Below are 144,179 nucleotides of genomic sequence, written 5' to 3' on the forward strand. Positions count from 1 at the left end.
CAATTCATGGAAGTCTGCATCACCCCTAACAGACTGAAAGCCACCAGGGAGATAGAAGGTCAGAACAGCTGGGTTCAGGTAGGCAGAAGCAGGGAAAAAAAGAAACTTCGTCAAACACAACCACCAGAAATCAAAACAACCAACAGATTTGAGTCACTTCAGAATTTTGATGAGCAGAACCAACAACAAGAGAATGAAAGGAACAACATCCAGGACCCCATTGACAGTGGTGACCAGACAGCAAAAAGAAGGGAGGTCATGATTGTTGGGGACTCCATATTGAGAAACACAGCAAGTTCAGTTCGCAGTTTGGACCCCCTTACTACAACAGTGTGCTGCCTTCCGGGAGCCTCGGTCAAGCACATCACTGAAAACGTGGACAGGCTCCTAGAACGAACAGGAGACGACCCGGTAGTAGTCGTCCACATCGGTACAAACAACATTGGAAGAGACAGACCAAAATCCCTGCAAAACAAATTCAGAGAGCTAGGAAGGAAATTAAAAGAGAAAACCAAAACTGTGGTATTTTCTGGTATACTACCCGCACCTTGCAAAGGACCATATGGACAGCTGGAAATAATAAATCAAAACCAATGGTTGAAGACGTGGTGCACACGGGAAGGCTTCACCTATCTTGATCATTGGACCACATTCTACAACGAGGACTATCTGTATAGACGGGATGGACTGCATTTAAATAACAAGGGAACTAGTCTACTTGGAGAAAAGATCCTCGAGCAGGTTCGGAAGCATTTAAACTAGAAAGGAAGGGGGGAGAAATCAACAAAAAAACAGAAGGGAGACCGCATCAAAACAAGAACAACAACTCAGGTAAGACAACCATTAAATGTATTTATCTAAATGCTAGAAGTATCAGAAACAAAATTCTAGAACTTGAAGCTACTGCACTAACAGGTAACTATGATGTGATAGGTGTTACAGAAACGTGGTTATCTGAGAGTGATGGGGACGAATATAATATTTGTGGGTATACACTGTATAGGAAAGACAGGCAGGACAGAAGAGGAGGAGGGGTAGCGCTATACATAAGAAACAGTCTTGAAGCCCAGGTGTTAAACCTGGACAAAGAAAATAAAACCGAATCAATATGGGTCAGAATAACAGACAAAAATTCAAAAGGCATAATAATAGGAGCATGCTATAGACCGCCAGATTCAGACGGTGAGCACAATAATCTGTTATACAATGACATTAGAAATGTGTGTAGCAAAGGAGAAGCCATACTAATGGGGGATTTCAACTTCCCCCAAATAAAATGGGAAAACCCGGTGGGTAGCGCGAAGGATGAAATAGAAATGGTGGAAATGACAAATGACTGCTTCCTAACACAATTTGTGAAGGCACCCACTAGAGGGGAGGCATGCCTTGATTTAGTCTTTTCAAATAACGAAGATAGAATAACTAAAACAGAGGTCAGAGAACCACTGGCAAACTCAGACCACAACATGGTCTCATTTGAAGTGTTTTTTAAATCCTCAAAAGTAAAGACTAAAGCTAAGGTTTACAATTTTAGAAAAGCAAACTATGAAGGTATGAAACAGAGACTAACAGAAGTAGATTGGAGTAAAATAGAGAAAACACCCACAGAAGAAGGATGGTTGTTCTTCAAAAATGTAGTACTAGAGGCGCAAAACAATTATATCCCTAAAGTAGACAAATCTAAATGTAAAACTAAATTGCCAAAATGGTTTAATAGATCAATTAAAAAAAATATTCAGCGAAAAAAGGCACTTTACAGAGCATTAAAAAAGGACCAAAAAGAAAGTACACAGAAAGAGTACACAGAACTGCAAATGCAAGTCAAAAAGGAAGTTAGAAAGGCCAAGAGAGAAATAGAAATGAACATTGCTAAGGGAGCTAAAACCAATTCCAAAATGTTTTTCCAATATTACAACAGCAAGAGAACATTCAAAGAGGAGATTAAATGTTTAAGAGATACAAATGGCAAAATCGTAGAGGAAGAAAAAAAAATAGCAAATATGTTAAATGATTACTTTTCACAAGTTTTTACAAAGGAAGATACTGACAACATGCCCCACATGTCATCCAGTTCCTATCCAGTTTTAAATAACTTTAGCATAACTGAGGCAGAAGTGTTAAAGGGACTAGGAGCTCTTAAAATAAACAAATCCCCTGGGCCGGATGAGATCCTCCCAGTAGTACTCAAAGAAATGAAAGAAGTAATTTACAAACCGCTAACCAAGATCATGCAGCAGTCTCTTGACACAGGGGTGGTACCGACAGACTGGAAAATTGCAAACGTAATACCGATCCACAAAAAGGGAAACAAAACTGAACCAGGTAACTACAGACCAGTAAGCCTGACTTCTATTATATGCAAACTTATGGAAACTATAATAAGATCCAAAATGGAAAATTACCTATATGGTAACAGAGTACTGGGAGACAGTCAACATGGTTTTAGGAAAGGGAGATCGTGCCTAACTAACTTGCTTGATTTTTTTGAGGATGCAACATCGATAATGGATAATTGCAAAGCATATGATATGGTTTATTTAGATTTCCAGAAAGCTTTTGACAAAGTCCCGCACAAAAGATTAATTCTCAAACTGAACGCAGTTGGGATTCAAGGAAACACATGTACATGGATTAGGGAGTGGTTAACATGTAGAAAACAGAAAGTACTGATTAGAGGAAAAACCTCAGAATGGAGTGTGGTAACCAGCGGTGTACCACAGGGATCAGTATTAGGTCCTCTGCTATTCCTAATCTACATTAATGATTTAGATTCTGGTATAGTAAGCAAACTTGTTAAATTTGCAGACGACACAAAAGTAGGAGGAGTGGCAAACACTGTTGCAGCAGCAAAGGTCATTCAAAATGATCTAGACAAGATTCAGAACTGGGCAGATACATGGCAAATGACATTTAATAGAGAAAAGTGTAAGGTACTGCACGCAGGAAATAAAAATGTACATTATAAATATCATATGGGAGATATTGAAATTGGAGAAGGAATCTATGAAAAAGACCTAGGAGTTTTTGTTGACTCAGAAATGTCTTCATCTAGGCAATGTGGGGAAGCTATAAAAAAGGCTAACAAGATGCTCGGATACATTGTGAAAAGTGTTGAATTTAAATCAAGGGAAGTAATGTTAAAACTGTACAATGCACTTGTAAGACCTCATCTTGAATATTGTGTGCAGTTCTGGTCACCTCGCTATAAAAAAGATATTGCTGCTCTAGAAAGAGTGCAAAGAAGAGCGACCAGAATTATTCCGGGCTTAAAAGGCATGTCATATGCAGACAGGCTAAAAGAATTGAATCTGTTCAGTCTTGAACAAAGAAGACTACGTGGCGACCTAATTCAAGCATTCAAAATTCTAAAAGGTATTGACAGTGTCGACCCAAGGGACTTTTTCAGCCTGAAAAAAGAAACAAGGACCAGGGGTCACAAATGGAGTTTAGAAAAAGGGGCATTCAGAACAGAAAATAGGAGACACTTTTTTACACAGAGAATTGTGAGGGTCTGGAATCAACTCCCCAGTAATGTTGTTGAAGCTGACACCCTGGGATCCTTCAAGAAGCTGCTTGATGAGATTTTGGGATCAATAAGCTACTAACAACCAAACGAGCAAGATGGGCCGAATGGCCTCCTCTCGTTTGTAAACTTTCTTATGTTCTTATGTTCTTATGATTCTCTTACTCCTTTCCCGAGCTGTGAGAGACCCCCCCCCCCCCCCCCCCCCCCCCTCTCAGAGGTAAATTTCTGTGATGTGGAGCTCTACTGCACATGCAGGAGACCATGCAGGATTGCACTGCAGTGGACGGTGGAATGTGGGTGGGGTGGTGAATGGTTCCATGGCCAGTGCCAAGATCTACAGCCAGATGACCTCATAAGTATGGAGGAGTACAGTATGTGCTCCATTTGCAGAGTTACACATGGTTAAGTATGGCAAGTACAGGTGTAACAAATTTATTATTTTGTTTTTTACTGTATTTTTTTTGTAAATTGTATACTAAGCATTCTAGCTTGGTATATTGTACTAACAGTAAAATCTGATCGTGCCTAGGACTCGTTATGGTCAGTGTTTATTTTTGATGAGTGCACAAAATACTTATTGTCAATATCCCCCCCCCCCCCCCCCCCCACAGATCCTGATTCTGTATTGAGACGTGCTGATTTGGAGAAATACTGTAGATGCTTTAGCACTTAAATCTGATTATTTCTAATCTTTCATTTTTAATTGGTACGGTAGTCTTAGTTTCTGAGCTTCTGAATTATTGCCTGACTTGAGTATTTCTGCGGCAGAGATATCAAAAGTAAATTGGATGTCAGTTATAGCACCCACATTGTTTAATGTAGTTACTGTAAACCAGCTGGGGTGGTGCTGATTCACTGTATTTAAGTGAAATTGTGCCAAAATAAGGTGTGTGTGACATGATATAAAAGTACAGTAGATGTAATTCTGAAGTAATAAACAACTTCACATTCTACATGGACATGTTTCAGACAATATAGGCAATGTCCAATTTGAAATTTGATTTCCATTCCTATAAATTGATATTAGACAATTACATACTATAAAAGTTAAGAGTAGGGAATGACCATATTATTTTCTGATAACATGTCACTATAAATTGGTAATGTCATTTTTAGACAGGCAGCCTCTTTAAAGTTCTTCTTTTTTGTGGGTTATGTGAGAAGGCATTTTAAAGTTCTGTTAAACCCACTAACACCCCACTCCAGAGGTCAGGACCTTGACGTGGTGAGGGGGCTTTTTACCAAAGCTGCCCTACAGTATAGGTTTGTTGTTTTTTTTTGTGTTTTGTTTTTTTCACTACTGCTTACGCATTAAGTCCTGGACAGCACTTTACAATGGAAATATGCAATCTGATCATGTACTAGTTTTATTATGCAGAATACAGAAAATAAAGTTTGTTACATTTTTCAACAGTCTTTGTTGTGAATGTCTTTCTGGGTCTGACTTCTTTACACCTGATACACACCTCACTACAATTATGGAGTTCAGGTTTCTGCTCACCATGCAGTGCTCTGTTAATTGTTCACCAGCACTAAAGCTGGACAGCGCAGATCTAGACTGATTTTTACTCTAGCCTGATATCCTGTATGCTTAATTAGTTACACACTAAAGTCAGAGACGAGATGTAGTGGTTAACAATCACATTGCTTCTAGTTCCAAAGATGTACTTTTGAGTGTTCGAATTTATGAAGGAAATATTCTTATTTTATTGCATATAATTTGGCTTCATTCATATTTAAGAGATGCATATACAGTATTACTGATAACAAAGGAACTTACTACAGCTAGGTATCAGAGACAACAACCAATTTGTAATTCTGCATTGAGAATTGAAGGGCTCCAAGATGATGCTTATGATCTGACAAACACTGTAGGAAGCAGCAACATATACAATGAGGGTGTTGTTACTTCATTTTCTTACGACAAGTTAAATGGTTAAACTAAGACTAATTTGTTTCTAGATTTAGTGCAAGACCACGCATGAACACTGCTAAAGATTAAATCTTTTGACCTGTTCATTCCTTTAACTCAATTTTTGACATTCCCTAAATATTTCTCACAATATATAATGAAGCTGCTGTATAACCTATATTAATCATACTGCCCTACTGGAGTAAATAACAATATTTGTAGATCACAAACTTATTGGCACCTTTTCAATTAAAGTCTGTGTAAGTTAAGGTTAGTCTTAATTGTGCTGTTAAAACACTTCATCAATCAGAAACCACTACTTCTCAATTTAGCAATATTCTAAAAACCATTAGCTGTAAAACACACACAGAAACTGACACAAAGTAGTTTGTGCTCTTAGCACAGCATGGTCAAAACAAAGGAGCTGGATCTAAATGTAAGAAAACCACTTGTTACAATAATTACTACAGCAGCAGGGGAATCGATAAAGAGCGTTGTGGGGGGGTGGGATTGTAATACGAAAATCCACAATAATCAAGTATTTGAAGACTAATTCAATTGAAACCATGGAAGGAAGTGGACGTCCCACAAAAATGACGACTATAGCATGTAGAATTGTATGAGCAGCTCACAAAAAAGCACCAATAACAGCAAGGGATTTAAAGAAACATCTAGCATAGCAGCGCATGAAATAACTGTAATGTCATCTAACACAAAGGCTTATACACGATCTTAATGTTAACCACATTTGACAACAATTAAATAATAAAAAAAGTGCCTTGAATGATCTATTTAGTTAAGGGTGCCAATACTTTTATCTGCAACTGTATGTGTAATCATGACAACTCCCTGATTGTGAATCATGTATATGCATAGCAAGACTATAAACATCAACATGACTACTCACAAATATTTGTAAAAATTATTACCAGACTATACTTCGATATTGTTTGATATAATCATTTTTTATTTGAAAAGTTAGTTTTAATATAATGTTTGTGTTCCAGTTGTGATCATTTAAACTGTTACACTTTCTTACTTTTCAAAAGGTATGACAGACCTTAAACCAGCCATATAATAGGAAATACAATTCCACTGTTAGATCTCTTTAATACGTTTTATATATATATATATATATATATATATATATATATATATATATATATATATATATATATATATATATATATACACATACACACATACACACACACTATAGCTTATGGTAAATGCGGTTTTTTACGTACAATGTTTTTGTACTGTAATTAAACAATATTTTATGTATTTTATATTTAATACAAAGCTCGTATGTAAGCACATGAAGAGCAATCATAAAATACAACCATTTATGATACAAAAAACAGATAAATATAAAAAAATATAATAACAAATAATACGAATAAATGACAGGGTCGCAAAAAAACCAAGCACTTCGCTTGCGTTCAGAGTTCATTCTGCGCAGAATCCCGCCAATTTAGCCAATGATCTTGTAAGAATGATCTCCCTGAACACGCCCATTCGCTAAAGTGGTCAGATTCTGCACGGAATGATCTCTGTGAACGCACCCTTCTTCAGTACGAGAGAGGCAGGGGTCGTATCTGGTTTTACACGGCTGTAAAACAAATCCTCAATATTTTGTGTGGGGTGTAAATGGGTGTTTTTCACACGGGGCGTTACGCTCCTTATCTGGAGCACTGTGTTAACCCATTACTCTGAGATTTAGTATTAGGCCCTGACTAATAAAACGGGATTTATTTTTACTGTTTGCTTTAACCGTGAAAACTAAGAGACTGCAAAAAGAAATACTCCAGTCCAGAGAATTCCCGGCGCAAATAACCTGTTTGTCGTATTTTCTTCCGATAGCCCACAATACAGAGATCGGTTGCGGTGTTGCAGTACTTAAAAAAGCCAGACAAAAGCACGCAACAATTAGCCAAATACCCAAACTATACCACACCGGAGCACACAGCAAACGCGAAAAGCATGCGATGAAAACTGGCCCTCTAAATTAATACCTGGTGGTCTAAAAGGGTTTACAATCAAATCAATTAAAAGAAAAACACTTTGGCACTATTGGGTATCAAAGAGAGGGTTTAACACTTTGTGTACTACTGTTATTGATTTCACCATTAAAATCAAACCGAAACCCGATCCCAGTAACTATTACATCGCGTTTACTGGTGCAACCCATCGGCGTTGTATTTGATAACTGTAACACAAAGGATGGACACAGATTGTATTCGACATATAAAAAAAAAAAAAAAAAAAGACTTACATATTCGCTCAACTGATCAAACTTCTCTCCCACCCTCACCAGACGCTGACTGATGACGACACACAACCTTCCGGAGATAGAATAAATGGGTCGAGGATAATGTCTTTGGCTATGTTACAGCGCCCTCTGGCGCCGCCGCCCAGATTCCTATTCTTTAGATTATGTTTATTAAAATTCTCCAGTAAAATATAGTAAATTAATGCACACATGTAGAGTAACGGATTATGATGATTAAGTAGACCACAAACTATTGATAATATACTAATTCAAACAAAAACTAAATGATCAATTAGATTAATTTTACTACATATATATTAAGTACTCCAAATTAAATTATCTTAAATTGTGTCGACCACCGACAATAAGTGGAGTCACTGATTGGCTCATTGTTCTCCATATCCATTTTGGTGGACATTTCCAATATACCTTTTTTTTCCCAAAAGCTCAAGAGCTGGGGAAATCTGTACCCAGTATTACCTGGTAACTTGGAGACCACGCCTACTTGATGGTTCACATAAATGCAGGTAATACTGAGCTCATAGGACTGATTCAAATTAGCAGGCTCCACTAAATGTGCGATCATGCTGTCTGAATCGAGTGGTGCTTCTTCCTGCCTGTGTTTACAGTATATAATTGTTTGTCAGTGCTCTGAATTGCTATTAAAGCAGAAACCACATTGCAGTAAAGCAGCTCATTATCTCCATTACTTTTCCCCACATTACATTGCATGGGTTCCCCTTTATCTGGGCATTCTGCAGCTATGTGTCCTATTTCATTACACCTGAAACATATTATAGCACCCCCTTGTACACTTTTCATATTATTATTATTATTTATTTCTTAGCAAACGTCCTTATCCAGGGCAACTTACAAATGTTACAAAATATTACAGTACATAGAATCACATTTCAGAATATCACATTACAGATAAGAGCAGTTGTAAAGTACAATAGAATCAGTAGCAAAAGCCCAAATTCAAATGAGAGCAAAAAATAGAGAATACAGTAAATAATTACATGTAAGAGCGGGTTTGAGTAAGAGCAGTTAAACTTATAGTAAAAATATTTGCTTATACAAGTAAAGTCCACTATGAGCATGTAAGTACGATGAATGGATGAGAATGATTTCAATAAGAGCAATTACAAAAAATGTGAATACGGACACCTAGAAGAGTAAAGTCAAATACAAAATACAGGAAATAGTTATAATTAAGAGCAGTAGTAGAATACGGCAAGGTATGGAGCACTGCAGTGCAAACACAAGCTGATGCAAGTACTGGTAAAATAGGGTGCCATATAGTTCAGTATAGTCGAGACTTTATAGGTTTACAGATGCTGTCTGAACAGTTGTGTCTTGAGGAGGTGTCGGAAGGTGGGCAGGGACTGATCAGTCCTGATATCTGTGGGTAGTTCGTTCCACCACTGAGGGGCGGAAGGGTGGAGAAGGAGCGGGCTCTGGAAGCGGGGGAGCAGAGGGGGGTACAGCTAATCTGCCGGTCGTGCAGGAGTGGAGGGGGCGAGAGGGGGTGTAGGGAGAAATGATAGTCTGGAGATAGGAGGGAGCAGAAAGGTTGACACAGCGATAGGTGAGTGCAAGAGTTTTGAATTGGATGCAAGCAGTGATAGGGAGCCAGTGCAGAGAGCAGAGCAGCGATAGGGAGCTAGTGCAGAGAGCAGAGCAGCGATAGGGAGCCAGTGCAGAGAGCAGAGCAGCGATAGGGAGCCAGTGCAGAGAGCAGAGCAGCGATAGGGAGCCAGTGCAGAGAGCAGAGCAGCGATAGGGAGCCAGTGCAGAGAGCAGAGCAGCGATAGGGAGCCAGTGCAGAGAGCAGAGCAGCGATAGGGAGCCAGTGCAGAGAGCAGAGCAGCGATAGGGAGCCAGTGCAGAGAGCAGAGCAGCGATAGGGAGCCAGTGCAGAGAGCAGAGCAGCGATAGGGAGCCAGTGCAGAGAGCAGAGCAGCGATAGGGAGCCAGTGCAGAGAGCAGAGCAGCGATAGGGAGCCAGTGCAGAGAGCAGAGCAGCGATAGGGAGCCAGTGCAGAGAGCAGAGCAGCGATAGGGAGCCAGTGCAGAGAGCAGAGCAGCGATAGGGAGCCAGTGCAGAGAGCAGAGCAGCGATAGGGAGCTAGTGCAGAGAGCAGAGCAGCGATAGGGAGCCAGTGCAGAGAGCGGAGCAGCGATAGGGAGCCAGTGCAGAGAGCAGAGCAGCGATAGGGAGCTAGTGCAGAGAGCAGAGCAGCGATAGGGAGCTAGTGCAGAGAGTGGAGCAGCGATAGGGAGCCAGTGCAGAGAGCACAGCAGCGGTGCAGTGTGGGAGAAACGCCTGTCAAACCCTTCAGGTTTATAATGCCAATAACCCTTTTGGCCCCCCAAGAGTTCCCAAGTCCCTTCACAGCAAATGGCCTTTCTTCTGCACACCCTAACCCAGGAACAGTCTTCCCGGTTCCATGGGAAACACAAGCCTTCGGGTTCTGAGGTGTCTTCAGTCTGAAGGTTCACAGCAGCTGTACCTGTCGAGAACTATCCTCTCAACAACATTAACAGCTGTTGCATCTCGGGCTGTAACCATTTTCTTACCAGGTGAAGCAGGTCATACATCTGTGATTGTGCTTTATCAGGACAGTATAGACAAGAGTTAAACCTCTGGCTCGAACTGCAGTGGTTACCCCAATGTCCCAGCTTTCAGCTGTAGTCGTTGGCTTGCTGTGGTTCAAGATCACGATATGCCTAGGAAGGGGACAAGATGCCAGCCCACTATGCCACTGGCCAAGCTTCCCTCTCAGTAGTTTGTTCAAACACTAGCAGGAAAACCTCAACATCATCATTTTATGTAGGTAGTGGCTGGCATGGATGGGATGTCTTTTCCATTGAGTGCGCTGCAAATGCCTTCACACCATTTTTGTCAGCTCACAGGCTTTGTGTGAGCATTAGCCGGACAGTTTTTTGCTGCCTGTTGTTGGACAGCAGTGGCTTGCACAAACGTCTTCAGCAGGTCTTCCATAGTTCAGTTGTATTTATTTTCTATTTCCTTACACCCAGATCTTTAGTGTGATGCACGCATTCTTCACCATGTGTGACAAAGTGTAATGTTTAAGTCACAGTTTTCTGCTCTTTAAGTGCAAGAAGGAAAGTTACAGAACCACCAAAAAGTACAGTGCAAACAAGGTGGGGCTTGTATGTTTATTCTTCACAGTCAGTTTCAAACAAAGACATTCACTTTTAACCAAAATGACAAGAGCAAAACAGAAACCTATCTCCACACTGGAGAATTCAATTAAACATTTTTTAATTTTAATTTTTTTTTAATAAATTTGGAGTAGCCAATTATTTTACACCCGATTTTCTCCCAATTTGGAATGCCCAGTTATCCAACCCAGCTCACTGCTGCAACTCCCGTACTAACTCACGTCCTTTGAAATGTGTGCCAGCAGCCATTCAGAGGACCACGCACTTCTGAATTGCACACAGCCACAGGGGTCGCAAATTGGCGATCTCCAAGCCATAGGGCACATCCTGCACTCCGGGTCCCCTAAATTAAACTTCTTTAAACAATCTTTAAGGTATAGTATTGGACGGCTAAACCATTTACAGATACAAAAACAACACTTCTCTACTAAGATTGTCTTTCAAAAGCAAAACTACCTTTTCTTCTATCAGAGAGTACCAAATGCTAGGTCTGTGGGCAGGTCGACAAAAAGGTTTGTTTTTATACCTGCCTAATTAACTAGAGGTGAATGAGATTAACCCCTGGGGGAGTGGTCGACTAGCCTTATGGGAAATGTAGTTCAGGGTTTTATGGAAGCCTGAACTACATTTCCTTTTACAGAACAATTAAAACAGACTGGGCAACTAGGACATTCACTTTCTTGTTTTTAAGCCATTACAGTGTTGCTTTGGCTGTGTTTGCTTGGGGTCACTGTCCTGATGAAAGGTGAATCTCTGTCTCAGTCTTAGGTCTTTTGCAGACTGAAGAAGGTTTTCTTGGACAGTTTCTCCCATCTCAGCCATGGAACGCTGTAGGTCTTTCAGAGTTGTCATTGGCCTCTCGGTGGCTTCTCTGACCAATGTCCTTCTTACCTGGCTGCTCAGTTTGGGAGGACGGCCTGCTCTAAGCAGATTCTAGGTGGGGCCGTATATCTTCCACTTCTTAATGATCGACTTGACTGTGTTCCAAGGGATATTCAATGCCTTTTAAATCTTTTTATACCCCTCCCCTGATCTTTGCCTTTCTACAACTATCCCAGAGTTGTTTTGAAAGCTCCTTGGTCTTTATGGTAGTATCTTTGCTTTGAATGCACTATCCACCTGTTTAATGCATTACAGTATGGTTATTGTATTGATCTGTAGAAGATGATGATTACCTGTAATATGGCTTATTCGTAGGATGATGAACTCCACACAGAGTGAACTCCTTGTTTCCGTGTTGCTCGGTCAGGAGGAATAAACTGATCCTTTTTCGTGCCAAAGCCCATGTCACTTCCTCCATAAAAGTCCACGTGTAACAGGGTGATGTGTTACATGTGTGGGTAGTCACTGGAAAATACTGGCACAGACACAGAGCATTGGTGTTGGTTTAATTTTAACACTGAACTGACACTAGGTTACCAGCGATGGTAGACCTAGTGTCACATTTAATAAAGAAATAAAAACAAAAACAAAAGGTTGGCACACAAAGTGATGAGCGCTAGTCCCACTACAAGGAACGCCCCACTCCAGGAACCTACTACTCTACGGTAACCCTCTCTGTACTGTTTTGGGACCCACATCCCCTAAACTGACCTACTTCTGTTCTGTTGCTTCCGAAGTCCCGGCCTCCCAGCGACATTGAGCTTTTCCGACGGTCCTGGCTGGGCAGAGCCTTCACAGGCACCGTCTTGCAATTAAAGGGTCCCGTGGTAGCAGTTCCTGCAGAGTGGACGCTCCCCGCTTTGATGTAAACAAACACAGCGCCCGTCTGTGTGTCAATGGCATTGCATTCGCCCCCAGCTGTAGCACAGCCGCTTTTTGAGCTCTGTGCAGCATCCCTAGACATGCCCCCCAGCCAATCTGGACCTCCTGATCACCTTAGCTCAGGGCCAGCCAGCCACTCAGCTGGTTGCTTAGCAACACATCTCCAGCTGCACGTCGCAGCTGATTTATCACAGGCACACACACTTGTGCAATCCTGCTCCCTGTCACACCATGTCACAACCAATCATTTTCCAAATTTTGAAAATAAGAACATTAGAGGGCAAAGGAGGGTGGGACATAAGTGTGTGGAGTTCATCATCCTAGGAAGAAACTATATTCCAGGTAATCATTGTCTTCTTACCTCGTCTGATGAACTCCACACAGAGTGAACCTATACAAAAGCATTGATGACAAGACGGTGGTTGGTCAAAATTAGTACAGGAAGACACAAAATACATAGAGTAAAGTAGGCTAAAAACAAGCCTTATTAAAGCTGCAACGCTAATAAAGGTAATCAGAGGAGGTCCAGGTAGCAGCTTGGCAGATGTCCTGTATTTGCCCCTATATTAACCCTACCTTACCCTGTGGGTTTTGATGGATACTGAAACTGGTTTCCCTCCAAGGCTGCAAAAGAACTTGATGCAGGATGAGATGCAGATTAAATGTGTCTGTTTGGACATAGATGTGCCCTGGTTTTGTGATCCCTCTACTGAGATCACAGTGAAATGCTTCTTTCCCGTGCCAGGGTCTGAACTGTGGTAACCTGAATACTTAAATGTCGGCTGAGGCTCCCCTGAGGCACGATATGTTTCCTTGTGCTCTTAGGTGGTAGGGTGGGACCAATAGAGTGACATTCCCAGCTAGGTAGCATGTTGGAGATTGCAGCAATGCGAACATTGATGGAGGGTAGGTAGAACCCGTGAAACAGGTAGCTGAGGTATGATAAATAAATGTAGATAGAAATGATGATGACTTTCCAATTATCTGTAGGATCTAAAACCTGTAAGTTTCAGTCCTTTAATTTAAAATGTATTTGATTTTCTTGACCAAGTAGCGTTTGTACTTGTTCATATAGCTGTAGCTCATTAGTAGTTGCCCTAATCAACCGCAAAGTACTATGGAAACATTGTCCTGTTCTGAACAGCAGATCGCTGCTCCACTGGAGGTGTAGAGCACCTCTTCCGCTGTTTCCAGGATCTCAGAAATCCTAAACCTTTAGGCCCAGTGAGGCGCCAACAAGGCTGACTCCCTCTCAATTCACTATCCAAATATAGACGACGAGTATGCCTACATATGCCAGTCGACAAAGAAATGGATTGGATTGTGTGCTGTGACTGCTCCCCACTGAAAACTGGAGCAATTAAAGTGGTAGCTGGTGTTCCTCTATAGTAAAAAAAAAATAAATTCCCCTCTTGTAAACTAGTATTTGAATACGCCCTGTAGCTCATCTGTTATTTTTTTTCTTTTAGCTTCTGAAATCAGATGAGATCAGGCTTATTCAAAGTGCTGTGGCTGTAGGCTGGATCTGTTACTCATGGGGTACCCTCTTTGCCGAGTATATCTGGGATGTTATTGTTGAGTCCAGCAAGTAGGTTGTCGGGATTGTGATGCCTATTTATTGAACTATGCCTTCGTTTTAATGGGCAAATGGTTTTCAGTGCACAGCCAATTTCTGGAAGTCTTAGTGAAGGTGTTAGCTGTGGTAACTACTTCTCTGGTAATTCTGCTCCTTGAAAGTTGCCAAATTGTGATTCCTGCTGTAGCTCCGAAAGAAGGCTTGACATTGAGGGAAATTGGGAAGTTAAAAGTAAAAAAGGGAGATCCCTATGCATGTCACCTGTGATTTTCTTCTTACCAGGAAACTTACTGCTGCCAATGTCCAGAAACTGCTGAAATAATTGTGCTGTTGGCCTGGCCCCTATCTAGAAGAGGCTTGACCGCTGAAGGCAGATGACCATCCTATCCGATGTGAACTCCACTAAGATATACTCTTCCTATAAGTATATAGAATTGGATTCCCGGAAATGCTGAGAATATGCTGTGGAGAAATGATATTTCCCTGTAGAGTAATAGCCTCTGTCCTGGAAGACAAAAGTAACAAGTCTTTCTACTGGGCTCTATGGTTTTAACCTACCTTCTCTTTTTTTGAGTGAGAAAGAGAGACTTGTCCTCGAAATACGTCTGATGTACTTAATCTATACCTAGTGTAGTAAATATTTCACACAATAATATAAGAAAGTTTACAAACGAGAGGAGGCCATTCGGCCCATCTTGCTCATTTGGTTGTTAGTAGCTTATTGATCCCAGAATCTCATCAAGCAGCTTCTTGAAGGATCCCAGAGTGAAAATTTCAACAGCATTACTGGGGAGTTGGTTCCAGACCTTCACAATTCTCTGTGTAAAAAAGTGCCTCCTAACTTCTGTTTTGAATGCCCTTTTGTCTAATCTCCATTTGTTACCCATCAGGTCGAAAAAGTTCCTTGGGTCGACATTGTAAATACCTTTTAGAATTTGGAATTCTTGAATCAGATCGCCGCATAGTTTTCTCTATTAAACATCATTTGCCATGTGTCTGCCCAGTTCTGACTCTTGTCTAGATAGTTTTGAATGACCTTTGCTGCTGCAACAGTGTTTGCCACCCCTTCTATTTTTGTGTCATCTGCAAATCTAACAAGTTGGCTTATTATACCAGAATCTAAGTCATTAATGTAGATTAGGAATAGCAGAGGACCCAATACTGATCCCTGTGGTACTCCACTGGTTACCTCTTTTGAGGTTTCTCATCTAATCATTACTTTCTGTTTTGTACGTGTTAACCACTCCCTAATCCATGTACATGCATTTCCTTGAATCCCTACTACGTTCAGTTTGAGAATTAATCTTTTATGCAGGACTTTGTCAAAAGCTTTCTGGAAATTTAAATAAGCCATGCCATATGCTTTGCAATTATCCATTGTCGATGTTGCATCCTCAAAAAAGTCAAACAGGTTAGTTAGTCATGATCTCCCTTTTCTAAAACCATGCTGACCGTCTCTCAGGATACTGTTACCATATAGGTAATTTTCCATTTTGAATATTATTATAGTTTCCATAAGTTTACATATGATAGAAGTCAGGCTTATTGGTCTGTAGTTTCCTTGATTCAGTCTTATTTCCCTTTTTGTGGATCGGTATTACATTTGCAATTCTTCAGCCTGTCGGTACAACCCCTTTGTCAAGAGACTGTTGCATGATCTTGGTTAGCAGTTTGTAAATAACTTCTTTCATTTCTTTGAGTACTATTGGGAGGATCTCATCCGGCCCAGGGGATTTGTTTATTTTAAGAGCTCCTAGTCCCTTTAACACTTCTGCCTCGGTTATGCTACTGGATAGGAACAGGTTGACCTGTTTCACCTATAGGAGATGCTCAAGAAAATATCCGTTTAGTTGGTCTTGGCTGGTCCTGGTGCAGAACAGAGGCATTACTGTACTCCTCTCCTTTTTTTTTAAAGATACCTGGATGGACCCCTATGAAAGGATGAGAGCATAGATTAAATCTCTTTGTAGAAGCTCTGTGAGTAGCCAGTTCTGAGTGTGGCGACCTGTTTGTTGCTGGTGTAAACTGTTTTCAATATTGTTGGCTATTTATCTTGTGGGGTAGCTGGGACAATGGACCTCAGGGGTGAATGTATATTTTGCCCGCTTTGTAGAAAATGGGCTAGAGGTGAGAATATCAGGAAGTAAACTCATCTATTGTGTTATTATAACCATAGAAAGATATTCCCTAGCCCAAAGGGAAGTAGAATCGCTAATGCCTAAAAGGCAATTGTTTCCCATACTGGGAAAGCATCTCTCACAGCTGCAAAGCAGTATAGATAGGCTGCCTCACCTCACTCTTATGGAACAAGTGCTAAGAGGGATCCACTTGAGAGGGGCAAATTGCAGCAGTTTGATTTGTGCATCTGTTATGAATGTGATGTCTTCATCTTCTACTGTGTTGACCTTCATCAGAAGTTGTGACATTAGTGTCAAATGTATACACTGTAACCCTTAGGTAAGGTACTTACAATCTTGGTGTATGGCTAGTATATACTAATTGTTGCAGATATCCCCCAAGCTTGTGTTGATATTTGGTGACCTACCTTACATCTGTTAACATACCTGCTGCATGTGGAGATGGTGCAAACTTCTCCAGAGAGGTACCTATCCACCCTCAGGTGGTGTAGCCACAAATAACTTTTAGTTTTGGCTGTTAAGTAGAACTTACACCTTAGGGTGTTAAGGAAAACATCCACATATGTTTAGTTCTGGCTATTGAAATAGAGAGGATGAAATCCTTCTTAAACAGCATATTCATATGCAATGATTTACCAATATTGTATTATTATTTGATTTGACAGGTGCCTTTACAAAGTTACAGGCAATATATATGTCTGGCCATAAAAGTTTAAAGAATGAAATCCTTCTAATAGCATCAGCATAAATGTATGAAATTATTTGACAATATTTTATTATTCACTTTTTTTAGTTTTTTTTTCTTTGTGTGACATCACTGAGAAGGGAGTTTTGTATCTAAAGGAGGAGAAAGTTTTGGCAGCACGGAGAAAAAAGACATCACAGCCTGCTTCAGAGAAACATGTAAGAAAGGTAATAAGACATGGAAAAACAGTGTAAATCGGATGACCTTGACATAGTTATATTAGAACAGTTATTCTGTCTCATATACATATTCAGTAGGGATGGTGTTATCAGGATGATGTCCAGTGTTAGGCTTGCGCCAAACATAGCGCTTAGCGTTGAGGCCAAAAAGCTCTATTTTGGTCTCATCAGACCATAGAATCTTCTTCCACTTGGTCTCAAGTCTCCCACATGCCTTCTGGCAAACTCTAGCAGAGATTTTTCTCAAGTTTTTTTTCAACAATAGCTTTCTTTTTGCCACTCTTCCATAAAGGCCAGTTTTGTGAAGCACCCGGGCTATTGTTGCCATATGCACAGTGTCTCCCAGCTCAACCGTGGAAGACTGTAATTCCTTTAGAGTTGCCATAGGCCTCTTGGTGGTCTCTCAGACTAGTGCCCTTCTCGCCACGATACTCAGTTTTTGAGGACGGCCTGTTCTAGACAGATTCACAGTTGTGCCATATTCTCTCCATTTCTTAATAATGTACTTCACTATGCTCCAGGGGCTGTTCAAAGCCTTGGAAATGTTCTTATATCCTACCCCTGATTAGTGCTTTTGATGAACCTTATTCCGATTGCTTTGAATGTTCCTTCATCTTTGTCGTTTTTGTTAGGAAATGTATTAACCAACTGTGGGACCTCCCAGAGACAGGTGTGTTTAACCTGAAATCATGTGAAACACCTTAATTGCACACAAGTGGACTCCATTCAACTAATTATGTGACTTCTAAAGACAATTGGTTGCACCAGAGCTTATTTAGGTGTGTCATAGCAAAGGGGGCGAATACTTATGCAATCAATTATTTTCTGTTTTATATTTGTAATTAATTTAGAACAATTTGTACATCTTATTTTTTCACTTTGACATTATGGACTTCCTTTGTGTTGATCAGTGGCAAAAACTCCTAATTAAATCCATTTCGATTTCATGTTGTAACACAATAAAATGTGAAAAAGTCCAAGGGGGTGAATACTTTTGAGAGCCACTATATCTATCTATCTATCTATCTATCTATATATCTATATATCTATCTATATATCTATATATATATATATATATATATATATATATATATATATATATATATATACAGTGCCTTGCAAAAGTATTCAGACCCCTGATCAATTCTCTCATATTACTGAATTACAAATGGTACAATGAAATTTCGTTCTGTTTGATATTTTATTTTTAAAAACACTGAAACTCAGAATCGATTATTGCAAGGTGACATTGGTTTTATGTTGGGAAATATTTTTAAGAAAAATAAAAAACTGAAATATCTTGCTTGCATAAGTATTCAACCTCTGTGCTGTGGAAGCTCCCAGTTTGCACCGATGAAAGAAATTGCCCTAACGAGGACACAATTACCTTACCACTGGCCTCCACCTGTGAACCATTAAAGTTGCTGTCACATTTTCTGGATAAAACCCCCACTGTTGAAGGATCATTGGTAAGGCTGTGAATTTGAAGGAAAATGAAGACCAAAGAGCATTCTACAGAAGTTAGAGATAAAGTAATACAAATGCATAGATTAGGGAAAGGGTACAAAATAATATCCAAGTGTTTGGATATCCCAGTGAGCACAGTTGGATCAATATCAGGAAGTGGAAGCTGCATCACACCACCCAGGCACTGCCAAGAAAAGGCCATCCCTCAAAACTCAGCGCTCAAACAAGAAGGAGACTTGTGAGAGAAGCCACAGAGAGGCCAACAATCACTTTGAAGGAGCTACAGAGTTCTGTGGCTGGGAGTGGAGTAATGGTGCACCAGTTAACCATATCAGGAGCTCTGCATAACACTGGCCTGTATGGGAGGGTGGCAAGAAAGAAGCCGTTACTCAAAAAGTACCATCTGAAAGCACGTCTGGAGTTTGCCAGAAAGCATGAGAGTGGCCCAGCTGTGATGTGGGAAAAGGTTTTGTGGTCAGATGAGACCAAGATAGAGCTTTTTGGCCAAAACTCAAAGCGCTATGTGTGGCGCAAACCTAACACTGCCCACGCCTCAAGACACACCATCCCTACAGTGAAGTACGGTGGTGGCAGCATCATGCTGTGGGGATGCTTCTCATCAGCAGGGACTGGGCATCTTGTTACAACTGAAGGAAGAATGGATGGAGCAACATACAGGAAAATACTGAAAGAGAATCTGCTTCTGTCTGCTAAAAAACTGAAGCTTGGGAGGAAATTTACCTTTCAGCAGGACAATGATCCCAAGCACAAGGCAAAAGCAACATTGGTTGTCTCAAGAACAAAAAGGTGAATGTCCTACAGTGGCCCAGTCAAAGTCCTGATCTCAATCCCATTGAGAATCTGTGGCACTATTTGAAAATTGCGGTCCACAAGCGTCGTCCAACCAACCTGAACAACCTGGAGCAAATCTGCCAAGAAGAATGAGCCAAAATCACTCCGACACTGTGCGCAAAGATGGTACATACTAACCCCAAAAGACTTAAAGCTGTTATTGCAGCGAAAGGTGGTTCTACCAAATATTAATGTGTGATGGTTGAATACTCATGCAAGCAAGATATTTCAGTTTTTTATTTTTCTTAAAAATATTTCCTAACATAAAACCAATGTCACCTTACAATAATAGACTTTGAGTATAAGTGTTTAAAAATAATATATCAAACAGAATGAAATTTCAATGTACCATTTGTAATTTGGTAATATGAGAGAATTGGTCAGGGGTCTGAATACTTTTGCAAGGCACTGTATGTATGTCTGTATGTATATATATATATATATATATATATATATATATATATATATATATATATATATATATATATATATATATAGATAGATAGATAGATAGATAGATAGATAGATAGATAGACACACACACTGAATAAAAATATAAACGCAACATGCAACAATTTCAAAGATTTTACTGTTACAGTTCATATAAGGAAATCAGTCAATTGAAATAAATTCATTAGGCCCTAATCTGTGGATTTCACATGACTGGGAATACAGATATGTATCTGTTGGTCACAGATACCTTAATAAAAAAGGTAGGGGCATGGATTAGAAAACCTGTCAGTATCTGGTGTGACCATCATTTGCCTCATGCAACGCAACACATCTCCTTCACATAGAGTTGATCAGGCTGTTGATTGTGGCCTGTGGAATGTTGTCCCACTCCTCTTCAATGGCTGTGCGAAGTTGCTGGATATTGGCGGGAACTGGAACATGCTGTCATACACGTCGATCCAGAGCATCCCAAACATGCTCAATGGGTGACATTGGGACATTTTCAGCTTCCAGGAATTGTGTACAGATCCTTGCGACACGGGGCCGTGCATTATCATGCTGAAACATGAGGCGATGGCGGCGGATGAATGGCACGACAATGGGCCTCAGGATCTCGTCACGGTATCTCTGTGCATTCAAATTGCCATCAATAAAATGCAACTGTGTTCGTTGTCCGTAGATTATGCCTGCCCATACCATAACCCCACCGCCACCACAGGGCACGCCATTCACAACGTTGACATCAGCAAACCGCTCGCCCACACGACGCCATACACATCTGCCATCTGCCTGGTACAGTTGAAACCGGGATTCATCCCTGAAGAGCAGACTTCTCCAGCGTGCCAGTGGCCATCAAAGGTGAGCATTTGCCACTGAAGTTGAAGTTACGATGCCAAACTGCAGTAAGGTCAAGACCCTGGTGAGGACGGTGAGCACGCAGATGAGCTTCCCTGAGACGGTTTCTGACAGTTTGTGCAGAAATTCTTCGGTTGTGTAAACCCACAGTTTCATCAGCTGTCCGAGTGGCTGGTCTCAGACGATCCCACAGGTGAAGAAGCCGGATGTGGAGGTCCTGGGCTGGCATGGTTACACGTGGTCTGCGGCTTGAGGCCTGTTGGACGTACTGCCAAATTCTTTAAAACGACGTTGGAGGCGGCTTATGGTAGACAAATGAACATTCAATTCTCTGGCAACAGCTCTGGTGGACATTCTTGCAGTCAGCATGCCAATTGCATGCTCCCTCAAAACTTGAGACATCTGTGACATTGTGTTGTGTGACAAAACTGCACATTTTAGAGTGGCCTTTTATTGTCCCCTGCACAAGGTGCACCTGTGTAATGATCATGCTGTTTAATCAGCTTCTTGATATGCCACACCTGTCAGGTGGATGGATTATTTTGGCAAAGGAGAAATGCTCACTAACAGGGATGTAAACAAATTTGTGCACAAAATTTGAGAGAAATAAGCTTTTTTGTGTATGGATTATTTCAGCTCATGAAACATGGGATCAACACTTTACATGTTGCGTTTATATTTTTGTTCAGTGTGTATATATATATATATATATATATATATATATATATATATATATATATATATATATATATATATGATGTGTATTTTTTACAACAAAAATAATTATCAATATTAATAGTCTCTTTGGATATGAGCCTATATTATTTCATGAATAAAGTACTTGTTACAGTGTAACCGTTCCATTATTGAAAAGGAATAAATGTTATAACCTTACTTATTGTGAATAAAAATTAAATATTTGAGAAATAAAACTCTTTTATTAGCTGTATCACAGACAAAAGAACGATTTTTTCCGTGGCTCTTATGTACACATAATACAGTGACGTTCTTTAAAAAAAAAACGGGTTTTTAGTATATAAAAAGTTCTTTATATGACTACAGTATAATTGTAAATCTCGAAAAACTACTCACTTCTAAATCTTTTGTAGTCATCTTTGTATTACTTTAGTATAAATACATGTTAATTTGGATTCATTTGTTGTTTTTTTCTGACTTTATGTGAACGAAAAGACACACATTTGCCCGTTTTCCCATTGGAAATAGTGATATTTTGAAATATCACTGTCCTGGTCACAAAAGCAAAGTTTGTGGGGAATAATAGCCATTTTCTATACTTTTGAGGCATAAGCAATTAAGAAATAACACTTACTACCCAGGAACAAAAATTGCGTTACATAGTGTAATAAAAAGGGAGCCAGTGTAGCTGGAGCAGAAGAGGGGTGGTATAGAAGGAGTTGGAGAGGTTGAATATGACACGGGCACAGGCATTTTGAATCTGTTGCAATGGTGTAAAAGCATAAGAGGGAAGGCCGAGAAGGGGGGAGTTACAGTAGTCAAGGCGGGTGAAAATGAGAGAGTGGACCAGTTTAGTAGCAGAAAAGGAAATGGAGGGGCGTATTATGCAGATGTTGAATAGACGGAAATGGCAGGTGTGTGTTATGGCCGAGATATGGTCAGAAAGGGAGAGGGTAGAGTCGAAGATGATGCTGAGGTTACGAGCAGAGGGGATGGAATGAGGGACAAGGGAGGGAATAGGATGGTGGGGCAGGGTGGGGTTAAGGAAGGGATGGGGAAGAAAAGGATTTCAGTTTTTAGTGGGTTGATGAGGAGGTAACGGCGCACCATCCAAAATTGGATAGCAACCAAGAAAGCTGATATACAGGCAAGGTCAGGGGTAAAAGGTGGGGAACGAAAAAAAAAAAATATCTGGTTGTTGTCAGCAAAGAAATGATGGGGGTAGTTAAATGAGGAAATAAGGAAATAAGAGCTTCAAGGGGTGAAGTGTACAGGGAGAAAAGCAAGGATCCCAGGACAGAGCCCAGGGGGACACCGACAGTCGGGGGGGGGGGGCTGGCAGAGTGAGGTTGTTGAATGCAACCGCAGAGGTGCGTGCAGATAGGTATGACTGCATCCAGTCAAGAAAGAGTGGAGAGAAGGATGGGGTGATCGACTGAGTCAAAGGTAGAGGAAAGATCAAGTAGAATGAGAATTGGGGAGTGGCCAACATGGGAGGAGTTGTCCAGATGATTCTGGACAGTGAAAAGGGTGGTCTCGGTGGAATGGGAGGGATGGAAGCCAGATTGAAATTGGGGGTAAAGTGAATTGGCAGATATGTAGTGTGATAGGCGTGAGTGAACTAGACGCTCAAGGAGCTTAGGGAAATATGGAATCTAAATAGCAGGGCAGGTAGGGTCGAGATGGTTTTTTTAAACAGAGGGATGACTAACTAATTTGAAGATGGTAGGACAGACACCAGTGGAGAGAGAGGAGTTAAAGAGGGAGACTAGGCAAGAGAGGATAAGAGGGAGGAGTGGGGATATGAGGGAGGTAGGGACAGGGTCCAGGGGGGAAGAGGTAGAGTGGGCCTTGGCAATGATGGAAGAGAGTTCGGGTATGGATGTGGGGAGGAAAGCAGTAAACAGCGCATTAGGAGCAAGTGGAGGTGGAATGGGAAGCTGGGGGTTGCTTCTAATGGGATGTTTCATAGTGGGTTTTTTTTTGTTTTTGTTTTCTTTTTTTGCAGAGCACTTAGTAAAGGTAGGCTCAATAAAAAATAGGTGCAAGCAGAGTTGAAGCTGGGTGGGGTTTTACTACCTCGTTTGGGGAGGTGGTGTGGGTCTTCTCCGCAAGGAGCAAGTGGTCACTTTTGACACTTTTCTGTGTACATTTATACATGTTTTCTCACTTTTATTTTATAGGAATACCTGCACTGCAGGGTGTCCGGTTAACTACCCAGTGAAGCATAGCAGGTCTTATCCCACCTGCAGAAGCTCAGTGGGAAGAGGTTTTCTGTACTTCTATCCACGAAGGGGATGGGTGGGGCAGCTGTTCCACTCACACTTGCATGGAAAGGCAGGGGGTGCAGCAATTTTAATACACAACCATTCCTTTTGTTGCTTCCCAAGTAACAGCAGATACAAATGGATGATTTATTATAGTTTCAGGCAAACTTCTCAATACTTCTTTAATTTTGACAAATGTGCTTAACTGGGATGATTTTATTTTATTACCATTATTAGTTTAGAGCCATTTTATTACTAACTGTCTGTCCTCTCTACCCTCATTGCATTCTCACAACCTCATTCTAGGGGGGCACTTCAACTGTATCCTGAACCCAGACATGGACCTGTCTTCACTAAAATCCCTCTTGCCATCTAATTCCACTAATGCTATCCGTAATTTTTTTAGATTTATATGTGGTATCCAACCCCTGGCGTTCTCTCATCCCAGCTGACGGACAGTACTCATTATTTTCTCCTGTTCATCGTTCTTTTTCTCATATTAACTACTACTTCATTGACAACATATTGCTGCTCTCTGTTTGCTCATGTGCTCACCACAGCATTGGTATCTCTGACCATGCCCCCTTGCTATTGGGGCCAAATTGTGCCCTGCCAGCCTTGGCTTTTACTCTCTGAGAATGGGTTTGTTGAATTAAAAACTGAATAAATTAAGCTGATTTTACTATTATTATTTTAGTATTGTTATTACAGTATACCTGATTTATATCACGGTCTGGTCTTACTAGTAGGAACTACCTTAATGCATTTAATTTGTGATCATTGAAACACATTGCAATTTGTTTATCTTTGTGAAAGAAAAGGTATACTGTATTAATACTATAATATACAATTTATTAATTAATAACTACGAAAACAAGGGTGCAACATTAATAAGTGACCAGTCTTTATTAATGTTAATGCAATTACTGATAGTAATTAGTAGTAATGTTTGTCCAGCTGCATTTTTTATTATAACTGTTGTAACCAGCAGGGAGGGGGTTAATATCCTGCCTGCATAAAACATCTATTGGTTTTGTTAAGTGTGTTAATTCATTATGACCTGCAACTGGCTACCATTGAAAATTAGAGCCAGGTGCAGGGTATAAAAAAAGAAAGGAAGCAGTCTGTTCGGGGCTGAAGAGTGAAGAGTCCGGTTGGGAGTGTGTTCAACTGTAACGGGCAGTAAAAGGTAGTGTTAAACATTGTGTAGGGTTTTTGTGTTCAACCGATGTTTGTTTTGTGTGTAACAGGTAAACAGCTGAGCTGTCCTGTTGTTAGTTTAGGTTCATGTTGTGTGTTAGTCAGTGCTTGTAAGAGCTAGGTGTTTGTTTTGTTTATTTTGTTTTTGTGTTTAAAAATAGTGCGTCAGCACCAAAAAAATCAATTTCTGTGTCCTGGGTCTGTGTTTGAAAGGGGCAACAAACCGCAGAGAGATGCAAGATCATTTACACTGTATAAAAGCCTTATTTATTTTTTATTATAACTGTATAATAGCCTTATTTTTAGAAATAAGTATTATATAGTCTGGTCTTGCCCCCCCAGTTTGAAAACCTCTGCTGTAGGCTGTGGTTCATACTGACCTATTTCTCTCCTGAATTCACACGTAAAGAATTCACAACGAAAATCCTTGCATGCTGCTTTCAATCCAATCTCCCATCTATCTCCTTAGACCAAACAGGATTCATTCAGGCAGTCATTTCCTTATCTTTATTTGTTTAACATTATATACTTAACATAATATAATCTACATACTCAACATTATATACTCGCCATCAACCTCATGCCTCCCCAAGGTCCTTGTTTCACTCAATGTAGAAATTTGGTTTTGGCTTTGTCATGGTTTTTTGGTTTTGGTTTTGTCATGGCTCAGACCGTTACACTATATTCTTCACCTCTGGCTTCTGTTCTTACTAATACACACTATTAATGTTTCTCAGTGCCTCGTGGTACTAGATAGGGCTGTCCTATCCCTCACATCCTTAACCCTTCATGGTCCTATGTCGGACAAGGTCCGACATTACAATTTTCCCTTTCTAGTCAAAAAGATTTAAAGCACAGGTCTGTAGTTGTTTTTTCTCCAAAAAAAGCAGAGAAAACCTTTCAATGGCCAAATGAAACTGAAAAAAGAAAAAAGGGCATATCTCATCGCCCCATGCACAACAGAGATAACACAGACAAACAAAGGAGGTAGATGCTTCTGCATCCAGCACTCAAAGAATATCAGAGACATTTACATAGCTTTTATTTGGTGTTATAGTACCAAAATAATGACTTGGATCGCATTATTGAGGCGTTTGGTGATAAAACAAGTGATCAGGAGAGGATTTATCAGTATGCACGTCTATAAAGAGGTATGTAAAAAATACAGCGAACAATGGCTGGGGCTTGGCTGGAAATACAGTACTGAGGGTCCTTTTCAATTCAATGCCTTTTAAACCTGTTTTACTCTGGGGGGGAATAATAATAAACAGTGTGTATGAAAATAAATTGGACCTGACGAAACTGACGAGCGCGTAATAAATGGACTGCAAAGGCGATTTGGAAAATTCTCAGGATTAGTCACATGCACCTGAATTTTCACAAAAAATACTTTAAATAAATACTTGCAATCAATCGTACTTGTCAAGACTCAGCCACGGGAAACGAAGCTCTGACTAGCACTTGCGCAGATGCATAATTTGGAGCGAGTTGTTTGGGAATTAATTGTGATGGAAGAGATGTTTGTTTCTAAATGCCTAATCCATGCATAACAATTAGACTAATGGTGAATTAAAGAGCTGTTTTAATACGGTACAATTAGTTATCCTTTACATTTAAACAAATGCATATATTTTACTACAGGATTAATGATACATTTGGTATCATTAACTGGAATGAAATAGTTTGAGTCACTATCTAAAAAAGGCATGAATTGTCAACTCATGAGAGCCATCAATACCTGGTGGGGTTTTTTGTGTGCATTTGTATAAAACTGACTTAAAATTTGGTGACGTTGGTGTTTTGTAACTTAACTGTATCCTGTTAAGACCGGTCACGCAGCATTTGACAGCCTGCACAAAACGTGACAATAAGTGGGTTGGTGAGATGATATTAAGAGGTAACTTCTCAAACAGCCTATGGTGCATCAGGGTATGAAATTAAGCGAGGTGATACAACACCATGATAATAAACTGGGTATGATATTAAGTGAGGTGAAATAAAATCGTTTTGATAAACGGTATGCTATTCATTTGTATTTTGTATTATGACAATTGTTACTTTTATTTCAAGTGGTGCTGTTTTGGTTTTGAATGGATTTGAATGAATGAATCTGCTTTGCTTAGTGTTTAAATATTGAGAAACCCCAAGCTTGTTGTATGCTGGAGCCCTACTTCAGTGCAATGGGATTGAAATACAACACTATCAGATTATTTTAATGGCATAATAGTTGGGCAGTAGTAGTACTAATTTACTGTAAATAGGCAGTTAATTAATACACTACCATAACTGACACTAATGAGAAATTGTAGTCATTATCTTTCTGTGCAAGGTTTATATCAAAATGCTTTTTTTTAAAGCAGATGTTTAATAATAATTTAAAAAAAGTAGTTAAAACATGATGTATACTATAGTACTATTCATACACATCTATTTGAGTTGTTTTATTAATGTGTGTCTGTAATAAAAGGAAACATTTGTGAAAAAATTAAACGAAATTTCACAGGGAGTTATAGAAGTTATAAGTGTTACATATTGCAGTTAGCTTTGCACTATGCTCAGCATTGTAAGCCCAGAAAGAAATACTCACGAAAACTGAAATGAACTTTAATCAATACTTTAAGCACAGCACAGAAAAGGCCAGAGGACACAGTTGGAAATGAAATGGAGATACAAGACAGAGAGTAGGAGATGCTTCTTCACATGCAGAGTGGTGAGGGAATGGAATGGGCTACCAAGTCATGTTGATGCATCACTGGGATCCTCTAAGACCCAACTTGACAGTTTAAAGATTTATCAGCTCCTAGGAAACGGACAAGCGATGGGCAGATTTAAAAATGTGCTTATTTTTAATCCCCCCACCCCTTCATTACAAGAAAGCAATGAATAAAATATACAAAAAATGAAAACAAAAACAGGAAAAGCTAAATGTAAAACTGTATTTATACACAAAGAATAAATGCAACTTTACAAAGTCCAGAACTCTTGAAGGTTCTTTTTTATATATATATATATATATAAATAACCAAAACACGTTAAACTGTTAATAAATAGTCAAAATAATTTACAGTAGAATACAAATTGTCAGAGCACACTGGAATTGTGTTTTTCTATATACAGATAAATATGGCTAGATACACACACACGTCCAAATTGTGGGACGGATATGGCTTTTCAACTGCTGTTAAAGGTTTTCTCTCAGTTCAGTACATAATGCTGCTGTACGAAGTTCTACTGCCATCATTTATTCATCTACATCTGCCTGTAGTGCTTCATATTGAAACTTTTTTCAATACATAAAAAGAAAACGACACAAGCACTGAGCGTAACTGCAGAACAACTTGGGGTGAGGCACCTGTTCTTAATTGTCCTCTTCAGTTTTAAGAATTGGCCCACTACGGCTGTGGCACTCACCATTACATCTTTGTGGATGTAAAATAGAGAGCAAAATATACCTTCCATACAGTCATTCCACACTCCACTAGCTATGGTACAGCTGGTACAGATTGCTTTTGCATGCATCTGAAGATTTACAATAACCTTGTTTCAAGGATACCAAAATATTTGGTACGCAAGGGATATTATTGGGGTAACAAATGCATCCCCCCAGTCATTTAATATGTATTCAACTGCATGAATACTTACTAGGGTATTTTATAAAAAATTATAAAAAAGCTGCTGGATAAAACATTCAAATCTGCTTAAGCTTTTCAAATATTTCAATAAACTTGTATTTGTGGGAATTGTGTAAACTTCAAGGCTTCATTTTTAGATTAATTTGGTTGGCCCGTAGTTTTCCTCTTTTTAAATGCATGTTGAAATATAGTTTCTCCAAATGTACAGGAAGGCTGTACTGTGGAAAGCCAGATGTATTACAGTGTGAAATGCAGAAATACTTCAACTTGACACTCTGAGAGCTGCTCTAAGTTTTGAGCTGAAGAATATTACTGGTAAAGAAAGCACACTCTGAAACTACACAGCTTGTATTGGATTTTTTTGCTGCAATAATGTTTTCTTCTGCAACAAATGTCATCTAATTTAAGATCTGATTCAAACTAAAATAGGGATTTGTGTACATTTTTTATGGATTCTAAATTTTAAAAAACATTTCCTTGGCCAGTGCAAAAATGCCATTATGGGAAAAGGCAACTGCAAGTACAATTTTGACTGTATTGGATTTTTTTTATTTTATTTACTCCCAGTAAAACTGGACTACTAAATAAAAATAGTGCCATGCTCAATGCCAGAATGATCTTTCAATGTTAAATTTGCTACAATGATTTCATGGAGTTCAAAATGTACAATACAAAATGCCACCTTAGGAAGGTGGTTCAAATGCAACACACTGAATCGCTGAACTTCAACAAAGGCCAATAGCTGATTATTAATAGTACCAATAAGGGATAACTGAATCAATCCAACTTCATAACTGAGGTACACTGATAGTATTTATCGTTCTACATGTTTTGCAGTGGATCGTATAAAGTTGTTTGAAGGTAACTGTTAGAGACAGCAGAGTACTGTAGGATGACTGGTGCTCTATTCACCTGACTATAATGAATTTTTAGCATGATTAACTTCAGAGCTCCTCCTCCTCGGGGTGGTTTTTAGCAATAGCAAACTCCATATTTAAAAGGGGTAACTTTCTTTTTTCTGTCCTTGGGTAAAGCCCCTTTTTCCTCCTCCTTGTGCAGTAGGTACCAAACTGAGACAACTTTCAGTACTGCCCAAGTGAATGTTTTAGGTAATGTGTGTACCTTGTTCTTAATGCATACGTAGCTGTGACAAGTCATGTTTATCTTTTTGTAATTTGCTTTTAAGAAATTGTGGAATCTGTGCCTTAAAGGAATGACGTCATTTCGTTTGTAGATTGCAGAATGTGGCTTGGATCCCTTCTAAGCTCAGTCAATCTTGGTTTTCACTCATTTAAGCAGTGCTGCCGACCAGTGCGAAAACACAAAACAACTTGATTTTCAAAGTTTGGTCATTTACAGTAACTGTTCCAGCAGAACTCCTGAACAATAACTAACAATACAGTGTTCAATTTACACTAAATTATTGCTACAACTATTTTGCACATTGTAGACATTGGTGACACATACTTCCATTCACCAAAGGTAGTCCTCTTTTCATAGTGCTTGACCTCAAGCTAAAGAAACTAAGAGGGTTGCCTTTTTAATTAATGTTACATATTTTAATGGGAAACACTTAAGCTAAAATCTTCACCATGGGCTTTCTGAACAACATTTTTTTAAAATACAAAATAAGTTGTTTGAATTAAAATAGTATTGAACACCTTGAAATTTAGAGTAGAGAGAAAATTAATACAATGAGAATTAGAGGTAATTTAGATGGAGAGAAAATGAATGTGATTCTCTGCATTTTTGCTGCAATTACATGAAGATTACCAGAGTAAGTTAAAGACTAGAGCCAAATTTTGAAATGTGCATTAGCATATGTTTGACTTAAGCGGATTTCAAAAATCAATATGGATTAAAAATGATTCAATTTTTGGGACAGGAATTAAATGCGAGTCAAAAATGAGGTCAAAATGACTGGTGAGCGCACACTGTTAGTGGTAGTAGAGACTGCTCTCTTTGGTTCAAAATGAAATAGTCTGGGCTCCAACAGTAGGTTACACTTGGAAGTCCCGCAAAACTTTAGAGTCAAACCAATTTTCAGACACAACTGGGTAACCAAAAGGATTAATAGCATCCGTGAATAATTGCAATCATTTATGTAGAAACATTACTCACAAAATGTCTGAATGTTGCATTCTAGTACATGGAGAGCTGTATGAAGTTTGCTCAATAGCAAGCCTGTTTAATCACAGAGGATAGTGGTGAATGCAATGAAGGTCCTAGCAGTAACCTGGCCTGCAACAGTTCAGAGTTGGCAGGAATGCTGTCCTGTTCAACCTCTGTATCCACAGCTTGAATAAGGGCTGTCTGTCGGGAGGCACTTCATTTTTGGATCTTTTGGGTTCCCAGAATATTTAAAGATGTTCAGAGCACTTCAAAGTGATTGTAGCCAACAACATAATGCCACTGTTGTGCACTTCCATTCATTATATACAGGTCTCAAAAAGAAAGCCATCATAAACATGTCATCTGGCAAGGATAAAGACATTTGTTGCATGTTGCGCTTGCTTGGTCACCTAGGGGGTGAAATTTTTCCCACACTTTCACTGGCTTATTTCCTGTCAATAACAAGTCAGACGTTTCCTTTATTGACTGACCTGCTATCAACCTGTAAATGTGAGCCACACTGTGGACGTGACCTAGGAACAGGAAGTGAGGCATTGATAAAGAACTTTCTTTAACCCTCAGTAGTGCCAGATAATCTTTTTTTGAAATGCTAAAACATTTGTTTCTTTCAAAACTAAATATTTATTGAATTATTTTGTTAGCTAAAACCACCAGTTCAATGTGCTTCTCTGGGTAGTCGCAACAACTGGATCAATTCAGACTAAACTCTACTCATTCCCAGAACTCCAAAGCAATAGGATGAGCTTGTACTTGGATTGATTTGGGCCAGCACACCGAGCTCGCTGAACCTGCTGAAAAACCTAGACAGTCAGGAACTCCAACCCTAGCTAGGAAACTGTCTATTGCACAACTTGGCAGAACCCCAGGATCACCCTGCAGGTCTGGAGGACTGAAAACACTGAACTCATTCACTGAGTGAGGTCCGGCCCCCCGCCCTTGAACAGCAGCCTGGTTTCTGTGACGGACAGCTCTTCTCTGCACAGGGGTGGAGCAGGGGGGGAATCTGTGACAGCTCCTACCTGCACAGGGGCAGAGAAGGGGGCTCTGTAATGGACAGCTCCTCCCTGTGCAGGGTTGGGGGCTCTGTGACAGACAGCTCCTCCCTGCGCAAGGGCGGGGGAGGGGGCTCTGAGACGGACAGTTCCTGTGCAAGGTCGTTGAAGCGAGCAATGTAGTCCACACTGCTCTCGCTCATCATGCATGCGAGCTGAGAGTCCATCTGCAACCACATAAAGGACAGTTATCAGAAAGGGTTTAACTGCCTATCTAGATGTTCCTGCATAGAAAGCATGGCAATATTAAATATTGGTTTAAACAATTTAGAAATTGTTCAATACAAGTAGCATTTTTGGAAACATATTTGAGACCAAACATGAAAGTAGTGGTAGTCCACAGTGCTGTTTGAATTAAGACGAAGATTACCTGCAATATGGTTTCTTCATAGGATTTTAAACTCCACACAAAGCGAACTCCCCGGCTCCATGTTGCTTGGGTCAGGAGAAACTAATTCTCTCTTACCCAGAGATCACTTCAGTAAAAAAAATTTTTTTTTTCCTAAATTTGAACAAATACACTAAAAGGAAAAAATGGGGAAGGAGGGTGAGATACAGGTGTGTGGAGTTCATTATCCTACGAAGAAACCATATTACAGGTAATCTTTGTCTTCTTACCTCATTTAATGAACTCCACACACAAATTGAACTATACCAACAGATGTAGAAAAAAAAGGGGTGGTAGATTCGATGTCAGTGAAACAAGCCAGATGCAGGCTGACAGCAAGACACATTTAAGTTAGTTATGTTTAAAAGGTCTGAAAGAGGTCCAGATAGCAACACTGCAGATATCCTGAATTGGGACAGATTTTAATTTTGCCCATGTAGTAGCCACCTCCTACCGAGTGGGCTTCGATAGGTCCTGAAACTGGTTTCTGTGTCAAATAGTTTAAGCAGGTCTGTGATGCTGTTGTCGAGTCCGGGTGGGTAGGTTGCTTGGATAGTGGTATCCTGTGTCCTGCACCAGTTCCAGATTCTTATGGGATAGAAGGCAAGCTGCTGAAAAGATTGCGCTGTTGGCCTGGCTCCTATTTTGAAGTGACCTGCCAACTGACCAACTGTAACCATCCTCTCCATGAGATACTTTTTCTGAGACTGTACTGAATTGGGCTCCCAGGAAGACTAAAGACTGATGGGGTAAGAGATCATTTCTCTTTGCTGACCAGCAGGCCCAGGTCTTTTAAGGGTAAACATGGATGCCCATGTCCCAGAGACGTGATGCCACATTGGCCATCACCTTGGGTGAACACCCTGGGGGCTGTGGAGATTCCAAAAGGAAGCACCCTGAAATGGGACAGATGGTTCTGGAAAAACTAAGGTATTTCCTGAAATCTTGTGTATGGGGAGATGGAAGTAGGTATCATTCAGGTCTATAGAAATCAGCCAGTCTCTCTGGAACCTTTCTAAAAGACACATGAGGTTAGAATGGTTTGAACTTCTTGTTCCTTTTCTGAATTAGAATACACCTGAAGTAGTGGCCCTGGCTCTGAAAAGATGAAGTCACCCATTCTACAGCAAAAGGAGCATGGATTTGATCTCCTCTTGTAGAAACCCCCCCTGCGAGGGTGACCAGTCCAACTGTGTACAGATGATGCCTGTTGATGGTGGTTGAAACCAGAATGGTATTTTGTAGCTGTACTGTTAGAACCCCAGAACCCAGGTATCTAATGTTATCTTCTGCTAGCTTGTTAGAAAATGAGAAACCCTTCCTCCTATTGATGGCCTGTCTTGCCTCCTTCATATGTGACAGGAAATCCTTAAGCAGTGTCGAATAGGAGTTCCCCCATAAATTGGTGTCAATGCTAACTGCATGCCACCTGCAGCTAGATATTTAAAGTGTTCTTGCTCTTCTGCAAGTTGCATGGTCAATTCTATGTTATCAGGGGTAAGTATCTGCAGGGAAGCTTGTGCTGACATTTGGCAGCATATACCAGTTAGTTGCTGATGAACATGCTGCAGGTGGAGAGGTGGAGAGAGTCCCTCCGAAACGTATCAATCTTCTTATCTGCCCAATCCAGTGTGGAGGACCTGTAGGACACACCCACAGATGGTGTAGCCGTGACGGTATCCATCTTGGGCTGATCAAAAAGATTATTTATTTATAATTTTTTTTTTTTTTTTTTATCTTTTGCATCTACGGTACAGGTATGGGTGTTAACACTGATAGAGGGTGAAATCCTTCTAAGAACAGCATCTATATTTGCTGTATAAAGGTGAAGGATCTTCTACACTTGCTGAAAAGTCATCATATTGGGGCAGACTCAATGACGTCATCATTAGTAGTACTGCTGTGCACTCAAGGGTGTTGTTGTACCAGAAACCACAGCAGGGGCTACAATTAAACTTAATTTCCACAATGGCTGCAGCTGAGAACACACAGAAGGCATGGAGAAGACAACAACATAACAGAACAGGAGAAAAAAAAAAAAAAAAACTAGCTAGGAGGATTATATATATATATATATATATATATATATATATATATATATATATATATATATATATATATATATATATACACACACACACATACACACACACACAATTTAAATATTTTCCAAAGCTTTTTTTTTTTTTTTTTTTTTTTTTTAATCAGAAAAACCCGAGTACGTGAACATCTATTCTAAATCCATACCCAAGCACACGGCAGCAAAAATATGGACAACGATACTGAAATGACGTAGGATTTTATGGAATATGGACACCGACTTTGGTGCCAAAAAGGACTATATCACAAAGATCTCTGGGTAAGAGATCAATTTGTTTCTCCTGACCCAAGCAACATGGAAACTGGGAGCTTGCTTTGTGTGTGGAGTTCATCATATAAAAGGTAAGAAATATTAGGTTATCATCATAATCCTGGTTGCCTGAAATAGAAATGCAACCATCACCGCATTGGGTACTTACCTCTTAAAGACGCGAAACCCGAATAAGATATATCAAAGTCGCTCAATAAGCATGTGACGCAGTTATGGCCTGCCTCCGAGGACATAAATATACTGCGCTCACAGACCTCAAACTCATTTTCCTTCAAGCCTGCTGCAGTCATGGACGCAGCAATCTTGAAGGTTAATGGTTACATTTTTATTTCACGGAACCAGGGTCATGATAATAACCCAAACGTTCACTTTGAAGTACAAAATGTAAGCATTACTGCATGGGTGAGTGTACCAAAGCCATCGCAAGAACAATGTTGCACAACTGGAATGCTATAAGGCTAAACCGAGAGGCTGCCTTGTGCGTTATTATGCTGAACCCCAGCAAACAAGTAGTTATGGCTAAAAAAATTAGGGAGAAACTCAACTCTATACCAATGTTGTAATGGGTCGACTAAGAAGTCGCCCTTAACAATCAAGTTCCAAAACCAGGATTGAGAATCCATGACATTAAGTCTATAGAAACTAGTATAGGTATGGGAAGTAGCCCACACCACTGCATTGCAAATGTCCCTGACAGATGCATCTTGGAATAAAGCCCACGAAATTGCCATTCCCCTGCTGGAATGGGTAGTGAGCTTTTCTGGAGGGGGCAAGTTTGCCAGTTCAAGTTGGTCTGCTATCTACTTGAACATCCGCTGTTTAGACAGGGCTTGACAAAAAACAGTTTGGACTGTTTTGACTGTTTCCCTGTTTGACTGGAAAGGAGGTGGATGGAAAACCTCCAATTCCACAGACTGGTTGACATGAAATGCCAAGATCATCTTTAGAAAAAAAAGTCAAGATTGAGAAGGAGCATAACCTTTGTCTTGGCCTCTGTAAAAATGGTAAGCAGGCTTTTTCAATAGAGAATGCCTGCATCTCACCCACCTGCTTTACGGAAGCGATAGCAAGCAAGAAAGCTGCTTTGAGTGATAAATATTTCAACTCAGTGCATGGGTTCAAATTGAGGCTTCACAACTTAATTAAGCACCACGTTTAGACTACAGCAAGGAACAATGTCCTTCATAGGCTACCGAAGCCACCGAGCCCCTTTCAAAAACTGCCCCGCCAGGAAGTGAGCTCCTGGGAAGACAGTCAGTTTTGCCATGGCAAGCTGAAATACCTGCCAGATAGACCTTTAATGTAGAGGGATTTCCCCTCGTCAAACAGGTCCTGCAAAAATTGCAGTATAACTGCCATGGGACAGGCCATGGGTTAGAACCCACGAGGCAGACACCACGTCTGAAAAATACCCCACTTGTACCCGTACTGGGAACGCATGGACAGTGCTCTGGCATTCTGCAGGGTGTCAGTGACCCTATTAGAAACCCCCAAGCGGCCCAAATGCAGCCGCTCTTGGTCATGGCCCAGGAGCTGCATCAGGGTCGAAAACCAGTGTCATCTGTTGAAATTGGCTTGTGACAAGTTCCATGTGGGCCTCTCCCTGTGCTGGAGACTGGGCACAGATGAGTCAGGTCATCCAAATAACTGAGCACTCTGATGCCTCCGAGTCTCAAATGGGGCCATGATAGCTTCGGCTAGAGCTAAGCAGTCTAGGAAGGAGCGACTCAAGCCACTGGCTTCACGAAGGGCCCAAGGCCGCTGTGGGACGTAACAGGCTGTAGTGCACAATATACACTTCATTCATTTTTAAAAAATTGTTACAGCGGAAATGTAACATCGCATAAATGATGTAAAACACAATAAATCAGCAAAACTTATACAGTCATAAGCAACAAGTACTTCTCTGATACCAGGCTCCCCTGTCAGGTCAGATCTTGAAAGGAAAAATGACGCTGAGATCTGTGCATGCAGTCCTTTTATACCTTCGGGGGCAGGCATGACTGCATCACAGGTTCGGCCAAGCAGCTTTGATATATCTTATTCAGGTTTCGGGTCTTTAAGAGGTAAATGTCCATGTGGTAATGGTTACATTTCTTATTTGAACGGGAACTGTATTATTTAGTGTGGTTTACTTATATTATCTAACTTTTACTCTAAATTTACTCTTTTTTTAGGTTATACCTCACAAAACACACATGCCTTTTGTAGTAGCAATTAAGATGCAGGTGTTTCCTGTAGAATATAAAATTGTCAGTTTTGTTTATGTGACAGTGGTTATTCAAAGGAAGTCCTCTATTAGCACCTGTGTACTTTCTCATTATGAAAACATATTATTTCATTGAATAAACATGGTGCTGTAACATTAGCACTGAAGTAGCTGTTAGACAAGCTGCATCATATCCTGCTCTAAAATTAAAAACAATAAACAAGCAGCTGACCTCTCCCACGTCTGCCAGCGAGCGCGAGACGAAGGAGTCACGGGAGCTCCCGTCCAGCAGGCTGGGGCCCAGCAGAGAGGTCCCGCTGGAGTGTCCCGATGAGGCCAACAGCATCTTGCGACCTTTATCAGGAGAGATCAGGCTTGCTGGGAAGGGGAGACAATGGGAGAATTCAATTGCACAAACCAACAAATATTCACCATTTATATAACATACAGGCTGAAGGAAGAAAACAAGAAAAAAATCCCATGGTTTAGTTTCTGTGATCCCAGAACTTTGCCTATAATACAGTGGCTTGCAAAAGTATTCAGACCCCTGACCAATTCTCTCATATTTCTGAATTACAAATGGTACATTGAAATTTCGTTCTGTTTGATATTTTATTTTTAAACAGTGAAACTCAGAATCAATTATTGTAAGGTGACATTGGTTTAATGTTGGGAAATATTTTTAAGAAAAATAAAAAAAAACAAAATATCTAAGTATTCAACCCCTGTGCTGTGGAAGCTGCCAGTTTGCACAGATGAAAAAAATTGTACTAACGAGACAGACTTACATTACCATTAGCCTCCACCTGTGAACCATTAAGGTTGCAGTCACATTTTCTGGATAAAAACCCTACTGTTGAAGGATCATTGGTAAGGCTGTGAATCTGAAGGAAAATTAAGACCAAAGAGCATTCTACAGAAGTTAGAGATAAAGTAATACAAATGCATAGATTAGGGAAAGGGTACAAAATAATATCCAAGTGTTTGGATATCCCAGTGAGCACAGTTGGATCAATAATCAGGAAGTGGAAGCTGCATCACCTAGGCACTGCCAAGAAAAGACCGTCCCTCAAAACTCAACACTCAAACAAGAAGGAGACTTGTGAGAGAAGCCACAGAGAGGCCAACAATCACTTTGAAGGAGCTACAGAGTTCAGTGGCAAGAAAGAAGCCGTTACACAAAAAGTACCATCTGAAAGAATGAGCCAAAATCACTCTGACAATGTTTGCAAAGCTGGTACATACTTACCCCAAAAGACTTAAAGCTGTTATTGCAGCGAAAGGTGGCTCTACCAAATATTAATGAGTGGGGGTTGAATACTTATGCAAGCAAGATATTTCAGATTTTTCTTAAAAATATTTCCCAACATAAAACCAATGTCACCTTACAATACTTGATTTTGAGTTTAAGTGTTTTTAAAAAAAAATTTCAATTTTTGGTTTCAATTGAACAATAACAGCATACTGCGAAATAAAAAGAACCAATTTTTAATTAAAGAAAGATGAGAGGACAGTTAGAAATTAAGCAGAGAGAGGAGGAGACAGAGTGGAGAGGATATGGAATGAGATACAGTTAAGTTGCTGATGAATCAATGGGATCCTTTAATGGAATAAGTAGTGTTCCGTGTTTTCTTTTTTTTTTTTAATTTTAAGTTTATTTTACATATATTAAAATAGGGATGAAATCAGTAAAAAATAGTTAATTGAAACTGGTAAAAAATCTCAGTATACACACTTTACATGAGGAATATGATGCGCAGCGGTTCCAATTTCAGATTAATAATGTCCCTGGCATGTATGATGAATCAGAATCTGTGCAATTCGAAGCCACATTTTCCAAAGTTTGCTGGTACTTTGTGAACATTTGCGGGCAATCGCTGTGCTGATGGAAATGGTATCTACAAATGGTATGAACATGACATCAACACAAAACATGCCAGGTTTACTCATCTTGAAATCATAAAAAGAAAAGAAAATTGACAGAACTGGATGATGCAAGCCATCGAGAGACGCATCAAAAATCAGTACTGTCGCATAAAGTCACCAATACATGCCGCTCTGCAATAACCAGTGGCTGTCCAGCAAAGCTTTCTTTTTATTAAAGCGCGTATAAAAGCCTCATAAATGGACTGCTTGTCTCTCAGTTTATTTGACTGTTGGTTTAATGTGTCGCTTATTTTTCAGTATGTTCTTTTATTGTAAGCGCGAACATGCACCTCAATGCAGCAGTATTTGCAGCGTTCTGCATCCTCTGCCTCATATGACCAACTTCTGCTATTTTTGCTTTTTGTATACTTCGAAACATTTGTTTTCTTTTGAAGATTCATAAACTGTACATTTTCTCCCCATTCCTCATCCACTAAAATTATTATATTTTCATGTAAGCATTTCAATTTAGTTTTTGATCGAGCTAGTAGTTACTATGCACAGCAATTGCCACAATAATCAGACTTTGACTGACCACATAAATCAGGCGATAGTGTGTTTGCGAAGTGGTAGAAACCACGTTTGAATGTTATTTGATCCCCTGACATCTAAACATCTCCTGTATCCTAGCACACAGTGTAGGGTTGCTTATCACTATGTCAGAATCAAAATAAAAGGAGCATTTTAAATCAAAATATTGTGTATTTCCCACAAAACAGTACCAGGAAAATATTGAATAATAGACAAAAATCAGGTATAAAATCAGTACAAAAAAAAACAAATGTCCAGTTAAAAAATAATTGTAATTTTTCAGTAAAATTCGGTTTAAACCGGAAACGCGGAACACTAGGAATAAGTTAACAAATCACGTTGCTGAAGAATCACTGGGATCCTTTAACCCTTTGCAGATGGCCAATTAGAATTTTGGTCTTAGCAGATCAATGTCGTAATTCCACAAAGCACGATGACAAGTCTGTTATTTTAATATTTTTTCAAAATCAGCATAATAAAGCAAAATGCAGTTATTTGGGTCTATAAACCACATGTTTATTTAACTTTTTAAATACATTTCTCTTTAGATTTTCTGCTGGGAGATTCAATGATGAAAAGTACAAAGCTTACCTGAAATCACACTAAATCCCCCCGAATGTTTAGAAACCCAAACCAAAAGTAAATGAATATTTACTGTAGTGAAATATCCATAAGAGAAACCTCAAGGATGACTCAAAGCCATAAGCCATACAGATAATGAATTTTTTTATGCAGTGCAGCACTTCAATAGCTATGGCAGTGTTCTTCATTGCAAGGCCTGCATGCCAGTGGCAGCCCCTGGTGGACTTCAGTGCGGCGCCAGACATGCAGCCCCCAACACACAAATGTGAAAAATGCGGTGTGGCGGCCCTCACACTGATGTCTTATCGGCAAAAGTGGCCCCCCCCTCTGAAAATTAGTGAAGAACACTGAGCTATGGTATCGACTGGGGTATACCATCGATTCAAAGCACACAAATTACCGGAGAGCAGACTAAATCTCACTGCATAACCATGTATTTTCATTTAAAAACATGGTACCTGGTGCTACACTGGGTTAAATAAATCTCTGCTTGCAAGCCATGCTTTTAAAATGTCTTGCACTTCCTTGGTCACGTGGAAGGTGAAATTGTCCCCAACCCTTCTTTGGCTTCTTACCCATCAATAACCAGCTGATTCCACTTACAGACTACTTTCAGCCAGTAACATGACCCAAAAGACACTGCTGGGGTGAAATTACTAAGAAAGTTTACAAACGAGAGAAGGGCATTTGGCCCATCTTGCTCATTTGGCTGTTAGTAGCTTATTGATCCCCAAATTTCATCAAACAGCTTCTTGAAGGATCCCAGGGTGTCGGCTTCAACAACATTACTGGGGAGTTGGTTCCAGACCCTAACTTCTCTGTGTAAAAAAGAGCCTCCTATTTTCTGTTCTGAACGCCCTTCTGTTTAATCACTATTTGTGACCCCTGGTCCTTGTTTCTTTTTTAGGTCGAAAAAGTCCCTTGCGTCGACATTGTCAATACCTTTTAGAATTTTGAATGCTTGAATCAGATCGTCGCATAATCTTCTTTGTTCAAAATTGAATAGATTCAATTCTTTTAGCCTGTCTGCATAGGACATGCCTTTTAAACCTGGAATAACGTAAGGTTATTATCATAACCCTGGTTCCCTGAAATAGAAATGTATCCATCACACATGGGTTAACCTATTACACCTGATTCTGCTGAGCACTCTACCAAAGCCGCGTCTTACGCCCACGACGTCAGCACGCTTGTCTCCACCCCCACAGGAGACAAAGCTACGTGCAAGATGGCGCTCCAGCCTACTGCATACATTTCTATTTCAGGAAACCAGGGTTATGATAATAACCTTACGTTACCTTTCAAGCACAAAATGTATTCCTTTACATATGGGCAAGTATAGCTAAAGCAGTCGTAAGGAACCTGCAGAACAGCCAATTTTATAAGACCGATGGCTTGCTGTACTGATAAGACACAGTAACGTCTACAGAACGAATAATTACCTCATGAATATGCTTCCGAATGTGGCCAAGACGCCACTTTCAGCACTCTGGTTCCAAAAGCAGGGTTATGAGGATCCAGGATATCAAGCCTGTAGAACCTTGTGAAGGTGTGAGAAGTGGCCCACACCGCTGCATCGCAGAAGTCAGATACAGATGCACCCTGAAAAAAATGCCCTAGCAATACCCCTAGTGGAATGACCAGTGATTTTCTCTGGTGGCGGCAAGTTATCCAATTGGACAGCCTCTGTTTTGTTAGAGCTTGACCATGATTCTTAGCTCCAAAACATATATAGCTGCTCAGACTGTCGCCAAGTTTTTGTCCTGTCAACATAATACGCTAGTGCCCTGACCGGGCAAAGCGCATGGAGCAGACGCTCCTCATTTGATTGGAATGAAGGAGGATGGAAAGCCTCCAATTCCACAGACTGATTGACAAGGAAGGTCAATAAACATTTAGGCAGAAAAGCTGGATTTGTACGGAGCATGACCTTAGTCCTAGACTCCGTAAAAAACAAGCAAGCTTTTGCCACTGAAAAAGCCTGCATCTCACCAACACGTCTAGCAGATATAATAGCAGTAAAAATGCTGTTTTCAAAGAAAGGTATTTAAGCTCTGCAGTTCAAAGTGTTGTTTTGTGACTGCCTGCAGCACCACATTTAACCGCCAATGAGGCACTTTGTTCTTCAAAGGAGGCCGAAGCCGCCGTGCTCCTTTTAGAAACTGACCAGCCAGAAAATGAGCCCCTGGGGACACAGAGTCAATTTTAACATGACAAGCCGAGATGTCTGCCACGTAAACCTTCAGAGTCAAGGGGGACTTACACTCAGAGGTCCTGCAAAAACTGCAGAATGACTGGCATGGAGCAAATCATGGGATCAATGTGCCGAGACAAACACCAAGTTTGAAACACGCTCCACTTGTATCCATATTGAGAGAGCAGCTCTCGCATTTTGCAGAGTCAATATGACTCTCTCCGACAAGCATAACTGGCTGAAACGGAGCTGTTCAGAGGCCAGACCCAGAGCTGTAGGCTTGATGGGTCGGGGTGCCACAACGTCCCCTGTGCCTGGCTGAGCAGGTTGCGAAGCGTGGGCAATTGCCAAGGCTGGTGGTGCGAGAGCTGCACCAGCGTCAAGAACCATATTCTCCTGGGCCAAAACGGAGCCACTAAAAGCACCCTGGCTCGTTCTTGCCTGATCTTTTCCAGGCACATCGGAAGCAATGTTACAGAAATCCCTTTGTTAGGAGGTCTGCGGCGTGGTTTTCTGCTCCTGGCAGATGTATCGCTCTCAGGGAGAGCAGGTGCTCGTAAGCCCACAAGATTTTGTGGGCTAACTAATGGAGACAGGGAGAGCGCAGACCACCCTGGTGGTTGATGTAGGCCACTACGGTTGTGTTGCCCGTCCTGACCAACACGTCTCCCCTGCACCTCCTGGAAGAAACTCTGCAAAGCCTGAAAGACTGCCTGCAGCTCCCGGGCATTTATATGTAGCCCAACCCATGTGGGCTGCTACACACCTTGTGCTCCTCGTCCGTTCCACACCGTGCCCCAGCCAGAACTGGAGCCGTCTGTGGTGATCACCTCTCGTCTGGTGACACTGCCCAACGGCACACCTAGACACTGTTTGCACCAAGAGAGGGCCTCTATACAGTGTCGAGACACCAACAGACAGAGATGTGGTTGCAAGGGGAATTGACTCACCTTACCATTGAACCACGCTTGAAGAGGACGCATACGGAGAAGACCCAATGGAAGAGTCTGAGATGCTGCTACCATCAAGCCCAGAAGCCTCTAGAATGTGACGACTTCCCGTGACACGCCAGGCTGAAACAGCCTCAGGCACGTGAGAAGCTTCTGGATACTGTCCTTCCGACAGAGTGACGATCATGCTGCTTCAGTTCAAGCAGGTTCCCAGGTAGACAGTAGCCTGGGACAGTACCAGCAGGCTCTTTGACATGTTCACCATTTTATTGTCAGTATCAAACTTCCTGCACCTCAAGAACAGATTAAGCTGTCTGAGGCTGAGAATGGGCCGAAGACCACCGTTCCTTTTTGGCACCAGGAAATACCTGGAATAAAACCCGGACTCCAGATCGGAGGGGTCTACTACCTGAACAGCCCCCTTTTGTAACAGGGTCCTCACCTCTTGGGACACCACTAGGGCATCCTGAGGGTTGGAGACAGAACTCGTAACCACTCCTGAAAAGGAGGGAGGGCCCTGTCTGATCTGCAGCAAGTAGCCAAGCAGTATTTTAGTGAGCACCCAGCTGTCTGTGGTGCTTCAACGGCAGTAATCCACGTGGCTCCTTGCATAATGGCCCTGGACCTAGGGCAAACCCCTAGGACTGCTGCCGAGCCGCCGGTAAGTTAGCCGTTGCTCTTTGTACAAAAGATGGTTGATGGTGTTGGCGCCGGTGCCCCCTTTGTGTCTGCCCACCCTTCTGGTGGGGAGCCCCCAGACTTGCAGGCATTGTAGGCCATTGAGTCTGGGGCTGCTGAGCCCTAGGGTGCCATTTGATTCCTGGCTTGAGAAGCCTACCTGGGCAGCAAGCGAACCAGCTCTTTGGTGGATTTGTGCACCTTTTGGGAGATCAGCAAAAGGTTGTCCACCGCTGGACCGAACGTATGGCCCAGCGTGACCGGGGCATCAAAAAGAGAGGGCTTGTCCCCATCAGGCACTCATGCCTGAGAGAGTCAAAGCTGTCGTCGAGTAGCTATTAGTGTTGCGAGGCCTCAGCCAAGAGACTGTCCGTTGTATTTGGACAGCTGCAGCAGATGGTCAGTGACCAGGTCTAGCTCCTCCAGCGTCCGCTGGGGGGCTTGTGATTTCGCAGACAAACTCCATACAAACATCGACTGGTATGCCACCAGAATGCTTGTGTAGTTACCAAGCCAGGTAGCTAGAGCTTGTGCCGCATAGGCCTTTTTTAACATTGTGTCTGTGACCTTGCACTGCTTGTTTGGGAAAGACACATCCTTGGAAGGGACCGCCAGATGCGTGCCCTGTACCAGGGAGGCAATGGATGCTTCGACAGGAGGAAAGCCTCAACCCTTCCATGTTGTGTACCCGATACAACAGGTCAGCAGCCCCGGGAACAGCCAGAGCCGTCGCAGGGTGTCCCCATTGGACCTCATGCAGAAAATTCGGGTGGACAGGGTGCATCAAGCTCCTCTTAGGGGGAGCAGAGGGCCTGTCAAAAATGGAGCGCTCAGGCCACGACACTTCTAGTGCTGTGGTGGCTCTTTTCAAGAAGACTATGAGCTCTGCAGAGAAGGGGAGAGGTGCTAGCTGCTGGTCCTCCTCTAGCTCCTCGGGAGTCCCCAAGGCAGCAAGGGACAAGGAGTCATCCTGCCCCCACTCAAGCGCTGCAACAGCCGTTTGCACCACAGGGGGAGCAGGGGCGGGTTGCGCCGTGTGTGCCTCCATCAGTGCTTTTAATTTTAACATCTGGCTCTGGGCTGAGACAACTTCCCACATGCGATCCATTTGGGCCTTAATAGCCGAGTCACTCAGGGAATTGCAGCGGCTAGCCTTCCCAACTGCCGCCGGCGGTGTTGCTCGCCGCAGTGAGGAAGACACATCTCTCTGGAGAAAAGATCGAGGGAACAGGTTCTGCAAAACGTTTGCTCCTGCGCTCAATCGATTGTCTGGAAAGCAGTGCACAGAACTCACACATGGAGTGATTGTGTAAAGCCTGCTGAGCATGCTCAGCACCAAGACACTGCACACATTCCTCGTGCTTATCCTCTGAAGGGATACGCTTCTTGCAGGTTGTGCAAGCATGGAAGCCAGGCATTGTTACAGCAAGACTAGTAGAAGTAGCAGGTACAGAATAAAATACAGTACAATGATAGTGTGCTACAGTGCACAGTGTAGTGTGGTACACTAAAAAGCACGGACCAACCTGGTGCGGGAACACGGTACTGTACACATGGTACAGTATGGTACAGTACTCGAGGCACAATACGTTGCACATACAATTCGGTAGGGTGCACGGATGCACGGTACACAATACTTTGCACTGTGTGGTACGGTACACGGTTGGTACTGGCAGGGCTAAAAGCAAACCGCGTGACCAAGGCAGCAACACAGGGATGTAACGCAAGAACCCGAGAGCGCCTGCTTACAGTTTTTCTCTCAAAACGGTACCGAAGCTGCCTGCTATTGTGGCATGGGCAGCAGAACAAAACTCTGTAACTGTTGGGCTACAGCCTGCAAGTTAGTCTGTGCAGCCCGAGAGCTAACACAGTGCCTGTCCAGGAGTGCAGCCTTGTAAGCAAGTCTGAGCCCAGACTATGACTGCCTAAGCAGTAAGCCACACTCACAGTACCTGGAATAAAAGGGGAAAAACACAAATACAGCAATTTCAACCGCAATATATTTAACAACGTAGTTGAAAATTACAATATGCCTTTAAAAATATGACTAATAAAACTCCAGCTGGAGTTAAGGTAGAAAAGAGATATTAATTAATGTAAATAATACTGTGTTATCGATCAGCAAGTGCAGGGCAGGCAGGCCTGCTGCTACCGCAAGCCAGAAGGCTGCAAAAACAGACTCACGTTAAAAAACACAAAATAATTATTTAACTTTATTTTTGCTTCAGCAACTTATCCCAGAGGGACAAAACAAGCAGAAATAAAATAAGACAGGCTTATCTGACTGCTTCTGGCCGGAGATAACAATGTTTCACTCTCATGCTGAGCTAACTCAGCATGAGCCGTCTTGCACATAGCTTTGTCTCCTGTGGGGGTGGAGACAAGCGTGCTGACGTTGCGGGCGTAAGACGCGGCTTTGGTAGAGTGTCCAGTGGAATCGGGTGCAATAGCCCATGTGTAATGGAATACATTTCGTACTTGAAAGGGAATTCTGGTCGCTCTTCTTTGCACCCTTTCTAGAGCAACAATATCCTTTTTGTAGCGAGGTGACCAGAATTGAACACAATATTCTAGATGACGTCTAATGCATTGTACAGTTTTAACATTACTTCCCTTGATTTAATTTCAACATTTAAGTAAAGCAGCAACAGGATTCCTGTAAGGCATGGCAAGCAAACTGCCAACTTTCTTTAACCCAGTGAAGTACCAGGTGTGTTTTAAAAAGAAAACACATGTTTATAAATACATGTCTTTAAAAAACTGCACATTTGAGACCTATGTAGCGAAGTACAAAAGGTGTAATATTTAAAAGGGAGAGGTCCTAGGCTCCCTATACTTACACAGCAAGCAGCCCAGAGAGGAGTCACTGGAGTCACTAGGATACCACTGGGGGTCGTGGGTGGGGGAGGCGATCCAGCTCCTCTGGGGGCTGCTGGAGGGAGAGGGCAGGCTCTTGGAGCTGTCACTGCCATTCAGTTTAGCTGGAGACAAAGAGGAGCCGCCACCTGGTGGGGGGAAGTGACACCAGTCATTTACAAACAAGCGTTGGCCATTCAGCACATCTAACCAGTAAATGTACACCTTCAGCAAGTCGTTAGCAGGTCTGTGTGAACATTACAATGTTTGTTCGCAACCAAGCGTTGGCCATTCAGCACATCTAAGCTCGTCTGGTTCCTAGTAGCTGATTGATCGCAAAACCTTTTCAAGTTGGGCCTTACAGGATCCCAGTGATTCTGCCTCAGCAACATGACAAGGTATCCCATTCCATACCCTCATCACTCTATGAGTGTCTCCCATCTTCTCTCCTAAGACTCCACTTCCAACTGTGTGGGGTCAAAATTTCTTGCGGCAATTAGTGCTGGTTCAGGTCAAAAAAAAAAAGTTTCCCCTAATTCTTCCTTGTTTCAGGCTAAATTGATTCAGTTCTTTCAGCCTATCCTCACAGCTAAGTTTTAAAGCCCTGGGGTTAGTCTGGTTGCCCTTTGTTGGACTCCCTCCAGGGCCACAATGCCCCTTGTTGTGGTGACAGAATTGGACACAGTATTCAGTCTGACCGGTGCACTCAATCTTAGTGATTTGGGTACTGTAGGCATTTTGTAATAGATATATATATATATATATATATATATATATATATATATATATATATATATATATATATATATATATATATATATATATATATATATTAAAACAACCAAGTCTTTATAATGTTATTTTCTACAACAGAAAACTGAAAAGCTGGGTGGGGTGCTTGAGTTAAGGAATGCATGGGGGCATCTATGAAGCAGAGGATGGAAGATTCTCACTGATAAGAGATTCAAAAGAAATATCTCTTTGCTGGTTTGGCTGTGTTGCTAGGCAGAATAGATAGTGCCATGCTGAACATAGAGGAGGGGTTATACATGACATCACTATAAGGGTGTGTGTTGGAAGTAATACAACTGCATTGAATGCATTTCTCTGGGCTGTTGAATCTTGCTGTAGCCCCCCTGCCCCCACTTCCTCCTGTCCTTCCTTCCCCTCTCCCCTCCTCCCCCCTCTTCACTCACCATACTGTGCAGAGTTAATGGCCAGCTCAATGATGGAGTCGCTGATGTGTGTGGCCGGCTCCCCCTGTGACAGCAAATCCTCTGGAGGTCCTGGCAAGGAGATGTCCAGCAGTGACGAGACGTTGGGAGGAGACAGGCGAGAGCTGGGCCCCTCGGATGAAGAGGTGGACGGTCCGTTGTGAAGTGTGGACTGAAACACAAAACACAACTAATGATTATGAATTTTAAGAAAAGGTTTTATTTTACTGGCAGTAAACATTTCAAAAATCCATAAATGATACAGCTATTAGTTTTCAGTTTATATGTTCCATTGCAATCCAAACTGGCTTGATGGCATTCCGGTGTAGTGGGGAATTCGTAGATCAGGGAAAAAGTGGATCGTGCAAAAAGGGTAAGGCAATAGAAAGGTGCAGCAGCAGTTTGATTAAAGGGGAGGTTGACTACATGAATCAATATTTTTCAAATTTATTTTGGGTCTGTAAAATATATGTGCGATGCAAAGTGTTCAGTTATACTGTAACTTATGCCTCTCTTTATACTAGGCCTAGTGTTAAACGCCTGTCAGCTTTTTTCTGCCTGTAAAAATGTTGTTGTTAAATCATATGTAGTTGATGTTTGATCACAAAGATGTATGTACTGTATATTAAAAGGTTTTATATATAAAAATGTTGTCAATCTATAAATGAAATGTAAATGTTTTAATATATTCTAATGACATACAATCATACAATATTATTGTACTATTGCAAGGTCTATTATTATTTTGTCAGTAGGCTCAGCGTTAACTTTTACAGTTTACAAAGACGAAACTAACATTCTAGTTTTAAAAAAAAAAAAAAAAAAAAAAAAAAAACAACAAACATGACATCTAAATCAGTAAACACATTTCATTTTTTGCTGTTTGAATAGGAACAGGAATTTTGTCATGTAGCCTAGGTATCTAGGCTGGAAAATAAAAATGAGTACTGCCTGTAAAAATAAATGAAAGAACAAAGTGCATAATAAATAATACAAGTGCATCAGTGATTGCTGTGCATCCTAGCCTAAGCTAGTAACAGTAGCATGGAGCTCAATTTTGTCCATGACTGAAAATCGTGCTTTGTAAATCGCTTGCATGCCTATCCTTACGGTACTGCTTATACGTTAAATATGTAACAAACACACCTCGAGTTGCTATAACGTTTGTTAAACAAACAGACATAAATAACACTTACAAAGTTCATTTCAAATTATTTATTTTTAGTTAATATAACCAATCAACTTATTCCCTGGGCTCAATCTACTAATTCCCCAGACGTAGTAATAGTAGGCGTAAACCTTATAAACAATGGAACCTCCCCTTTAAATTCTAGACGGTATCCAGTTTTTCCCCGGTCTACTTATTCACTGGGGAACCGATTCTAAACATCTGAGGTTGACGTGTGGGATGTAAATAACCTTACTTGTTTATCCTGATAATGATACATTTTTGGAACAGGAAATGGTATAGGAAAAAGGTAGGCAGAGTTCAATTTAAAGTCATTGTTTCAAAATGATGATATATAATTAGGTTTGCTACTTCGAATTTCCAAAAAATGAGTTAGACTGAAATAGATTTATATAGGATAAATGTCAGTAAAACCACTTGCTATTTTTTATTTTCTTACCAAAAATAATAATTTAGAAATCATCTCTAGTTTGTGTAGTTTTTATATTTACTGTCTGCCCCGTCTGAGTTCCGCTCTGAATGGCTAGGCATCGCTGTCAGTTAACTCAGTGATCTGCTGTGGTTTCACTGTCACTTTACCCTGTTCCAACAGATCTCATTGCCTGAAGCAACGCTAGAATGCTCGCATTCGTTTAAATGCCTGTCAATCACCGGCACTGACTGTGCACTTTCATTTGCCAGCTACAGTGTCTGTCATTTAATGAGCATACTTTGAAAGCAGTGGCTAAGGTGTAGGTAAGCTTTTGCTATACAGTCACAGTTACTTGTTAGATTAAAAAATGTGGTGCAAGAGAAACACTAACTTAGTACTGTGCCGAATACCATGAATTTGCAGTGAAAACTGTAAAGAAACGTGATACAGGAAGTTAAGAAGGTATACTTGTATGTAACTGTGCAAAGCAGAAGTCACTGCGAAGGCAAACAGAATGGTTCAACATATGCAATCACAATGTCATAAAAATATGAAGGCTAGCACTCAGAAACTGTCTTAAGTACAATGGAAGCTTGCTTGTTGAAAATGCAGGAAAAAAACCCACAAAAAAACACAAGAATCCGGTGTTGGCTTCTCTCATGATTTAATGCATGCTCTGTGTTTTGAAGTGATTGTGCTCAATGTTTAGTTAGGAAGGTGTCCTGGAAACATGGTATCTGAGTCCAGCGGAGTGTGAGTGGTGGAAAGCTCAGACTCCGAATAATAAGTGCAAGTTAGTTCTGTTCAACTATCTGATGTTTTGTTCTGTGCATATTATTTTTACTAGTAAATATATGCTATAAAAGTCTGTGTAAGAAACGTTTTCTGTAGTTTACTTGAGACTTTTTTTTTTTTTTTAAATTGTGTAGGGTCTTTAGGCATAGCTCTGCATTGACCAAATGTCATTTCAATTTGAATGTTATTCTATTACAATGTTGGTGACCATGGTTTTGTTTGTTTCTGTTGCATGTTGAATAATAAAAAAGCTTTTGCAATGGCATATACAGTCCGTTTTTTTTTTTAAAGCATAAAGGTCGATTTCGAATAAAAAACCAAAAAACCCGATATGGCCAAAAAATAAAAATCGAATAGATCGAATAGTAGCAAGCCTATATATAACCAACCGGGGTATATATATAATATAAACAACAAATATATATATATATATATATATATATATATATATATATATATATATATATATATATATATATATATATATATATAAAAACAGAAACAGATTTTTTGTAAATCTAAAGCAGTTTTTTTTGGTAAATAAAGTAAGTTTTTTTTTTTAATTCATAGTTTCTATAAGAGTTTACAACTACTTTCAGCAAGCCAGAACGGTATGTTATCTTCCAATAATGCACTATTTTGTCACGCACTTAATTGATTTTGCATGATAAAAAGTATGACCCAAAGGGAGGGTTCCCTGTCTATGCTGGCTTCATGAACAGCAAGCTGTATTATTCACTTCATCACAATGCAGGAAAGAATAATTCTTCATACAACTGCGACAAAAACAGAAGAGCCATGCGTGTAATCAGTGACGTAATCACGCAAACGTCTGTTTGTGATCTGCAATGGAACGATGAGTGTTATACAAGCACACGTGATCTGCAATGTAACAGGTTTACAGGGGTAAAAAGCACCTTTATAAACCAGTTGTTGATGGTTCAGTTTCAGTTCTCGTGACTTCACAAGCCAAACAACAACATAATTTTGGTAATTTTGTGACCAAAATTGAATCCAGTATGATGTGCGGTCTAACCAGTGCAATACAACGGTCCAGAGCACTCACCTCCAATGGGCTGAGATCAGCTTTGTTCTGTTCTGTTAACTCTGGCCCCGTCTCCACAGTGATGGTGTCTGCTGATAGCTCTGGCCCTGTCTCCACAGTGATAGTACCTGGTGAAAGTGGAATTGTTTCTGGCACTCTGTTAGGGCCCTCACTTCTGGGGATGATGCCTGCGGACTTAGCTGCCAAATCAATTGCACCTGTGGAGAAGGCACATAATACAAACAGATTCTAGGGGTGTAACGATACACTAATCTCACACTATCACAAGCAGGGTTCATACACTTTTTCAACACCAAAATTCCATCTTTCCTCCAGACTTCAATGTTTTTTCCAGACTTGTGTTTTAGTTTGTTTCTACTAGTATTTCAATAATTATCCCATAGCTGGGCACCCGAAGAGCATTATAGTTTTTTGATCCATAGCAGAAGTTGCACCTGGTTTTCTAAAAGTATTTGTCTGAATCTGACATTATTTACAAAAAGAATACCAAAAGTTGTATAGTGCAAGCATGCTTGTGCCAAAATAGGATATTGTAATGGTACCAATAGTATCGTAGCGCTCTCGGTTAACGCAGGCAGGCGCATCACAGGGTGAGGGCGGGTGCAAACCCAGGTCCTCTAACGCTGAAGCATAGAGCTGATACCGCTGTACATAGGAGCAGGCTCCTTTGCAAGGAGCGTATATCGGGCTTATGTCTCTGTGTGTGACTATGTCGCCAACCAGCCCTGCCCCTGGGCTACATTCTCCACTGCCAGCCTCAAGTCTGACGATTGCATGCCAGGGTACCTGTGTCCACTTCTGACACCAATGTGGCAAAATAGGTTAACGCTGACAGGCACATCACACAGGGCAAGGCAATCCACACACAGGCGGAGGCCGGGCACGAACCCGGGACCTCTAGACCTCCTTTGCAAGGACCATATATCGGGCTTATGTCTCTGTGTGCGATTACGTCACCTATGAGCCCTGCTGCTGCCCTCCCCATGCAAGCCACAGTATAATAAAACCAGACAATGTTAGCACAAGTATACTTGCAGTAAATTACTTTTTTTATAAGGGATGATATTGGATTCTGATCCAAAACTTCTTTATACTCTCTGTGAAATGTTGAACACTATGAGAGGTGAAAAATAAAAAAAAATAAAACAATTATATATTAAAATGTGCAAGTGTCGTATATTAAACATATAAGTTAAATACTAAATACAGTACCATCCTCGCTATAGCAACGCTGTTTGGGTTCAAAGCCTTTTATTTTACTATAATAAAAGGACAATCCAAAACAAAGAGTAAAAGCTGTTCAATTGCGAATGTTAATTTAAAACTCTGTTCCTTATTTAAGCTGTATGAGCCAACATCAGCAGCAGTTTTACTTTTTTTTTTCTTTTTTAAATCAGTATTTAAAATCGTATACTGAAGTCCGTATAGCGAGGATATAAATACTATATCTGGACTGGGCTGACGGTTTGGACCCGAGACTGTTGCTGCACTCGGTACTGTAAGCAAGCACCATACATTTAAAATAAAATTACCTGTACATTTTATTAATCACATTAAATAAATGAAAAAAGCGATGTTAACATGCTGTTTATACACACCATAGGGGCTACAGAAAGCGTTTTTTTTTTTTTTTTTTTTTAAACCGAGTCAGTGATAATAAACTATCGTATTCGATTTTTTTTTTTTTCCTGGGTTGGGAAATAACATTAACGATTTAATAAAGGTAACACCAAGATAAAATGTTAATCTTGATGAGCAGAGTAAAGTAGCTTGTAATTCCACTCTGTAACTTTGTTTAAAAAAATCATAGCCTTCAATATAAATGTATATACTTTGGCTGTCGTAGTGTCCATTTTAAACCTTCGTTTCACTTGAGCAGACAGAGTCATGTGACATATACCAGTGTACTGACTGGACAGGATTGCTTGAGTTGTCAGGATATTGTCAGGAGTGTCACACAGGGCAATATTCGCGGGATTTGGTCGCAAGCAATATATTTGCTACGAGTAAATTGATTAGACAGTTGCTGCTTGAGCTGCTTGAGTTGCTCCTGATCTATACTGAGCGAAGCTGCACTTTTGTTCTTGTACCACTATACTAAAGATACATACTTCAAGTACTATGCAACATATCCAGCAAAGAAAGTATCACAAAGCATCCACATATGTTGTTAGAACAAAAAAATATATCTCACAGATTGGTGGTAATTAAAAGAAAGCTGGGACAACACCCATGGAATCGAAAACTTTTTTTTTTTTTTTTTTTTTTTTTTGCTTTGTGTTCCAGAACCCCCTGCAGTATTTAGAAGACAGAAGTTTGCTGTATCTAGTATTGTCCATGTCGCACCAATATTATTTTTCAATCCCAATCATTTTTATATTTTTATTCACAAACGCAGCATATGTAACTCAAGTAAAGAATTTTTTTTTTTTAACAATGTGGGAACATTTAGGAGTAAGATAATCGTTCTTCTAAACAACGCTGTTTATCCTGATCACACTCCCTCCTGAAACAATGCTGGTGCTCTGATTGAAATGAGTAGCTTGTTGTTGAAACAGAAAACCAGCACTGCTGCAAGAGGGAGCTGGATCTGGATGTTAAAAAATGTACAAACACAGATCACAGCAAAGATAATGGAATGTGTTTCTTGTAAACACTGCAGGGCATTCTGTAGAATCATATAGTTCTATCGTAATCTGAAACATACAGAAGACCAAAATGCTGAAAACAGTGATTCCTTACTGGAGAGCTGGTGAGAACATGGTGCAGAAGCGCCGTGAGAGGACAGGGGGCAGGAGACGGCTGCTTTGGACAGAGGGGATTGGATGGGCCGGAATGAACCCGTGGTTTGTAAATCGGGCCGGTAACCTGACATTAATCAGTCCATTCAGTTTGTGAATAATTCGTAGCACGTGTTCTTGTAAACACACATCTAACGATTTAACTATGTGAGCACCACACATTATTCTTTGCAAATTACCGGAAAATATCGAGCACAGCTAATATGTTCTGTCGTACTGAATACAAAGAGTGACCTAACACGTAATGTAGTTATGACATGAGCACCATCTCACTGTCATGGTGAAGAAAAACCGTATGAGCACACACAGGGGGCCAGCGAATGACTTTTAGCTGAAGCACACTTAGATTTTATTGACAACGTCAGGCTGTATTAGCGCCGTGGTATTCCTCGTAAAGAGCATGGCGCCATCACTACAGCCAAGTTTAACACACAAGAGTACCACGTCACAGTAATAGAACACACAAGCGAGGTCTGTGTTTGTGCACATGGCCTGGTGTTCACGTAATGAATACACATGAGCACACTCACACCGTAATAAATTACATGGAGCAATGAGTGTGTGTTATTTACAGCAGTTAAACACATGAGCGTGCACACACACAGTAACGAACACATGAGCACACACACCGTTATGAATACACATGAGCACACTCACACCGTAATGAATACACAAGAGGACACTCACACGTAATGAATACACATGAGCACACTCACACGTAATAAACACACATGAGCACACACACCGTAACGAATACACATGAGCACACTCACCGTAATAAACACACAAGAGCACACTCACACGTAATAGACACACAAGAGCACACTCACACGTAATAGACACACAAGAGCACACTCACACGTAATGAATACACATGAGCACACTCACACGTAATAAACACACATGAGCACACACACCGTAACGAATACACATGAGCACACTCACCGTAATAAACACACAAGAGCACACTCACACGTAATAGACACACAAGAGCACACTCACACGTAATAGACACACAAGAGCACACTCACACGTAATGAATACACAAGAGCACACTCACATATAATGAATACACATGAGCACACTCACAGACACACCATAATGAACATATGACCACACACACCGTAATGAATTAGTGCAAGGAATCAGATGATCGTATTCACTGGAAATGACAAAAATTCCTTGCACTTACCGCCTCACCAGAAGTTGCACTAGTTTCAAAATGGAAAATGAAAAAAGGCTTGTGTGATGTGAGATTAATATATGTTAAAAATAATAATAAAAAAAGCCTTGAGCCTCCATTTAAAAGTAAACAAACCAGATTATGCACGTGAACGCATAGTGATCTCTATGGCAGGCCATCTGGGTTAAAAATGCGTTGTGCTGCTTCAGAGCGAGTCAGAATCTCATGGGACAGAAAAAAGGCAAACACGTCAATCTGAAATGCCTCACTTAAACAGTAACTCTCTCCTCATCTCACGTCACTATTCCAAGTGCAAAAGTGCCTTTGTCTTTTTGAAAACATGTATACATTTGGATGAAACAGTCCATCATTTTGTAAATATTACAGTTAGAAATAATCAGGGTCTAGTTTATCACTGAGAAGCGTTTGTTGAACCACAAATTGATCATTCAGACTGTTGCTATAACAGGTTTTAGAGAGATGTTCACATTAAAATAGAAACTCCAGTGATCTAATACCAAGTATGATACTGGCATATAAAGAACATGCTGATACGTGTGGCTGCAGCCTCTTTATTATTGAGGAATTGCTCAATATATAAAACAAAAGATCCAATTGTTTCAAATAATTATTTGGCAAAAAAAAAAAAAAAAAAAAAAAAGGATATGGAACTGTACTTTTATATTGAGGTTTTAAGACATTTAATGTCTTCATTAACACTAGAACCGCCACGGCAGTCATTTTGACAAATTTAAAATTACCGTTTATGAGTTTTGCTGAATAAGTGTATGAAATACCCTGACGGTATTTGAAAGTCAGGATCACAAAAATAAGGAAGTTGTAATCCTGCCCACCTAGAAATGCCAAAGCCATCATTTTGACTGCCTTTTACAATACATGTTTCTATCTATTTTATTTGTATACACAAGCCTGTTGTTTCTACTGGGCCTGGCAGCCATCAATTCCTTTGTTTTGTACAAGGAATGCACAAGGGAAAATATCAGTAGGACAGATTTCATCTTGAAGCTAGCCACAGCACTTCGACAGAAACATTTCGATCAGAAAACAGCAAAGCAGCAGGCTGCTGCAGCTCAACCTGGATTCTGTGCTGCACCAAGTGAAAAAGTTTTAAATTAAAAACTGCTTTTGTTTTGTATGTTTACACACTAGTTTCTTTTGAAATGTTTATTTTATCAGTTTTTTTTTTTTTTTTTTTTTTTTTTTTTTTATTATTCCTTTATATGTGGCAAGATAGAAAATAAACCCTTTTATGTTTAACTGTTCACTTAAATACAGCGTTTCAGCTGTGCAGATGTTTGATATATGCTTGAATAAAACTTTTGAGTTGTATCCGATAGTTTGTCTTTCATTTTACTACTGATGCTGTTTAAAATGTTACCCTCATAATGACTGCTGGCAGCGGTTCTAGGTATGAGTATAACCACGGCGGTTCTAGGCGAGTATAAACGCAGCGGTTCTACTGTTAAAAGGATTGGTAAACATTACAGCTCGTTCTGAAAAAGGTAAAAAGTGGCTGCTGCAAAAAGTTATCATCCATAACCATTAAACATCAATAGAGCTAAATGTAGCAATACTAAAAGAAACTAGAATGCAATGCCAATGAAGTGAAAGTGAAGTGGAGGGAAGGCTACCTGTGGCAGAAGAGTTGGAGAGGATGGAGAAGGAGCACACGTGCTGGGAGGGGTCTCCAGTCGTCCTGGGGACCAGAGTTCTCTATTGAAACAGGACAGAACACAAGAGCATTTACAGACAGGAGGCAGCCATTCGGCCCTTCAGTGCTCATCCCAACCTAGGAGCCAATCCATCCCAGAGCTCTGTCAAATAGGGTCTTAAAGGGTCCCAGTGAATCTGTTAAGCATGACTAGCCCCCTCATATATAACCTAATGATGTAAATGTGACTGATTAACAAACAGACAGGCATCCACTTAAATACCCAGATTCAGATATTCTTAAAAGTAAAAAAGTGATTCTATGTAAAAATGTTTTGTGACATTGTATCTATAGGAAGGGCGCCCCAATACATTTTACAATTCTGATAAACTCCATTACTTCTGTTCAATAATGTCCTATTGAATTTTCCTTAGAATTCAAAAAGCAGTTCTCCACATATGATATAGAACTTTAAAGTGTGATCTATGTATGTATTCTCTCTCTCGCTCTCACCTGTACTACCAAGGGTTTGCGGAGGTGACGTTTCCTGAACTTCCTCTGTTTCGGTAGAAAGATGTCCGACTGCATCAGGAAATAAACACACTTCTAAGAACAAGTCTAATGCAGTTTAATTAAATGTAAAAGTTAATAAACTGTCAAACTAAATTAACACGGCACCCCGACATACGTTTCAAAATGCAGCAGCAGCTCTAGATTAATTATGAATACATGTTCAGGAGCAATATTCAAGACATGCAGAAAATTATTTCATAGAATGGTGAAGCAACTCACCAGAACGGGTAACATCAAATTGCTCAGTGACAGGTTTTTTTTCTCCCAGAGCTCAAACAATTTTCCAACTTTCCAAAATTATTAACCAATAAATGAAATCTAGGATATTGTTTTCGTTCCAGAATGTAATAAATTTAGTTTAGTTTTCTGTTTCTGTTCCATAAAAGATTTCGGGTTTTTTTTTTGCGTTTCGATTACGAATCTCTGTTTTAAGTGAAGTTCCTGTTCCTTTAGGCGGAGCATTTACAAAGGGAAAACTCAGGATTTTACACTCCGAGTCAGTGGGTCACGTGACATTGCGCAATCAGTGAGTGTGCACATAAGTTGTTACAATGAAGACAAGCATGCAGGTTGGAGAGCAGCGTCACTAAAATGAAAGAGACAGACAGACAGAGCACCATGCTTGAAATTTCATATAGTGCAGGGATTCAGACAGAGGGTCTTTGCATTTGGTAAAGAACAAGACCACTACAGCTGACGTCATTAACCAGCTTCATGAAAAAATGTCTCCAAACAACCCTGTACTAACCAAAAAAATGAGGGGGAAGTGTGGGAAAAGCACAGGGACTGGTTAAAGCAGGACACAGATGGAGGATTCATCTATACAAAAGGGGGGTGGATCCGGAGATCATCCAAAGATTTTAAAACAAGCGGCCCTTCACGCAAACACATATAGGCTGTCAAACAGTGCTCTTTAAAACAACAAAATAACAGCCAAAAACCACTGTGTCAGCGATTGAAAAGACATTGCAAGCTCCTTCCAAATCACTGACTTCCTGGAGAAGATGAACTCAACAGCTTGCACCCAAAACTTATGGAATTGTTTACTTTTTTTTTTTTGTTGACAATATTAAAAATACGCAGGTAATTTACTCCACAGCTTTGTGATAATAACACAGGGCTTATATGGCTCTATCGGCTACAACCACTCCATCAGAAAGTTTGGGTAAAACTACAAAACCAAGTCAGCTATACATACATAAGTTTCACTGCCTCCATATTGTGCTTCATTGTGGGCTTTTGCAAAAGTGCTTTTAGGTGCAGTCCAAGCTGTTATTCTTCTAAGAGAATTCATTACATTGAATATAAAGGAAAGGCGGTTTGACTCTGGTCTGGATTTCGTTCTGTGTTTTGAAAGAAATAGTTTAAATAAAAACTAGTCAATTTATCTTTTTTCTTATAAATACTGAAATGCGGTGCTGCCAAATTAAATTATGTCCACTCTATTAATTCAGAGCTTGTGGGGCAACTGCTACCAAATTCAATGAAGTTCTGTGAGCGCTGACTGCAAATAATAATCACCCGATAAAGGATACAAATGATATAATATAAAGCTAAGAGTCTGCTGCTAAAGCACTTGGCTTGCGATCCAACAGCTTTTCAACCCTAGAACTTTGAGAGCCTATCCCTAAATCAGTACGGGCCCTCGTTCGCACTAAAATCTAATATTCAACACAACTTGATGATGGATCTTCATGTGTGTCATTAGAAATGCCTCCATTTGATCCCATTTCAATGTACAGGTCTGGGAGGCAGCCCTGGCTGATGAAGTGCAGTCAGCAAACTTACACTGATGGAGTCCAGCTGCTGCTTGAAAGCCAGCTCGGCCTCTTTGTTTGGGGAGAACATTTTGCCATGCCGGCTGTTGGGAGGCAGTGTGGTGGGGACGGCAAACACGACGCTGTCCACATCTCCACCACCTGTGCCAGCACTGCCTGGAACCACCAGAGACCGGGGCAGGTTCCGCACACCTGCAGGCAATGTCACAGGAGAACATTAGAACAGAAGAAAATTAAAAACCAGAGAGGCATTCAGACCATCAGTGCTGGTCTACTTACTAGTAGATGACTGATCACAAAAAGCTTAGAGACACACTGAGTTATAGACCTGCCTATTCAACAATGTTCCCATGTGTTTGGACCTGTACAGAGTCACTGTACTGTCTTTCCATTCATTACAGTGATCCCCAAAGATAATTTGTGAATCACTTATACTAGATCTTCAGTTTGAAGATGTCTAAAGATGGAAGCAGCTGTTGAATGCTGTTACCTGTTCATATGAGATGTTTTAATAAATCAGATCCAATTTGGCATAATTAACAAAAATAGTGTTTCAAACCCCCAACCCAAATCAATGCTATATTGAAATTTCCCATAAAGAACTAAAGCAATATCTGCCCCAAATGGAGACGTTAAATGCAGCCTCACTGGGCTCACCTAGGGACCCCGCAGTGGGTGAAAAGGTTTTGCTGCCGCGCACAGCTGCCTGGTTTCGCCCGCAGCTGGGACTGCGAACGCCGAGAATCAGGGCCTTCCCTGGAGGTGTGAAGGACTGCTCCTCAGGGACAGACTTCTGGGGAGAAAGGGAATTCAACTCTGGGACCTGTAGGGAGAAGAGAGGTGAGCTCATTGGAGTGGGTACGAGCTAGAGGAGAGGAGGGCAGGGGGTGGAAACTTACCGGCTTGGGGTTCACCTCACTAGAAACCAGCCTCAGCAGACACTTGAGCATTCTCTGTGTGTGATGGTCTGTGCTGGCACCCTTGTGGACTGGAATCCAGTCATATTCCAGCTGCAGCTTCCCTGGCTTTCCCAGCATGAGATAGAGTTGGGCCAGCGTGACGTTCTCTGAGCCGCGACTGCTCCAGCCTTCCTGGCGGATCTGCTGAAGTAACCCCCCATCATCCTTTACTGCACAGCTCTCTGCAGCCCCCTCTTCTCTAGTGCAAGAGTCTGTTGCGGGTGACTCGCAGGACACCCCCTCACTACTGGGGGGTACAGACTGCTCCTCCACATATTCTGCAGCTGTGTTCCTGGCAGGGTCTGGGGGTCCAGCCCCCTCCCTCCCTGCTGACAAGTGCTCTTGGGAACAAAGGCAACTCTCCGGCACGACCAGGTCTTGGCAGGATCTCATGTACCGGGGGAAAGGGTCCAACTGAGACAGCTCCTCTACATCCATCCCTCCGCACACACAGCTCCGCTGCTCTCCCTGCTGGTCTGTTGAAAGTGCATCCTCCTTGCTCACGCTGGGAGGGTAGATCGGCTCCCCAGTCCTGTCATTTGGGGAACTATGCCGCACCCTACTGCCCCCTTCCTCAGCTCCCCCCTGCTCCAGCTCCCCCTGGCGGGGGTCTGTCCTTGCTCGACTCAGCCCCTTGGAGGCCCCGTGGATCCCAAGGATCTGCGCAGGGGGGAGCTCCTTTGTGCTTGGCCGGCACTTCCCGCTTTCCTGCCAGTGCACGGTGCAGAAGGCCTTGGAGTGGACGACACGGGCCACATCTGGGAGGGCTGTCAGGGTGCAGTTTTCAGTGGGGTAGAGGTACAGATCCTCCTTCTCAATGGAAGGGAGCCTTGGGGAGCCGTCTTGCACCTGGCGCTCCTCTAGGGTCTTCCGCTGAAAAGCCAGAGCTGTTAAGGAAGAACTCCAAGATAGTAGATATTTCAAAACATTTTCTAATTGGGGTCACATAATCAAAGATGCATATTTTCTCCATCACTCACAGCAAGGGCAAGAACCTCACTTTCCGCATTACAAAGCTGAATGGTTCCTGACAGGAAAACCAGCCCTGAAGGTGGGGACAGTTTCACTCTCCAGGAGAGTATTGTTAAACCAAGTGTAGTACCAGATAACATGTTTTAAAACACATAACATGTTTCATTCAAAACTGCACATTTGAGACCTATGTAGTTAATGGAAGTGCACAACAGGTAAGATTCATGGAATTATTTTGTTAATTGTAATCATTTTAATATAGTACCAGATATCACATTTAACCAAGCACTGAAACTGATGCTTTAACACCCCTGCATGCCCCTTTATTAATGTGTCAGATCTATATTTATTCCAAAGAGCTGAAAGGATACAATGTGGTTTTCCTGGACTGCCCACTTCTGCTTGAGAAACTCAATGAGACTGGACACCTTCCTGTGGAGCTCTACCACCATCCTGCGGACAGAAAGACAGGCAGATGTCAAAACAATGATCCATGGAAGCCATGCTCGCTAAACACAGCTCTCCTTTATTCTTCATTTATAACCACAATTCCTGGGTTTGACAAAAGCTATAGCTCTGTAATTACAGATCTGCACCCAAAAATCTGTCCTGCCTGTGAAAACACAAAATTACACCAAGAAAACCAATGACTTTACATTCAGTAGACTTACATAAATACAATTTTATAAGAAATAAAAAACAAAATTAAAGAATTTGACTTGCATTTTAATTGTTTTTGGGCTGCAGCAAATAGACTTTTTTGGAAACTGAAAGTTACAACACTGCAGATGGCACTGCTCTCCCATTGATTTCTACAGATTCACTATGTAACACAATTTTTGTTCCTGGGTAGTAAGTGTTATTTCCTAATTGCTTATGCCTCAAAAGTATAGAAAATGGCTATTATTAGTGAGTAGTTTTTCGAGATTTACGATTATACTGTATACAGTATAATCGTAAATCTCGAAAAACTACTGACTTCTAAATCTTTTATAGTCATTTTTGTATTACTTTAGTATAAATATATGTTAATTTGGATTCATATGTTGTTTTTTTCTGACTTTATGTGAACGAAAAGACACACATTTGGCCGTTTTCCCATTGGAAATAGTGATATTTGTCACACAAGCAAAGTTTGTGGGGAATAATAGCCATTTTCTATACTTTTGAGGCATAAGCAATTAGGAAATAACACTTACTACCCAGGAACAAAAAAAAAAAAAAAAAAAAAATTGTTACACAGTGTTATTATTACTCAATAACAGAATGACAAATAATGCATGATGATACTTAATAAAAAGATATTGTTTTAAGGCCACGTTTATTTTTTCATTGCTAGATCTCATCGGGGCTGTGCTGTGGTGGTGTCGTGTCCGAGCTGTGTGAACTGGTCTGGGGTCCTCCTGTGCTGTGGTGGTGTCGTGTCCGAGCTGTGTGAACTGGTCTGGGGTCCTGCTGTGCTGTGCTGTGGTGGTGTCGTGTCCGAGCTGTGTGAACTGGTCTGGGGTCCTGCTGTGCTGTGATGTCTTACCGGAGGCGTGGGTTGTGTGCCAGACTCTGCACTCGTGCCCAGGAGCGGTTACTGCGTGGCTGCAGCTCTACAGGCACCCTCAAAGGCAGCCTCACAGGCTTCTGGTCCTCCTCGTCACTGACCCCTGAACGATCGGAGAGAGAGAGAGAGAGAGAGAACACACACATCAGGATCTTTTAAACAGCAATGGGGGCTGGCTCTCAGCAGTTGTCCCTCTAGGAGGGGTAGCGTCGACTACAGAAACTGATCATGACTAAATCGTATCCTTCAATTTCAAAGGTGCAGCAACATAACACTGTAGCAAACTAGCAGTCAATATGTGAATTGTTTTAGCAATTTGAATTAAACAGAAAGTAACTGTGGGGTGTACAATTTCATATGGACAGAAGTGCAGTTGTGCCTGCAATCCATTACCTATAAATGACGTTTCAAAACATTACTAAACCATTTTTTACAAAATCCAAGCACTTTTCAAAGTGTCACAAAACAATATATTAGCAAATAGAGCAAAAGACATTATCAGACATAATTAATATATTTTTAAAGCAATCACTAGTCTGCTCCTGACTTGTTACTATGACAACACACCTTCCAAACGCCCACTGTGTAACTTTATATACAGAGGTACAGATGTGAGCATTTAGAACCAGTGTTAAATTAAGAGTTAAATTGGCTAGTGTTTTCTTCAGTGGTAGCTATAATAAAAGGGTTATTATTTAGTATAGTATAAATATATATTATATATATATATATATATATATATATATATATATATATATATATATATATATATATATATATATATACATATACACACACACACAGCTCTGGAAAAAATTAAGAGACCACTGCAAAATTATCAGTTTCTCTGGTTTTACTATTTATAGGTATGTGTTTGGGTAAAATGAACATTTTTTGTTTTATTCTATAAACTACTGACAACATTTCTCCCAAATTCCAAATAAAAATATTGTCATTTAGAGCATTTATTTGCAGAAAATGACAACTGGTCAAAATAACAAAAAAAGATGCAGTGTTGTCAGACCTCGAATAATGCAAAGAAAATAAGTTCAGATTCATTTTTAAACAACACAATACTAATGTTTTAACTTAGGAAGAGTTCAGAATATTTGGTGGAATAACACTGATTTTCAAGCACAGATTTCATGCGTCTTGGCATGCTCTCCACCAGTCTTTCACATTGATGTTGGGTGACTTTATGCCACTCCTGGCGCAAAAATTCAAGCAGCTCGGCTTTGTTTGATGGCTTGTGACCATCCATCTTCCTCTTGATCACATTCCAGAGGCTGGCCATGACAGGGTCTTGATCTGGTGGTCCTCCATCCACACCTTGATTGACCTGGCTGTGTGGCATGGAGCATTGTCCTGCTGGAAAAACCAATCCTCTGAGTTGGGGAACATTGTCAGAGCAGAAGGAAGCAAGTTTTCTTCCAGGACAACCTTGACTTGGCTTGATTCATGTCAAAGCTGCCCGATTCCAGCCTTGCTGAAGCACCCCCAAATCATCACCGATCCTCCACCACATTTCACAGTGGGTGCGAGACACTGTGGCTTGTAGGCCTCTCCAGGTCTCCTTCTAACCATTAGACGACCAGGTGTTGGGCAAAGCTGAAAATTGGACTCATCTGGGGGTGCTTCAGCAAGGCTGGAATCTGGCAGATTTATCTATGTGAGGGGCGCATGAATCAAGCCAAGTACAAGGTTGTCCTGGAAGAAAGCTTGCTTCCTTCTGCTCTGACAATGTTCCCCAACTCTGAGGATTGGTTTTTCCAGCAGGACAATGTTCCATGCCACACAACCAGGTCAATCAAGGTGTGGATGGAGGACCACCAGATCAAGACCCTGTCATGGCCAGCCCAATCCCCAGACCTGAACCCCATTGCAAACCTCTGGAATGTGATCAAGAGGAAGATGGATGGTCACAAGCCATCAAACAAAGCCGAGCTGCTTGAATTTTTGCGCCAGGAGTGGCATAAAGTCACCCAACATCAATGTGAAAGACTGGTGGAGAGCATGCCAAGACGCATGAAAGCTGTGCTTGAAAATCAGTGTTATTCCACCAAATACTGAACTCTTCCTAAGTTAAAACAATAGTATTGTGTTGTTTAAAAATGAATCTGAACTTATTTTCTTTGCATTATTTGAGGTCTGACAACACTGCATCTTTTTTTGTTATTTTGACCAGTTGTCATTTTCTGCAAATAAATGCTCTAAATGACAATATTTTTATTTGGAATTTGCGAATATCATCAATACCGTAACATAACACAGACAAGAAGCTGATCAGAAAACCCTAAACACTAAGCAACTGTACTGCACATGGTACCAAAGTCTCCGTGACGCTGAGTGGACTGTTATTCCGACACTATTTGAGCCAGTGGTGCGCTGTTATTGGAACTAGTGCATTGCAATTCTCAGAGATATTGGTATATTCAGATGAATTAGGGCTTTTGCCCAATTCAAATTTGACTGCGCTATGTGCATATTGAACGTCCACCTAGAATATATTTGCATCACATGTTTCTATTTACCGATGCATTACCATATGCTAATAGGACTGTATTAAAGGAACAGAAGGAAGGCAGTGTGTTGGACAGAGGTGAGTACATGTTTCCACACTTGTCTGTTGGGCATGGGAATATGCTATAAACGTCACTATGATACGAACATGTTATGTTATTATGGAAACAAAAAAGAGGCCGCAAATTTTTGCTGCAAATTAACTATGGTGATGCAGTATATAGGTTTGCACCACCATCAACGTTAGGTAAACTGGACTCGCTATATCATGCAGCACTGAGATACATTACAAATACAAGATTTAATACTCATCATTGTAGATTATATGATTTGGTAAGCTGGACTTCTTTGGCTTTATGTAGGTTGAAGCACTGGTATATTCTGGTATATAAGGCTATTCAATGTAAATTACCCTCTTATTTAAATGAATACCTTATAGCTTCCCATAGTAACCATAGCCTCAGATCTCATTCTTTTTTGCATTTTCAAATCCCAAATGTGCGTACTGAGGCTGGTAAAGGATCCTTGGCTTATTTTGCCCCATGGTCCTGGAAAGAGTTCCAGTCCAAACTAAAGCTGCAGACCCAGATATCTATTGCAATTTAAGAGTAAGCTGCATGATTTCGTGACCGAGAGTTGTAATTGTTTTAAATAGTTGACAACTTTTGTGTATTTTGATTATTGTTTTAAATGTGATTTGCCTGTGTCTTAATTTTATTTTATTGTGTATTTGTTCTTGTTGTCCGATTGACTTGCTGCTACCTGCTTGGCTAGGTCTCGCTCATAAAAGAGGTTTTAATCTCAATGTGACTACCTACTTAAAGGAGATATATACAGTGCCTTGCAAAAGTATTCAGACCCCTGACCAATTCTCTCATATTACTGAATTACAAATGGTACATTGAAATTTCGTTCCGTTTGATATTTTATTTTTAAACACTGAAACTCAAAATCAATTATTGTAACGTAACATTGGTTTTATGTTGGGAAATATTTTTAAGAAAAATAAAAAACTGAAATATCTTGCTTGCATAAGTATTCAACCTCCACACATTAATATTTGGTAGAGCCATCTTTTGCTGCAATAACAGCTTTAAGTCTTTTGGGGTAAGTATGTACCAGCTTTGCACACAGTGTCGGAGTAATTTTGGCTCATTCTTCTTGGCAGATTTGCTCCCGGTTGTTTAGGTTGGTTGGATGACGCTTGTGGACCACAATTTTCAAATACTGCCACAGATTTTCAATGGGATTGAGATCAGGACTGACTGGGCCACTGTAGGACATTCACCTTTTTGATCTTGAGCCACTCCAGTGTTGCTTTGGCCTTGTGCTTGGGATAATTGTCCCGCTGAAAGGTGAATTTCCTCCCAAGCTTCAGTTTTTTAGCAGACTGAAGCAGATTCTCTTGCAGTATTTTCCTGTATTTTGCTCCATCCATTCTTCCTTCAGTTGTAACAAGATGCCCAGTCCCTGCTGATGAGAAGCCACAGCATGATGCTGCCACCACCATACTTCACTGTAAGGATGGTGTGTCTTGAGGCACGGGGGCAGTGTTAGGTTTGCGCCACACATAGCGCTTTGAATTTTGGCCAAAAAGCTCTATCTTGGTCTCATCTGACCACAAAACCTTTTCCCACATCGCAGCTGGGTCACTCTCATGCTTTCTGGCAAACTCCAGACATGCTTTCAGATGGTACTTTTTGAGTAACAGCTTCTTTCTTGCCACCCTCCCATACAGGCCAGTGTTATGCAGAGCTCCTGATACAGTTGAAACCGGGATTCATCCCTGAAGAGCACACTTCTCCAGCGTGCCAGTGGCCATCAAAGGCGAGCATTTGCCACTGAAGTCGGTTACGACGCCACACTGCAGTCAGGTCAAGACCCTGGTGAGGACGACGAGCACGCAGATGAGCTTCCCCAAGATGGTTTTTGACAGTTTGTGCAGAAATTCTCCGGTTGTGCAAACCCACAGTTTCATCAGCTGTCCGAGTGGCTGGTCTCAGACGATCCCGCAGGTGAAGAAGCCGGATGTGGAGGTCCTGGGCTGGCATGGTTACACGTGGTCTGCAGTTGTGAGGCCGGTTGGACGTACTGCCAAATTCTCTAAAACGACGTTGGAGGCGGCTTATGGTAGAGAAATGAACATTCAATTCTCTGGCAACAGCTCTGGTGGACATTCCTGCAGTCAGCATGCCAATTGCACGCTCCCTCAAAACTTGAGACATCTGTGGCATTGTGCTGTGTGACAAAACTGCACATTTTAGAGTGGCCTTTTATTGTCCCCAGCATAAGGTGCACCTGTGTAATGATCATGCTGTTTAATCAGCTTCTTGATATGCCACACCTGTCAGGCAGATGGATTATCTTGCAAAGGAGAAATGCCCACTGACAGGAATGTAGACAAATTTGTGCACAAAATTTGAGAGAAATAAGCTTTTTGTGCGTATGGAAAATTTCTGGGATCTTTTATTTCAGCTCATGAAACATGGTACCAACACTTCACATGTTGCATTTATATTTTTGTTCAGTGTATTTACACAACAGTGAGAATCACAAAATGCCAAATATAGACGAAAGTCAGATCTAAATGTTTAAATAGGATGTTTTAATCGAACAATTAAAAAAAAAAAAGACACAGGTCTGAAGACACTACATCCAGCTCACCTGACAGAAGGGACGGGCTCTGTACTGTTGTGTTAGAAGTAACAGATTACTGTTCAGTACCTTCAAATGTGTTCAGGGAGTACAGTGTTGTTACTGATATCATAGTTATAATAAATATAAACATTCATGACATTACCTCTATTTAAAAAGGGAAAGATTTCCAGATTGTTCCATTTCATTAACACAAGCACAACCCCCTCCTCCCACTTTCTTCCTACTCGTATACGCACCATCAGGGTCACACAGCTTCTTGAGTGCCCGACACATGGGGGCCTTAATCCTCAGATTCCTGCCCTTGTAACGGACTGTGGTTGCCCTGTACGAAGAGAAAAAGAGAAGAGTAAGATATAGACTAGGGGTGTGGGGATATATCATCTCAATATGAGACAGAAAAAGAGAAGAGTAAGATATAGACTAGGAGTGTGGGGATATATCATCTCAATATGATACAGAAAAAGAGAAGAGTAAGATATAGACTAGGGGTGTAGGGACACATCATCGCATTATGGGATGGTCCTGATGAGCTACCTGTATGATGCACAATAATGGAGTATTTTGTTTAAAAGATAAAAAATAAGATAGGGAGAGTATGTATTCCTACCAACTGCAAAACACACGTACACAGTGCCTATAGGAAGTATTCACCCCCTTGGACATTTTCATTTTGTTGTGTTACAACCTGAAATCTTGATGCATTTAAATGAGATTTTTTCCCCCCCTTTGTTTTACACAACCTACTCAACACTTTCAATGTGTGAAAAAATGGGGGGGGGAAATCAATTAATAATAAAAACCTGAAAAGTCTTCATTAGATAAGTGTTCACCCCCTTTGCTATGACACTCCTAAATAAGCTCAGGTGCAACCATGTGCCTTCAGAATTCACACAATAAGTTAAATGGAGTCAATCTGTGCGCAATAAAAGTGGTTCACGTGATTTCAGATTAAATACACCTGTCTCTAAGGTCCCACAGTTGGATCGAGCATTCAAAGGAAAGATACTACCATGAAGACCAAGGTGCTTTCAAAACAACTCTGGGATAAAACTGTGGAAAGGCACAGATCAGGGGAGGGGTATAAAAAGATTTCAGGCTTTGAATATCCCTTGGTGCACAGACAAGTCGATCATTAAAAAGTGGAAGGTATACAGCCCCACCCAGAATTTGCTTAGAGCAGGCAACCTTCCCAAACTGAGCAGCCAGGTAAAAAGGACATTGGTCAAACAGGCCACCAAGAGGCCGATGACAACTCTGAAAGACCTACAGCATTCCATGGCTGAGATGGAAGAATGTGTCATCAATAGCTGAGGTCCTCCACAAATCTGGCCTGTATGGAAGCGTGGCAAGAAGGAAGCTATTTCTGAAAAAAGCCCATGTAAAATCCCGCTTGGAATTTGCAAAAAGTCATGTGGGAGACTCTGAAAAGACGTGACAAAAGATTCTATGGTCCGATGAAACAAAAATTGAACTATTTGGCCTAAATGCAAAGCGTTATGTCTGGCGCAAATCTAACACAGCACATCACCCAGGTAACACCATCCCTACTGTGGAGCATGGTGGTGGCAGCATCATGCTATGGAAATGCTTTTCATCGGCAGGGACTGGGAAGTTTATCAGGGTAGAGGGCAAAATGGATGGAGCTAAATACAGGCAAAGCGACACTGGAGTGGCTTAAAAACAAGAAAGTGAATGTCCTAGAGTGGCTCAGTCAAAGCCCGGGCTTGAATCCGATTGAGAATCTGTGGCAAGACTTGAAGCTTGCTGTCCACCAACGATCCCCATCCAACTTGACAGAGCTTGAACAATTTTGTCCCAAACAATGGGCAAATACTGCACGATCCAGATGTGCAAACCTGGTAGAGGCTTACCACAAAAGACTTACAGCTGTAACTGCTGCCAAAGGTGGTTCTACCAAGTATTGACTCAGGGGGGTAAACACAGAACTTATCTAACCAAGACATTTCAGTTTTTTTTTTTTTTTTTTTTTTTTTTTTTTTTAACTTTTCATTAACCGAAAAATTAAATAAAAGTTCTCTTGCCTCTTCAAGGTGTTGAGTAGGTTGTGTAAAACAAAGGAAAAAAAAAATCCCATTTAAATGCATCAAGATTTCAGGTTTTAACAACAACTGTGAAAATGTCACTTGAACGGCAATGAAATATGTTATGTTATGCTTTTGGTCCTGTATCACATATGGAAAAAATCCTGAATGAGCAATACACAATGAATCGTTTCACCCCTAATAAACACACATTTTTAATATTATAGCCAATTAAATAATAAAACATGTATCCTTGAGCACTTCAGTTTACTATGTGCAGTGCTGAAAGCATTTACTTTCATCAAAAAGATACGCTGCGTATCTGCGGTTTTTACGCATAAAAAAACAGAAATTCGCACTAAATTAAAATCCTTCCACTAATAACTACATCTCCCAGAATACAACGCCTTTAGTAACTAGGAAACTAAACAAAAAAAAACAACCCAACAAACATTATTATTATCAGGCTAGCACCGTTTTCTTTCCAGCCAATCACAGTAAAAATACTGAAAAGCTCAAAGCTACACAGGTTGAAGCGTAAACACCCAGTCTAGCTACAAATCCAACTGGAACCATCGTCAGAGGCAACCATTAAAAAAGGTGCATATAATATTAAACAAACTGTTTTACATACCTTATTAAATGCATTGCCTTATTTTAGTTATCAGTGTGGCTTTATATTGAAGTTAACATGTTCACTGAGTTTAAGGAATGTCATGTTAAAATAAAACTAACGCAATTAATTTGCAGACATTAGCGGTTTTAGGCACATGCAATTGCATGGGGCCCTCTGTTGTGGTGGCTATATTATATATATATATATATATATATATATATATATATATATATATATATATATATATATATATATATATATATATATTCATCTGGTAATCTGCACTACAATGAATAACTACCGTTCTTTTTATCTATACGCTACAAGCCATAAACAGAAAAAACACAACTTGCTGAGGTTTAAAGCCATGCGCTAGTTTGTCAGTATCTGCCACGTAATCACTTCACCCACAATTTAAGAAAAAAATGCCAAGTCATTTAAAAATGAACTCATTTAGACTCATTACAAACAGTTTGCTTGCACACGGCGTCAGTGCTGCAAAAGTGAGGGGAATGTATAGGCATCTCCCATGCATAGGGCTGTGTGACTGAATGAATCTGGAAACAAATCAATATAAATGCTTTTCCAGCCAGTATATGGTCCTCGCCTCTTGCTATGCTCAAATGTATCTAAGGCAGATTTGTAGAACCTGTACCCTAACCTCAGCATTGCCTTGAGTCTGTTTTTGACTGTGCCTGTCATGTCAGTGGAGAGAAACTTTTCATACATGAGCATGAAAATTTATCAAAAAACGTATTTACGTTCTTCAATGTAGCAGAACAATGTGCACCAGATTTGCCAAAAACTGAATTATTCAGCTAGAATTGCACTTTGCTGGTGCAAAAGCACAAAATGTTCATTTCAAACTGTCTTTGCGAGTGCTGTAGTAAAATGCAATGCACAGTCGTCGTTGTCCTGTTTGAAAGTCATGACATACTGTAGTATTGGTAAGAATAGTAAATGCGCTACCTAGCTGTTGTTGAGGCAGAATCACTGAGATCCTTTAAAACGACTTGACAAAGTTTTGAGATCAATCAACTGCTATGAACCTCATGAGCTTGGATAGGCCTAATGGCCTCCTCTCATTCATGTATTTTCTTATGTACCAAGTTTCATGACAATTGGATAAGCAGTTCTCTAGATAAATGCACACATGTAACTCAACCAATGTATGGACAGACTGCCAGATTCTTGGGATAAAAGGGGTTGCCTGTCTCAATAAGCTATGCTAAATAATATGAAATTTGTGGTCCATTTATTCAGTGATTGTCAGGCAGGCGCGTCAGGTCCAACTATTTTCACATGCGCGTTTTTTTTTTTGTTTGTTTTTTTAAAAGAGTAAAACAGGTTTAAAAGGCATTGAATTGCAAAAGTACACTCAGTAGTGTATCTCCAGCAATGCCCAACCCCTTGTTCGCTGTTTTTTTCACATACCTCTTCATAGACGTGCATACTGATAAATCCTCTCTTGACCACTTAGTTTTAATCACCAAACTCCTCAATAATACAATCCAAGTCATTATTTTATTACTATAACCTCTCAAAAAGCTCTGCAAATGTCTGATATTCTTTGATTGCTGCATGCAGAAGCAGCTATCTTCTTTGTTTATGTCCATGTTATCTATGTGGTGCATGGGGCTATCAGATAAGCCCCCCCCCCCTTTTTTTGGGGGGCTTCATTTGGCTCCTATCGGTCTCACTCGGCCATTGAAAGGTTTTCTCGGCTTTTTCCAGAGAAAAAACGACTAGGGACCTGTGCTTTATGTCTTTTTTATGATGTCAGACAGGGTCTGACATCAGACTGGAAAGGGTTAATACCAAGTTTCATGACAATTGGTTAAGTGTATGACCGCCTCCACTATATCTCCAGTGGTGGGTAAAACAAAGTGAAATTATGTTTTCAAACCACACAGGGTATCTTACTACATCTGTGTAGTTCTTCACAGTACCTTCCTGTAGTGCTGCACCTACAACACAATAAAACGAGAGCCAACTATCCACATGCAAGTTTGTCTGCAGCTATTGCCCTACTTACCCAATCTGAATGAGCTCATTGAGTTTAGCTGCGTTCTTATCATCCATACCTGGAAAAAGAGCAACATTGTATCAGTCCCTGTTGGTACTTCTTTTACTCATCTGTGCAAATATACACTGAACAAAAATATAAACGCAACATGCAACAATTTCAAAGATTTTACTGAGTTACAGTTCATATAAGGAAATCAGTCAACTGAAATAAATTCATTAGGCCCTAATCTATGGATTTCACATGAATGGAAATACAGATATGCATCTGTTGGTCACAGATACCTTAAAAAAAAAAAAAAAAAAAAAAGGTAGGGGCATGGATCAGAAAACCTGTCAGTATCTGGTGTGACCACCATTTGCCTCATGCAGTGCGACACATCTCTCCTTCACATAGCGTTGATCAGGCTGTTGATTGTGGCCTGTGGAATGTTGTTCCACTCCTCTTCAACAGCTGCGCAAAGTTGTTGGATATTGGCGGGAATTGGAACATGCTGTTGTAAAAGTCGATCCAGAGCATCCCAAACATGCTCAATGGGTGACATGTCTGCTGAGTATGCAGGCCATGGAAGAACTGGGACATTTTCAGCTTCCAGGAATTGTGTACAGATCCTTGCGACATGGGGCCGTGCACTATCATGCTGAAACATGAGGTGATGGTGGTGGATGAATGGCACGACAATGGGCCTCAGCAATTGTGTTCGTTGTCCATAGCTTATGCCTGCCCATACCATAACCCCACCACCACCATGGGACATTCTGTTCACAACGTTGACTTCAGCAAATCGCTCGCCCACACGACGCCATACACGCTGTCTGCCATCTGCCCGGTACAGTTGAAACTGGGATTCATCTGTAAAAAGCACACTTCTCCAGCGTGCCAGTAGCCATTGAAGGTAAACATTTGCCCAATGAAGTTGGTTACGACGCCGAACTGCAGTCAGGTCAAGACCCTGGTGAGGACGACGAGCACGCAGATGAGCTTCCCTCGAGACGGTTTCTGACAGTTTGTGCAGAAATTCTTCGGTTGTGCAAACCCACAGTTTCATCAGCTGTCCGAGTGGCTGGTCTCAGACAATCCCGCAGGTGAAGAAGCCGGATGTGGAGGTCTAGGGCTGGCATTGTTACACGTGGTCTGCGGTTGTGAGGCCGGTTGAAAGTACCGCCAAATTCTCTAAAACGACGTTGGAGGCGGTTTATGGTACACAAATTAACGTTCAATTCTCTGGTAACAGCAATGGTGGACATTCCTGCAGTCAGCATGCCAATTACACGTTCCCTCAAAACTTAAGACATCTGTGGCATTGTGCTGTGTGACAAAACTGCACATTTTAGAGTGGCCTTTTTACTGTCGCTAGCACAAGTGCACCTGTGTAATGATCATGCTGTTTAATCAGCTTCTTGATATACCACACCTGTCAGGTGGATGGATTATCGTGGCAAAGGAGAAATGCTCACTAACAAGGATGTAAACAAATTTGTGCACAAAATTTGAGAGAAATAAGCTTTTTGTGCGTATGGAAAATTTCTGGGATCTTTTATTTCAGCTCATGAAACATGGGACCAACACTTTACATGTTGTGTTTATATTTTTATATAATTAACCAATAACTGTGCAAGAATCGTCAGTATTCCAGGACTTCTCGTACTTGGAAGTAATTCCATGCAGAGAAACATAACAGTATCCAAAGTTAAAATGCCCTTGCCTGCTTTCCCCTGTGTAATTTGATCCAAGTGTCTGAGCATCATGTCATTGCAAAGGGTTCAGATATTCTGTTATCTATCGTCTAAAGACAATGGTCATTAAACTTGCCCCAAAATAGATCAGATCTGTTACAGATCTGTTTGATAAGTGGCTACAGCGTACCTAATCTTTGTGCTTGGTTAGCATCTAGTAAGCAAATAGACTCAAGCAAAATCATTTAAAAAAAACTATTGCTAAAACATGAAAAAGGCAACCCAGGAAATGAAATGCTGTATACATATTTCAGAAATAATAATAATAATAATAATAATAATAATAATAATAATAATAATAATAATAATAATAATAACAACTAGAGTTGCTAGCAACTATAAAGGCTTCCAAAGAAAACATGGTTCAATCGTCACAAATAATCGCTGATACAGCACTTTGAAAGCAATGGATGAACCAAGGCTGACATGGTTTAAAGGTTACTGTTATAAACAATTACTGGTCCAATGACTACTTTATAGTGCATAATGTAATGGTGAAGTTAAGAACCTTGATATGTCGCCATCATTTACTTTCTATAGGGATGCATCACAACAAACATTTGAAAGCAATGGGGCTATCGTTTTCATAGAGCACGTATGACTTCCTATATGTGTTCAATATGAACAATGACCCTAACTGTGTTCCCTGAGGAACCATTTGCGAATTTGTGGGTTTTGAACCTTAGCAAATGTCAAAGGTTATGGGTGTTGACATTTTTAATAGAGCACGTATGACTTCCTTCATGTGTTCAATATAAATGATTGCCGTATCTGCGCTCCTTAAGGTATTTTTATTTTTTATTTTTTTTTACCAGAAATGTTCATTTTTAACCTTTAGCAGAGGTCAAAGGTCATGGGTAATGACATTTTTTCATAGAGCACATATGACTTCCTATACATGTTCCATTATAACTTTGACCAATCTGTGGTTATTACTTTATTATGGGCCGCACAACTGTACCAACATTGAAGAGCATAAGTGCAACATTGTTCTTGTTATGGGTCCTAAGTCATTTTTCAATTATCAATATGGCTGCCAAACCATGTGACCGAAACACACCATATTGAAAATTGACAGAATTACCCTCTTATATCATACTCAGTTTACAAATATATATGAGTCAAATGTATATGAAAATATATATATATATTATTTTCCGTATATATATATATATATATATATATATATAGCACTCACGAAAATTGTTATTTTGCTCACTGCATCCATGTTTTTTAATGAAAAAGCAGGGATTTTACAAAACTTAGAAAGGACTTGTCCTGAGCAAACGTGACAACTTGGGTGCGGATCAACACTGCGGTTTCAGACAAGAAGATCTTTGAATATTTTGCACAAATCCAAAGCGGCGGGCAATCCAACCATCCAATTGATTTTGTTTCAACATTTTCTTTTTATAGGCCATTCGTGCGCTATATACCAACATTGACAGATCTCCACCTTAGTCGTTTTTGTCCACAAGAATTTTGAAAATTGTCCAACATATTCATGAGATCTAGCCTTGTGGCCAAACTGTGAACTTTTTCACCAAAATAGGCATCTACCTACATATGCGTTTTCAGAACTTTTGGTGGAATAATAATAATAATAATAATAATAATAATAATAATAATAATAATAATAATAAATAATAATAATAAGCAATAACAATAGGCTTCCCAGCCTTTGGCTTGGAAGCCTAATAATAATAATAATAATAATAATAATAAAACCACCTATTACACACACAATAAATTAACTCTGAATATCAGTTTAATGGTTTGCTAACTAATGTACTTAATACTTTAAATCACATACATTAATATCTAATTTCCTACCCATTTAATTACCTAATATGTTAGCATGAATTGTGCTTAGATGTTTAGCCACGTTTAATAACTATTCCAGCAAGAATTGCTTCTGAAAAGCCTGCTGAAGGCTGACTGTGGGAACCTTCTCATTAATATGCTTCAGAGCACAAAGCAAAATTGCAATGTGCTTCCCCACCTTCCTTCCATACAAAAACTGGGAGGATCCAAGCACAAACAGCCAACAATCATATACAATACATAACAAAATATTAAACTATTATTATTGATAAAATGTAGAAGACATGATAATGTATGTAGTCCAAAGATTTAAGCTATCTTGGTTAACTGTAAGAAGGTGTAAGATAACGCACTTTAGTACTGTATAAAACCTTAAAGTTGAAAGAACATATCAAATCAGAGGTATGAATGCTCCTCCACTTACAGCCGCCGATCTTCTTTCTGAGTTCTGCATAGCAGATCAATCCGTAGAGCTCCTGAGACGACTTCTTCAGCCCACGAGAGAACACTGATGAAGACAGTTCAAAAGACATTTAAATTGGCGTCGCTTAAGAGACAATATCTTATTTGAGATACGGACATTTGAAAGTTACACCGCCTTACAACCCAATTCTGATCCATTCTCACCGTTATTGAAGTCGATGTATTTAGAGATCTTGTGCCAGGTGCGGTAGTAGAAGTGTCGAACCTGCTCCTTGTTCTTGACCATACTGGCCGGTTTGCCTTTCTTCTTATACTTCAGTACAATGTTATTCTGAATGGCTTCAAAATCCTTGCCATGCTGCACAGAAGAACACAGAAGCAGCACAAGGGAGGTACAACAGGTTAGTCACCATCTTAAATATAAGCATCACACTGATAATGATGATTCACCTGATACAGTTTCTAATGTATTGGTTCTAATATCAAGTGCCGCACAGAACCAAGGACCACAGGACACAGCTGGAAATTAAGTGGACTAAGGGGAGGAAACAGTTCTTCACACAGTGATTGGTGAACACATGGAATAGGCTACCTAGTCTTGTTGTTGATGCTGAATCACTGGAATGCTTTGAGACCCAACTAGACCAAGGTCTGAGATTAGTCAGCTACTAGAAAGCGGTCAATTATTAACAGGCCAAATGGGACGTTTTATTGGAACAGCTGACCTCAACAGACGACCACGGGGAGCAGGTTGTTGTATGATTAAGGGATAATGGCATTGCTATGGCTTGTTACAAGGTAATAATGGAACTCAAGTCAATAAAGCCTCAGATTGGAACTAAGGGGCATTATCTGAACAAGGGAGTTTCATTATTTTTGAAGAACACACCACAGCAATTCCACTATCACTATTATTCCAATATAACTATATTTACTTGTTTGTCTAAATTAATCACAGTGCAATGACAAGGTTGACTTGAAGCTTTTCCTCAGTTAGCAGTGGTATTAGAACAGATTTCTTTGGGTCATCATCTCAGAAATGCTTTGTTACGTAATAACAGAATGGCTGACCTCCAAAGAACACAGTGTTCCCAGTTGTTGTCTTCTAATTCTATAATGAATACCTCATAGAGCCCCTCAAAGAAGGAGTTCTTGTCCTCTGCACTCCAGGACTCCCACTGCCGTCGCACCTTCTTCTTGTTCCCTTCCTCCTTGTCAGCAGATCCCAGGCTCCGAGGAGCCGCCTTCGAGGTGCCCACTGAGGCCCCAGGAGGGCCACACCCTGCCAGGATCGCAGCCCCATTCTCAGCTCCTGCAACACAGACAGCACCCACCAAATATATGAACACGGAATATAACAGTGCCAACACAGGGTTGTTAAACAGTATATCTGGTACTACATGTTTAAGAAAGCTCTCATTTGCTTGCCTTGTCATTCAGGAAATTTTCCTTTGTCATTTCACCCCAGCAGTGCGTTTGGGGTCAGTTCGGACGTTTCTTACAAAGTGTTAAAACAGCGTTGCTTTTCTGTTCCCACAATCAGCACTCATTTCAATTAGAGCACCAGCATTGTGCAAGAAGGAGCCTGAAATGGATACACTGCGATGTTTAGAAGAACAATTCTCTTTCACCTGGAGAATGTTGAGTAAATGTAGAAAAAAATCCCTTGTTGATTCACCTATGATGTATGAATAAAAATAAAAAAAACATTATGTCGCTGTGATGTGGACAACACAGGATACAGAGGGAATGAGTTTCCGTTAAACACTGCAGGGGTTCTGGACCACTTTAATAAGTAATGGCACATTTTTTACTAGTAGCAGGTCTCTCAATGTATTGTCTTGTAATTACTTACCAAGTTTATTTAACATTTCTAAATTTAGTGCAATTCAGCGTTTACTAGATAAGAAAAATACTATTAAAAAGTTGCTCAATTTACACATAATCAGCAACGTTATAAAAACCTACACTGAGCATTTTCAGTCTGATGTTCATATTGTGCCATCAATAGCCATCCATCAAGGCCAATTATAAACGTGAAGGCACCAGACATTAAAACTGGACAAGGTAATCTTTAACCTCCTACTGCTGCAAATTCATGGGTAGACTAAACTAGACAACATGCTCTGCTTTTCCCACCTTTCATACAGACCTCAGGGTTAAACTGATCATTTCTACTTTGTGTGGGAAATGGCAGCGACTAGGGGAAGGGACAGGAGAATATAGGCAAGGCTCGAACTTAACTGATGTTTGGTAGCATTTTTCTACCCAAAATTCACTTAATTTACTACTAGGTTTTTTTTTTTTTTATACAGTAGCATTTTTCTGATACCTTACTCTGCAGTTTATATGACCGACCCTGAGTGAACACATACATAATTTCAGTTTTTTTCTTCTTTTTTAAAACTGGTACATTATTTGTATCTTTCAAAAAGCGGGAAACTTTTTTTTTTTTTTCTATCGATGCACTGTTTTCAAAAGGACTAGATGCATTGATGCATCATTTTTCATAATGCAAAAGAAGAGAGTAAATATTAACATATTTTTATTGAATCTAATCACGAAAAGTAGTTTCTCTAGTTTAACATAAAACTGCACATTTCTAATTATTTACGCCTAGTCACATAGTCAGTGAGGTTCCCCACAAAATAAAACATTACAAATATTACTGTCTTAATTTAAGATATCTTGACAGCAACCGGGGAACACAAGAATACCTATTTACAAGTCCAACGTAACAAAGTCTGTGCTCTCTCCAGAGCTTATTTTGTTTTTATTCAGAAATATTATGGCATCTACATTCTCCGGTTTGAAGAAGAGTTTGTTCACAAGCATCCCTGCTTTGCTGAACACACGCTCGCTCGGGACCGATGTTGCAGGGATACTGAACATGCTCATTGCCAAGGCTGCTAGGTTGGGAAAATGGTTATTTTTTCACCAAAAATCAGGGGATCTTCACTGATGTTTAAAGGAGTTTCAGAAGCATAAATCGTCATCTCTTGACAGATTAAGGTTTCATTGGAAGTAGTGTGTGTTTGTTGCCATCCATGAATTAACAACTCCATTGCTTGTTCGGTTTTCGTTTTCTTTTTAACAGACAAGTCCTCTGTGCTGCGCTCACTTGTACAGGCATGATTTCTGTCATTTTCGAGGTTGTCCTTCACCAGCCTCACTAGTTTGGAAGACAGTGCTTAAGAAACGCAGGCTTTTGCCTGTTCGGATAGGAAATCCAGATGGTGAAATCGTGGGGTCAAGAAATGACACAAAAAGCAGTGGCATAATCTCATTATTTGGGTCATTGAGCTGATGTAAACAAAATCGCTGAGACAAATTAAGTACTAGCTTATCTCTCAAACTCCATGTAACTGGAATTAGCAAATCGGTTGAATTTGAAGAAGACGGTGTCTCGTCTTCATCAGGAACTTCAGTCAGTCTGTGTTTTATCCCTGTTGCAAGTGGGTACAAGGAACTAGCCGTGATGTTTTTCTCTGCACTTAAAAGTACTGTAGCCAGTTCGAATGGTTGTAGTAGAGGTAGCAGCTCAGCCATTAGCTTCCACTGATCAGGTCGTGAGATCTAAAGAAGCTGCGTCAGACTTTTTGGTTAAATCTGGGTTTGACAAAACAGCGATAATTGGCCATTTTAATTCAAGACGGCGTTCAAACATATAATAAGCCGTGTTCCACCTTGTTTGGACGTCCTGTATTAACTTGAGTGGTGCTTTTTCTGTGTTCAGCATTTCTGTTTATTTCCTATTTAAAGCACTTGTTGTCATCTCACTCTTTTTAAAATGTGCAACCAGTCTCCTTGCTGCTGCCACTAACGTATGCACTTCTTGTACATCCTCCAAAGTTTTTCTGAATGCATAGATTTATATTGTGCCCTGCACAGCTCACTCTTGCCAAGCTACCAAAAAGTAACACAGCACGCTCGCTTGCAGAAAGCAAAGACATTGCTCTGCACTCGATGGCCGCGTTGTCATGAACACAAGCTATTACTTTTGTAGCCGCTTCAAACTATGTGTTTATCTGATTGATCGCTTCTGCTAAATTCACAGCTGTGTGTCTCGTGTAATTTTCGTTTCGCTAATACTTTTGACTGGAATTTCATAGCCCGGAGGAAGATTGCCAATCAGATTTTAAACGCAGCTCCCTCTACTATATTAACAGGTCTGATATCTTGTGTGACAACATCCACTATTAGGCCTGTTAATTCTTTTGCTCCAATGCTTTTTTCCAAAATAAGCTGACACTGAAGGTGTTGCTTCCTTTTGTTTTTTACTGGTGTTCCAGCTGTCGTATTATGTCTAACGGCTAACGGCATTATTTAAAATTAAATTATATTGACAATTTAACTAACAAAATCTGATCCTGAAATGCAGCCTACCTCTTTTTTTCTGGCCAGGCTTCTCAAAACGTACGTGCTGTGTAGTGGGCGGGGAGTTTTTATTATTATTATTATTTAAAGGAACCAAAGGAAAGGCAAGGAATAACAGTGTAGATTTAAATAAAAAACAATCCTATTAATGAATTGATAGATGCGTTTTTTCCCCCAAACCATCGATGGTTATTTTATCCATCGATGGTTATTCCAATGATTCGATGCATTGTTCCAGCCCTATAGCAAACTAAAGTCACTGTTAAATAAAAACGAACCCAGCGGTTTTTTTTAAATCTTGGTTGATATCCCTTATTCTATTATTACTTCTTACTTAATTTTTTCAAAATTAGTAGTACCTAATTAGTAGTGGTACCGTGCTGGAATTAGCTTCGGTTGTGGTTGTAACCATATAAATTTATAACGTCATACAATGCAGGATTCAACGATACTGTGGCATGTGTTACTGCCACAATATTGTTGTCTGATTTGTTAGTTACCAAAATCTCAGTCAAGAACTGAAGACAGATAAGAGAATAATTTCGTACCACTTCATTTTCACTGATGGCATATCAAATGCTTATAAGACAGATATGGTTGCATTCTTGTAGAACTTAAGGATAAAACAAAATACATTGACAAGGAATTGCATTAGTTCCATTACTTTGTTAAGCAAATGGAGGTTTCAATAAATACTTTCTGATTTAATTATACTATGACAGTTTGGAATATTTAAGTGTTTATTTTATTTTTTTAATTTTATATATAATTATTAGTCAATTAAACCGCTACCGAATAAGACCATTTTGCTACCTGCTTTCCAGGAAAGTAGCAAATCTTCACTATTGCCTTAGAAAGTGAACTTCTATCCTTGATAAAAGTCTCCACACACCGGCCGCGAGGTGACAAGTGAATGTGTCACATCGCACCATGACAAAAAATAATAAAACTAGTATTTTTCATTCGAAAAGTTCACACTGCCTGCGGCGAGACAGGCGACACTGAAACAACAGGATTTGTGTTTACGTTTGCAGTTTGGTAGCACAGTAGCTTGTGAACTGACCAATGAGGAACAACTTCCCCTGCGTGCCTTCAGTAAACAACGAGTCACTATCATTCGAGTCCAAGTTCAAGTGACGAGTCCTTGAAACAAATTCAAATCAATGTTCATTAAACTACTGGTAGTAGAGGGAGAACTGTTTACCTAACAGACATTGTCTGATATCCCTCAGGAAAAATGCACAAATAATAAATTAAAATACAACAAAAATGTTTTCAATTTATTTTTTCTAGCTAGATTATTCTATTTGCATGCCTTGTCTACTTGTCTGTCACTATCTTCTTTTCTTTTGGAATTGGAATACTGTTTGAATGTATTCACAGATAAGCTTGTGGACGTTGTTTTTCCACTTTGATAGAAGCTGTGATCTGGACTACAGAGCCAGTGTACTGTTAGAAAGTGGTACATCGTCAGAATGTGGAACGCATACTAAAACTTGATGTGTAATGTCCGAAAGAGGCACACTGACCAATAATTATACATTACTTTTTGCAAACTGGAAACAGACCATACTTTTCTCTAAAAAGAAAACTAAACTATTCACAAGTCCACCACAAAGTTACACAAGTAAAAAAAAAAATGTACAAGACCCAATGTATTGCATATGATAAATATTCACATACTATTTTCATAATGGTGGAAAAACATGATACAGTACATTAAAAACGAAGTAAAAGACCGAACACAGCATAGAGTACCAGATTTGAATGGGCGCTTCCCTGCTTTCTTTGTTTAGGCATGCACGAGCAGGTGAAGAGCATTGTATCACTTAACGCATACTTAAAAAATAACACTATACCAGTAAAAAATGAAAGTTACTTTCACATCTGACTATAGCATCTATTTTGACTTCAATTCGGGTAAAATCCGCCAATCTGATTTAGACATTGCCAGAACTGTAAAGGCCTATATACCATGTTCTTAAATAGTACAATTAGTAATATTTGTATTATTTGTTTTGCAAAACAGAAACGTTATGTTTAACTTTCATTGCACTTACACTTATTTATGTATTTCCCCTTTATGCAATAAAAATTAAAATAAAAAAAGCAGTTCACAGAGATTTCTTGGGTGATGCTGCACAGCGTACTGTTAATGTGTTTTCCCCGCATCCATAACAAACAATTTTCATTTTGGTAAATTAAGTGGTATTAAGTTATTCTGTCATTCTTTTTTTGCTATCAGTCAGTACTTCTGTCATATCGGTATGATATATCTGACTGTTTGACAGTAGGCAATTTTTGATTTGAGACTTTAGTTCCTAGTTTAACACAGAATTTTCCAGGTGAATTCATTGACGTTGCCTGCAAACAGTGATAGTGTGTGCTGGGAAAGAGTGGAGATTAGAAGCAAAGCACAGAAAATGGAATCACACAGCAGCTTTCTGATGTGAATTAAGAAGCTCTAGAAGTATAATTATAACTATGGCTTCTGTTTCTCGGTTTTTATTAATTGTATTTTCAGGTGCTTATTTTGAGCTATTTTCGAGTTTAATGTAAATTTTTTTTTTCAGGGTTTTCCTTTTTGATATACTGTATGAAATTAGTGTTTTAGGTTACTTTCCAAAATGCTTGAGCCTTTTTCTTTCTGTCAAAATATGTATAGTAGGAACTCGACAGTACTTGAACACGTAAGTTGTACCTTCTTTCCTTTGCCGTCTTCCACAATGAAATACATATGGTCACGGGCACATTCTGGTGTTTTTGTGTGGAGGCATTTTTGTACATTCTGCCACAATTCTGTTTTAAATCCTCCGTATCTTAACTGTAATACATCTTTAAATCCCGCTAACAAGCCTCCATTCCTGATTGTAACCTTGTTTTAAATTTCGCAAGTCTCCAATAGAAATGTAGGAATGTGCTGTCACTCAGTAGTTGGGGCGGGTTTAAAAAATTCAGAAATATTCAAACAGTACATTTACATGACAAAGCTTTTTTCGAAAAATAATGTTGGAAAACTGAATCGGAAAACTGATTTTCTTAACGTAATTTTTCTGTGTTTACATGATTAACGACAGAAAGTCTAATTGGAATTCAACTGTATATATGGATTGAAGTTTTCGGAAAACGCAGGATATTTTCACATGCAAAGTACCATAGTAGCGTAAGTACGATTTGAAGACCAGACATTTCTGCAATAGAACGGAGACTAACCCACTACAGTGCTTTATCGAAGTGTCAGGGCTTAAATTCAAAGATTACTGTCACCAATTCCACACGCTTGCAAAATATTTAAAATATAAAACATGCCAAGTTCATTACAGTCATCAGCTCCATAGATTAACCATTCAGCAGAATGAGGCAACAAACAAGAGAGTACGGACACAACCTGGCTGTAATCAGTGGTGTAGTCTTGCTGGAATGCTGTTCCGGTACTTTTTTCAATAGGCAGAACCTTGACATAAGAATCTACCGATTTGTTATGAAAATGCTTATAGATGCCCGACCGCAGTAATTTTGGTGTATGGGCACCGATGAAGTGATCAGTTTTCCGTGTGGAAATCATGCCATTGAATAGACACTAGGAACACAAAAGTCAGTGTCCGATTTCCTACATGCCACTTCTGATGGTATACGAATCTGAGACTCCGATAACCAGTGCGTACTTGAAATGTTTGCAGAGTCGAGTCACACACATCTCTTAATTCCTGCACAATTGTCTGATTTAGTCAGTCGTCCTTCTGATGCAATGAAGAGAACATTAGGAACTTATATTACAAACTACAGTACTAATGTTTGATAAGGCTAGCCAAAATACTGAAGACGACGACAACAAAAGTGCATCCACGACTGTGGCCATAAAAACCAGTTTAAAAGCTGCTTTGTATATCAGTCAGTTCAGAGATTGGCTTAGCATGGCACTATGTGCCCTGGGGGTAACATTGTAAATTTGCAGGGGAAAAAAGGGTATGTTCAGTTATGATTTTGGGGGCTGGAATGTGTGGTGAGGACGTTGTGGTGATTGAAGTTCTCTGCTGGTGATGACCTCATAAATTGAAAGGAATAGAAAAAAAAAAAAAAACACCTGCACAATAAAAACAACCAAACCAAAAGATAGTAGTTACCCACTCGATGCTTTCAAGACAAGCCAAATTTGGCTGGAAAACCGCAAAATCTGGCAGCACTGACTGGGGGAGCAGCTTATAAATGTTACCTCAAGCTCAATGTACAAATAAAATGTGAATTTGTATCATTTTTGTTTAACAAATCTATATTTTGTTGGCGTTCCTGTACTTTCAGATTGAGGACTACACCAGTGGTTGTAATGGGGTAGGTCTTAGTTTTACAACAGCCGTTTAAGACTGCACATAGTTCAGAGATGAAAGTGAGTAAAAAAAAAAAAAAAAAAAAAAAAGAAGATGAACTGTCAGGAATCTGGGATCCATTGCCGTGTTGGATTTTTTGCTCAGGAACCCAAATTGAATGAAGTGAAGATTCAGATTACATCTGAAATTAGAATGTACACCAAATAAAAAGTGAACTTTAACTGCTGGTTTCACAAACCCAGAGATGCCAATACTTGAGAGAGAACAAAACAGCACCTGCCAAGCAAAATTAGGTAAACGTAAAAGTCAGGATGGTAAAACGGGGTCTGTGAAACTTGATGCAAGTATTCAGTCAAATAAAGTTGAGGGAAAATAAATGTGTGTGTGTGTCTAATTTATATATACATATATATATATATATATATATACACACACACATATATATATATCATACAGCTCTGGAAAAAATTAGGAGACCACTGCAAAATTATCAGTTTCTCTGGTTTTACTATTTGTAGGTATGTGTTTGGGTAAAATGAACATTTTTGTTTTATTCTATAAACTACTGACAACATTTCTCCCAAATTCCAAATGAAAATATTGTCGTTTAGAGCATTTATTTGGAGAAAATGACAACTGGTCAAAATAACAAAAAAAAGATGCAGTGTTGTCAGACCTCTAATAATGCAAAGAAAATAAGTTCAGATTCATTTTTAAACAACACAATACTAATGTTTTAACTTAGGAAGCATTCAGAAAACAATATTTGGTGGAATAACCCTGATTTTCAAGCACAGCTTTCATGCGTCTTGGCATGCTCTCCACTAGTCTTTCACATTGATGTTGGGTGACTTTATGCCACTGCTGGCGCAAAAATTCAAGCAGCTCGGCTTTTTTTGATGGCTTGTGACCATCCATCTTCCTCTTGATCACATTCCAGAGGTTTTCAATGGGGTTCAGGTCTGGGGATTGGGCTGGCCATGACAGGGTCTTGATCTGGTGGTCCTCCATCCACACCTTGATTGACCTGGCTGTGTGGCATGGAGCATTGTCCTGCTGGAAAAACCAATCCTCAGAGTTGGGGAACATTGTCAGAGCAGAAGGAAGCAAGTTTTCTTCCAGGACAACCTTGTACTTTGCTTGATTCATGCGCCCTTCACAAAGACAAATCTGCCCGATTCCAGCCTTGCTGAATCACCCCCAGATGAGTCCAATTTTCAGCTTTGCCCAACACCCCAGCCAGGTCAATCAAGGTGTGGATGGAGGACCACCAGATCAAGACTCTCATGGCCAGCCCAATCTCCAGACCTTTCATGTCATGAAAGTTTAATAAAAAATAAGTTTAAAAATTTAGGTCAGTGTACAACTTAAAACAAATCTTAACATTCTGTTAATAAAGTTTAAAATGACCTCTTGATTTTTCACTCTGTCTGCGTCTTCTATGGGAATCAAATGTCTGGTAACAACTTATTTTTCAAAAGATGCTCGTTAAACATGGCATATATTTCATAATTTGCTGGATCACCATGTTTGTCTCCATCAGCATCAGATCACAAAGAAAAATGCAGACGGCAGGCTATAGTTACTGCGATGAGTATTTATTCTGTCTACATGTTTTCTGCAGAGAATTTGGCTTTCCAACGCTTTGTATCCTGTTTTATAATCAGGGGTTCACATAACTGCAGATGAACTATACATTCCTAATTTCTGCAGGTTTACAGGGTTTGAAGAGGAGCTATACATTCCTAATGTACGGGGGTTTGCAGGATTTGAAGGGAAGCTATACATTCCTAATGTATGGGAGTTTATAGGGTTTGTCAACAATGTCCATGATCAACCTCGCCCACCCGCTCTACAAGAGAAACAGAAAAGAAATACTGATATATATATATATATATATATATATATTATATATATATATATATATATATATATATACACACACACACACACACATCAACTTTTTGCCAGCACCTTCCTTCCGTTCCACTTTATAATTGCCCCAAATACCTCTAGGAATAAAGTTCCTGTTTTTCTTATTGTAAACACAATTAGGCTGGTGAAATGGTCAACAGATACTGAATTTATTGAGACAATTCATGCAAATAGCACTGAAATCCAACTTGAAATAATATCTCAAGTAGGGATGCACCTAATTCAAATTTGAGATTCAACCAAATACCGAATCCATCTCAAAAGATTTGTCTGAATACCGAACCTACAAAAACTGTCAAAAAAAACTGTTGACTGAAGAACAGACTGACTAGCACAATCCATTGTTTTGAGTCTTTTAGTTCATAGTATTTTTTATTACCGAACGGAAATATATCCCTGAATAAGATTTCAGTTTGAAACGTACACAGTTTACCGTTAGCCCCCTCCCCCCACAACAGAAACGTCAAAATACAGAACTGTTTCATTTACCTTTACAAGAAAGGAGAGCTGCATCTTTGCCATAACCCACTATTTTCTTTAATGTTTCAACCTGTGTCACCTGAGCTGAGAGTAGGGTTGCCAACAGGCGCCAAAATCTCGGGATAATTTAAGGAGTCAGGTTTTGTAACATCTCTCTAAACTGCAATGTAGTCAATAAAGTGAGTGCGAATTGTGTGAACTGTCGCTAAATTAATTGAATTGTGCTACTTAGTTGTTACCAAAAACACGCACATGCCTGCAAGGATCGTTTCCATCAATCAGACCTATACAGCAGTTGATTGGCTTTCTGAGTCTCTGACTAGGCGGGACTGTGTGAAGCAAGAAATATTAAACAAATAGAAACTTTACCTGCTGCCACAAGGTTAAATGAAAGAGTACAGGTGAGTGCAAAGCTATCTATAATAATGGTGTTGCACTATTTTGATAGATATTGTTTACTGTATATAAAAAATTAAAAAAATTCTAGCAATACGATTAATCATTGTTACGAGGCTCTCCAGATAGAACCGCCACCACAATTAAACAATAAAGTACATTTACTAAACTACTCAAGCAATTCACACTCACTTTGCATGACGAATACATTTTAGTTTACAGAGACGAGTTTCAAAAAAAAAAAAAAAAAAAATGACCTGCCTTGAAGTGTCCCGAGATTCTGGAGCCTGTAGACAACCCTATCTGAGAGATATGAGGAAAGAGTGACGAGTGACCTGAGTTTCACATCGAAAAAAACCCACATATCAAATAGGCTACAAAATAAGATAAAAAAAAATAATAAAAAATTATTTTAATAAAACACAGCAGTTCCCAAATGGTTCAACTTGCATTGGCACAGTACAGTAATGTAAAATGTTATTTACTAAAGCAAATTGTTCAACGTCTTGCACATCTGATAGTTGTAAAGTTACAAAAAATATATATTTCTGTGCACCGATTTCTTATTTCTTTCTCTCAGTATGATCTCTAGAACACGTCTCAGACAAAGCAACAAAGCACAAAAGGCTACAACAGTTTGCCATTACTATATATTACAGGTTTACTGCATAACTTTACTCCATGAAAAGTGTGATGTTGCATACAAGGGTACGTTTGCATTCAGCAGCTGCATGTGTTTAGTGCGTGCACCACCAGTAATGGGGAGTTGAGAGCCGCGACAGAGTTCAAACATGTTCTTGTTATTAAATACAAAAAGTTACATTCAACACTGAATGTGTGTCTTATTTAAAAGAAGAATCGCACACATTGGATGGATGTATTAAAATGGATGTGCGTCTGGGCAGATGTAGGATTCAGATTCAGCTCACCGAATCCTATGTATTCGGCCGAATCTGAACCCTGCTCAAAAAGTAGGTTTTCGGGTCGAATCCGAAACCGAATCCTGGATTCGGTACATCCTTGATCACAAGTATATATTAAGCCCTATTACAGTAGTTTTGTTAATTGTATAGCCCAGGTGCTACTGTAAGTATTATGCAATAACCAGCACATGCAATTACCAGTAACATATACAGCGAATACATAATCGTTTATATGATAATTGCATACAATTGTGGAGTACATTTCTTTTGAAAATGAATGTACCTTATTCTGGTTAAATGCATTAAACTGTGAGGCACACAGGATATGCATTTCACAGGAATCTACTGCATGTGCATTTTTTTAAAGTTAGCAGGAATATGTAATTATCATGTAGTTGTTTTCTTCATTTTTCAGTATAATATATATATATATATATATATATATATATATATATATCACACATGGTATATAGCCCACATACGATCTCACGAGTGTAGCTACATAGATAGCGAAATATATATATATATATATATATATTATATATATATTATATATATATATATATATATATATATATAAGCGATAGAGCCCGCCAATCGATGGGCTCTACCATGTGGTAGATGACCGCGACTGGAGTTATGCATGCCGAGCCGAAGGAGAAGGCACTAACGAAAGTCAAGGTCATCTTCCACACGGTAGAGACCGCATCGAAAGGGCTCTATCGCTATTAGAAAACTATTTATTTCTGTATTTTATTTTCTCTTTAAAAAAAACTTTAAAACCTCTATTTACCTTAAACTTCTGATATTTCGCCAGTTAACATTCCACTGAGGAAAATAGTCCCTAACATAGAATTAGAATAGAAAAACATACACATGGAGAAAACATTATTATTATTACCAACATATTTATTTATTAGGGTCTTACTCTTTCTTATAATTTATCTGGACATGTACAACTGTTGAACAGTCCGTGTAGAATTGAGTCTTACTCAAAACTTGTTGTTGGAGGCGGGGCGTCATTCAAGCAGGCAGGGAGTGGATTGGCTGGTGCTGAAAGAGCTTCTGTTGAAGGAGTATCGCCCTCGCTGGTTCAACGGTGGTGAGGAGCACACCCTTGAAGGGTGGCAGAATTGTACAGCGTATCCGTGTCTCATTGTTGATAGTACCCACTGCCATGGGTCGTTGCTGTTGGTCAGTCCAGTTGTGGGAGGGGGGCAGCTCTGCCTGCTTGTCTACTCTGGGGTGGAGGGCCAGGGGTTCACACCCTTTTACTCCAGCAGGCTGCGAATGCCACCTTGGGCGCTGACTGCAAGCCAGAAGGCGCGAAAACCTCTGTGGCCTTGAGGGACCTCTCAAGGCTCACATCAATGGTCACCCCAAAAGTCTGCCCCAGTTTAATGTGGGCATCCAGCAGCGCCACCTTCTCAGCCTCCACGACCTTGGCTCGTGTCAGCCACAAATGCTGGCGGGCGGCCACCATCGCCGTCAGCGGCCTCCCTGATGTCTGACCTAACTCCCCCATTAGGTCAGTCATCGCCTTAGCTTCCGCCTGTCTGCCTCTGTAGCTCTTTCCTGCAGCCTCTCTGCTAACTGGTTTTGGTAGAGCAGCAGTATACTCATGGCACTGCCGATGCATACGCCTTTTGGAGCATCACATCCGTTGTCCTACAAGGCTTAGACAGGGAGGTTGGGTCCTTATCCCCTTGGTGAAGGTGGAACCTTGCACCAATACCATGACCGTGTCCCTGATAGTGGGGAATGTGCCTAGGCCCGCTTCTTTGGCTCCTGTAGTATGAAGCAGAGACTCTGATGGTGCAGATGCTGGGTTGCTCCAGACGGAGCGCACCAATTCCAGGATGTCCTGGCATAAAGGGAGGGCATGCTGTGGGTGCCCTTTCTCCTGCAGGAAGCGGTTTCTCTTTCCGTCCTGTTCTGCCGGCCAGGGAACGTCCGTGGCTGCAGCTGCTTGCTGCATTAGCGCCTGGAATTCTTCCCTCTGCGATACGTGTGGCAAGGGCGGCAAGGAGCCCCCCACTCTGGCCTGCCCAACGGAGGTGGCTGGGTGCGAGATGTCCGATCTGGACGCCGTGAAGGACAGCTCGCCTAGGCAGAGGGGGATGGGGAACGAGACTGTAGGGGCTGGGGCTGCCCGGTGGTAAGGGGCAGCCTGCCTTGTGATTTTAGTAGGGTCTCCAGCATGGTCTGCTGAGCCCTTACAGTCTCTGCTAGCTCCGTGAAGCGTTGCTCGGCTAAGCTTGGGTGCCTTTGAGGTGACTGTGATGGTGACCTGGGGAAGGGGAGCGGTGCCTGCGCTACAACCACCTGTCCCCTGGTGAGCATCCCCTCGAGCGGTATCGCCTCAGCAGTGACCATCTCGCCTACCCTGAGAGGTGTCTTCGCCTCTGTACCGGTGCTGGGGAAGGGGAGGGTGACCCAGGTGTACGTGAGAGCTCCTTGGTCACTGTAGCAGGGGTTCTGGATGATCTCTGCGGAGGCTCTTGGACTACTGATCTCATTCTCCCATGGCTTGAGGAGCGAGAGACTCTGCTGGGGATACGGCTGTTCTACGGTGCTTTGTTCTCCTCGAGAACTTCCTACAGGGAGAGCAGTCCATCTCACCAGCCAGTGCTTTGGCCATGTGTTCTGCCCCTACGCATCTGGAGCAAGAGACCGGTGCTTGTCCTGCCTGGGCAGCTTCGCCACGCACTGATCACACTGGTGGAATCCAGTCGACTGGATCGAAATGGCTTGCAAGTGAAGCTGCTGCGCACAATGTCAATCGGTGTCGAGGCGAGCACCGTCGGTGCCGTGTTCAGCATCGAGAAGTGCACGTTCGGTGCCTAGTCAATCGGCGCCGAGGTCAGTGCCGATGGGTAGAGCGGTCTGTACCGGGCTGTAGATGGCTCCGAAGATAGTCACCGGTGCCAAGTTAATCGGTGCCAGGATCGGTGTCGAGGAAAGCACTGTTGGTGCCGAAGAGGCGGTGCAGAGTGGACCTGTTCCAAGGTTGGTGCCAATGGTAGGCATGGTCGGTGCCGAGCTGTAGGTGGCGCCGAAGATGTTTACACTGGTGCCGAGTCAATAGAGGCCGGGTAGGTGCTGTTTTTCTCAACCTCGCAATCGGCAAGTCGGCAGCCGATTCAGTCGTGTGGTCACCGAGGGCAAGCGCAGCCGAGCTAGGAAAGCCCAAGGCTTCAGAGAGGCGCTAGTCTGCTCGTCAATCCCTCAAGAGGGGTCGAAACCAGCTCTAGTCAGAAAACTAACCAAGAATTAGGCGAGAGCGTGATTTTACCGTGGATCCAATAAATTTGTCGGTGAAAACCAAACAAAATCAACCAAATTCAGTACCAGAAACCAAATCGCTATCTACGATCTGTCTCAGTGGAGTGAGAGAGAAAATGGCGATGTGCTACGGTTAGATGGCTCTTCCCCTTCAGTAATGGTTGTCATTCTAATTGAAAGGGAATTCACAGTTAAGCACTTCAACATTCCAGAGGGCATCTAAGCAAAACAGAAGCCCACTAGATCTGGAAGCTGATTGGCTGTTCACACTCAATCGTTTTCTTTTCATATATATATATATATATATATATAATGTCTACACCACCTTGAACTTTTTTTCACATTTTGTTGTGTCAGTGCCTCAGACTTCCATGTATTTAAAATTAGGATTTTTTTTTCCCCATTTAATAAAAAAATATTTTAATTTTAAAATTAAAAATATAAAACTGAAAGATCATAATTGGATAAGTCTCCATCCCCCTGAGTTAATACTTGGTGAAAGCACCTTTGGCAGCAATTACAGCTGTGAGTCTGTTGGGATATGTCTCTGCAAACTTTGCACATCTAGATTTGGCAACATTTGACCATTCTTTACAAAACTGTTCAAGCTCTGTCAAGTTCCTTGGAGAGCGTTGGACAGCAATCTTCACGTCATGCCACAAATTTTCGATTGGATTTAGGTCGGGGATCAGACTAGGCCACTCAAGGACATTACCTTTTTGTTCCTTAGCCACTCGTGTAGCTTTGGCTGTGTGCTTTGGGTCGTCATGCTGAAAGGTGAACTTTGGTCCCAGTTTCAGCTTTCTTGCAGAGGGCAGCAGTAGTTTCCGCCTTGTTACTCTGTCATGAATCCCATTTTTGCCCAGTGTCTTTCTGATGATGGAGTCATGAACACTGACCTTAGCCGAGGCGAGACAGGCCTGCAGATCCCTGGATGTTGTTCTAGAGTTCTCTGTGACTACTTCAATGATTTTATGCCTTACTCTTGGAGAGCTTTTGGTAGTACAGCCACACCTGGGAAGATTCAATACTGTCCCAAACTTTCTCCATTTCGACAATATGGCTCTGACTGTTTTAGTGAAGCCCCAGAGCCTTAGAAATGGCTTTGTAACCTTTTCCAGACCGATAGGCATCAACAATTTTTTTTCCCCCAGAGGTCTTCTGGAATTTTTTAGTTTCTGGAATGATGTGTCTCTAGGACCTGTGTGCAGACAACTTCATGGTAAGGGCCATGTTAGTCAGATTTATATTGGGCAGGGCTGGCACAAATCAGGCTTGATTTGTTAACCAAAGTATTCAAACAGCTGACCCTAATTATCCCTTTAATTGGGTTGAGTTAACTAGGGGGGGCAATAACTTTTTCACACCTGAAGATTGCATATTTGATTACCTTGCACACCAAACAAATGAAAGCAGCACCAAACTTTGGTGTAATTTTTACTCTCAGACTCACTCTAAATACTAGTGCAACCCACAAAAAGATCTGATCAAATTCAATAGAATTTTTTTTTTTAAATGCAGATCATCAGGCAGGGGCAAGTACGTTCTATAGATAGCAAGATATACAGTACCAGTAAAAAGTTTGAGTACACTTGCTGGAAACTAGGTTTTTTTTTCATAATTCACAATGTTTTACGTCGCATATGTTTCTGTGAAAACACATGTTACAATATACAAAACAAAACTTAAGGAGAATCATGTTAACAATAATTGGTTACAAAAGGTTAATTAGTTAACATGCTCGTTAACTAAGAGAACATCTAAAAAAAAGACTATTTTATACTTAAGCCAGTGTTCTAACACCGTGTTATACACATTTCAGATTTTTAACTGAATTGGGCTTCAAACTGAAATCCCCTTGATTTGGGTGACCATGTCATTGAAATTGACAAGATTTACATTTTCATTTAAAAATTAAGTTTTTGAATGCAATTCATTTATGATTATTAGCTTATATAAGTACATGTATCATATAATGAAATATTAAGTGTTTATAGACAAGTTTATACAGTTAAAAGCATAGATAATCATAAAAAGCCTTGTTTCAAGCAGGTGTACTCAAACTTTTGACTGGTACTGTACACATATACATACATATACTGAACAAAAATATAAACGCAACATGCAACAATTTCAAAGATTTTACTGAGTTACAGTTCATAGGTAGGGGCGTGGATCAGAAAACCAGTCATTGACCACCATTTGCACCATGCAGTGCTACACATCCTTCACATAGAGTCGATCAGGCTGTTGATTGTGGACTGTGGAATGTTGTCCCACTCCACTTCAATGGCTGTGCAAAGTTGCTGGATATTGGCGGGAACTGGAACACGCTGTCGTACACGTAGATGCAGAGCATCCCAAATATGGTCAATGGGTGACATGTCTGGGGAGTATGCAGGCCATGGAAGAACTAAAACATTTTCAGCTTCCAGGAATTGTGTACAGATCCTCGCTGGGATGTAACAGGGATGTAAACAAATTTATGCACAAAATTTGAGAGAAAAAAGCTTTTTGTGTATATGGAAAATTTCTGTGATCTTTTATTTCAGCTCATGAAACCAGTCGCCAGTCATCCAGTTCCTATCCAGTTTTAAATAACTTTAGCATAACTGAGGCAGAAGTGTTAAAGGGACTAGGAGCTCTTAAAATAAACAAATCCCCTGGGCCGGATGAGATCCTCCCAGTAGTACTCAAAGAAATGAAAGAAGTAATTTACAAACCGCTAACCAAGATCATGCAGCAGTCTCTTGACACAGGGGTGGTACCGACAGACTGGAAAATTGCAAACGTAATACCGATCCACAAAAAGGGAAACAAAACTGAACCAGGTAACTACAGACCAGTAAGCCTGACTTCTATTATATGCAAACTTATGGAAACTATAATAAGATCCAAAATGGAAAATTACCTATATGGTAAAAGGGTACTGGGAGACAGTCAACATGGTTTTAGGAAAGGGAGATCGTGCCTAACTAACTTGCTTGATTTTTTTGAGGATGCAACATCCATAATGGATAATTGCAAAGCATATGACATGGTTTATTTAGATTTCCAGAAAGCTTTTGACAAAGTCCCGCACAAAAGATTAATTCTCAAACTGAACGCAGTTGGAATTCAAGGAAACACATGTACATGGATTAGGGAGTGGTTAACATGTAGAAAACATAAAGTACTGATTAGAGGAAAAACCTCAGAATGGAGTGTGGTAACCAGCGGTGTACCACAGGGATCAGTATTAGGTCCTCTGCTATTCCTAATCTACATTAATGATTTAGATTCTGGTATAGTAAGCAAACTTGTTAAATTTGCAGACGACACAAAAGTAGGAGGAGTGGCAAACACTGTTGCAGCAGCAAAGGTCATTCAAAATGATCTAGACAAGATTCAGAACTGGGCAGACACATGGCAAATGACATTTAATAGAGAAAAGTGTAAGGTACTGCACGCAGGAAATAAAAATGTACATTATAAATATCATATGGGAGATATTGAAATTGGAGAAGGAATCTATGAAAAAGACCTAGGAGTTTTTGTTGACTCAGAAATGTCTTCATCTAGGCAATGTGGGGAAGCTATAAAAAAGGCTAACAAGATGCTCGGATACATTGTGAAAAGTGTTGAATTTAAATCAAGGGAAGTAATGTTAAAACTGTACAATGCACTTGTAAGACCTCATCTTGAATATTGTGTGCAGTTCTGGTCACCTCGCTATAAAAAAGATATTGCTGCTCTAGAAAGAGTGCAAAGAAGAGCGACCAGAATTATTCCGGGCTTAAAAGGCATGTCATATGCAGACAGGCTAAGAGAATTGAATCTGTTCAGTCTTGAACAAACAAGACTACGTGGCGACCTAATTCAAGCATTCAAAATTCTAAAAGGTATTGACAGTGTCGACCCAAGGGACTTTTTCAGCCTGAAAAAAGAAACAAGGACCAGGGGTCACAAATGGAGTTTAGAAAAAGGGGCATTCAGAACAGAAAATAGGAGACACTTTTTTACACAAAGAATTGTGAGGGTCTGGAATCAACTCCCCAGTAATGTTGTTGAAGCTGACACCCTGGGATCCTTCAAGAAGCTGCTTGATGAGATTTTGGGATCAATAAGCTACTAACAACCAAACGAGCAAGATGGGCCGAATGGCCTCCTCTCGTTTGTAAACTTTCTTATGTTCTTATGTTCTTAAACATGGGACCAACACTTTACATGTTGCATTTATATTTTTGTTTAGTGTACATACATACCAGGGTTCAACATTAACCATGGCGTGGTGGCCTGGGGCTGGTAGAGAACGCAATTTGGTCGGTAGTTATGAAGCACCACAGGCCCGACTGGGCCGGTAACATTTAAATAGTATAATATGGCATATGGCTTCCGTTTCATGAATCCAGGAAAATGGGCCAGTGTGTCAAAAAGCTGAAAATTAATTTACAAACCATTTTTTAAAAACAAAACTATGAACTAATTCTAACTTTCCCGCTGTGAGTCATATTTGTTGTACAGTCAGAATGAGACTAGGTACCAAAGTGCTGTGTTGCAACTCATTCACGCGACAAATCTTTTACAAATCGGGTTTTCTACAACTAAGCAATCAATAAGCCAAAATGAATGCGCTGAAATCAATAAATCATAAAGAAACTAAACTATGAAAATAAAATGAAGACGAATATTTAGAGTGGAGGCTACATTATGACAGTGAAAAACAATGTAACGTTCTGCCTTGTTTGGCGTCAGTTTACCAGATTTGAAGAAAAAACAGCAGCTTTATTTGTTGCGATTCAACATTCCATTCACATCATATCCAGTCTCACAGCAGGATGTCCTGGCCGACACCCAGGTACGCAATCGAATTGTCTAATGTTTTAATTTGGAATCCGATGTGTTTCTGGTCAAAAATGCCATTCACAATCTTTGGACTGGTTGGTATCACTCAGCAAGATTGGCGCCGACTTGGGAGAGGCTACAAGCAACAACGCTCTATATAGGATTGTTATTATTTTGTATTACTGATATTGTTTTAATAGTGTTTATTATTAGGATTAGGGATGGGAATTTTGAATAGTTTCCTATTTGAATACACAGGGTGCTACATTTCTATGTACGATTACCTGAACCCTGGTCCCTTAAGCTACCAACAGTAAAAGGCAAATGCATGTGCACAAGTAGACAGCATAACAGTGTTAACCGGGTTTTCCTTAGGCACAAGTTTTTCCTTTTGTTTACTGAATTAAAATACAGAACTCAATGAGCAGCAACGTCACAGCACGTATCTCTTCCAATTAAAGCAACAGTAGCATAATACTGCACAAACTACCAAATAATTTTTGCTGTAGTGTAGTCAGAATAAAATAACACCTATCATATAGCAACCTAAATATTCTACATCTGTTTAATTCTAACAAATATTTATAAAATAATCTTATTAGTGCAAATATCGTAACCTGACCAAAATAATAGAAAATACATTTCAACAGTACACTAGTTTAACATGACTAATAACTAGGCATCAAGTACTGACATCAGACGAATCGAAGTCAAGTTACTTTATTCAACAACCTGTAAATAATTCAATACAAGGATACCTGGTCGTACTTTTAATTGTCAGTGCAAATGTTGCCATCACTCCATCCATTCACAGAAAGTCAACATAAGATATTTTACATTGAACTACAGTCCAGAGTTAAAAAATGACTCCTTTCCAACTCCAAGTATCTTGCCTTTTCTTATAGTCACTGCGTTTTTCTACTTAACATTTAGTATGTCTTTATATTCAATCATAACGTTTCAATGTTACCCAAGTTTGGATTACCGTACTTCATTTAGCACTTGCTATACACATGTTAAATGGCTGAAGTAACGTATATTGAAAGGTTTAGTTCAGCCACTTTCTTTTGAGACGTGGCCTCTCTTTGGATACCATACACAGTTAGAAAATTACTGAAAATAAAAACCATATATATATATACTATATATATATATATATATATATATATATATATATATATATATATATATATAAGTGCCTATAGAAAGACTACACTCCCTTTCAAAATGAACACCTTTTGTTGCCTTATAGCCTGAAATTAAAATGCATTAAACTCATCGGCAGGGACTGGGGCACTTGTCAGGATAGAAGGGAAAATGAATGGACCAAAGTACAGAGAAGTCCTTGAGGAAATCCTGCTGCCCTCTGCAAGAAAAGTGAAACTGGGACGGAAGTTCACCTTTCAGTATGAAGACCCAAAGCACACAGCCAAAGCTACACTGGAGTGGCTAAGGAACAAAAAGGTAAATGTCCATGAGTGGCCCAGTCAGAGTCGCGACCTAAATCCAATCGAAAATTTGTGATGACTCAAAGATTGCTGTACATCAATAGTCCCGAAGGAACTTGACAGAGCTTGAACAGTTTTGTAAAGAAGAATGGTCAAATGTTGCCAAATCTAGGTGTGCAAACTTGGTAGAGACCTATCTCAATAGACTCACAGCTGTAATTGCTGTCAAAGGTGCTTCCACAAAGTATTAACTCAGGGGGGTGGAGACTTCTCATTATGATCTTTTAGTTTTGTATTTTCAAGATATAACTTTTTTCCCCCTTAACAGTAACAGTATAGTGTGTAGATAAGTGGGAAAAAAAATCATCATTTAAAATGCATGAAACTGAGATCATATATACTATATATATATATATATATTATATATATATATATATAATATATATATGATATATATCATGTGTGTATATATATATATATTATATATACGTCTATGTATATATATAGTGTATGAATATATATATATATATATACATATATATATTATATCATAATTATCATATATACGATATATATATATATATATATAATGGTGATTAATTATATATAGATATATATATATATATATATATACACACACACACATATATATATATATATATATATATATATATATATATATATATATATATATATAAATCAACACAGCAGCTCTTGAACCTCTATTTCAAAGTTTTAGACAGCAAAAAGTAAAACAAACCAGATTATGCGAGCACACACACAGTGATCTCTATGGAAAGCCATTTCGGACAAAAATGCATTGTGCTGCTTTACAGCGAGTCAGAATCTCATGGGACAGAAAAAAGGCAAACATGTCAATCTGAAATGCCTCACTTAAACAGTGCCCAACTTCCTGAACATGTTGTGTAGTAATTTTTATATAGACTGTACAGATTATATATATTCTGTTGTGACTTTGTTATGTGGAATGTAATAAATCAGACCAAAGCGGTGAGTTTTTTTCCCCTTCACTTTACAACACCATTTCTATGTTTGTTTTATTTGAAGTGTTTAAAGTTAAATTTCAGCTTTCATTTGCTTGTTCAGCTACAAAAAGGCACAAGTAAACCTCATGTTATTACTTTATGAAAACGTGTCGAAACAGCAACGGCAAAGAATTAAAAAAAAAATGAAAAATAAAAAAAAATACGTTGTCAACTTTATGTACTATTTATTTCAGTAATAAACAAAACAACATTTAACTTGAACTGCAATTTGGATCCTTTATTTTGTAGCTAATTCACTATGGTATAGTAAGGCCTACATAACGTATTCTTTACTCCTGGGATATTTTTCTATTTTAAGTTACATATTATAAGGTCTTGCTGTAAAATGAAGGCACACACACCCACAAGGGCCACGGCCACGCCCCTTGCCCCTGCGCCATTTCTGCCTGCGTTCAGAGCAACACAATGGCTTTTATTAATTTCTGAAATGCGAACGACTATCCAAACAAATATTTAAATTATGAGCGAATATCCAAACATGAAAATCCCATGTTCATTACAGCATTACATACAAGTTACTTTTACTTGCTATTTAAATCTGGACACCTAAAATCATTTAAAAAAAAAAAAGCCAGTTATGCACTTATTTTGAATTTTGGGGCCCTATTAAGGCACATATTTAGGCCCCAGATATGCTGGATTTAGACCCCTGCAAAACCCAGAAATTCATTTTCGGTGGGGGGGGGGGTTGGGGGATGTTGCCCCTGCACCCATATACATTCTACTTAGGATATGTAGACTCCTACTTTAAATGAAAATGAAGAGACTGTTAATATATGTTTTTAAGTGCCGACTAGTCGACCTATTTGTCTCATACTGCCAGTATCATGTAACAAGGAAAGTGATACTCAAAGGTAACTGGCTCAGACCTTCTAAAGCTGAAGTACTCCATCATAATAACGTTACATTCTTCTGGAAAATGTCTGCCTTTGTGCACTATATCAAAAGCAGTGTTTGTTCCGAACCTGGTAGTTTTACAGTATCTGTGTGGCCACCAAAAATAGGACATGCGTCTGCTACTATGTGCAACAGTACAGGGTTTAAAACACTATTCAACAACCTAGGAAGTAAACCTGTTCACTATTAATGATATGGTTATTTGTTAACAACCACCTTACATATGACAATTGTTTTTAAAACTGAATGCTGGTCTCAAATTAGTGGTTTTGCACACAGCTCTCACATCCCAGAAGCACTCAAAGATGCACTGGTCTAAAAAGAAAAGTATTCCAGACCCTATCCTGAAATACTGTACAATTTTTCACACACAAAACCTTAATGGTCAGTCAAACGGCATAATTTATAACAAAATAACACCTTACGCTATTCAGACTTAGCATAATATTTTATCAGTGTTACAAAACTCCACTAACATGAATAAGATTCCTTTGACAAACCACAACTTTGACCCATGAGAGGTGTCTGTTTGCCCACTTAGAGCACATCAGGGTGATGGTCTCCAAATATAGGTGGTCCCGTGTACCCCCACCCCACCCCACCCCACCACACACCTTCGGCACTTACCTTTCCCCCTGGCACTACTCTGGCCATTAACAGAGGCAATGGAATCCTTCCTAAGCCGCTTGCTCGGAGGTCGGACGCTGGACCTTAGGAAGTGATGCTGATCCTGGCTCTGTTGTAGTTGCAGGTTCGAGCAGGACGGTGAAAGTGACGAGGAAGGTGATGGCAATGATGCTGGTGTCAAACTGGATGAAGTCGCTGGTGATGGATTAAGATTATCCACTCCGTCTTTCTTTGTGCTGTGGCTGCCCTCTTCGTTCCCCGGCTCGGCGCTTTCCTCTTCCCTGCAACATTCAAGCTTTCTGCTCCATTTTCTAACCCCTTCATCCCCACTGCCTTCCCCCAGCTTTACTGTCATCCTGTCAAAGCAAGGCCAAAACAATAGTTTAGTATTTGCAAACAGCTCTAATTCCAACAACTTCAAAAGGGCGACATAATTTTTCTCTCTCTCAACATGGCCGCCGTTGTTTGTTTCAAATCCCTTTTCACTGTCCCGACAAACCTGAACAATCTTTCTTACAGTACATTCACTGGGATTTGAAACCCCCTCGGCCAAGTTAAATGCGTTTTGTTGTTTCTTTCATTAAATACTCTTGCTTTGAAAGCCCGTCTACTGTTATTTTTTTTAAGATCAATTGATAAAACAAACTGCTTCAATTTAGCGCCCTGCAAAAACCAAAACGGCATTAGCTCTCTCTGGAACAAAAAGCGTCAGCTAAAATCAACCGCAAATTAAAGTGCTTGTAATAAAAGATAAACTACCCATTTTGGTGTTCCTCTGGAGCGGATGCTATCTTCTTTCTCTTCACCATGGATCCGAGGTATTTAGAGTAAAATATTCGGTTAAGTTAAGCATATTCCTTACGAGATCGGGCTATGGCTGTGACTGTCTCCTCTCGTACTGTTGGTTGGGGCTGGTGCTCGGAGCTGCTCACATAGGAAATATTTTGATCCGCTCCAAAACCCACTCTGCTTCAACTAATGATAACTTCAAGTCGAAAAACGCTAGAAACACCACAACTGTTGCAAAATAATTTTCACAACTTGGGCTTAATAAGTGGTCGCTGCAAAAGAACATACGTCTGGACAATATTGTATACTTTTTCACACAGAAATGAAAACGGCGTTGCACACTTTCTTTTGCTGCTCGCTGAACTTTGCTTTCTGCTACGTCATCACTTGATGGAATTAAAATAAATCTACATAACTCAAAACGTATAAATATAAAACGGATTGTTACTTATTCACTTAGAATTGTTCGATGTCATCAAAATATAGACATAATGACAATGAATAACTTGCGAGCGACAACTGCAGTTAAAAACGATACTACACAAACAATATGCACATGGACACACGTAACCTTTTTTTTTTTTTTTTTTTTTTAATAATAAACAAAACCACCGCCGCATTTCTTCGTGGTATTGTGATGTAAGCGTTGTTTTTCAGAGTGATTGGAAAAAGGGATTAAGTCCATTAGTTTGTCATTTCATTTGCACAAGTTCATATGTGCTTTTAATATTTAAACATTTAAACAGTATGCATTATTGTATAATTAGATAGTTTGTTCTACCATAACTTCTTATTGTTACACCAGAATTTTACAATGTGGGTTTCATATAGTACAGTATGTTTATTTAGGTAACACAGACAATTAAATTATGAAATGTGTAACCGCCGTTTGTATTTACGAAATACGTCGCACTTGTCTGTATAATGTATATACTCGACAAGGCAGAGTGCTAAATTATTTATTTGGCTACAAGGTTGTGTAGTATATATTACAATAATCTGTCTACAATCCGTTCAGTTTACACAGCAACAAAACAAGTACAAAGCTGCAGTCTCATTTGATCAATGTCTGCACTGTAAGGAATCATTATATTTGCAGGTTTCCAGTTAAGAATTATTCACTAAGGAATACAAACATAAGGTGAACCAGCCATCATGTTATCCATTGTTAGAGTATTTTATTTGTCTCAAAGTTAAAATTTATATCCACATTATATATATATATATATATATATATATATATATATATATATATATATATATATATATATATATAGTCATAATGAAGGTGTTTATATTTAAATATATATTAAATGATTTCAATGAAAAATGGGTCCAAACTCACTGCAATCATAGTATAAGTTGATTCGACCAGTCAAAACGTACCCAGGAGTTCTAGGGGACAGGGTGACTACCCCAGTGTCCGTTATGATGAGAGAGTTGATAAGGCGTCTCGATATGTTTCCTCTCCTGGAGAGTTACAGGATCTTCTGGTTTTCGTTTCCACCAAGCTATCAGTTACTTAATTGCATCAATTACTGGCTCCAGATCTTTACCACTGATGACACAGGCAACTACAAAACCCAAGAGCTTTCCAGGAGACCCATGGACTAGCCCAACTCCAGGGCCAGTTTAAATGAATGAGGTAAATGTGTTTTGACTAGTTAGCTGGGACACCCCTGGGATCCCCTTGCCAAGCCAATATTCTCTCAACACTGCACGCCCTACTTCCCCTCATACTTGTCCCTTTCGTCCAGCTGTTCCTTCTGAAACATTCACCTGCTCACGACATTCAGATCCAGTCGCTCATTTTTAGTTTTTAAAAGGAAAGACAGATGCAGCCGCCCCTACCTGAATCACTACCCCATCACTAAAATCAAAACAACATCTGCGAAAGTGCACGACTACTATCATGTAACCTGTACACTAAGGTTCTTTCTGGGTATGTACATATCTATATATCTATTTACTATTTCTCTCACGAGAACTGCGCCTCACTGGAAAGAGAAGTTCCGGTCCTGTCACAGTTCTGTTCAGTAACTATCCAATTTGTTTACACCGGTTAACGCTTCGACCCCACAACCCCGGTATTTGATTATTATGCTGTTTGAACGTATAACATTTGAAATCCATAGCTTTCCTACCCTTGCTGCGAAGGTTTTTCCTCTCTTGACTCGCAGCTCCTGTATACAACTGGATAAACTGAACCGACTTCCGTGACCCGCTCAGTCATTCCCAGCAGTGCGTGGCGCCGGCGCACCAACCACAGCCCACAAACAAAGTCTGCTATTGGCTGCTAAACAGCTGCCGCCAGGGCAACGACTAGTTGGCCAATTAAATGAAGCTTTGCCCATACGTAAGATTAACCAGTCGGATCCCCTCTCTCTTTCATCACGGGTGTCCCTGGCTACGCCCTTAGGGTATTGATTGGCTAATAGTTCCAGTATGGCAGCAAGGGAGACTGACAAGAAAGCCGGACAATAAGTAAACGAACGTGTTCGGAGCATGGCACAAATATATAGGCAGGGTTTCCTGATTGACAATACATTTTGGCCCGAATAAATATTTATTTATTTATTTGCATTTTTTATACCGCTTTTTTATACAATAGTCTCTCAAAGCACTGCGGAATACATAGTAGAAAAATAAAACCACAATACATTTGTAAAACATCTACCACAGTTATACCATATAAAAAAAAAAAAAACATTCAAACAACAGTGTATATAATAATAATAATAATAATAATAATAATAACAATAATACTGCAATATAACAGTTATATTAAAACCCACTAAGTCAAGAAAGCCATTTTATAAAAGTGCGTTTTTAGTCTTGACTTAAAAACTGTAATGGTCCCTGCTTCCCTTATAGATGCAGGCAGAGCATTCCACAATATAGGAGCTTTACAAGAAAAAGCCCTCCCAGGGTGATTTTGCTGACACTGGAATAACCAGCAGCCCCGCATCCTGTGATCTCAAATTGTGATTCGGAAGGTATGGGGTTAGTGACTCCTGCAAATAACTGGGTGCTAATCCATTTCGGGCTTTATAGGGTAACAGCAAAATCTCAAAATCAATTCTATACTGCACCGAGAGTCAGTGTATAGAGGCTAAAACAAGGCTAATATGTTCACTTTTCCTGGTTTAAGTCAATATTCTTGTAGCGGTATCCTTTATCCTCTGCACTACTTAGCCTCTTCTTCCTTTCAGACCACAGTTGGAATGTCTGGAGGGATAGCCCAATCCACCTTTTCCAGGGTGCTATGCAAATGTTTGGATGTCATGTGAAAAGGGCAGGTCAATACATATAATTTCCTAAGGATACTGATGTTAGTTGAGGCCTCACCTGTAAGGACTCTCATTTCCTTCTCAAAAAACTTTGCTGCCTTTACTCTGACATATTTATTATTATTATTATTATTATTATTATTATTATTATTATTATTTATTATTATTATTATTATTATTATTCAAAGGGGCAGGCAGGGTTTAAGACCTAGGGCTATAGTTTGGTGGCCACACAGATACTAATAATTATTATTATTATTATTATTATTTTGGTTTGTATTTTCATGCTCCACAAATGGGACTACTGCTCTCTCTAGTCCTAGCTCTGCAAGTGCGGCCGCTAGACCGATGCGCTCATTGAGACACATTTTTTTTTTTTTTTTTTTTTTTGTTCCTGGGTAGTACGTGTTATTTCCTAATTGCTTATGTCTCAAAAGTATAGAAAATGGCTATTATTCCCCACAAACTTTGCTTTTGTGACCAGGACAGGTACATTTCAAAATATCACCATTTCCAATGAGAAAACGGGCGCTTTGTGTCTTTTCTTTCACATAAAGTCAGAAAAAAACAACATATGAATCCAAATTAACATGCATTTATACTAAAGTAATACAAAAATGACTACAAAAGATTTAGAAGGGAGTAGTTTTTCGAGATTTACGATTATGCTGTAAATTTACAGTATAATCGTAAATCTCGAAAAACTACTCACTCACAAAAGCGCCCGTTTTCTCATTGGAAATAGTGATATTTAGAAATTTACCTGTCCTGGTCACAAAAGCAAAATAGCCATTTTCTATACTTTTGAGGCATAAACAATTAGGAAATAACATTTACTATCCAGGAACATAAATTGTGTTACATAGTGTTACCATAATCGCGAATCATTAAGTAATTTGTATTGCTCTAAGCTTATCTAGGGCGCACTGCAAAATAATTGCCTGGCCGCAATGCAATTAGAATTTTGCAATCTTAATTATTTGCACTGCGCCTAAATTTACATCTACCCATAAGTCCTTGTTTTATCATGTCAGACCTACTGTGGACGTATGAGATGTGAACTGAACTGTAAATCTCCCTCCCGGCTAGAGATGGCGCTGTGTAAGGTTGGTTGTACACTTTCCCAGGATGAGGTAGACTGACGGGTTGGAGGGGTAGATACCGAAATTCGACCATCTTGGGGAGGTCGCGTAGCAACAGGAATGCAAAACAAATCAATTTTAATCGGCTGTGGGGTCCACGTCGAGCTGATAGCACAGAGGAGCTGGGCAGTATTAAGGGGTTGCAGCTACGGAGTACTACCCTTTACCGTCGCGCTGTGTTTTATTTTGCTTGATGTTGTAGAGTACGAGTAGCACGGAAGTTGCCGCCACAGAGCCACTTGTGAATCCCAGCGCACAATCTTCTACACGCTACACAGGACACTTCGCACCGGAGCGAAATGAGCACTTTGCCATGCATGGCCGGACGTAAACGTCCTGGAGTTACAGTTTGTTTATAATAGTTTCTGGGGCTGATCCCTTTTCGTGTGTTCCCTAGCATTGCTGGTAGTGGAACAAATTATTATTGAAGTGCGGGACTCTAACCCTTTTTTTGTGCGCATTGCCTAATTGGTGGTAGAGGAGTGTATTGTTATTTGTTGATTTTTTTTTTTTTTTTTTACAGAATAAAAATACCCCGAGGGGGGTAATAATTGCACGTGCAGTCTGGTCATTGACTGATTAACCCTCACGCACCACTCACATCATGACAGACAGTTATTGCTACTGAAGTTTGACCAGTAATGTAAATAAAGAAACCTGGATTCACAATGCAACTCGGCACTGCAACACGTGAGCTAAAGACAGACTTTCGTATGATACTAATATCAAATTAATTAATGACTAAATTGTCCGGTAACGTATGTAAGATTTTTGACAGACACGGTTACATACGAAGTACACATTTTCAGGACAGAATTTGTAATGAAAAAAACAAAAAAGTAATGTGGACAACATTGAAAATCACTACATCAGAATGTCCCATTTACCAGTCTATCGAAATGCTAGGCATACTTAATGTAGATGGATAACTGTATTTTTAGATTATATTTTTCTATAATACTAAATTGAGTAAATCTGTAAGGTTTAGTAATATGCATTTATTCATACAGGGGCATTTATATATTGAAACATACTTTATCCGTTGTATCGTTAAGGCGGAATGTACGCCATTACCATGGAATGGCCCAGAAACTTATCACTGATAAGCTCACTTCGGCGCTATGAAAGGGGTGAATGACATCGCAAATAACAAATCGCAGCGTTGCTCACGACAATGGGCGGTGCGCGTCCATGGGTTTCACGAATGAGGTAACAGTCAAGTGTGATTGACAGTTGTTATGGTTTCGCTCAAGGGAGTGGCCCAGTCGGCAGAATCTGTTATCTCAGTTTAGCAAAGCGGATAAAGGAGTCAGTGTGGTTGTGCTGGAGTTGGGAGGGCAAAAAAAAAAAAAAAGAGAAAGAAAGCAATAATGACTTCAACTAATATGTTTCAGGGTCTGGATACCGGCGCAAAATCCAGTTCCAGGTGAGTAAAACAACAAAGCTCACCTGTACATTTTGAAAACGACTGTTTAGGATCTTAAGCTCAACCACGTCAAAGCGGACGGGGCAATGTTACATTTCCCCTACCAGGCCTGGTCAAGTTCACGCCAGTATAGCTTTCTGGCAGTGTTTGAGTTTTTTATTTTATTTATTTATTTATTTTTTATGAGAAAGGTGTGTGATTTGTGACTTCTGTCGTAAAAGACGTACAATGTATTTCAGTATTGTTTGATAATTACCGACACGATACGGCTCAGGTCCTCATTTATCTTTAATTCGTTGACTCTTTAGTTGTTTGCCTTAAAACGTTTTGATTTTTTTTTTTTTCTCGTCATGGCTGTGTGAATTATTAAAGCAGCGACGGAATACTTTAGTCTTGCGGAAGTTTCTGTTCGATGGAAAACTAGTACTTGCTAGGTTTTCACGCCGACAACATTACGACTTGCTGTGTGAGGCCTCTTGTTCTGGTATTTTGGGGAGGAATTGCATTCATTGTTCTTATTTCTTGTACGCGGAGTTTTAATTTAAAGTTGTGTTTAGAGACCGACGTGTTTTATGGACTAGTTGTAGAGTAGCGTGGCCAAGCTACGGTACATAGTGACAATAAAACTCCTTGTGTCTTAGCCGATCAGTGAAGAATGTGAGATTACCGTACTGTCTACAACAAGACTGCAACGCTAGGAAACCGAGCGCCAAGACGTATAGGCTGTGGGTGCATTCAGAGACAATTCTGCGCAGAATCTGAACAATTTTGCCGATCTTTTAAGAATGATCTCTGTGAACGCACCCATTGGTTAAATTGGCCAGATTCTGCACGTAATCTACGCAGAATGATCTCTGAACGCACCTAATGTCTTGCCCTACATATAGCTGTGCTAATAGTGCTGCTGAGATGGCGGTGTCTGTGCAGTGACCTCACTATCTGCGCAGTTCTGGAACAAAGTAAAGCGCTGTTCATGCATCCGCAGCGGCGGGCAGAATCTTTCAGTAGAAAGTGCAGCGTCGCAAACAGTTGAGTAATTCTCCTTCCTCCTCTTTAGCCTCAAGATGTTTGGATTGAGTCGCCACCATAGTTTACACTGGAATGTAATCAAAGGGTTTGCTTAGTCACCCAAAAAAGTACCCTTTACTAAAAATGAAATACCATTTTGGAGACTGTCGGAAACAGACATCCAGGATTCATACTGTGCTATAAATTTGAACACGATTGAAGGACACAGCAACTTTGAGCCATTCTATATACATTGACAAGCACCTTTTTTTTTTTTTTTTTTTTTTTTTTTTTTTTTTTTTTTGAGCAGATTAAAACACTTTCATTTAGGACTGTTATGTCCTGTGAGTTTAAAGCTATTTTACAAAATAATTCCATAAATCACATCCCCTGAGCACTTCAGTTTGGTATTTGTTTCTATCCTGTGTTTTTGTATGTTAAAAGGAATCTGTTCCCGAGCCATAGTTTGTGTTGTACTTGCTCGGTCATTTCACCTGACGCCTCTCTTCATCAGCGCCCCCTATTGACAGACATGCTTTCAGCAAGTAATTTGCTCTGACCTAAACGGCACTCACTGCTGAGGTGAAATGACTAAGGTGCAACATTTATCCTAAGAATAAGGTAAACGAAACTGTAGTGCTGGGATGAACGCAGGATTTTCATGTTAGAATATTCGGTCATAATTTAAATATTCGTTTGGATATTTGTTCGTTTTCAAAAAGTAATAAAAACCATTATATATCTCTGAAGGCAAGCAGAGATGGCATAGCAGCAGGGGGGCGTGGTCCGTGGCCCTTGTGTGTTGCCTTTATTTTACAGCAATACCTTACAATATATACAGTGACAGGCATAAGTGTTAAAGGGACTAGGAGCTCTTGAAATAAACAAATCTTCTGGGCTTTTGACAAGTCCTGCATAAAAGATTCATTCTCAAACTGAACGCAGTAGGTATTCAAGGAAATGCATGCACATGGATTAGGGAGATGTTAACATGTAGAAAACAAAGTACTGATTAGAAGAGAAACTTAAAAATGGAGCGAGGTAACAAGTGGTGTACCACAGGGATCAGTATTAGGTCCTCTTCTGTTTCTAATCTACATTAATGACTTAGATTAAATTTGCAGATGACACAAAAATAGGAGGAGTGGCAAACACTGTTGCAGCAGCAACGGTCTTTCAAAATTATCTAGACAGTATTCAGAACGGGGCAGACACATGGCAAATGACATTTAATACAGAAAAGTGTAAGGTACTGCACGTAGGCAATAAAAATGTGCATTATAAATATCATATGGGAGATACTGAAATTGAAGAGGGAATCTATAAAAAAGACCTAAGAGTTTATGTTGACCCAGAAATGTAAAAACTGTAAAATGTAAAACTGTACAACGCATTAGTAAGACCTCATCTAAAATATTGTTCAGTTCTGGTCACCTTGTTACAAAAAGGATATTGCTTCTCTAGAAAGAGTGCAAAGAAGAGCGACCAGAATTATTCCTGGTTTAAAAGGCACGTTATAAGCAGGCTAAAATAATTTAATCTATTCAGTTTTGAACAAAGAAGACTACACGGTGATCTGGTTCAAGCAGGGGTCACAAATATAGATTAGATAAAGGAGCCTTCAGAACAGAAAATAGGAGGCACTTTTTTTTTTTTTTTTTTTTTTTTACACAGAATTGAGAGTCTGGAACCAACTCCCCAGTAATGTTGTTGATGCTGGCACCCTGGGATCCTTCAAGAAGCTGCTTGATGAGGTTCTGGGATCAATAAGCTGCTAACAGCAAAACAAGCAAGATTGGCCGAGTGGCTTCCTCTCGTTTGTAAACTTTATGTTCTCATATGTAGCACGATAAAATAGAAAAATATCCAAGGGGTAAAAAATATGTTGTGTAGGCCATACTTTACCCCAGTGAATTAACTACAAAACAAAGGATGCCAAATAGGAGGTCAACTTAAACATTTTTTTTATTTCCATAAATAGTACATAAAGTTCACAATTTTGTAGATTTTTTTTATTATTCCTTGCCATTGCTGTTTCTTCACAGTAAACAGTGGCCATTGACACGTTTTCATAAAGTAATAACATGAGGTTTACTTGTGTCTTTTTTTGTAGCTGAACAAGCAAACGAAAACTGAAATTTTAACTTTGAACACTTCAAATAAAACAAACGTGGAAATGGTGTTGTAAAGTAAAGGGGGGGGGGGGGGGGGGGGGGGTGGGGGGGGGTCACCGTTCCACGGGGGTGGGGGGGGGGGGGGGGGGGGGGGGGTATATATATATATATATATATATATATATATATATATATATATATATATATATATATATATATATATATATATATATATATATATATATATATATATATATATATATATATATATATATATATAAATATTATATATTTATGGTTATACAAGATTATTTAGTCTTGCAATTCTTAGATATAGAGAAATGAATGGATTGGTGCAATTATTTGATGTCAAGGTGACTGGATTGGTGCAATAATTAGGTGCAGAGATGAAGAATGGATTGATCAGAATCTTTTTTTGTCAAATACTGCTTCTGAAACATGCTTTGCGTTATAGGTGGTACATTTCATAGTGCAGCAAGCCAACTGTACTCTGTATGCAGGCAGTTGTTCCAAGTCCACTTTAACTGCTTGTTTTTGCAGGGTGCTGAGGCCTCCAGGAGGGGGCTCCAGTAACTTGTTTGGGGGTGGGGAGGAGACCGCCAATCCAAACAGAACCCACAAGATGGCCTCCAGTATATTCGCAGCCCCGGAGGCGGCCCCGAGCCACCCCAAAAAGACCAACCCACCAGGTGAGCATGGATTCTATATTCTTTCATGTCCAGCGAGTCACATTCTTGAGTTTAAAGTGGTGTTGATGAACATTTGGTAACTTCTTAGTTCTCTGAAAATAAACAAACATGATTGTCGGTAACAAACATCACCCATCGCTACAGCTGCAAACTCAAAACTAGAGCCACCAGTGTGTTGGCCAGGACGTGCACTATAACAACAGTGTATACAGATAGTAGAGAAGAATAATTGACAATTAAATGTTTAATTACAGTTTGAGAAGTGAATCTCCACACAATTTGACATATCCCTAGAATTTCATATTCTCAATTATTTATTCTAAGTAATGTTAACACCAAGTCATTAAAATTGGATAACAGTTCTCTAAAACATGGAAAAATGGCCTCCACTATATCTCCTTTGCATGGGAATTCTTGCAAAGACATACTGGAACAGTGGTTCAGGGTTAGACATAAACCGTGGCACAGCAGCTTGGGGACAGTAGCTATGAAGCACCACAGGCCCAACTGGGCCGTCCAGGGTGTCCTTGGCTCGCCACGCACCAGCGACCCCTGTAGACTGCGGGCCTACCTGTAAGTTTCCCAGACCTGCGTGGTTCTCCAACGCTGTAGCTCTGAGGTAACTGCATGGCGGGCCAGCAGAGTGAAAACAAGCGGACGGCTGACGGCACACGTTTTGGAGGACGCGTGTCCGTCTTCGTCCTCCCGAATCAGGGCGGAGGTGGCAGCGTTGAGTTGGGTTGAAATAAGCAATAATTGGGCTTACCAAATTGGGGAGAAAAAAAGAAATAATTGCCGATTCCAAATTTTAAAGAAAAAGGGAATTGAAGATACTCCAAAGTTTTCGCTCCTTGTCAGCAGAACTTTCAAAGCACTGGACAATGATTAATTTCTGTGTGAAACTGTAAGTTGTTTGTTTTTGTTCACCTAGTTAATGCTGTATAATGTACATTTGTTAAATTTTGCTATTTAAGCCATCAAATTAGACAGTACAAGCCAATAACTAAAAGTATAGTCAACAGTTTGTGCACAGTGTGTGGTTGGATTGTTATCGTAAAAATAACTAGTTATTTTATTAATTCTTATTTTAATCTGAGTTGTACTGAGTTTGTATTGTACTGTATACTAATTGATTCATTCACTACAGTTTTCATAAGGACATTTAACTGAAAATAAACTTGTAAATACTGTAAACATGTGTTCTATTATGGTATGTGGGAGACTCTGAGACCAAGTGGAAGAAAATTCTATGGTCTGAGACCAAAATAGAGCTTTTTGGCCTCAATGCTAAGCGCCTAATGCCACACATCATCCTGAGAACACCATCCTTACTGTGAAGCATGGTGGTGGCAGCATCATGCTATGGGGATGCTTCTCTGTATCAGGGCCTGGAAAGCTCGTGAAGATAGAGGGCCAAATGGATGCAACAAAGTACAGAGAAATCCTGGAGGAAAACCTGGGACTTGAGAGAAGATTACTCTTCCAGCAGGACAATGACCCCAAACATACAGCCAAAGCCACACTGGAGTGGCTTAAAAACAAAAAGGTCAATGTCATGGAGCGGCCCAGTCAAAACCCGGACCTCAATCCAATTGAGAATATGTGGAAAGAGTTGAAAATTGCTGTTCACCAAAGGTCCCTATCCAACTTGACGGAGCTTGAGCAATTTTGCAAGTAGAATGGGCAAACATTGCAGTGTCCAGATGTACAAAACTGGTAGAGACTTATCCAAATAGACTTATGGCTATGATTGCTACCAAAGGTGCGTCTACCAAATATTGACTCAAGGTGGTGAATACTTATGCAATCAATTATTTTCTGTTTTGTATTTGTAATTAAGTTAGAATAATTTGTAGATTTTATTTTTCACTTTGACATTATGGACTTTTTTTGTGTTGATCAGTGGTAAAAACTCCTAATTAAATCCACTTTGATTCCATGTTGTAACACAATAAAATGTGGAAAAATCCTAGGAGGGTGAAATACTTTTGAGAGCCACTGTATACTGTTCAAGTCTTTTAGAAAGTAAAACTATGTAAAGAGTATAAATGCTAAACTAGACTAGCCTGATTCGTGTAAACTGTAAAACTTTTTTTTTTAAATGAACACAGTAGTATGTTACATTAGGGAATACACACATGTAGGCATTCATTCATTTTAAACACTATGCGTTACTGTTATAGTGTTAGATATTTTGAAAATCACCACTTCCAAATAATTAATAAGTTCAGCGTATAAAATAATTTAAGAACTGCTTTTAATAGTACTAAAAACACTGCTAACATACACAATTCAATAGTGAGAAATTCAAAAGTAAGCATTCTATTTCATGCTACAATTCTAAAACAAACAGGCTACAAGTGTAGGTGCCTTCCTCTTAAGTGCTATTAGAACAGAATTCTGTTTAAGCTCATTCAAGCCAAATGTTTCCTTCAAAACAACACCCCAGTGCACCTTCAACAAGAACGGAAGATATTTACTAGCGAGAGGAGGCCATTCGGCCCATCGTGCTTGTTTTGGTTGTTAAAAATCTTGCAAAAAAAGTAAATTTAGACAAGAAAACCACTATGGCTACTATAATAAACAGTTATTTTTATTGCTTTCATGCTGAACTTGCAGAAGTCTTCATCGATAGACTTCTGCAGTGTGACTCGGAAGCTTCTAAAAGTCCTGGGTTTTCATCTGCAGGAGCAGACACATTGATCCCATTATCTGTAGGGAATATACTAGCAATGAAGTCTGTATTCATTGGTCTTTCCAACGCTCTTCAAAACACAGGAGTTTCACAGCTGTCTTGCATACACATAAAATACAGATTACCACAAAATCCAAAGAATATAAAAAACATCGCTAACAATTGACATGCGGTAGAGTTTTAATAACACATGTCTGCAAAGTGTAATTTTGCAGCAAATGCACTGTAATGACAAAATAAACAAGAATCAATGAACTCCCTTTTGATCAGCTTCTAGTGCACTCCTGTTTTATGTGCTTGCTTTGCTGTGGCTTTTTTATTTTATTTTTTTATAAGTAATATGCACTTTGGATTCACTTAAACTAAAAGAACTAAAGAAACTACAGTAAAAGAAGAAAAAGTCAACTTCGGCAAAGAGATTGGGTCTATGAAAGATGTTTGTTTTTCACTACTTTTAAACACTTTTGACATTTTGACTCTCCACGTTCAATTAGATTGTCGTTTGTCATCTTGCTGAAATCCAAAATAGTTCCACGCCAAGCTCGCTGGCATTCGCCATTACTTTTACAGTAGTTTCCAAGAACATGCAGGATATTTGGTCACTTCAGCTATGTGAAAATGAGTTAAGCTTAGTTCATGTTGTTTTTAAAGCACGCAATTAGTTTTGTTTTAAAAGATCCAAACAAACCCCCAAAAAAGATGGTACTGAAAAAAATGTGATACTTTAATATACTTCTTTTACCCCGATCGTATGGTACGGTTTTGGCATCATGATATACTGAAGTTATCGATATCGTGGGACACTAATAAACAGTAGTTTAGCCCTTCTGATTGACTGCATTATTTTACGTGTACTGGAGTTTGGTGGGTCTGTCATTTCCCTGGTTCTGCCTTCTCTCTTCCTAGATATTAGAACCACATTTGCATGTGCCAGTCAGCTGGAACTGAAAGCCATATGGATTTGTGTTGATTGTTGCTTGAGAGAACAGCCTCCTGTTTTTTTCACTTGTTTCCCTTTAAATGGTAAATTAGCCATGTGGAAATGAAGTCAGTAACTTACCTCTGTCTGCAGGTGGCAAAGCCAGCGGGATATTTGGAGGGTTGGAGTCGAGCCAGCCTCCGCAGCACCCCCGCCCTTCCGCAGGAAAGACCAGCAACATCTTTGGAGATCCAGTGAGCAGCTCCATTGCACCCATCCATCCCAACAAGCCAAAGGTGGGGCAAGCAGCAGAACACACTCGCACATAGGCTATCAAATTCCCTGCCGTCTACCTTAACAGTGCTGTAAGTGGGTCCCTGGCGCTGCTGGGAGTGATTTGTGTGAAGTTGGCAAGGTTGGTTTGCTGCATTTTCATTGATTGTGACAGTGTACAATACTACAGAAGAGCCAGGGAGACTGCCAGGAATGAATCCTCTCACTGGTAAACACTCGATAGTGCTGACTTAACAAGTAACAACTCAATGACAGGTGAAACGTTTCCACTAAAGTCTAGTTGAAACATTGGATTTTTCTTTTAGCATTTCACGAATAAATCTTGCAATAAGAGTGATGCTGTTCTGTATGTCTGTACCAACAAGACTCTGCTTCACAGCAGGCTGCACACCAAAGCTGGACCTTGCACAATATCATATCATAATGCAATACTATAACATTATAAATTTGTTTGAATATGCCAAGACAAAGCAATGTGCAGCCCCTGCAGATGTTTATTGCTCCTATTTAAAATAAATTTGTGGCCCAGTTGTTAGGGTCGATTGCACCAATGTGGATCAACCACTAACCCAGATTAAATCAAGGATTATATGAATCATGTTGCACAAAACTTTAAACCAGATTATATATGTAATCCTTGTTTTAAAATGAATCCAAGGTTAAACTTGTCTTAATCCAAGATTAAAATCACATTGCACCACTAAATTTAATTTATGTTTACATGTCTACAAATTAACCCCTGCATGTACGGGTGTTAATTAACAAACTTTAATGGCCTTAAATTAATGCTCACTCCAAATGTATCGTTTCCAATCAATTAATAATTTCTGTAACTTTGTAGCTTTTTTGCTAAAACGTAATTAATGACAATAAAATAATATATTAGAATTTGTCACTTTAGGTAGCCTATAAACACTTTTGCACTAAAATAAATGTTTTACAGTTTACACAAAGTAAAACAAAGCTACTCTTGCAGTTAATTGATATTCGGAATGAATGCATGACGATCCGGATGGCATAATTAGAGGTCGGGTTAAGGGTTGTAGGAAAGCCGTAGGCTGCATGTGGGTCCTATGTCACTTTTTGATTTAATATAAAACCTCATCTGAGCAGAGCAATAGTATGAGAAATTAATATTATTTAATGTCGTCTTATGCTTGAACTTTTTTTTTTACATACACTAAATACAGTGTATATACATAATAACTGATTGCTAATCAGAAATCTAGGATTACTAGCTTTCTCAGATTTACTAATCCTGGTTTAAATTTTTGTGGTGCAGTGTAACTGATTTAAAAAAAATAACCCCAGATGAACTAACCCTAGATTACCACTAAACTGGAGTTTTATTTAATCCACATTGGTACATTAAACCTTGGTTGTAAATTCTAGAAATTCTAAATGTAGATTTGTATTGTATAAACACGAACTACAAACAAAAAATATAGTGCAACAGACAGATTTCCCAAATGCTATGTCTGCAACCTGTGCAATAGAGTAACCCTCTTTTCTGATGAAACCTTAGATATTCGCCTGTATGCACACACCGAGACACATGCATTCAAACCAAAGGTATCCCCCTCAAGCAAAGATACAGTTTACAAAGGGCAGCTTGTTAGTTAAATCTGTGCACTGTGGTAGAAATGAAGACAATACGTTTTGAGAAATCAAATGTATTTCAAGAGATCAGTGAGCGATTGGATTGTTTTTCACATGAATGAGGGACGGTATCCACTTTGTGAAATGGGGTCATTGTGAAGCAGCAGAATAGAAACGGGTGCTACATGACTACCTCTTTTTTACAGGATACCAACATCTTTGCGGAAAAATCAACCGAGAAGGAGAAAGGTGAGACCAATATCTCATTATTTCATACAACAAGCAAAAGATACATGTTTCTGACAAACTTGTTATAGCGGTAGTCTGAACCACGCTACTGTAGTTTGGGGTGTTGATTTCCATGGCTTAATGTATTGAACAGATTGGGAATGTATCGCCACACAAGCCATCATAAAAAGCCCTCTTGAATGTTCTAGATCTGATAGGACCACAAGTGAGTTCTTGAGCATGAGTGCTGTTTCTTTTTCAGGAGTGGAGTGTGTGGTGCAGACAAGTGAGCAGAAGAAGCAGGAGGCAGCCCCGCAGCCTAGTGTAGATGAGCATGAGCCCAGACTGGGCCCTCGACCCCGGGCTCACAACAAGGTCATCCAGCCTCCTGGGGGAAAGTCCAGTGTTGTCTTCTATTAACAAGAACCAGCCACTGCCTTTGCACTTCTCTCTCTCGCGCTGCGTTTTTCTGTATCCCTCTGCCCTCTCTTTAGTTCTGTGTGACCTAATAAATGTAATGTAAAGAGCAGGTTTGTGAAGCAGTTGGTTTCTGCCTGCCTGTGTGTGACCCCAGGAGGGTGGAGGCAGGTTCCTCAGGTTATGTTCTATAGGGCCTGCTGTAGCCCTGCTGGAAAGGAGTCAGCATCGCCATTCCCGTCTCCTTCATCTTCCCCCAGCGCTGAACAATCCAATCTGAACAACCTCATCCCTCTTTTGTAGTCTGTTCAGGGATTGCAGTCTCGAGCCCAAAGCAAGGACTTTATTCTTAGTTTTTTTGTTTAACATTGCTGGTTAGACACAGAGTGTGGTATTAGAAATTAAAAGCTGCAAACACATTAAACCTGTAGGACAATGTAAACACTTAATTTAAAAAAATGAATTAAACACAAAAAAAACTATTCTTTGTAGTAGGGTGGTCCCTAGTTATGTAGGGGGTTTATTTGTGCAATAGCAGTTCCTGTTCTCTGTCTATTGAAGTGCCAGCCTTTACTTTGTGTACCTTTTCTAACATACAAATGTGCCTGGCTGGCAGAGTATAAAAAAAAACCTGTTTGTTATGTGTGCTGTATATCTCAATAAACTTCTGTGTTTTGATAAACTTTGTTAACTGCTAACATTTTTCATACTTTTGAGTGTCACTTCAGTGCTACTGCTTAGCTGTGTAGGTGAATTACGTTGTGTGGTACATTCATACAAGGGTTATTGTATGTCTGTGTGTGTTTTTGACCATAACTCTCCATTCCCACACAAACAGCCAGAGGAACCAGACAACACAACTGCAGACTGCTGTCATCGGGCAAGACAGAACATGCAACTCTTTACAGATAACACAAGAGACCTCCATTATTATGGTCCACCGGTGCTGTATACATGTACACTTCAACACATACACACCCACTTCAGGCTGTAGAACTGCATCAGCTTTACAAAAATAGAACTATATTTGCATGTACTTTGATCTCAATGTAGTATGAAAGTGCATTGAGACATGTCAAATACTATTACTGTTTTCTAGCATTTCAAAGCATTGAAATAACCATACAGGTTGGCTAGTAGGGAGCCTGCTTTGGGGCTTAAGGCTCATTCCACCAGATATACTGTTGCCTCAATGAAGGGACATTTCTATACAGAAATCTGCAAGACTGCTACTTGGAAGTCAGCACACCTGTACTTCCCATTACCATATCAAGTTATGCTGGGATTTTTGTCTTGTCTCTTTCCTTAATAGGAGGTGTGCGCCTTTAACTCTCCCAGAGAACTGCTAGGAGTCTGCCATAAGAGTGGATAGTGTACCTTTTTCATGTCCCTAGAAATGAGGGTTACTTGCATGTAATCGTAGTTCTAGGAGTGGTATATGATGCACATCATAAGAACATAAGAAAGTTTACAAACGAGAGGAGGCCATTCGGCCCATCTTGCTCGTTTGGTTGTTAGTAGCTTATTGATCCCAAAATCTCATCAAGCAGCTTGAAGGATCCCAGGGTGTCAGCTTCAACAACATTACTGGGGAGTTGATTCCAGACCCTCACAATTCAACATCAAACAACTCTCTGACCTCGCTTGGCAAATGGTACACTGATTCTTGCTTCCAGCATGTAAGATCTGACGTCACAGGCCTGTGCTGACATGGATACCACTGGGGTGGGTAGAAGGAGCAAGCTTAAAGATCTGTCCAGAATTAAAGATTATTATCTGCGTGTCTTTCCGGACTTTCCCAAGCAGTCGACCCACTAGTAAGCCTTCAAATTGAAGAAACTTTAATTCTGGATTACCTCTGGTCTCTCCTAGTCAGGCCTACGGTTGACGACCCTCAAAGTGCACCTGGCAGCCATCTCTTCATACCAGTTGATACGGTTGTCGTGCATAAATGCGTTGTATATTTCTAGGGGGTTATACACGGCCCAGTATCCTCACAAATTATTATTTAAGCATGTATTACCATAGATCAATATTAATTAACCACTGTAAACTTCCTATACCAATAATAACTTGCAGTTCTGGCTAAATGTTTAATGATTCAAGCTTTGAATTTTGTACTTAAGTGTCCACTTTCAAACAAAACAAACCACAGACAATGTCAATTGTATTATTTTATTACAGAAAACAGATCTCTAGATAATATTTCAAACAAACATACATTTAACTAAACATAGGCAACTTTTTCCAAAATGAAAAGTATATTTACCATTGGTGAAATAATGGAGGTTGAAAAGGTCTGGTTGCAACAACTCAGGTCTAAACTCAGTCAAAGAAGAATTCCCCTTACGTAGCAAAAATCCCAATGGTTAGCCAAAAGTTTTGAATCCATTGCAGATTTTGTCAGTGTCTTTGAAGAAGGAAGTGGTGTTCTCTTTGAATTAAAGTTATTGACTATCCAACGTTGATCTTCACTTGAAGTTTTTAATAACAGCACTCCTTATTGTAAGGTATAGTGAATAAATATAATAATTGTCCAGCTTACACTACCCCACAAAGTTACCTCGGCTGACAATATTAAATTAAACACAATTTGTTTTACCTTTTCAGTTTTCAGAGCTTTCAAAGCTTCCTTTAATGGTTCAAGTTTTCTTCCAACAGTTTTAAAAAATTTGAGCAGAGTATCCACATGAAAGGGTAGTGTGGTCCTCAAAACAAATGGTCAGAGGGAGATGAAAGTTTCTAGATCCCCTTCTAGTGCACAAAAAGCTTTTCTTAAACCTTCGCCAAAGGGGTGTGTTTGCACTCTCAGCCAATCACTGTCTTTCTTAAAAGAAGTTCTTTGATTGGTGGCTGATATCAGAGAGGTTTATTTTAACTTACACACTGTTTCACACTGTTTCACCCTTTTAATTAACTATAACATTTTATGAAAATATTTTAATAACACTCTATTACAATACATGTATCTACTGTATTTAGTTTAATGTAAAAAGTTGTTTTACAATATTTTAAATCACGGTTTTCAGTATTTTCTCCATATAAACAGTTAAATCATTATAGTTTTCCCTCAAAATGCCAAGTTACAGGTTTGTTTGTAATAGATTCACTGAACTTTATTGATTAATAAGATCTTGCGTCAATATCACGTGGTCTCATATAATTCTTAATTTTTCTTACGAGAAATGCTTTAATCACAGAGCATGCTTGCCTTGCAATCCCATTGTTCCCCAGCTCAGAGCAGAACCATAAATTACTCACATCTCTCCAGACCATTGTCACCTTTTTGGAGATGCTTAACTTCAAATAACTTGATCTTCCAGGACCAGATGCATATCTATTCCTGTGTCTGTTTCTTAATCTAATCAAGAATATTGCTCATTCTTCACTAAAGTTAGAACTTTTTAAAAATGATTCTATTAAATGTAATGTAACTGCAGTGGGAGTTATTCTAATGGAATATAACTATAGTGTGGTTAAACTGCAGTTACAATGTCATTTTATTACAGTCTAGTGTTAATCTGTAGTTACAGTGTGATTATACTACGGGCTCCAAACTAGTTGTGTTTGTAGTGTTTGTACTGCTTTTTTTGGTGTTAAACTGCAGAAAGTGATTCCATTAAATGTAATCCTAAACAGCATTTACAATGCAATTCTGCATCGTCGTTGAAAATGTCACAAAAAATGTGCCTATTAAAAAGGGCAATTTGCATTTTTTTGTTATAAAAGATACTGCTAAGGTACCAGTGTTGCTAACAGAAAAACAAATTATATTCCTTAACATGTTTAAATGTAAAGAATTTAACTGAGGAAAAGAATGAAAAAACACGGGCTTACAAGTAAATGTGTACAATCTGTTTTAACCTGGAATTTTAGTAAACCTTCTAATCAAAATATTGATCTTCATTGAACAGAAACAAAAGCTTCACGCATTGTTTTAAATTTGCTAAATGTCACAGAGAGCAATATTCACGCAGACTGTACGGTTAAAAACTGTGTCACATCACATCAAAGATATTTTATGAAGTGTAACATAGTGAAATTAGAAATACTGACCCCATATTATAAGAGCTTCTCGATGAGAAGGCAATCCAGCATTCAAATTAAACAAAATATAATATATATATATATATATATTATATATATATATATATATATATATATATAGCTCTGGAAAAAATTAAGAGACCACTGCAAAATTATCAGTTTCTCTGGTTTTACTATTTATAGGTATGTGTTTGGGTAAAATGAACATTTTTGTTTTATTCTATAAACTACTGACAACATTTCTCCCAAATTCCAAATAAAAATATTGTCATTTAGAGCATTTATTTGCAGAAAATGACAACTGGTCAAAATAACAAAAAAGATGCAGTGTTGTCAGACCTCAAATAATGCAAAGAAAATAAGTTCAGATTCATTTTTAAACAACACAATACTAATGTTTTAACTTAGGAAGAGTTCAGAAATCAATATTTGGTGGAATAACCCTGATTTTCAAGCACAGCTTTCATGCGTCTTGGCATGCTCTCCACCAGTCTTTCACATTGATATTGGGTGACTTTATGCCACTCCTGGCGCAAAAATTCAAGCAGCTCGGCTTTGTTTGATGGCTTGTGACCATCCATCTTCCTCTTGATCACATTCCAGAGGTTTTCAATGGGGTTCAGGTCTGGAGATTGGGCTGGCCATGACAGGGTCTTGATCTGGTGGTCCTCCATCCACACCTTGATTGACCTGGCTGTGTGGCATGGAGCATTGTCCTGCTGGAAAAACCAATCCTCAGAGTTGGGGAACATTGTCAGAGCAGAAGGAAGCAAGTTTTCTTCCAGGACAACCTTGTACTTGGCTTGATTCATGCGCCCTTCACAAAGACAAATCTGCCCGATTCCAGCCTTGCTGAAGCACCCCCGGATGAGTCCAATTTTCAGCTTTGCCCAACACCTGGTCATCTAATGATTAGACGGAGACCTGGAGAGGCCTACAAGCCACAGTGTCTCGCACCCACTGTGAAATGTGGTGGAGGATCGGCGATGATCTGGGGGTGCTTCAACAAGGCTGGAATCGGGCAGCTTTGGCATGAATCAAGCCAAGTACAAGGTTGTCCTGGAAGAAAACTTGCTTCCTTCTGCTCCGACAATGTTCCCCAACTCTGAGGATTGGTTTTCCCAGCAGGACAATGCTCCATGCCACATAGCCAGGTCAATCAAGGTGTGGATGAAGGACCACCAGATCAAGACCCTGTCATGGCCAGCCCAATCTCCAGACCTGAACCCCATTGAAAACCTCTGGAATGTGATCAAGAGGAAGATGGATGGTCACAGGCCATCAAACAAAGCCGAGCTGCTTGAATTTTTGCACCAGGAGTGGCATAAAGTCACCCAACATCAATGTGAAAGACTGGTGGAGAGCATGCCAAGACGCATTGAAGCTGTGCTTGAAAATCAGGGTTATTCCACCAAATATTGATTTCTGAACTCTTCCTTCCTTATTTAAAAATGAATCTGAACTTATTTTCTTTGCATTATTCGAGGTCTGACAACACTGCATCTTTTTTGTTATTTTGACCAGTTGTCATTTTCTGCAAATAAATGCTGTAAATGACAATATTTTCATTTGTAATTTGGGAGAAATGTTGTCAGTAGTTTATAGAATAAAACAAAAATGTTCATTTTACCCAAACACATACCTATAAATAGTAAAACCAGAGAAACTGATAATTTTGTAGTGGTCTCTTAATTTTTTCCAGGGCTGTATATATACACACAGTGGCTCTCAAAAGTATTCGCCCCCTTTGAACTTTTCCACATTTTATTGTGTTACAACATGGAATCAAATTTAATTAGGAGTTTTTGTCACTGATCAACACAAACAAAAATTTATAATGTCAAAGTGAAAAATAAAATCTACAAATTGTTCTAAATTAATTACAAATATAAAACAGAAAATAATTGATTGTATAAGTATTCACCCCCTTTGCTATGACACACCTAATAAGCTCTGGTGCAACCAATTGTCTTTAGAAGACACATAATTAGTTGAATGGAGTCCACCTGTGTGCAATTAAGGTGTTTCACATGATTTCAGGTTAAATACACCTGTCTCTGGGAGGTCCCACAGTTGATTAGTACATTTCCTAACAAAAACTACATCATGAAGACGAAGGAACATTCAAAGCAAATCCGGAATAAGGTTCTTCAAAAGCACCAATCAGGGGTAGGATATAAGAACATTTCCAAGGCATTGAATATTCCCCGGAGCACAGTAAAGTCCTTTATTAAGAAATGGAGAGAATATGGCACAACTGTGAATCTGTCTAGAACATGCCGTCCTCAAAAGGGCACTAGTCAAGTAGGCCACCAAGAGGCCTATGGCAACTCTAAAGGAATTACAGTCTTCCACGGCTTAGCTGGGAGACACTGTGCATACGGCAACAATAGCCTGGGTGCTTCACAAAACTGGCCTTTATGGGAGAGTGGCAAAAAGAAAGCCATCGTTGAAAAAACTCACATCAAATCTCAGCTAGAGTTTGCCAGAAGGCATGTGGGAGACTCTAAGACCAAGTGGAAGAAGATTCTTTGGTCTGATGAGACCAAAATAGAGCTTTTTGGCCTCAATGCTAAGCGCTATGTTTGGCACAAGCCTAACACTGCACATCATTCTGAGAACACCATCCCTACCGTAAACCATGGTGAAGGCAGCATCATGCTATGGGGATGCTTCTCTACGTCAGGGCCTGGAAAGCTCATAAAGATATAGGGCAAAATGGATGCAGCAAAGTACAGAGAAATCCTGGAGGAAAACCTGCTGAAGTCTGCAAGAGACCTGGAGTGGTTTAAAAAACCTCTGGAGTGGCTTAAAAACAAAAACGTCAATGTCATGGAGCGGCCCAGTCAAAACACGGACCGCAAGCCAATTGAGAATATGTGGAAAGAGTTGAAAATTGCTGTTCACCAAAGGTCCCCATCCAACTTGACGGAGCTTGAGCAATTTTGCAAAGAAGAATGGGCAAAAACTGCAGTGTCCAGATGTGCAAAGCTGGTAGAGACTTGTTCAAATAGACTCATGGATGTAATTGCTGCCAAAGGTGCCTCTACCAAATATTGACTCAAGGGGGTGAATACTTATGCAATAAAATTATTTTCTATTTTGTATTTGTAATTAATTTCGAACAATTCGTAGATTTTATTTTTCACTTTGACATTATGGACTTTTTTTTGTGTTGATCAGTGGCAAAACTCCTAATTAAATCCATTTTGATTCCATGTTGTAACACAATAAAATGTGGAAAAGTCCAAGGGGGGGGTGAATACTTTTGAGAGCCATTGTATATATATAATTTTAAATTAGCAAGGGGTAAACCATAGATATGCAAGGATTAGATTGGACATGCCTATGGAAAAGTTAGGTTACTTACTGTAACCGTGGTTCCTTGAAAGATAAGACAATCACCAATGACATTACGTGTGGGATATGCCAGCCCATTGGGTGGGTATCGCTGAGCTATTTATACCAGAGCTGCTGATAGGCCTTCTTCCATCGAGGGGATAAAACTATCATCCAAAGGAAGCCATTTCTCTTTTTCCATTGAACCCGTGAGGGCGAGCGATGCGACCTCGCGGTTGGTGGTCGTCTTCTCTTTCAGGGAACCAGAGTTACGGTAAGTAACCTAATGTTTCCTTTCAATTCGAAGACGACCACCACTGACATTATGTAGAGGTTAATGTATACCAGAGTTGTCGTGAGGGAGAAGGAACAGCATCATATGAGGGACGCACAAGCACTGTCTAAACCAGAGGTTAGCGGTGTGAACTTACACCCTCTAGGACCCTTGTGCCTACAGAAGGCAAGGCAGGGTCTACCACATTAAGATGGTAGAACCTGGAGAAGGTATGTTGTGAAGCCCAGCTAGCCGCAGTACAAATATCAGACATCAAATCCCAGACATCGAGTATCAGGCACCAACCCTCTAGTGGATTGTGCGGCAATCCTACAAGGTGGGGGCAAACCAGCACTATTATATGCAGTCGAGACTGTATCCACAATCCAATGTGACAGATGCTGCTTAGAGAGCGGCTGACCTTCTGGTCAGATTGATACAGAGCTCTTATCCAGTGCACGTAGCATCTCAATACCTGCACTGGGCAGAGGAAATTTAATCTCTCATCCTTCGTTGAAGCAAACGGATGTGGATGGAAGGACTCCAGTTCCACAGACTGATTAATGAGGAAGGCTATGATCACCTTGGGGAGGAAAGCAGGGTTGGTGCGCAGAGACACCCTGCTGCCATCCTCCCAAATACGCATGCGTGAGCTGTGCACTGACTTTTTTTCCGCAGGCTTTTTGATATTATCATATTGATAAATAAAATAAATACCTACAGTGTATATACACAGAGTTATTTCAACGCTACCCTCATTACTGACGGTTTATTGTAATATATAGGCATGAATACCAATAAAAATTTGTAATGAAGTATAACTACCAAAAAGGTTCTATTATATCTATTGGTACTAATGTAGCATTTTCTAAAAAGTTATATTACCTAGTAATATTAATTGATAGAACGTTTACATTATAATTTTAATAAAATTTGGAAAGATGGGTATATATATATACACACACACACATTACACAGTGTAATAACAAATTCAGTCACATTATGAAGTTACAATGATTTTTTTAGACTAAATATTAAGTGCAGTAAATGGAAAATTGAAATTATGTACAGTATTTCAAAACTGATTTTATTATAAAATTGCAAAACATAAAGTGATCAGACAAATCCAAAATATATTTTTTCCCCCAAGAAAGCAACAATATGTTTGGAGGAAGAGAAGAGTTCATCCTGCCCGTAAAGAGCAGTTCATCCTGCCCGTGTTAAACATGGTGGAGGTTGTGTGATGGTATGGGCTTGTTTTTCTTCCTCAGGCACTGGCGTATTGTGGAAGGATCAATGAATGCTGGAGGTTGTGTGGTTTTGGTTATGAGGCTTGTCCTGTGGCGTTACCTGTCCCGTTACTCCTGTTTGAACACTGCAGCGTGTCACAAGATGATGGAAGGCAGCCTTAAACTTTCCAGTTGTAAGATTGTTGTTTCATCCACCTGTTACAATAAAAATCTAAATAAAAAAAGATACAAACCACAATAGGTAAAAGCTAAACTTTCAAACATTTTGCATTGGTTGTGTCTTTACAAATGCATCTGTCTGAATTTTGCTTCATACTACATGAAGCAGAATATGTAGAATAGTATTTGATAAGATACAGCCACCAGCTTTGCACAAGAAAAACCTAAAACTCAGAGAAACAAAATGGGTAACAGAATTACTCGATCTCGGAACAGCGCTGAAGAACAGCTCCAGATGGTCTTGACTAAACTTGTAGGTGAACACTTACTTCTGCTTGGTAAAAGTTTTTACAAGTAGCTGCAGCAGTGAATCAATGTCTGCCACAACTCCTGTGATAGCTGTATATCAGGAAAACAAAAGCATTATTACACCACCCATCCTACAGACATGAACAGTCTGATACAAATCACATGGAGGTAACACAACATTGGACTGTCACAGTGCCATGAAATTAGAAGCAATTGCTACACAAATGTATCAGGCAATAATTCATATGCCAAATTTATATTCACTACGGTATATATTGTTTTATGGAAGTCATAAATTATCATTTACCTTGGTGTGCAATAAGTTGGCGTGTTGTCTTTTGCCTTTAAGGATAACAAATAGGCTCTTGTTTCCTGCTGAAAAACACTAAATTCTATGCATGCTGATGTGTGAGTGCAGCTTTGTACCCTCCAGCCCGGGGTTTCTGCTGTTGAAGACATCAAACAGTCGATCCACAGTCCAAAAGAAAATCAGAAACAACATTATATAGTATACGTCACAATTACTATACGCAAAACACAACAACCCTATTTACCTATTTCAATGAAATGTACAGTTGGCATACACCCAGAGAATTTAGCTTTCAGATATAGATTGATTAGATAGGACATTACATCATTTTGATGTGTGTTTAGAGAGGCTAGGAACAGTATCAGTGAAGTATGACACAGGCATGGTTTTTGGGATGGATCTGCATAACAGTCTCGCGTTTTGATTGATCCTTGTCTGTCACAGGAATATGACGTCAACGCGAATGGGAAAGCTTGGAAGCATTTTTAACACTGTGATCAGAGAGAGAGAAAAAGAGAGAGAGAGAGAGAGAGAGAGAGAGAGAGAGAGAGAGAGAGAGAGAGAGAGAGATCGAGAGACCGAGAGAGAGAGAGAGATCTGATTTCTATAACCTTTCAATTAAAATATAATATGGTATTTTGCTGTACTAATATAACAAACTATGGGCGACTATTTATATAAATTATCTTGTTATGCATAAACATAAGAATTGGCTTTCTGTGGTGATCTACTTTTTTCTTTCAAATAGCATCTATAATTGTTTGCATGATTTATTTTAATTACAAATATATATCTTGCCCGCTATTACAGTTTTGTTTCAGGATTCATTAGTTTATCTCTAATGTAATCACAGTTTTACATATAGACTGCCCTGTCCTCAGGCTATGTCCCAAATTCTGGGCCGATTTGGTTTTCAGATAACGTCCCTGTGGGAGGGTGGGAGATTCACTGGACACAACACACTGGTTTGAAGGTTTAAAATAAAGTACACCCCTGCGGGTGGCACTGTGGTGCTGGTTTCCTCTGATACCACCAATGGTAACAAAGTAGTAGAAAACGGAATCACACACACACACAGGTGCGTCAAAATAATAATGCAAACAAAAGGCGAAAGCAAAAAGGAAAATAAAACAGTAATAAAACTACAAATAAAAAGTTGCTGCTATTGCATCATCCCCCACCGTCACTACTCATAACGCTGGGGTCTTCAGCCTGTGCCCTGCTATTCCACTCCTATACACTGGGGCTGCCCAGGGTTTCCCTGCTGACTATACATGTCCCCTTTAGGGTCGTAGCTACTATTTTTTTTAATCTCCCTAATTCAAGGCTGTCTTCCTCAGCCTGGCTTGCCTGTCTGTTCTCCTCGTTCCAAACGCTGGCGTTTTATATTAATCCGAGTCGCTGTTGTCGACCAGAGCTCCCACTATTGTTCTTCCTAAATGGGCAGACCTGAGGAATAGCAGAGTTTTATTTTTATAGATCGAGCACCCCTCAAGGCCCGTCTCCTCACCACTCAGAGAGAGAGAGAGAGAGAGAGAGAGAGAGAGAGAGAGAAAGCGAGAGCTCTCACCCAACCTCTCAGTGTCACTGGCAGAATCGACAGGCGGACCAGTCAGGGCTCTCGAGCTCCTCCTGCAGGATCATACATGTCTCAGACAGCCTCGTCCTGTACAGTCCCAAATTCTAGGCCGATTTGGTTTTCAGATAACTTTTCAAATTCTGTGACACTCTGCTGTTCCGAATTCAGCCCAGATTCTAGGTCATGCTCAGTTTTCCATAAAAATGTACATCAAAACTGAATCGTGAATTCATTTAAGTGTAACCCTTAGTATATGAATCAAAGTTAAGATTTTTTGACTCTCTCGATAATTTGCTTTTTTTTAAGAAGAAACAGAAAACAATACAAATGTTTTAAAAAAAACTTATTTCTTTATTACAATGAAGAAACTACATTGCACTGAAATAGATACAGTGCAGGTGTTTTCCTTCATTAAAGGTTAATATTAAAACACATTTTTGAGAAGGAACATGGTATTCCAGAAAAGGACATCTAATTTGCTTATGTAATGTCCATCAATATATAGTTATGCATAAGGGTTTATCAGACCTCAACTTGAATAGAATGACAGAGTTCAATATTGTTTATTCACCTATCAGACACAAATAAAAAAATATAACACAATAAAGGCCTATAACAGCTCTTTCATGTATGGGTTTTAAGAGACCAGTGCTCTTCAACAACTTATTATATTATTGTATTGTACTGATCAAATAGTCCTTATCTATTTGATCAGTACAGTACATCTAGGCTCACATAATGTTTAAACCAAGGTCTCCAATCCTGGTTCTGGAGGGCTGGTGTCCCTCCTAGTTTTTGTTCCAACTGTCCCCTAGATTACTTAATTGGACCAAAAACCAAGAGGGACACTGGTCCCCCAGGACCAGAATTGGAGACCCTTGGTTTAAACAGTTTGGACTATGCAACTACAATAAAAAAAATTAAAAAATACATTGTACAATAGTAATGATTCTATCTCGTGAGAGATTACAGTCTTGTGCAAAATACAAGTAATGTGCTCCTCAACCGTTTACTGTATAGTCCTTCCTACTTGGAAACATTTACACTGGTCACAAAAGAATTAACTGCAAGAGTGATAGAATGACACAAGTTAATTTTATCAACCTGTGTGACCTACTTAATGCCTAGATTGATACTTTGTTGTAGTTGCTACTTCTAACAATCCCTAGGCATTCCTGATATTGCTAGAACGCCACATGTTAGATGTATCAACCTGTGCAAACTAATTGTATAGATTGATACAGGCTGCATTTGCGATACTTTTTTGACGGCAAGATTGCAGACGTCAGTCTGCGTCTGATCTCATGGTCTGTGTAGCCGGAGCTTGGACACGATTTGGTGGTTAGCCGCAAAGCATAGAGAACAAACATGGAAGCCGATTTAGTTGTGATTTGCATTGCACAAGTATTGTATTGCACTAAGTGAATTCACAACAGGAACATCAGTTCCCAAGGGACAAGAGCATGTTATAAACTCTTCTAGAACATTCTAACATACTCTCCTTAGACTTTCCACTTTTAGAAAATCATAACTTTGTAATCATAGTAATCATAACATTTCTGCTTTTATTACATAACATTTGCATCACGTCTATCAAATGGTATCAGGTGTTTCTATTCCCCAAAGGCCGTTTAATGACAATATAGGTTGTATCAGTGGTTTTCTACCCTGTTCCTTCCTGAGTTTTTGTTCCAACCGAGCTCTCAGTTGCTCAATTGAACCCTTAAGTTTATAATAATTTGCTTAATTTGACTTTTTGAATAGTTCAGCTTATAAAATGTTGGAGGATTCAAGTTCCTTATACAATTTTATACTTAACTTGAAACCCCAACTGTTTAAAATGATTTGAAGGCTCTGATTAGGCAAATTATTAGTTAAGGGTTGAATGAAGTAATTGAGAGCAACTCGGTTGAAAAAAAAAACAGCAGAGGTACAGAGTACATTGGGTACTCCAAGACCAGGGTTCAAAACCACTGAATTATATAATAGTGCTAACTTATACAAGCTCCTTTTCTGTGTTATTCACACCTCCTGCCTAGGTAGCAGTAGCATGTAGAGTGAGGATCGGGTTTGCTTGCAGACACACTTCTTTGTCAGCTACTGCTCTTCTGTTGTTTGAAGCCATGGCTGCTCCAGCGCAGTACCTGTCAGGAGTTACGCGATATGCGTAGAATCTGCACTCGGGATATGCGTGACGTGGTGACGTCTTTTCCCGATGAGTTCAAGCAGATGTCGAACTTGGATAGGTTTTGCACATTAGGAAAGTAAGCTTAAGTGAACGCAGCTACTGTGTTGCAGTACATACTTCTAATAGTCCACAGGGGAAATACCTGACATTATAAATAGGCTTGGTAGTTTTTGACGTATATTCCTAACAAAACTAATTTCCTTCAAATGTCATTTTAAAAAAGCTAATCGATTAATAGCAAGACTGACTTAATGAGCCTTTTTTTCCTCCAGCAAATGATGCACAGCACAAAATATTGTGCGCTAATTGACCAGTTCGGTGCTGTAACAGATTCATTGCTCCGTATCACCACATTTACATAGCGCCATTTTTAATTCAAACACGTAATTATTCCCCGATATTGTTCCTTTGCAAATCTTTAAAACAGTGCATCTCCAGTCCGGATGTAAAGCCATCAGTTTTGTCCAAGGAATGTATAGCAAGAAACATTTTTAGGCTTGTTTCATCATCGTCAGATATCAGTGATGTAATTAAGAAATGGAGATGTTTAAACAATGTTAAGTACAGTTTTAAAGACAGGTAGAGTAGCAAGCCTAATTATAAACAACCTGTCTTGCATTTTGTGTTCACCCACAGCTGAGTTTGAGATAAGACTCTGCTGAATCTTCCCAGAAACAATGTGTGGAAGTGACAGCGATGGGAGAAGTACAGGCGTGGAAAAGTGCAGAGCAGTTTAGAAGCAGTAAGGAGAAATTGCATCTTTAATTGCTTTAATCAGAAAACACAGGATATTGGGGAAACACAGCAGATCAAAGTCAAACAGCCGCGTGTGTTTTTCTGATAACAAGCCGAAACTGGGAGCAGCCGATTCAAATTTGGCGCCGTTCTGAGACAAGCAGAACAACGCAGTTAAACGAGGCAGTCTTCCCAGCGACAGCGAGTGGGAGACGTACAGGCGTGGAAAAGTGCAGAGCAGTTTAGAAGCAGTTTGAAAGCAGTTTGAAAGCAGGTTGACAGCTGCAGAAGAAACTAAACTTCAAAAAAAAAACCTCAACATGGTCTTCAAGCCAGTAATCTGTGACACCTGCTTGATGTGGGAAATCCGAGAAAACCCAGCGGAGCTAAACCAAGTGTGCGTAAAGTGCCGCGCGATCCAGGACTTGCATAAACTAGTAAGTATGCTGGAAATGGAGCTGGAAGAAGTGCGACAGCAATTGGATCTTGAGGAACTGGCACACCCACAATTCATGGAAGTCTGCATCACCCCTAACAGACTGAAAGCCACTAGGGAGATAGAAGGTCAGAACAGCTGGGTTCAGGTAGGCAGAAGCAGGGAAAAAAAGAAACTTCGTCAAACACAACCACCAGAAATCAAAACAACCAACAAATTTGAGTCACTTCAGAATTGTGATGAGCAGAACTAACAACAAGAGAATGAAAGGAATAACATCCAGGACCCTATTGACAGTGGTGACCAGACAGCAAAAAGAAGGGAGGTCATGATTGTTGGGGACTCCATATTGAGAAACACAGCAAGTTCAATTCGCAGTTTGGACCCCCTTACTACAACAGTGTGCTGCCTTCCGGGAGCCTCAGTCAAGCACATCACTGAGAACGTGGACAGGCTCCTAGAACGAACAGGAGACGACCCGGTAGTAGTCATCCACATCGGTACAAACAACATTGGAAGAGACAGACCAAAATCCCTGCAAAACAAATTCAGAGAGCTAGGAAGGAAATTAAAAGAGAAAACCAAAACTGTGGTATTTTCTGGTATACTACCGGCACCTTGCAAAGGACCATATGGACAGCTGGAAATAATTAATCAAAACGCATGGCTGAAGACGTGGTGCACACGGGAAGGCCTATCTTGATCATGGGACCACATTCTACAACGAGGACTATCTTTATAGACGGGACGGACTGCACTTAAATAACAAGGGAACCAGTCTACTTGGAGAAAAGATCCTCGAGCAGGTTCAGAAGCATTTAAACTAGAAAGGAAGGGGGGAGAAATCAACAAAAAAACAGAAGGGAGACCGCATCAAAACAAGGACAACAACTCAGGTAAGACAACCATTAAATGTATTTATCTAAATGCTAGAAGTATCAGAAACAAAATTCTAGAACTTGAAGCTACTGCACTAACAAGAAACTATGATGTGATAGCTGTTACTGAAACTTGGTTGTCTGAGAGTGATGGGGACGAATATATTTGTGGGTATACACTGTATAGGAAAGACAGGCAGGACAGAAAAGGAGGAGGGGTAGCGCTATACATAAGAAACAGTCTTGAAGCCCAGGTGTTAAACCTGGACAAAGAAAATAAAGCCGAATCAATATGGGTCAGAATAACGGACAAAAATTCAAAGGGCATAATAATAGCAGCATGCTATAGACCGCCAGATTCAGACGGTGAGCAAAATAATCTGTTATACAATGATATTAGAAATGCGTGTAGCAAAGGAGAAGCCATACTAATGGGGGATTTCAACTTCCCCCATATAAAGTGGGAAAACATAAGAACATAAGAAAGCTTACAAACGAGAGGAGGCCATTCGGCTCGTCTTGCTCGTTTGGTTGTTAGTAGCTTATTAATCCCAAAATCTCATCAAGCAGCTTCTTGAAGGATCCCAGGGTGTCAGCTTCAGCAACATTACTGGGGAGTTGATTTCAGACCCTCACAATTCTCTGTGTAAAAAAGTGCCTCCTATTTTCTGTTCTGAATACCCCTTTGTCTAAACTCCATTTGTGACCCCTGGTCCTTGTTTCTTTTTTCAGGCTGAAAAAGTCCCTTGGGTCGACACTGTCAATACCTTTTAGAATTTTGAATGCTTGAATTAGGTCACCACGTAGTCTTGTTTGTTCAAGACTGAACAGATTCAATTCTTTTAGCCTGTCTGCATATGACATGCCTTTTAAGCCCGGAATAATTCTGGTCGCTCTTCTTTGCACTCTTTCTAGAGCAGTAATATCTTTTTTATAGCGAGGTGACCAGAACTGCACACAATATTCAAGATGAGGTCTTACTAGTGCATTGTACAGTTTTAACATTACTTCCCTTGATTTAAATTCAACACTTTTCACAATGTATCCGAGCATCTTGTTAGCCTTTTTTATAGCTTCCCCACATTGTCTGATGAAGACATTTCTGAGTCAACAAAAAACTCCTAGGTCTTTTTCATAGATTCCTTCTCCAATTTCAGTATCTCCCATATGATATTTATAATGTACATTTTTATTTCCTGTGTGCAGTACCTTACACTTTTCTCTATTAAATGTCATTTGCCATGTGTCTGCCCAGTTCTGAATCTTGTCTAGATCATTTTGAATGACCTTTGCTGCTGCAACAGTGTTTGCCACTCCTCCTACTTTTGTGTCGTCTGCAAATTTAACAAGTTTTCTTACTATACCAGAATCTAAATCATTAATGTAGATTAGGAATAGCAGAGGACCTAATACTGATCCCTGTGGTACACCGCTGGTTACCACACTCCATTCTGAGGTTTTTCCTCTAATCAGTACTTTCTGTTTTCTACATGTTAACCACTCCCTAATCCATGTACATGTGTTTCCTTGAATCCCAACTGCGTTCAGTTTGAGAATTAATCTTTTGTGCGGGACTTTGTCAAAAGCTTTCTGGAAATCTAAATAAACCATGTCATATGCTTTGCAATTATCCATTATCGATGTTGCATCCTCAAAAAAATCAAGCAAGTTAGTTAGGCACGATCTCCCTTTCCTAAAACCATGTTGACTGTCTCCCAGTACCCTGTTACCATATAGGTAATTTTCCATTTTGGATCTTAAATACATTAAACAAAAAAAAAAAAAAGAAACTTCCTGTGCCCTCTTCCCCAGAGCTCCAAGTGGGCACTGCTAAGCAACGGAATGCCTTTTTTCTCACCCTCCATTTGTGTTTGAATTAAAATGTCTGTAGTCATTAGTATTTTACAAAGTATTTGTCTTTTTGATTATATTTGCATAGTCCAACTGTTTAAACACAATGTATAGCCTGCCGTTTAAACCAGAGGTCTGCAACTCTAGAGAGCTACTGGGTCTGCTGGTTTTCATCTCAACCAAGCTCTCATTTACTTAATTGCATCAATTATTGGTTTAATTTGTCAAGATTAACAGGTGTTCCAGATCTTTAGCCACTGAAGATGTAAGACCCCTAGAAAACCTACAGGATTTGGGCTTTCTAAGACCAGTGTTTGAGACCCATGGTTTAAACTATCAGGGCTAGATAAGGACTATTTGACCAATACAATACAATAATATTAATGTTAAGTTGTTGTGAGCACAGGTCTCTTAAAACCCATAAGTGAAAGAGCTGATATAATCCTTTATTTTCTATTTCCTTTTGCTCGTGATAGGTAAATAAAATACATTTAACTCACCATTCTATTCATGTTGAGATCTGATAAACCCTTACGCACCATTATATATTGATGGACATTACATAAGCAAATAAGATGTCCTTTTTTTGGAATACCATGTTCCTTCTCAAAAATGTGTTTTAGGGTTACCCTTTAGTATAGAGTAGGTTGTAATGCATTGAAGTGTGTTTGTGACTCACGTCCATGCATAGACAGTATAGAGCAGTTTGTAGTATGTGTGACTCACGTCCATGCATAGACGGTTGTGGAAGGGGTGTGGGTAATTCACTGACCAGGAGACAGACAGGTGTATTTGGAAAACACCACACAGGTGCCCAGTTTTATTTTAGACCGGTTCTTTTTTTTTTTCTCCGGCAGAGGGCACTGTTGACCGTGGGCTGCCTATCAACGATGATAGACAGCACCACGGAAATACCACAGCTGGTACACGAACAGCAAATGCACTCGCAGGTGCTCAAAGAAATAATAATGAAAACAGAAGGCGAAAAGAACAAGGGAAAATAAAACAATAATAAAACTACAAATAAAAGGTGCTGCACTCGGCAGCGTTATCCCGGTCGCCGCTACCCGCACGACCCGGATCACCGTCCTACTCTGTCGGCTATCTAGCCTGCTCTTTCACAATACGCCGGGGTCTGCCCAAGGGTTCCCCGCTCTCTCTCTCTCTGTCTCGCTGATTCCCGGTCCTGAATCAAAGTGTCCGCACCCTTAGCGCGTCTAAGTGGGCAGACCTGAGGAAACAACAGAGCGTTATTTTATAGGACCGACAATCACCCAAGACCCGCCTCTCGGCCATTCAGAGAGGGGGAAAGTCCACACTCACCACTTTCCCACCTCCCCGTGTCACTGCCATGACTCACAGGCGGTTGTTGGGCGACTGCCGCCCTCTTCCTGCAGCCCGTGAACACGCCAGCAGAGTCAGCACAGATCTCTCCCTGTTACACGGTATAGAGCAGTTTGTAGTGTGTGTGACTCACGTCCACGCATAGACAGTATAGGGCAGGTTATAGTGTGTGTGTGTTACTCACATCCATGCATAGACGGTATAGAGCAGTTTGTAGTGTGTGTGACTCACGTCCATGCATAGACGGTATAGAGCAGTTTGTAGTGTGTGTGACTCACGTCCATGCATAGATGGTATAGAGCAGGTTATGGTGTGTGCAACTCACGTCCATGCACAGACAGTATAGGACAGGTTGTTCTGCTGGGGGCTCATTCCCAGCCCCTCCACACAGTCTGAGCTGTTTGTCACGGTCGAATTCACACAGTCAGAGAACATGTGACCTTTAAATCCACCCCTTAAACCAACATTACAGATTTACACGTACTTTGAAAATCTCCAACACAAATATATGTCATGCCAGGGACCATACACAATATGTATACTCTTGGTTAAAGAAACCTGTTTCATATCAATGCTTGTAGATAAAGTTTCACGTGTTTGTTCCACCTGGAAATTGTTCAATTCTTTCCTGTCAATAACCTATCAACTTCTTCCCCTGTGACTGATCTGCTCGTGATCCAGAAGACACTGCTGAGGAGAAATGAACAGAGAAAATGTATTTAACTTAAATTAGTAGCAGATTTCATGTTTTAAATGAAATACAGGTTTGCTACAACATGTGTTTTTTTCAAAATGGCACATTTGAACCCTGTGTTGCTAATGGAAGTGCAACATAGGCAAGACTAATGGAAAAATGCTGCTCCGATTACTTTAATTTGATCAATTATAACAATCAAGAACATGGTTGGAACAAAGGTGTGACCTGGACAGGGTGAAATGAGGGGCCCGGATCTGTCTCTCACCTTTAGTAAGTAGAAAATACCTGACTAATAATCTTGTAGTATTACCTGCTGATATTGTCATTTTAACTGACTTAATCACAATGTGTGAACCTCAGTCCTGATGTTTTTTGTCTGTTGCTTGTTGCTTGGTTTCAGCCTCCAGGCTTCCCTGGATTTTGACAAGCAAGCAAAAAAAGAAGAGGTGAAGTGGCTCAATTGCTGGTTGAAAAAGTCAAAGGATCTGCCTGTGTTTTTACAAGTACAGCAACAGTGAGCAGCTAACACCTTATACCCAGAGCAGAAGCACAAGCAGACTCTTCTTTGAGTCCTACCGGAAACATACATGTTTTAATTGGAATTTAAATCCAATCAATGTAATTTTAATGTGATTTAATGTGTTTTAATGTGCTTTTCTTCAACATGCATTTCAAATACAATTGTGATTTAAAAAATCCATATCTCAAGGTATGAGAGTACCCTCATGAGTAATATATATATATATATATATATCATATTATATATACTCTATATATATCTATCATATTATATATTATATATATATATATATATATATATATATATATATATATATATATATACATATATGTTGTATATCTCTAGTTCAAACATACATTAAGACTTTTCATGATGTATAGATTTGATTAAAATAGCACCAGCACCTTATTATCCTACCTTATTCAAGCAAGTGAAAATGTGTTTGTTTGTTTGCTCATAAGTACAGAGTAGTGCAAGCTTACATTTCCTTGGTGTTGAGTAGATCTATCATATGGGATGTTCTGAAAACTAAAGTGCTCCAGTATGAAAATTAAAAGTTTTCACAGTCTACAACAAATACAAAATAAATGCAAAAAAATCAAAACATCACAATGTGTGAGTGTACCAGGGGTCTTACTACCCATGATGCCGTAATGTAAGGAGTACTTGCAATGAATGGCTGAATGAATTCTGATGTGCGTGCTTGTTCGCTGCTGGACTGACAGGAGATGGAAACAGAAGGCTGGGATTGACACGCCCCGTAGGTGCTCAGATTTATTTACACACACACACACACACACACACACACACACACACACACACACACACACACACACAGAAACCCCACGTGACGCTACCTGTAATGGTAGCGTCACGTGGGACATACAGCCCAGTGTGCAAAAACCAAAACAAACAATGTACAAAAACAAAATAAAGTTGCCATGAAAAACAGTGTGCGCTACTCCGCTAACACAGTGGAGGTCTTGCTTTCACACCTGTCTGCTATATTGGGTGGGATCTATTATCCTGAAACTAACTCCCTGTCTCTCAGGCAGTTCACCCAACTCCAACCTCAGGTATACACTTGATTGCCGTTGGAGGTGGCCACTCAGTTTCGTAACCCAGTTGTTTCAGCAGCACAGATGCACCAGTTCTTCAGCAAGAGCAGCTCTCTGACCCCTGTGACTTACAGCAGCCTTGATCTGTGTAGTCAGGACCCTTTTATTCTGGTGCTCTGCTGTACCACGCCCCCTGCTGATTAGGAGCTCACAGCTAGTGAAACAGACACGCTGCTCATTCCCGCAAGGCTGCTACACACAGAGCGTCTGGTACACATTCAAAACCAATCCCACTTATTTCTACAATCACCACACTCGTATTCACAGTAAAAAATTACAGAAGCCCCCTCCTTATGCTTGGCCCCAGCCCTGCTGCAGTGAGTTTATAACACAAACAAATAAACTTTTGATAAATCATAAATGCATCTTGGCTCAGATTTACTTGTAGTGCAAAGTGTGAACCATTGTGTTTTCTGAAGGAAAAAAAAACTGTTAATATACCAAAGTTAGCAAGAAACAACTCATCCATATTTTTACACATGCTGTTTGTTCTAAATCACTCAGCACTGAAAGTGTGGTACTTTCACCTCAGAATAAACTGTCAGAAGTTTGTGTAGCAATAATGCTCTTAATTAAACAATTAAAATCAGACCATATGTACCTACAACATAAAATACAGCACATCTTTCACAACAGCGGGTAATGGAATTGTAATTCAATACTGATTATAAAAACATGTATCAACGCTCATCCTTTTACTTGTAAACTGCAGCTTTCTTTAAAAGGACAATATACAATTAAAGTGTAGCATTCTATGAAAAATCCTGGAGCTCATGTATTTCTACTTATGAAACGTTTTAAACACTGTTTCCTGAATAAAATACTTTAAAATTCATACAGATGTCACTGAGCATTAGAAGATGATACAACACTGGTACATGAATAGAGAGAACTCAGCTAAACTGGGACATTTAATAGTGCGCCAGCTCACTGAAGGGCCTTATCACCAAAGGGCTAGTAGTTTAAACTGTGGTAGTCCACATGAGGACAGCCCAAAGAGGACCGGCTGCAAAATCTTCCATCCAAGCAACGAACATGAAGGTTCCAGCTCCAGACCAGGTTTGCATACATTTTTGAATTTACTTTTATTTAAATTTGTTCTGTACCTATCAGTTTTCATCTCCCTCTCAGCACCACCCTCTCCATATTCATTTCTACTTCCTCTCCTCTACTGCTCCTTACCATGACTAACTTTAATATCCCTGTATACCTCATCTCGTGCTCCTATACTCTAGCTTCTCACTGCCTCTGCAAATCCGAAACCTCTAACCTGATCTCCCTGGCTCTGCGAATCCAACTCCTCTAACCTGATCTTTCTCTGCCTCTGTAAATCCAACTCCTCTAACCTGATCACTCTCTGCCTCTGTAAATCCAACTTTTCTTACCTGATCTCTCTGCCACTGCAAATCCAACTCCTCTAACCTGATCTGTCTCTGCCACTGCAAATCCAACTCCTCTAATCTGATCTCTCTGCCTCTGTAAATCCAACTCCTCTAACCTGATCACTCTCTGCCACTGCAAATTCAACTCCTCTAACCTGATTTCCCTGTCCCTGCAAATCCAACTCTTCTAACCTGATCTGCCTGCCTCTCCCCTGTTCACGCCCCCTCTCCCCTGCTCCCCCCTCTCCCCTGTTCATGCCCAGAAGAGGGGGACTCTCCCCTGCCCCACTTCTTCCCCCCTGCTTCCCCCTCTTCCCCTTACCCTCTCTCCCTCCCCCTGGGACGAGGGGGGTTAATTTCCCTGCGTTGCTCACGCAACCAATCCCCCACTCCTCCTGCCCCCCTCCCTGCTCCCCCCTGCTTTCCCCCTCTACCCCTCTCTCCCTCCCCTGCTCCCCCAATCTCCTCTGCTCAAGCCCCCAATCCCCTACTTCCCCCTCTCCCCGAGGGGCACCCCCTACCCTGAGGGGGACCTGCTTCACCCCTCTCCCCTGCTCCAGTCTCCCCTCCCACCCCCCGGCCTTCGGGTCACTCTTCTCAATCACTACTTTATCTAATTTTCTCAATCGCACCCATCCCTTCCTACTTAGCCAACCTCTCTGTCACTTCTGTCAATCTTTGTTCTCTCTCCCCCTCTGTCTTTTCCTCTGCTGCTCTGACAACTCCCCTCTATCGACTCCTTTTCCAAACTCGCTGTAGACTCAGCTGCCACCACCCTCTCCTCTCTTACTTCTTGCCTCAGCTGCCTTTGCCCCCTCACCTCTTGACCTGTCCACCCCACCCCTCCCTGCCCCAGCCCTGATTCTCCTCCGTGCTTGGCTCATACTGAACTGCACTCTGCTGAAAAGAAATGGCTCCCTGCTGCCTTGGATCTCCATCGATTGCTCCTCTCTTCCACACTCACCTCTGCCAATCACTCCTACTTCCACTCTATCATTCAGTCTTCTACTAACAATCCCTGTAAACTTTTCTCCACCTTCTCCTCCCTCCTATTCACGTTGTTTTTTTATTACTCTTATTTGAAATCACTCTCACCCATTTATCTTACTTACTGCGTGCTCTTATTGGACTTTACTCATATAAACAATACTTTTTTTTCTGTAAGTTAACTGCTCTGTCAAACACTCTCTTCTATGCAATCATCTACTGTATTCTTTATCTTGCTCGTATTTGATCTTATATTTATAACTGCTCTTGTCTGTAATGTGATATTCTGTAATATGAACCTCTGTGCTGTAATATTTTATAATGTGATATTTGTAAGGTGATATTTGTGTAGTGTGATATTTTGTAACAATTGTCAGTCTGCTAATAATAATAATAATAATAATAATAATAATAATAATAATAATCATCATCATCATCATCATCATCATCATCATCATCATCATCATCATCATCCTGTAATATGATCAGAATATTTATGTTTTGAAATGTCTACACATATAGCATAAATACTTGATAATATGAAAACAAATGTGCAATATGATAATAACAAACGATACAAATGCTTACAGTGGCTCTCAAAAGTATTCACCCCCCTTAGACTTTTCCACATTTTATTGTGTTACAACATGGAATCAAAATTGATTTAATTAGGAGTTTTTGCCACTGATTAACACAAACAAGTCCATAATGTCAAAGTGAAAAATAAAATCTACAAATTGTTCTAAATTAATAACAAATACAAAACAGAAAATACTTGATTGCATATGTATTCACCTCCTTGAGTCAATATTTGGTAGAGGCACCTTTGGCAGTAATTACATCCATGAGTCTATTTGGATAAGTCTCTACCAGCTTTGCACATCTGGACACTGCAACTTTTGCCCATTCTTCTTTGCAAAATTGCTCAAGCTCCGTCAAGTTGGATGGGGAGCTTTAGTGAACAGCAATTTTCAACTCTTTCCACATATTCTCAATTGGATTGCAGTCCGTGCTTTGACTGGGCCGCTCCAGGACATTGACGTTTTTGTTTTTAAGCCACTCCAGAGGTTTTTTAAGCCACTCCAGGTCTCTTGCAGACTTCAGCAGGTTTCCTTCCAGGATTTCTCTGTACTTTGCTGCATCCATTTTGCCCTCTATCTTTATGAGCTTTCCAGGCCCTGACGCAGAGAAGCATCTCCATAGCATGACGCTGCCACCATCATGCTTCACGGTAGGGATGGTGTTCTCAGGATGATGTGCGGTGTTAGGCTTGCGCCAAACATAACACTTAGCATTGAGGCCAAAAAGCTCTATTTTGGTCTCATCAGACCATAGAATCTTCTTCCACTTGGTCTCAGAGTCTCCCACATGCCTTCTGGCAAACTCTAGCCGAGATTTGATGTGTTTTCAACAATGACTTTCTTTTTGCCACTCTCCCATAAAGGCCAGTTTTGTGACGCACCCGGGCTATTATTGCCGTATGCACAGTGTCTCCCAGCTAAGCCGTGGAAAACCAAACACTGCTTCGAACAAAACAACCTCATCCAACCGTCAAGCATGGTGGTGGGAGTGCGATGGGGCTTTGCTGCCTCAGGACCTGGACGGCTTGCCATCATTGACACAACCATGAATGCTGCATTGTATCAGAAGATTCTAGAGGAGAATGTCGTGCCATCCGTCCGTGAGCTAAGCTGAACTGAAAGTGGGTCATGCGGCAAGACAATGATCCGAAACATACAAGCAGATCTACAAAAGAATGGCTGCAGAAGAAGAGATTCATCATTTTAGAATGGCCTAGTCAAAGTCTGGACCTAAACCCCATTGAAATGTTATGGCAGGACCAGAAGCGAACTGTTCATGCAAGGTAGCCCTCAAATGTCATCGAGTTGAAACAGTTCTGTAAGGAGGAATGGGCCAAAATTCCTCAAAACCGATGTGAGAGTGTGGCAAAGTGGCTGCTGATAGTGAACAGGTGTATAGCAGTTATAGAAGTACGGGTGAAAAGGTTTATTTAATATTTGTTTATAATCCAAGGGTCTGATGACCAGACAATAAATAATAATGAGCTTGCAATACACAACCATGTGTACTGCACAGTATTGAAAAAGGGTTGCAGTCCCATAAATAATACACACAGTACTTAAACACACACAATAAGACACACACACACCTTCACCATTCCCAAGTGAGTGCTCTCAGTGCTTGTGGAGCAGTAAAATATGATACATACTTTATTTGTGAACGACAGTGCTAACAATGTTAATCGTGACTGAAGGGCAGTGTTGATCTGGTTTGTGCTGGCCCTTGGAGACAGCTCCGGATTCGTGTTTAGCCGTCCAGTGCTACAATCAGAAATCATGTTGTTGTGTCATTTGTTTAATCAGGTTATCTTTATCTATTATTTGGAGTTAGATTAAGATATAATAACATTTTAGGTTTGAAATAAGTGAAATGTGAAAATCCTAAGGGGTTTACATCAAGAGGACTGGAATTATTATTTGAGAAATAAACCAATCTATTTAAACTTTACACTTTACATGAAACACAAACACAAGACAGTGAGTGCATTTAAGTGCTAGTGGTGATTATAGTACTCTGTGAATTGCTGGGGTGAAAAGTGATGTCTGGGTTAATGCTGGCTTTAACTCTAGCTGCGGATTGTGTTACTGATAGTCTACAAAGACAAACAACACACGGTTCTCAACAATTGTTACTCCTTTCAAGGTTATCTCCAACCATTTACAAAAGGAAGACATCACTTTCACTATGTCCCCTATTTATACCCTCACCCATGACCCCCAGGTTAACAAGCGCATCCGCTCCTCCAATCCTCAGATGCCATGCCGGCTCCCATCCGAGTAGCTGTAGGTAGGTGCTGTAGCTCAGCCCCCTTCTTAAATGACCAACTTCCACCTACTCTAAGGAATAAATTGTCATGCCATTTAGTAAGGGTACTC

General features: G+C 40.0%; 3 protein-coding genes across 6 annotated transcripts in view; 1 reads left to right on the forward strand and 2 right to left on the reverse strand.

Moving 5' to 3' along the window:
* The window catches only part of LOC121331111 (RNA-binding protein with serine-rich domain 1-like), a 16,402-nt gene extending 8,599 nt beyond the window's left edge, over nt 1–7,803 (reverse strand). The window contains exon 1 of the mRNA XM_041278316.1: nt 7,714–7,803. Within this exon, the coding sequence (XP_041134250.1) occupies nt 7,714–7,715 (2 nt within the window). The 5' untranslated portion in view covers nt 7,716–7,803. The remainder of the gene's footprint in view (nt 1–7,713) is intronic.
* Nucleotides 7,804–27,552: 19,749 nt separating this feature from the next.
* On the reverse strand, nt 27,553–104,227 carry LOC121330670 (protein cramped-like). 3 transcript variants are annotated; one of them, XM_041277360.1, is made up of 20 exons: nt 104,122–104,227; nt 101,189–101,544; nt 77,729–77,916; nt 76,809–76,962; nt 76,606–76,689; nt 72,631–72,679; nt 68,174–68,259; nt 62,739–62,862; nt 61,579–61,660; nt 60,176–61,108; nt 59,934–60,099; nt 59,287–59,468; nt 57,439–57,507; nt 56,905–56,987; nt 54,012–54,115; nt 51,270–51,466; nt 47,790–47,979; nt 46,578–46,742; nt 37,109–37,254; nt 27,554–32,075 (listed from the first exon to the last, which is right to left on the reverse strand). In XM_041277360.1, the coding sequence occupies exons 1-20, from the start codon at nt 104,208–104,210 to the stop codon at nt 31,872–31,874; spliced, it is 3,651 nt and encodes a 1,216-aa protein (XP_041133294.1). In that variant the 5' UTR covers nt 104,211–104,227; the 3' UTR covers nt 27,554–31,871. The 3 variants fall into 3 exon arrangements, with proteins under 3 accessions (XP_041133296.1, XP_041133294.1, XP_041133295.1); XM_041277361.1 differs by lacking the exon at nt 104,122–104,227 and adding an exon at nt 101,948–103,108; XM_041277362.1 differs by lacking the exon at nt 57,439–57,507 and having other exon boundaries at nt 27,553–32,075.
* A 3,463-nt stretch (nt 104,228–107,690) lies between these two features.
* Nucleotides 107,691–118,501, forward strand: LOC121331007 (jupiter microtubule associated homolog 2-like). 2 transcript variants are annotated; one of them, XM_041278095.1, is made up of 5 exons: nt 107,691–107,835; nt 111,519–111,667; nt 115,435–115,577; nt 117,381–117,423; nt 117,665–118,501. In XM_041278095.1, the coding sequence occupies exons 1-5, from the start codon at nt 107,780–107,782 to the stop codon at nt 117,820–117,822; spliced, it is 549 nt and encodes a 182-aa protein (XP_041134029.1). In that variant the 5' UTR covers nt 107,691–107,779; the 3' UTR covers nt 117,823–118,501. The 2 variants fall into 2 exon arrangements, with proteins under 2 accessions (XP_041134029.1, XP_041134030.1); XM_041278096.1 differs by lacking the exon at nt 107,691–107,835 and adding an exon at nt 110,562–110,597.
* Nucleotides 118,502–144,179: the final 25,678 nt, after the last annotated feature.

Source organism: Polyodon spathula, chromosome 18 (assembly GCF_017654505.1).
Source record: "Polyodon spathula isolate WHYD16114869_AA chromosome 18, ASM1765450v1, whole genome shotgun sequence".
Taxonomy (NCBI): Eukaryota; Metazoa; Chordata; class Actinopteri; order Acipenseriformes; family Polyodontidae; genus Polyodon; species Polyodon spathula.

Coding starts and splice junctions, on each gene's coding strand:
- LOC121330670 (XM_041277360.1), bottom strand. CDS start 104,210: ATGACTGAGCGGGTCACGGAAGTCGGTTCAGTTTATCCAGTTGTATAC. Junction 101,545..104,121: donor GAAAAACCTTCGCAGCAAGG/GTAGGAAAGCTA, acceptor TTGCTTTGACAG/GATGACAGTAAAGCTGGGGG. Junction 47,980..51,269: donor CTGATCTCAGCCCATTGGAG/GTGAGTGCTCTG, acceptor TTTGTGTTTCAG/TCCACACTTCACAACGGACC.
- LOC121331007 (XM_041278095.1), top strand. CDS start 107,780: ATGACTTCAACTAATATGTTTCAGGGTCTGGATACCGGCGCAAAATCC. Junction 111,668..115,434: donor CAAAAAGACCAACCCACCAG/GTGAGCATGGAT, acceptor CTCTGTCTGCAG/GTGGCAAAGCCAGCGGGATA. Junction 117,424..117,664: donor ATCAACCGAGAAGGAGAAAG/GTGAGACCAATA, acceptor TTTCTTTTTCAG/GAGTGGAGTGTGTGGTGCAG.